This window comes from Opisthocomus hoazin, chromosome 6 (genome assembly GCF_030867145.1).
Source record: "Opisthocomus hoazin isolate bOpiHoa1 chromosome 6, bOpiHoa1.hap1, whole genome shotgun sequence".
In the NCBI taxonomy this organism is placed as follows: Eukaryota; Metazoa; Chordata; class Aves; order Opisthocomiformes; family Opisthocomidae; genus Opisthocomus; species Opisthocomus hoazin.
In genome coordinates, this window is record NC_134419.1 from 59,935,131 (window position 1) to 60,079,309 (window position 144,179).

Genomic DNA, 144,179 nt, shown 5'->3' on the forward strand with positions numbered 1-144,179 from the left:
AATGGCTCTGTGGAGTACGTGAAGCTGACTCACATAAATGCAAGTCCTGAGCTCTGAGGAGGGAAGCCCCACCAAGCAGAGATGAAGCTGGGGTTTGCTAACACACACACACACACACACACACCTGACTGCTTGTTATCTGTGCTGTTTGTCTGAACAGTAAGCTCAAACTCGATCTGGCTTGCTGCCAGATTCAGCCCCATAGGAGAAGTATTTGGGTATTTGGCTTTCTGAGTGGGATTTTGAAACTTTCCTTTCTGATCCCCATTGGACTGTGATTGTGAAATCCTCCCTGGAGAGCCTCTGGCTCATTCACAATTAGGTTTAGCTCTAAACACAAGTAATAGTTCAGAGGAGAAATAGGATCAGCTCATTTCTCCTGCGCATCTTCCTTCCCTGCCAGCAGCCAGTTTCTTGTGCACTGCTACAGAAATATTTCTAATAAAAACAAACCGCTCCCAGGGATGCTCCCATCCCTTGCTGTGCCAAGGACTGGTGATCACATCAGCATCTTGCTTTTCAAGCATCTGCCAAAACCTGATGGCTTCAGCCAGCACGACGCAGCAAGAGTGAGCCAGCTGTGATAGAACAGGCAGAGTTTAGGTTGCTGGGGAGTTTTCTTTGCAGAGACGGGCTTCTTCATCTAATGGGCCTTGGATCTTATTTAACACTTCTGCTCACCTACAGTGCGGGTGTAAAGAAGCTGTGTGATATAGTGAAAAACCTCAGACTATTCAAGAAATATTTAGGGGAGTCCTAATAAATTTGCCACCATAGCAAGTGTTAGTCTCTGCGGTCAATACTGAATGCTGGAGTTTAATAAACAAAAATTCTGAAGCAGGAGAACAGAAAGGTAAAACAGTTCAGCTGACAAAGCAAACACAATTTAAATAGAAATTAAAAGTTTTCTGCTGGCCTTGACCCATTCCAAGGACCAGCGTCTCAGACAGCTTGTGTCTGGGCTGCCTTCTGATTGCTGCTCTCAGAGTGCATTTTCTGACCATACTACCAGAGGTCTCCCAACCTGGACTGAAGGACACTGCTCAGAGGACCTTGCATACCAGAATAGACTTTGGCAGCTAATGAACTGTATTGGTCCAGGCCATCTGTGGGGCAGAAGATGGATAAGCTGTGAAATATGACATACTGCCAGGTGTCCACCTGCATACAGCTTTAATGTCAGAGTACTCTGGCTTGTGCTGGGGCTTAGAAAGCAGGGCACTAAAAACCACCCTGCCATTAGACCAGCCCAGAGAAGTAGGTATTTTCTCTGTACAAACAGAGCTGTCACAGTCTCAGGGTCTCCAGGAGACTGCAGGGTGATTTAGCTAAACTGTTAATTTATGTTATGTTATAATGTCAAAGACTAGAAACAGCTTCAATGCTGCTGTTACATTTTATGAGAAAATATAGATGCAAGGTAACTTCCAGGCCCATCAGAAGAGAGCTGGTGTGGGCATTAGATCTGGAAGTGATTCAGCCTGCAGATAAGAGCTGCCTTTTGTTGCTCTGTCTGTGAGAACTCTCCTTGGTTAAAATGACAGAGGTGGTGGTGTTTTTTTCCTTCTTTATTTCATGTTATGTATGTTACAGCAGTATTGCAAAAACACCGACTACAGAAGAAGCCATCAAGGTTAAATACTGAAATATTTATGCAGGCAAATAGTTCAAAATCTGGTGAGCTTTAGCTACTACAGGTTTATCAAAGGAGACTTGTCACAGTGCCAAAAAATGATGCTCACACTTCTGAGACAGCAGACCAACACTTACCTGTCTTGTGGCAGAGGGCTTAGGGCAGGTAGTAAGGATGCTGAGGTTGGGTTGTTAAAATATTGTCAGCTCATCACTCTCAAATAAGGCTATATGCCTATATGCCAATGAAATTCTCATTCTCACTGGCCAGATCTATGTAAAATGCTTCTTCAGTAGGTATCAGGAAAAGATCATATTTTGTGGTAATATGGTCACATGAAGTCAATATTTACTACAGTGCAAAGGAAGTTTTTAATAGAAAAGAATAAAGCATTTTTTATTGTACCCTATTGCTCTCTTATTTATGGAAGAGGCGTCATACTCTTCAGTGGAGAGGTCTGAATTATGTACTCGGAGCTCGGGTATCAGTTCAGGGCTTCTCACTTCCCCCACTTCACACATTGCTTCCACCGCACAAACAGACAGGCACAACAGGATCTTTATCGAGTAACAGCTCTTTTAGAGGCAGAACTTGCCACAGCAGCACACCACAGGCATTTCATCTCCATCCCTTGCTCCCTCGTGGTCCGCCCAGCAGCAAACGACTTCCTCCTGCACTGTGCTGGCTTCTCTCTGCTGCAGGGAAGCAGAAAGCTTAGGCACACAGCAGAAGTGCAAAGTTCCCAGAGACACATCCTACCAGCACGTTTTTGTCACTGGCCCTGACCCGGGATGGGGAAGTACTCCAGGAGGTGCAGAGAAGGTCAGACCAAACTTGCCAAGGGCAGCAATCTCTGGGGAACACAGAGAGGAGAGCACCAACTGCAAGAGGGAAGAGTTTGATGGTATACTAAGATCTTCTTCTGCATGCACATGGCCGTCAGCATCGTTGTAAATAATACTCCTAATAAAGAGCCAATTAGCCTAACAATCTTATTACTATCCAGCATGCAGTGTAGAAAGCACTAGCCTACGGCGTAACTGAGCAAAGGTGCATTCTCTGCTTCACATTTCCTGCTAAAACGTACGAGGCAGAAGGAGGCCTAAACAGATATGCCGGAGATAAAAAGCATGGAGAGCTGAGAGGATGGCATGCAACCTTAGAAAGAAGGTCCCATGGCCTGGTGTTTTGATCAACCCACATTACAAAAACCAGACCAACGCCCTGCAACCAGCCCGCACACCAGCCCTGAGCACCAATTCCCCAGCTGGCTCTGCCGTAGCCTCCCCGGTGCTGGGCTCGGTGCTGGGCCACGACTCTGTGCGAGGCCGGGGCACTGTGGCATGGGGACAGCACAAACCAAGAGTCAGCGGCAGAGCTGGAGGCAGACCACAGGCTTTCCTCAGAGCAGTGAATGAGGATCCTGGGGGACGGCCTGCTCAGGGAAGGTGGGGGATGAGAAGAAATCTGGGAGTTGTGGCTGTCTGCAATTTCTTAAGAAAAGAGCCTGGGACTGGAGATGCTTTACCAAAATTGTGCAAGTGACGTCTGCACAGAGACCATTCATGCTACGCCTGGCTCATGCTAGTATGGAAATTCATAGAGAATTACTTCATGGGATCTAATGACAACATAGTAAGCCGTTAAAAAAGAAGTCTTTGTCTTACATCTGTCCCTCAAACCTTAGGCTTCCATTTTTTTCTTCACAGAACTGAAAAAATATCACACAGGCTGATTTTGGCATAGCTAGCATGTAAATCATCCCGTTAGGCTTTGGGCCTCTAGCACTGGGGTTCAGCCTGAGTGACTTTTTATAGCCGAGTTATAAACTTCTAAATACCAGACTTAATCAGAGCTACTGAGATGGCCATTACAGGAGAGGTTTAAGTGGCATAGCCCTGATATATGATAGCACAGAAAGAAGGTAGGTGGCTCATCCGCAGTCGGCAATCTATTGGGGTTCTGGTGGCCAGAAGCAGGCGCAACTGAGACATAGATTTCCTGAGTTTTGCTCTTGCCCTTCTGCTACTGCCCAGTGACCTTGAGCAAGTTCCCTTGGGCTGTCTCAGACCAAAATTTAGGTGGAAAATGTGGCTCATCATGCCCTGGTTCCCCCAACATGCTAACAAGAATGCAAATACGTATCTACCTCCCCTAGGGAATTTGCAATCATTGTGGTGAATTGGCCTAGTGTTTAACATGGCATTGTGCAGACTCAAAACATACAAACCCAAATGCTTTATTTATGGTTGACTTAAAGCAACCACCCACAAAATCACAGTGAATACTTGTAACCACAGACACATCAGACACCAAAGAATATACGAGACTTTGGGCTTAAGCTTCCTGGGGACTAATGCCACTTTGCTCCTAACAGAAGACTCTGCAAAACTTCGACCCCCTTCTAATTTTGCAAGCTGTGAGACACCCGGAGGTTTCCAGCTGTGAATCTGAGAGCCTCCCCCACTCTGCAGTGTCTTTGTGGTCTAAGGAAAACTGGACAGTCGTCATTATGAGAGCAGATGCTTGGACAGAGAAATTGATCTGAAAGAAAACAATACAGGAACTTTTCAGGGTCTGCTTTCTAAATTTATTCAAGTATTAAACAAACAGAAACTACAGCATGCATCAGATACTTTATTGTACAACAAAACTATGTACTTGTTTGTAATTGCAGCATTTCCAGCAACATCAGGCAGACTTGTCGATGTTATCCAGTTTTGCACAGTCACTAGAGTGTCGCATCATGAATTATTAAATCAGTGCTTCGTGGTAATACATAATTTCTTATCTATTATTCATGCTAATGTGCATGTAGTTTACTTAATTGTGTTATTGACGATCAAAAGTAATTTCCTGAAAATCCTCAAGGACAGAAAATTTAATCAGCATAACTACTTTTCAGATGCAATGCTGTTAAGTATTCTTAATTTCCTCAACAATTCACTTATTTATGTACCTTTCTGGAGGAAATACGAGTTTAATCAAACAATTAGATTGAAGAGTTAGTGTACAGAAAGGCTGAAGTTCAACTGAATGCAAGGTAATTATGTTGAAATGAAGTTTGGCCTGCCTCTTTGGAGTGGAATTATTTTTCTAGTCTTTTTTTTTGGGGGGGGGGGGGGAATAAAAAAAAACTGTGATTAGGAGGATCGCTGAGAAAACAGTGATTCGCCCCTCTCCAACCACTCCCCACAACAAATAACACAGCAATCTATTTTATTTTGGTGGAAGAGATAGGTTGTGGCTATTGTTTAAACTAAGCCATAATTTGCAGCCAGGGAAGCCACCTCCACCTATAGTTTAGCAGAGCAGCTCCTGAAGCTGGATGACAGACTACTGCATGTTCCCTCTGCAGTTAGGACAGTTCAGAATTGCCAAAAGAAACACACGGTGTGGCAAAAGTAAGGCAAAATGACTCCAGCTGATGAATGTGGGCCCTGTCAGACTTCTCTTTGTACTTGGACCCAAGGACAGACCCAGAACTGCCCTCCCCAGCTGCTTGTGTCCGGAAGACAAAAACCCCACCCTGGGCGAATGTCCAACACCTTTTACTCTGGAGCAATGAAGGTGCTTGGTGCTGCCAAGCCACTCCCAGAAGACTAGGGCGTCCACCCTTTGAACAGGTGCTGACAACCAAACCCTGTCTCAGGGAGAAGAAGGTGGGCACCAGGGGGTGCGGGAGGGTCCGGTGAGCCCCAGAGAAGTCCCAGGTTCTGTGAAATTCATCGGCTGAGATCATTTGGATAGGGGAGAGAAATTTTCACTGCCAGCTGCCTTTCCAAGCACATCCCCAAGCTCAGGTCCTGTGAGAAGCCAAACACAACCCAGTGTAAAAGTGTGTGCACAACGCATTGCCTCACCAAGACGCACAAGATCAGAGCTGATGGGAATCACTCCACTCAGAGCTGACGGGAATCTTTCCACTAGCCTCCATGTCACTTGGTCAAGTCTCAGAGCACTGGTTTAACCCTGTTCTCCAGGGACATCTGCGGACAAGCCTAAGAAGACTGCAAAAGGCACCTGAGAAAAGCAAGTCCATGCCACTAAGTTTAAATCTGCATCTGCATTTCCCATGGAAAAAATGTGGGGCACCCCAGATTAAAATGCCTGCTCTAGAGCATCAGATCATAGTCTGCTTTTTGGGGAGTTGGGGTCAGAGATAAGACTGTATTTCCTGAGGCATCAGTTTCTCCTTTGCACTGTCCTCACTCTGTAAGAACTGAGACCTTTTCACGTTTAGATTCATTACAACCAGCCTTCAGTGAATGGAATAGTCTGATTTTGGATGGCATAAAGGAATATCCTTCCAAGCTTTATTTTCTCTTTATTAATAACAAAACATGCAAAGACATATTTGCAGTGCTGCAATGCAGTATTATTTTGTTTTCCAGTCTTTCTTTCCAAGAGAATGATGCTAAAATACCCCCAGCTTTTTGCAGACCTGAACACAACAGCACTCTCTGTCAAATACCAGCATCACTGTTTGAAGCTATGAATGCTGCTCTGGAGCTAGGTGTCTTTTCTGTCTAACCCAGGGAATGGCAAGAGTAACAGGTTAATGTTCACATAGAGACTAGTGCAAGGATTTTATTTGCAGGTAAACTGATCTCAGCAATTTCACAGTAATCTACTCCATGGAAAATTTTGCTCTTTTGGAAAAAAAGGGAGAAGGAATAAAATATGGAGAGTTTCGTTCTGTTTTCTGCTTCTCTTTTATCTGCCTTGCCTGGGATAGGTTTGGTTGAAGTCAAATGCCATCAGAAAACAGCACGCCAGACTGGTATATACCTGCATATTCCTTCACCTCTGTTGTGTGCGGTGGGGTAAGTGATGTCTGGATGCCTCTCCTTCCCCGGACCTTGCATTAGGAAGCACTGCCCTTCTGCCAGCCTTCCATCTCGCACAGGGTGGGGAGCTGAGATGTGCTGGAGGAAGCCAGGATCCCAGGTGTTCTGGTGTCCCTGGGATGTGGAGAGGGGCTAAAAACAGTTTCACAAACATCTCCAAATACAGATAGTGCCAGTAAATCAGGGGAATGAACCTACAGCGGCACAAGAAAAGCAAGTGTGTGTGAAAGCCAGACAAAGAGGTCACTCGGGTTTGCCGGGTCGCTGGTGGCCCTGTGATGTCCTGCTAGGACACGGCCACACTGCAGTACACCCCGTGGCAGAGTCCCAGTGGCACGTTCCTGCCCTGAGCAGAGGGGCCAGCACCGGTCCAGTCTCATACACTCTTCTCCCCTTCCATGTGCTCCTTGGCTGGAGAGGGCTGCTTGTCCTGGCTGCCCTCGGGGACAGATTTGGCAGGAGGAGTGGGGCTGCTGCTGGTGGCAGGCAGGAGGTTGGCAGACTGAAGCACAGCCTCCGAGTGCTCCCGGGCCTTCATGCGCAGTGCAGCCACACTGGCGGTGCGGTTGCTTTGGCAGCCGTAGGTGGGCAGGAAGGAGAGGCCCATGGGGTCTGGAACACAGCATGAGCACAGCGGGCTCCCTGGGGAGGAAGGAGACAAGGCACCATCACTGATGGGGAAGGTCATGGGGACTGCCTGACTGGTCCCTCCACGGTCAATCTGGAGAGGGCAGAGATGGGGTTGGGGTCTCAGATGGCAACAACCCCCTCCCCTATTGACCTTTAGTGAGTACGTAGATGTTCTCTGGATCAGGGCTACAAAAGCCAGATCCTGTTCTGCCAAAGCCCACCATGACGGATCTTACCCTGTGAGCCACCCGGGGTGACAAATGGCACGAGTGAGGCAAGCAGACTCAGAAGCAAGCAGTGCAGTTTAGGTCCCATATAAGATTTCCCCGCAAGCAAGGCTGAGCTTATCCCCAGCTCTCATCCAAAACTGGTGCTCTGTGGCTTCCATCAGCCACAGGCTGAGCGTGTCCTCTACCCTCCACCGGCACACTGAAGCCTGATCAATCAGCTGCATTTGTCGGGTGAGTGTAGGGGTGCTCTCACCTATTTACACCTGAAAGATTACTGCAGAGAGAAAGGTGAAAATATTCTGGTTATTATGCAGGAACTAATGACCTTCCCCACCTCATTGTAAGATGAGATAGGCTTTTCTTTGGCCAGGCCCCTGCCAACTGCTGGCATCATGTCTACCTGCAACGGTCTGTTCTACCTTCACCCACCCAACGTCTGTGCTGCTTAAGGATGACACTTCAAAGAGAACATCCTCCAGAAGTGAGCCAAGGCCACCTAAAGCTCCTGCTGACATGACTGAAGAGTCCCATCAGGAGACACAGGCCAGACCATCTCTACCTTGTCATCTGAGACACATGGATTGTTTCAAGCAAGCAATAAAACACTGGAGAGAGGGTGAAAAGGATATTGCTCCCCCTTTAAGCTAAAAGGCTCCCCTGCAACCTGCTGACAGAGGCAGTCCTCACTCCCCCAGCTGCCTTCCTGAGCTGGACAACTCTTCCTCTCGCTTATCTTTGATAACACTGGGACTTGGATCAGTTCCCAAACAAACATGCCTGGAAGTCTAGGTTGACCACTGGGCAGGACATGTAGTCCATCCAAAAGCCACCCTGGCACCTAGTGTAGATGCATCTGTTGAATGAAGGAGAATGTGGCAGAGGAATAGGGAGGGGAGGCAGGGTGGAATGGCTGAGCTATTACTGTAATTTGCTCTCGCATAAGAAATATTAGGTGACGCCATTTTTCCAGGGATCTCAGAGGCCACACAAAGTCCACACCCTCTTCTATGCCCCTGGCAAAAGCTTGTCCTTTGCTGATACTCTACCTCTCGACAAGAAACAGCCCAGCCGTGCATACCCTGACATGATGCACTGTCTTCCTCTGATCTTTCCAAGCCAAGGACTTGCTTTAATTTCTGCAGTTAATATTTGAGTTAAATGGCTCATGACTAAGTGATGGAACTAATCACCTGCAGGGAGCAGGTATTCTTTTTTTTTACACTTCTGCTTTGAGTAGCAGCGGGTCAGCACCCATCTGCTGGGGATGAAGGCAGATAGTTTTTTGTTTTTAGAATGTTGGCAAGACTTCTCCACAGCAGTTGTCAGAGATTAGCAGCTTGCAAGTAACATTCAGGAAAAAGTACTCTTTGCATTTTAAGAAACAGAATACACAAAGGACAAGTTATTAATGTAAGTGGAAATTCTTATTTTCTCTTGTGATACTCCTCTGACAGACCAACATTTCCATGGATCCAGGCATTCGAAAGAATTGCACAAGCATGTTTCAGCACTTCACTAAAATCCTACATTTTTTGCTTTTAGCGTTAGTAAGCTCAGTCTTGAACTCTGTGGCTGCTTTGAGCAGGTCAGAAGAACGGTTTATAGCAAAATCCCCTCAGTAACACAACTCACAGTTTTTGCCACCACCAACCATGCTCATAAAGTTATTTTTTGCCCTGCTGAACTGCACCCACTTCAGGGGTTTTGGACAGCCACTGTCTTAACAGAGAGAGGAAGATCAGCACTTCAGAGTCCCTACAGTCTGCAGCAGGTCTTCAGCTGCAGAAGCCATGCAGAAGTCTGTTTTTTCTCTGCTATTAAGCCCCAATGTCTTAAGCTTCAGCTCTGAAATGGGGGACTGTGGAGGTCTGCCTGTGCATCAGCTGTCTTTGCACTGCTGCTTTTTAACACAAACAGGGTAAGACTTTCGAACACGGCTGTTCAGCTCCCAAGCTGAGCGGAGGCCTGGCCCGTCTCCGGTATCTAATGCAGGAGTGAGCACAGACACTGTCTGCTTAGTGGGAGGTGGGAGTAGTGGGAAAGAGTCTTCCCCTTTTCAAAAGAGCAGGAATCAGCTCCATCCCCTCAGAATAATTTTCACTCCATTGTTAGAGAGGGATAAAATATTTATCAATCTTCAGTACCAATCTAAGCTCTTTGCTTAATAATTAGACCTGATATTACCTAGTGGCTCTGCAACCTGAGGGTGCAGTTACCTGTGGTGGAAACTAGGCTATCTCTAACAATAATTCACCCATAAACCATTCCTTTCCTTTTCACCGAGGCTAAAACACTTGCAAACATCAGTTCACACCCAAAAAAAATGTAAACTAGCGAGTGTCATTTGCAACAGGGTCCAGCTAGGATACAGGAGAGTAGGATTTAGCCCTGTTTCTTTTTAATGTAGGTTGTAAGGAAGGTTGAATGTACCTCACAATTGCTTGTGTCTGTGGGTAGTAAGTCCAGTGAAATCTGTCAGATCTTGCTGGCGCAAAAGCCAAGACAAACAGTGGGAGATTCAGGAGCCCAATATCTCCACTCTTCCCACGATGGACGAGGATGTGACTTTCATGAAGAAAGAGGCTTCCATATATAGCAGACATCAATGTTTTTTTCATCTTATTGCAGTAACCTTGACTCCACAGTGGGGAAGAAAGGAATCATTCCTACTTATTTCAGATCCTCAGAGGAGTTTAGGCACCAAGGTCCCATCAAAATCAGTGAGAGTTAAGCTGTTAGCCCTAGATCTTGATCAAGCTTCCACTAATATTTATGACATTCTGATCTTACTTTAATGGAATGAAGTTGCTACAATACAGACAGGGTACAGCTTGCTTTCTTTCAGGAACTGACTGCCTCCTATACACAAAATTAAAATACACAATTAGATTTCCATTAACTTACAGCAAATTCTGCTGAATTGATCTGAACCTCCTTGTATTCCTATATGAGATCATACTTTAAATGCTCAGCCTGAACATAAATACTTAATGTAATAAATACAGTCTGAAATATTTGATCCACTCGGCAGTTTAATTGATCTACTACAGAGACTGACAGGAAAAATTAAATTAGTTCTGTCTTGTCTCTGCCAAAATTACATTTCAATTGCAATGATATGTGATCTACAATTTTGGTTGCGGACCCTTTTGTGCGGTTCCAAGGTTCAGTTTCAGCTGAGAATAGTGGGGTGGGAACCAGGCCCATATTGATACATAAGTATTTAAAATACATATTTTGTATTTCAGCTCAATATTTTAAAGAATTTGATAGATAGCCTTTCCAAAAGGCAAAACCCCTGTTCCTTTCCTCTTTCAGTATTTGTGTATTTGATGCAGATATCTGAACAGCAACCTGACATGGAGGGAAGCGAGGAAAAACTCCTGTTTAAAATCCTCACCTGTCAATGCATGCTGTTTAATTTTCACATAAAATATTATGCTTGATTTAAGTATTGTTTTCTTTTGATGATAGTCACATTAGTTTTCTTGAGCTCTAAATCCTCATAAACCGAAATCACTTTCACAACAGCTGGAAGGTCAACAACAACCTTGAGTCCATAGTGTCATTTACCAGTGAGAGCTGATTCAAAGGGAGCTCCCTCTTGCTCTTCATACATGATGCCAACACTCTGTCTGTTAAAGCCTGAGGGACAAGCAGGAAAAACAAAAGTGGCTTTATTCAAACCTTCTTGAGCTCTGAATGAGGAAGTTCAAAAGAACAAGAAAGGTATGAACTCAGATGGAGAGGTACCAGATGCTCCCAGTACTATTTAGGGCAGCCTCAAGGCTGTTAAAATTTTGCTAGATGATTCGTCCTTCTAGTGCCTAAGCTGGTTAAGATTGCAAGGCCCCCTGTACTGCACAGAGGCTGGAAGGGTGTTTCAGAGCTGACAGTAGAGTCCAAATATTATAATTTCACATCTCCTTGGCTTGTGAAACATATATGTCCAATGCAAACAGCAAAGAGCTGATGGTCTGGGTCAGTTGCTCTAACAGGAGCTTTTTTGTGTAAATAACTTGACACTGGGACCGGAGGATTTCATCCTCCTGTTTTTGTGCCATTAGTACTGCTCAAAAAAAATAATTCAGAAGCCAGGACATGTCCTGTTTGGATTGGAAAGATGGCAGCAAAGCCCACACAAGCTGGGAGAACAGAGCCAGTCCTTTGAATGCTGTCAGCTCAGCAACCATTTATCACTTTTCCCTTCCATATTAAAAACATGAGCTGACCCTAAATCCTGCTGACATATGTCACTCCAAGATGGGTCAATAGGAATCCCTGCCCATCTAAGGTCCACTAACATATTTAAGATTTGTCCTGGAGGAACAAGCCAGCACTGATTTCCTTCCCTTGGCTCTTAGGGCTCCTAGTATCTGCATATTCCTTAATATTTGTGATAAAGACCAAAAAAATCCACCTGAGAGGTAGAGCAGTGCTAGAGCCAGAGACCAGATACAGGTATTGAAGTAATTTGCTCAAGGTCTGTGCATCTGCAGCAAACTAAAGAAATGTTTTAAATATTCCGAAGTCACAGTGGCAGGTGAACTAGGGAAAATGCCAAACAGAACCCACTTCATATATTTGCTGTATTACATGAGGAAAGTCAGTAAGTTCACAATCAAGAATGGCAGAAAATAAAGGACCCCAAGAGTTTTGATTTCTGTTCCCCAGTCTTACGGTAAGCAGTGGTGCTTCACTTCAGTAAACACCAGTTCAAGGGCAAGTTAGGTCTTTGAACACTGCTTTCTCAGCCTCAGCAATGGGAATTGCCCAACGGAATCAGGCAAATTCTCTTCATCTTTCCATAACAGAAATTGAAATGTAATGGATGGGCAGTTCTAGTTGTTGCATCTTTTTTCCTGGATACTGCAATTAAGCCTCCCTAATATGAACAACAGCAACCACAGCAGCAACAAACCATAAAAAAGCCTAATCAATGGTGCCCTGGAATATCCACTTTGATGTGCATAATGCAACCCTGCTTCTCTATCAGTGGTGTGGAGGTGCCGTGAAAACCAACTGGGCTATAACTTGCACAGAGCAGAGCTGCGAGTGAATTATGATAGTAATTCCCTGGCAAGTGTAATTATTTCTCTCCTCACACATGCACTCATCACAGGGTCTGGGGAAATTTCAGTGGAGTGTTACAGACACACTCTTGGCCTCACCACCAAAATGGTAGAGCCCTTCCATTAAAAACCGGAGATTCTTGTTTACACCCATTAATAACATCTTCTGCATTAATGAATTGCATCCATGCTGTCATCCATTAAGAAGGTACTTTGAGGTCTCTCTCTGCACAGAAAACGAGCTTCTCCTGATGACTCTATTGTTATACAGCCCATAAATAAAACAAGTATTTTCCCTTCATATTTGACGTCTGCAATTAAATCTACTAAATGGACTGCAGATGCATGGTTTACTGTAAGTGATTCATCTTGGAAGATCATGGAAATGTCAAAGTCACCACAATGAAGTAGCATAGTTGTCAAATTAGGACAATTTCAGAGAGTAATGGACACCAGAAATTTCATCTATGTGAGCCAACCTTCTTCCTAACTATGGCCAGAGGTGAAGAACTAAAACCCTGAAGTAGGAAACCCTGTATACCACAGAAATTATGATCTTATGCTAATTTTTCAAATGAGAAATTGTATTTCCTGAAAGAATAGTACATAGTGAGGTGATATGGTAGTTCACAGATGCTTGCTACTAAGTACAGCTTCTGATGTGCTGAATGAACTTCAGAGAGGAAGACGACTCACGTACGGAAAGGAAAAGGCATGTTGTATTACTGAATACAGAATATTTGATAGAAACAGAGAAAAACTGCCCAGTAGTAATATACTCTTCTCTGGAACAGTCTATGCTCTGAATTACAGTTCTGATTGCTATTGCCTGCTTTCTTCACAGAACACTGTCACTGGTAATACCACCCCTTTGCGGAAAAAAGAAAAATCTCAGTTTCAGAGACAGCAGGGTTCCTGGGGTATAGTGCTTAGGGAGAATAGCTTTATTCTCATTCACCAGAGCAGACCTAGTCTTATGTTTCAACAATATCCCCCATTTACCTAGAAGTGGCATATGTGGGATTCAGATGAGTGCTGCCTTTTGAAGAGTTGCAGAGCCACACAAAGCATGAGGCAAGCCTATAGTGCACTGCACAGTCTTTCCAAAAGCAAAGTTGCAGGCTCAGTCCCTGCCCCATGCTAAGCTTCCCTGAGATTTCTTGTGTCTACTACACCGACTTCATCATCAACTATTATATCCTTACACTACAAATTATATCCAGGAACCATGTGCCCTAGACGTTTTATGCAGCCTTGGAAATCTAGGTCTGGAGCCAAGCAATCAACGTTAGAGGAGAAAGAAAGATATTAGTTTCTTTACAGAAGACAGAGAACTCTCAGGTGGCAGAATGAAAACAGTCCCTGAGAGCATAAAATAATTATCAACTAGTTACATCACCATCACCACTTGTTATTCACTGTATTGATTTTAATTGTCTCCTTCTAAAGCATCAATCAAATATTACTCACCAACACCAACAAAGTGTTGGCTCACAAGCCCAACAAGGCACGTCTTGTGTCCTCAAAAGAATAAGAAAACGGCCTAGACTTCCCAGTAGTATTTGATGTGCTGAGAGTGCCCTGTTTGCAGGCAGCTTTTATGGTATTACTGAAGAATATGGCCAGGATTACTCTCCTAATGGTAGGAATACATATCTATTTACGGGATCCACACAGAGGAGCTGCATTTAGTTTGACATTTGCATAGAAGAAAGAGGGGTCATGCATACATTGGAAACGAAATGGTGCTTTGATTCTGGAGCAACTGTTTTGCTTTCAAAAGCACAGAGAATTCCTGGTAGTTTCTAACCATGGTTGTCACAAGAGAGATACTAGGAAGAGCTTTTTATCATTTCACTCTTCGATAAAACTTGCAAATTCTTGGAAAACTTTACTACTTGCTGAATTTCTCCTTATCCAAGCAATCCAAAAACCAAGCAGCTCATGTGCTGAGTTTGATGGGATTTCATGTGGCATAAAGTCCTATGCCCTCAGAATCACCGTGGCAGAGTCCTGTCAGCACTTTTGCTGCAAAACACAACTAGATTCTCAAGGGAGAGGCTTGGGTTACTTCATTAAGACACCTAATGACACAGATTAATGCCCACTTCAGTGTAGGATTGGTTCTCCTTTGACAGGCCTGAAGTGCACAAGAGACAGTCAAACAACCTGAATTAAGCAAGACTAAGATGGTCATACAAAGGTTTTGTGAACTCCGTGTCTCTCCCTGTCCGTTCCTTCATTCCTTCCCACAACCATGATCTCTCATGTGAGTTTTGTTGTGCTCTCAAATACATTGATTTAGATGAACAATCATTCACCTGGTATTTTCATACCAAAGAAAACCAAAATGCAAATTGGGCCTGTGATATTTTTGGTCCACTCAGAACCTCTAGGGATCATCCTGTTCATCATTGCAAATTAACGAGACTGAAGCTCAAGGTCTGCTGTGCACAGTCACTATCTCAGCCCAAGTGAATTGCTCTCAGAGAAACAGGGAGCAAGGAACTTATGGAGATGAGCCAAAGAAAGAGGAGACAATACTCCACATATAAATATAGAAAGAAAGATTCTACAATTATTCTCTGCTTGTATAGATCAAATTTTCCATCTTCTAGAATAACAAATTCTCCCCTTCTTAATCTCAAAGCCAAAATTTGACATTACTGAGACTTAGTCACAGAAGGAAAAAGATCATCTCTCAAAGCAGCAGCTTTGTCTATCAGTTCCTTGCAAGTATAAAAATATGCTGGCAGGCATAGGCAGCTCCACAAAGCTACTGGTAGGTGGATATGCAGATACGCAAATCTGTAACTGGGCTTCTTAAAATCAAACTATACTACATGATCCCAGTCCCCTTGCATGCATCTGGAGATTTCTAGTGCCAGGCAGGAAACATAAGCCAGGCATCTCAGCAATGAACTGCACATGTAACTGACAACATTCATCATGAGAATATGCATGCATCTGATAACTGACCATCCCTACACAAATTATAAAAATTTTATATTTACATTTGGGACCAGTTTTTCAGGGACGCTGCTTCTTAGCCCAGGCAACTGACTATCTAATAAGTATCTCTACAAGAGATTCAGGAATCAGGTTTTTCATGCCCCTAGGATGTAAACTGCTATCAAGCAAAAAGGAGCAAATTATTAATTTCTCTATTTATTGGCTGAGCTGTAAAATCACAGAAAAGAATATCTGGAAGACTTCCAAATAAATAAAACTTATAAAACCCGTCATGACAAATTTCTTTTCATTCATTTTTCTTTCATTTTGCTTGGCTTCTATTTGTTGTGGTTATTTTTCTTAAAATTTAGCTACATTTAAACATGAAAGAAGTGAGAACAACATATTGATGCATTTAATTTTGAAAATGCTTAAATGTAAATTATAAGAAAAAATAAAATCCCTTACTTCCATCCAAAATTATTCACTGAACTCAGTGCCATTCCCACATCTTTCAGCCTGCCTGGGACTACATTTATCAATGAACAATCTCTTTGCCTGAGGAACTTCAGCTGTATCTACTTCAGAGAGGCTGTTCCTGCCCCATGGAAGAGGCTGAAAGTCTCTGCCCCAGGACTTTGCAGTCACAGGGCAGAGATCAAGCAGACTCATGCAGTCCAACAGCTGCTGCCTGCTTACAGGGTTTCCATTGACAGACATCCTTTAAGTTTTAGGGTTCAGGTCACACCTGTGTGGCTTTTCTTGATTCAAAATCACAGGTCCCATACCTATCAAAATGGCAGTAGTTGTATGGTTTGGCTTCAGCTTTCTTGTAAGACAGGAGGGAAGAGGGACCAGGGGACAGGACACTGGACTTAATGCAAAACTCAACAGTTCCAAGAATTTGGTTCAGGAATATACCTCGGCAGCGCTGATTTAACTGGAAATACTCACGAAGAGCATGAGGTACACCAGAGAACATAGTGAGAGGCATTAGAGGACATTTGTGTTCGTAGTGAAGGGTCTTAAACTGGGAAACTTTCCTCACAAATTATTGCTTCACATTGGAGCATAGAGTAAATGTATGTGCCACTTTGTGCTTGGCAGTGCTATGAGGCTTTACATCCTATAAATCTATAAATTGAATTCATCCTGCTTACACCCTTAGTCTTATAAATTGTTACACTAGGAACATCTAATGGATCAGCTGGTGATTTATTTTTAAAAGATGCATACTGCTGCTTTTTGGGAACCGAAGAGGATATGGACTCTGCATGTACCCTTCCTGAAGCCCGGGTCCTGGGTAATGAGGAATTACTCTGTATCCTCCCCTGTCCCCATCCACATGCTTTATTCAGGTTCTCAGAGTGGACCTACTGTTCAAGCAGAGAAAGGTCTGGCATTGTGTAGAGATGTACTGCAAAGGAAACCCCACACAAAGAGCAGATGAGGTATCAGTAACAATGCCAGGCAATGTATAATGAGAAGGATGCGTATAACTAATTTATTAGTATAAATTTGACTCTTGAAAAAAAAAATACATGCAAAGAAAACTCTAAAGGAGCAAACCCTACCTGCCTTGCTCCTTGAGACAAACCCTGAGCTCACTAAAACTAACTGTCTGAGTAAAATGAAGGAGCGTTGCCACAAATGATACTACAAGACTCACTCCTGTCCCTGCAGCATTGGTCAGTCCAATTGCTGCCAATCATAGCAGAAAGAGGGATCCATTGTTTCCAAAAGGCTTCCCTACTGCTTCAAGTGGGACCATGCCACTTGTCTTGAAAGAGCCGCTCTTCGAGCTCATGCCTGCAGCTGAACAACTTACCTTTTAGAGAGGCGACATGGGATAAAGCTTGTGCATAGGTGGCTGTGTTGAGAAGAGTCCCTGGTAGGCAGGAAGGGAAGAAAGGTCCTGTAGGACCCACTGCTCGACTCAGGCTGATGGAGAAGAGAAAACAACTTCCTTACAAAACTAGAACTAGCTGATTCCAAAGACTGCAACTGTGCATGCACACAAACACCTTGGTGTCTCAGCATCCAACTAGATGGGACCAAGCCTGGATAACATTAGCCTCCCACTGCCACCAGCTTCTCAGTGTCTTTTTAGGGAGCAAAGAATTGCACAAGAGACAGCTCATCTTCTAATGATTTGGGCTGTACATGAAGACGATACTGTGCAGGTCAAGGCTTAGCAGCAGGCAAGTCTGTATGTATGTACATACGTATGATGCATGCTTGACACAAAGAGGCAGTCAATAGCATGTATTACTCTTACCTCTGCTGGATCTCGAGACCCTCTTTTTTGTTCCTGGTTTGATCTGCTGGAGAAGGGGAATTTAAATTCCTCGCAGGAGGTGCCACCTCAGCCATTGCTTCCTTAGAGCCCTCTTGGTCTGAAGCACCCCGCTCTGTTTTCCTCCACTTAGCTCTTCGATTTTGGAACCAAACCTGGAGCAGGACAGCAATCCAGGCTGAATACCGTGTTTAGCCGAATGCGAAGCAAGGAAGTTGTAAATTGTTATTCTAGTGAAATCAGTTGTTTAAAAGCTTGCCTAAAACTTCCTCTTATTTTGTGTCCCATTATTCTAGTTGTGTCCCATTATTCTATTGTTATTCTAGTTAAACTTTAGGATTACATTCGTATCTGGAATATATCTGTGTCTGAAAAACAAGCCAGGAATGTCTAAAAACATTCAAAAGTTAGGTTAAAATAAAAAAAAAGGGGGGACTTGATGTTACTGTGCCAGTTGCAAAACATTTAAGTGTGTGCTTGCCTTTACACACACATTTAGTTCTCACTGATTTCTGTTTTAACACATCTAAAAGCTTTTTGTATAGGGATGGACTTTAATACATATCTAAGCTCTCTGACAAAACCATATATAAGTCTTTAAATGAGCTGCTGCTAGAATCAGAGAGGTCAGAAACGAAAAGGTATACATTAGGCCAACTTATCCAGCCCATTTCCTGGAGAGGACTGATACTTGCTGTTATTCCTCTGATGTATTTGTTCAGTCTGGATTTAGAGGACTCAAAAGGTGGTAGGTACTGACTTTGGAAGAGCATTCAGTTTAATACGCACTAGTGTCCAAAACTTATTTTTATCCCGTAATGTGATACAAATATTCACATTCTTGATTTTATCCCCTGACTTTTAGTCCAAACACTTTTACTTTTTTTCATTTACCTTGGAGCTGATGCTGTGAAAGCGCTTTATTTGAGGTGGAAAATGCCAAGCCTTTCTTGAGGTCAGGAAATCCACATTTTAATACATGACTTCAAGTATAGGCGAGATTGTTGTTGTTGTTATTATTATTATTACTATTCTCCTCCTACAACTTCATTTCAGTTAGCTGCCTTTTAATTGCATGTATCAGCAAACATTGAATAATTATTTTATCTATATTCTAAATTTAGAGCAGTTAAATGCAAAGCAAAATGCAGACACTTTCTTGTGTCTTAATTGAATGAAGGTCACTCCTATAACAACATTTAATTGAGCTATTTTTCATTATCATATTTTAATGACTTTGCACTGACAGTTCGCCTGCTTCTGAGAAAAGAGCATGATGAAGTCGTTTATTTCCCTATTTAGTTATTGTTTGACAACATCATCTTCGATTAAGACTCTGCTTTATAGCACATTAATCATATTTGAATGAGCAAGGGGTATAAATGTAAACATATCTCCCATCCTCTGCGTTTCCCCATGTCCCTGCATGAAAGCAGGCTAAACAAATGCTTGCATCTTTTGTCTGTTTGCATAATAGCCAACAACAAGGCTAAACACCAGTCCTCAGCAATCTAATTGTCAGCACCCCTATCTCACCCTTGCACCTTTCAGGAAGAAGTTATGATCTTCCACTTCTGAATGCTCAATAATTGTCCCATTTATCTCAATTTGCAGTTTAGTCTTTAGGCACCAATAGCCAAAATGGCTTTTTTTTTTTTTTTAAGCCAGCACCTACAATGCAGTGGCAAAAGGAGTTTTTCATTTCCAAATAATAATCAGTTTAATTTGCCCGCATATGACCAATGATTCATGTTCAGATTTAATAATCAGGATCGCATAATCTGATTATAGGAGAAATAATTTGTTTACAATCCCCAATTTACTGCGGTGAATTCCATTATCTCTCTTCAGCCATTGGGTTTTAAGAGATACTAACCTGACCCTAGGGAACAAAAGGCAAGCTATTATATTTCCTACAATTAGATCCTTGCATAGTCTTAACCCCGAGCACCCAAATAAAAGAAAATAAAATTAAAAAAAAAGAAAACAAAAAAAACCCCAGCTTGCAGAAATAATAAAATTAATACATAATCGTGTTTAAAAAATGGTTTGCAACTCTATGGTGGATGCCTGCAGAGTTATAGGGATCCAACTCTGCAACTGCAAGACTGTTGTTTTCGGCAGAGCTTGTAGACACACGAAGTTAATCCCTGGATATGGAAAAAGAAACACCTGGATAAAAAAAAAGGGAGGGGAGAGGGGGAAGTGGGAAGAAGGAAGGAAGGAAAAAAGGAACGGGTGGAAAAGAGTGGGGGTGGAAAGAGAGTAATTGTCGCCAATGGTATATACTGGATCATCTTAAAGGTGTGGGAATGGCTCTGCAGGCTCTTTAGCTGTCTAAATTAACAGTTTAGAAAGAAGGCGAAAGGGAGAAAAGTTGCAGAGGTGCAGTCCTGGCAGCTGGGCGCCCTGCAGTTGGCTAACCCCATTGCTCGACAGTGGTCAGAGCTGCTTTGGAGAATCACGTCTCAGCTCTTTTCTCCACACACCGCCCCCTCCAAAAGCAAGGAAATGGATGTGCATTGATGTAATTTAGTACCTTGGAGACGCGGACAAATTAGTGTAGAACATTATCACTAGTTAATTATGAATGACCGATTAATCAACCTAATCTAATATTCCACATTATGTTGATGTTATTAAAGTGCATCATGAAAATGACAGATCGTCTTCATTTGCGTTCTTTGGCCAAATGTGCACTCTGCAGTCATGATGTCAAAAGAAAAAAATAAAGTTTGCCAGTTGGAGTACCCGAGAGTTGAATAATTCCCCGGAATGTTTACCTGCACCCTGGCTTCCGTGAGGTTGATTTTCATGGCCAGCTCTTCCCTGGTGAACACATCGGGGTAGTGGGTTTGGGCGAAAACGGCTTCCAGGGCCTCGAGCTGGCGGGGGGGGGGGAGAGCAAACATCTGTCAGGGACAGGGGCCGGGCCGGGGACAGGGGCCGGGCCGGGTGCGGGTCCCGAGGGACGGAGCGGGCCGGGGAGCTGCCGTCTCGGGGGGCGTCTGTCCCGCTGCCCCCGGGGGGCTCCTGCCCTGGACGGGGCAAGCGAGGTCGGGCAGGCAGTCGGGCGGCGCGGGGCGTGCGGGTGACGGGCAGGGAGCGGGCAGCGGGCAGCCGGGGTGCGGGCCCGGGCGCGGCGAGGGGCAGGCCCCTACCTGCTGCAGGGTGAAGGTGGTGCGGTTGCGGCGCTGCTTCCTCCGCAGGAAACCGTCGTCGAAGTCGCCGGCGGAGTGACCTCCGAAGGGGGCCGCGCCTGCGGACGGACGGGCGGCCGCGTCAGGGGCCGCGGGGTGGCGGGCGGGGGGCCGGGAGCCGGGGCCGCCCCGTCGGGGCCAGCCGCTCGGCAGCGGGACGGGGCGGGCGGGGAGCGCTGCCCCCGTCCCCGCGCAGCCCCGAGCAGCTCGGCCGGCCGGGGAGGCACTGCGGGGCCGCCGGGCAGAGGGAGCCCCGCCGGGCCGGGGGGTCCTGCCGGCTCCTGGGGGTCCCGCTGCCCGAGTTCACCCCGCCCCGCGAAAGGGCCTTCTTCCGTCCGCAGGCGTTTTGAAAGGATGAAGAGACGAGGCTTCGACCTAGGCGTGGCGGCGGCAGCCCCCGCTCGTAAAAGCCCTGCCTGCCTGCCAGGACAGTGAGGGGCAGCCCCTCGCCCTGCGGGAGCCGGGCTGGGGCCACTGGAGGTTTTCTCCCCGCACACCCCCCCGCAAGCAGCTGCCGAGAAGCCCCCCCGCGCACTCGCCCCCGTCCCCGGAGGCGCCGTACAGCGCTGAGCACCGGGCTGGGGCTCGGCCGCGGCTGAGCCGCCGGGACCGGGCAGCGGGGCTGGAGGAGGGAGCCCCTGCCCTTCCCCGGCGGGGGTGGCCCGAGGGGCCCCCGAGGGAGGTCGGGGTACTGGGAGCTCGTCCCTGGCCGGAGGCCGGGAGAGGTCAGACGGCCACCGGGATGCAAACCGTCTTCCGCGGAGCAGACCCCGGCCTTCGCGGCTCCCCCCGCTACACACCACCGCTGCCCCGGCTGAGATGCTTCGCTGCCCTTCTGTTGGCTAACAAGAGTAAAAGAAAACCAAACCAAGACAAGCCAAAAAACAAAACCAAAACATCAAAAAGCCACGGAACAGAAAAGTACCCAAGCCCATCGAAGCGCTGCTGAATGTCCCCGGGACCCGCCAGGCGGAGCCCCCCTCGGGGCACAGGGGCCGGAGGTCGCCGCTCCTCTTGCAGCATGATTTGGGAGATAAACACGGCCCCCAGCCCCTCTACAGACGGACGGCTTGCTCCGGCCCTGCGGCCAGAGGATAAAACGCGGTCCCGGCGAACCCCGGAGCCCACTCACTTCCCTACGGCACCAAACCTACCGAAAATGCTGGCCGAGAAGGGCTTTTCTGTTGCCGCTTTTTCGGTTTGGTGCTGAATGTGTTGGGGCTTTTTTGGACGGGGGGTGTATTTTCTGTTTGTTGTTTTGTTTGTTTTTTTTTAACTTGGGACGCTCTGGGCTGTTTTCACCCTTCAGCGGGGCAGCCCGGCCGCCCTCCGCCCCGCTGCTGTGGCCGGCAGAGACTGCACCCCGCGGGGACCGCTCCCCGGCTCGGGTCGCCAAAACCGGGCGCCGGCCCCAAACCGCCACCGCAGAAACAAACAAACAAGCGAGCAAACAAATAAACAAGAGCACGTTCCCAAAGCCGCTTGCCAAAAACTAACGAACAAAGCCGCTCCAGCGCTCGGCGGCAGAGGCGGGGCGGCAGGGCAGGCTGACGGGGCGCGGGGGGACCCGCGGACGAGCCGGAGGCGGATTTGGGGGGGACAATTTTCCAACCGCAAACCGGCATGGGTCCGCCGGCCCCGGGGCAGTCGGGCTTGAAGAGGGGGATGCCCCTTCCCCGGAGGAGGCTGAAGCCGCTGGACCACCGGTTCCCGGCAGTGCCGTGGCGGGGACAGCCCCGCGCGTGATGCCCACGCAAGGAGCGGGGCGGGCGGGCAGCGGGATTTTGCGGGGAAGGGCCCGGGCACGGCAGGGCTGGGCAGCCCGCCCGGGGCTGAAGTTGCGCGGCCGAGCTCCGGGGCTGCTCCCCGCACTCCGAGCACCGGCCGGGAGGAGCGGGGGGAGCGGGGGCAGCGGGCCCCGGGCGCCGGCGGCGTGGCGGGGGGAAATCCCGGAGGCTGCCATATCTTTTAAAAAAGGAAACAAATAAACAGAAAAAAAACGATTAAACAAAACCTTCTGGTCAATAACACAAAGAAAATATCCTCCCAAATATTTATCTTCCGCTTTTTTTTTTTTTTTTTTTCCCCAGTCGTGCCCTGTTTTTCCCCATCCTCCTGCTGAATGTTTGTAAAATAGCATTAAAGATTTATGCGGTCCCTTTGGCTGGAGGGAGGAGGCGTGACCACGTCCTGAAAGTGTCCCGATTACAGCCATGACACCAACATCTGTGCTGGGAGGGGAGAAAAGCATCTCCTTCGTAGCCTGAGGCTCAACTGCGGGATCGCTATCCACAGAGGGGAGGCAGGTGGCAAAAATGTCGGGGGTGGGGGTGTAAAAAAAAGGCCTTTCCAACAGGAATCAAATTAAAAAGGAAAAAAAAAATCATGCAATCCTTCTTTCCAGCCTGTGACAAGAGGGAGAAGCTGGGCGCGGGGAGGGGGGATAGATGATGCGCTTTTACATTTATCTGTCTCTATAGATCTGCATCTTATCCTGGCACGTAGCTGTACCCCGACAGCCTTGGAGCCAGCCAGACCAGGGCTCGTCCCCCCATGCCCAGCGCACACACCCCCCCCACGCCTCGAAGTCCGGCTCTCGCACTCACCCTCTAGCTGCGGGGGGCAGTGGAAGTAGAACATGGCCCCGCGGCTGGGCGGGCGCCCGCTGCCGGACGCTGCGGGGCCGGGGCCAGCCCGCGGGGAGCGAGGCTTCCGCGCACACCCCGCACCCCCGCACCGGCTCCCCAGCCGGGCACCGCCACGCACCGCCGAGCCGTCTGCCGCCGACCTGCAGGCAGAGAGAGAGGGACAGAACAGAATAGGTGAACAACCAGTAGAAAGCGCCTAAAGAAACTCATTGATAATCCTAGATCCCATCCCAGAGGATGCGGGGAAAGTAGTGTCTAACCCTGTGCAACGAGCTGAAAAAGCCAAAGGCAGAAAACTCCGTGGTAGGTACAGAGTAATCAGAATCAGTAAAACTTTGTTGTCTCTCTGTTTTTCTTTTATTTTTTTTTCCCCGAATAGCAGATTATCTATCTCTTGTTTACCTGTCAATCAATCTATCTATCTGTCTATCTGTCTATCCGTCCATCCATGTATATATTCATTCATTCATTCATTCATTCATTCATCCATCCATATCTCTCTCTCTCTCTCTCAAATATTCCTTTCCGGAGAAAATAATTACAGAAAATTTGCTCCTTCCCGGAGCAAATAACTACAGGAAAAAAAATGCTTACAGCTAAGAATGAATCGCAAAAAAAAAAAAAAAAAAAAAAAAAACCACTAAATTATTCTCTCTAAATGAAACAGCAATAAAACCTAAAAGCTGTCTTCTTTTTAAAGCATCCAACACACTGGGAGCTGTGTTCGAGTTAGAAACCAATGTCCTCGGCAAGAAAAAAAAATCTATTCAAATTCATATGAAGTCATATAAAAAAAAAATCCAGAAGGCAAATAAAAATAGTAATCCATACCTAAACCGAACAGAAGTAAAAATCACCGGTAAGGTTTGGGGGTATTTTGCACTGGAGTAAGGCACTGTGAGTTGTTCGCTGCAGAGACAGGAGGGCTCTGTGGAGTTCTGGAAGTGGCCAGATGTCTTTATATCTGTCTACAGCATGCTCTGCCTCTCAGCACTTGCCTTTATAATCTCACGCATAATTGGCCTTAATCTGATTATTTCCAGCGCTGTCTACGGTGAGTAACTTGGATAGGTCTATTGGGCCCTACAAATGGCCCACGTGGTGTGCAGAGCAGGGGGAAGGAAAAAAAAAAAAAAGATGAAAAGAAAAAAACCCGTCATTTCTCAGCAAACACCAGGAACGCGAACAGAGCAGCAACACAATCTCATCATTTTCTGAGCGCCGGCGCTCCGGGGCTCGGCAGCCCCCGGCGTCCCCCGGGGTGCCCCGGGGCCGGCGGTCCCGCCGTGCCCTGCCCGCCCCCGCCGTGCCGTGCCCCGCCGTGCCAGGCCCCGCCGCCCGGGCCCCGGCGCTGACAAAGCGCCGGCTGATTGCCGCCGGCTGGGTTTTGGGGGGCCGCGCTGCGCCCGCCTTTGCCTTTCCAAGCGATCGTACCACGGCAAAGTTTGATTTTGTTCGCAGCGAGGGGTCTCTGGATTTATGCTCGCTTCCCGTCTGCAAACGATATGCGGCGGGACCCTGCGCAATTACTTTTAAAATGCATCCGAGACGTAGGCTCAGCGGAGAGAGATGGCCCTTGCCTCAGCCCGGGTGAAAATTAGACTTTAAAGTACCCAGATGAAATTTTCAAGTCAGGGACGCGGGATTGGATCAAATCACATAAACTGCAAAAAAAGCAAGTATAATGGCGCATAATTGGTTCTGTAATAGCATTACACAAGGATAATAGCCTGTTATGGCCCCCTGCACATTAAGTGCTTCCCTGGCGTAAAGCCTTTATGATATTAAAGGGGGAATATAATGATATTTTGGTTATTAAATGCGTGTAATTAATTTATGCACCACTGAAAATAAAGTTGGTATTATGACCCACTCAAGATGCATCAGAAGATGTAAGTCAGACAACTGTTGATAACTTCTGGTGTCTATGTTTCGTCTAGACTGCTGATTTTATTTTGGAACAATTGCTTCTCCGGCAGACTACACAAATTTAATATTTTATAAACATTGTAATGTTCTGTGCAGGAAGGGCGAGCAAATCTACACAGGCTCTCTTACATCTGGTGGGAGTGTTAAAGACATAGCATGTTCATACCAGAGCAAAGGAGACGGATACAGACCATGCAGGTACAGAAATAGAGATTTTGAAGAGATTACGTCTTTGGAAAGTTATTCTGCATGCATGATCTCATTAAATAAACACTAATAAACCTGAGAAATATCACCTGCTCTATCTGCCTTTCACACTAGGCATAGATGCAGAAAGTCCCCTTACATATATTGAAGCTGAATTTATGTTTCAGTCCTGTAAAGCATTATTTCAGCAAAGCAATGCAAAAATTAATTGCACCCGAGATCCAGATTGATTTGCTCTAATCTTCCCCCATCCATTCACCTATAATTTTAGCATACTAGTGACAGATTTAGAAAGCTACATTCAAATATGTTTATACACACATACATACGTATATTTACATGTATACGCATACATAAACGCTTTTAGGGATATTGCTGTTTGACAAGAGATACTGACTTACCATCCGGGCAAGCCTCTGAACAGCAAAGTATACTGTGAATGGAGATGGCTTGTACAGCACCGTGCAAGACGCAAGACCAAAGCTCTGAATCCGACTGCACTCCTTAAAATAGCAGCACAAGCTTTAGGTCAATTAACCTTAAAAAGAAGAAGATAACCCAGAGGTACTGTCTGGATCTCCTCTGCCAGCCTCTCCATCCCGAGCTTTAAAATCCATGCAGGGCCAGTACTCCAGGATCCCTTTGCACAGAGACAGATGTGCCTTTTTCTTTTTCTCTGACGTCGCGAAGAGAGTGAGAGTGAGTGTTTTATCAAAAGAACCCCTAATAAAATAATAATAACTTCATTATGGCGCTCTCAGGCCTTGCTCTAGTCAGGGGGCTGCATTGCTGCTTTGGTTCCAAGACTCACTTTCCCCAGCAGTTCGAAACCTGCGAGTTCCGCGTATTGCAGGAGGCAAAGGGGGTGAAATGGAGCACGGGGAAGCGCTCCAAGTCGCTGCTGTTTAAATAGAAGCAGAAGGACCCTGACCTGAGCGAGGCTCAACTTTCTCCCGAGGAGCAGCAGCTGCAAAACGAGGAGATAACTAAGCAATATATAATCCCTCACCCCTCGCCAGTTCGGTGCCTGTTTAATTTTAATGCACGAAACGTGGGGGTGACATCATTAAAAGTTTGCGCTCCGGAGACTTGGGTGCCGTTCTCGGGCGGCCGCAGCCCAGCGACGGCGGAGCCGCGGCGCGGTTCAGCACCACGGAGAGCGCACTCCGCTCCGCGCCCCTGCGGTAGCGGCCTGGCCCGGCCCCGACCCCGGCCCCGGCCCCGCACCGCACCGTACCGCACCGCACCGCACCGTCCCTCACCGCCCCGGCTCCGGCCCCGCCCGCACCGCACCGCCCCGGCCCCGCACCGCACAGCCCCTGCCCCGCACCGCCTGGCCCAGCTCCCGCACCGCCCCACTGGGGTGTATCGCGAGGTTAGTCCCTTCCCCGGGGGAAGGCTGCTGTCAGGGCTGTTTCGGGGTCTCTCCGTGTCCCCCTTCTGTAGACACTTTTCCACAGGGAAAGGCCCAGTAACGCGCTCTGGATCGTGGCTGGCATTGCTCTGGTAGCTCCTCTCCTCTAGCTACCGAAGGCAAGCATTAAAAACAAGCTGTAGCGTGAAATAACATACAGGGGTGAGCTACAATGTTTCAGGAAAAGTATGCCCTTTTATGCAAAGTCCTTAAATCTCTCTCACATACATTGCTGTTGACGTTATTATTATTCTTACTATTACTGTTACTGTCACCATTACTATTATCACACCAATATTAGTTACTAGGTCTGCAAGGAAAAGGCCAAGCAAATATAATTCTGGATAGATATTTTGCTGATGGCATCTGTCTTAAAGCAGAACTGTTCCTGTGCTGCACAGACAAACACACCTCTTCTTATTTTTCTCCCGTGACAATGAAAGCTAGGACTGAACCGATGAGCAAAATCACTGAATGAACCTTTTCCTTGAGAGCGCTCAGCTTTCAGGGGTTCGTCTGTAAAACTCAAGAAAGCCTGAACAGCTCAAGTTTGATGAAATGGCTCTCTTGCCTTTGCTTGTCCAAACACTTTCTTTCACATGGTTCTCAACACCTGACCACAAAAAAAGGCTAGCAGTTAAAAGGTTATTTTACCCTAATTCATGTGCAGTAAAATGTATTTTCCAATTAACCAAATTTGCCGATTTGTCCCGCTTGGACACTCTTATAATTTATAATGTAAAAAGTGTTCTTTCTTTATCTAAAGACCAAGGTGACTGCTTTTAATTTTCTGTAACCTCTTTACACTTGATGTTCACCAGACTCATAATGTTAATTGGCTTCATATACGGATCATCAGTTTAATGAAGGAATAAATCCTATGTTGCTTTATGTCCCTCTGTTTTAACAATGATTGCTTTAATGAAGAATGTGACGTGTTTGAAATCAAAGCTGCAGGAGACATTAGAGGGTTTTTTTTGATGATGACTGAAATGCTTATTTAAAGCTAAAACCATGAGGTTTCCGTATTTCAAACGCTTTTCTTTAAATCATTTTCCATGGAAAATACTGACACATTCTTCAGCAAAGAACTTTTTATTTGTAATTGTGAGAGCAAAGACTAACACAGTTTTATAATATGAACATCCCGATTAGGTTACGAAAATATCTCCGAGCTGATTTTATACCACTGTGGTTCTCATTCAGAGTTTAAGTAAAACTCCCAGTGAGTTAAAAGGAGTTATGCCTGCCTAAATACGGAGTATTTGGGGGTAACTAACACATCCCTTTGTCAACCTTTCATTTTTTTTCATTGTTCATGTGTAGATGGAGAAAATTATAGGGGAGAAAGAATTGTTAGTTCATGAACAAAAGCTCTGGATCGCTGTAATCTACTTCTCCCCATGGGGATTTTAGGATTTCGGGAGCGGGGGTAAAATGTAATAAAACATGGGCTCATAGAGGTAGGTGACTGCAAATCAGAACATCAATTAGGTCAAGCTGGAAAGAAGCAATTAGACCCAAATGCGTGTGCCTGTTATACTAGCTACAGCAGGTTTAAAACGTACAAAGCAAATGCATTCTTGTAATTGAACTTCTACATTCTTGGTCCCACTTATAATGCAAGTAAGCCCTCTTTTTTTTTCTTTCTTTCTTTTTTTTTTTTTTTCCCCTCTAATGAGGACCGCATATACTGGATTTATTTTTTTTCTCATTTGAGAGCTGTTGTCTAAATTCAAATTACATGATCCTTAAGTACGGGAACATGCAACATAGAAGAGGAAAGTCTCCAATCAAAGCCTCGGCCAGGGCTGAGCAGCCAATGGATTTGGACAGAAATTTCATGACATGGCAGAGGAAGCACATGAGAAGCGAAGGATATCAGCTTAAATTACATACCACTGAGAAGTCTTTCAGTGTTCCAGGCCTGATCCCATGACTTCTTGGGTTGAAGTTCCCACAAGTGTAATACTCATTCAGCCCAGGTCAAGCTTCAGGTAGATGCACATGCATTTTCTCTCCTGTCCACCATTACAGTACTGTGTCTAAGACCTAGCATTAGTGTGTTTCCTTACAGAGCTGGCCTGGACTACAGTCCTATGGCCAGAACCACATGAACATGCAGAAGACAGCCCATAAACCACACTTTGCCTTCCCTCTCCATGAAGAACAGGAAGGTACTTTGTGGATCTCTAGTGACAGAGGATTAGTCTGCCAGGAGCCTTATTCAGTAGCAACCAGCTGGAGCTATGCCTTTACCAAACCTACACATGGTCCCCGTGCTGCTTACCATTTGAAGCGACTCAGAGTGCAGGCTGGGACTACACCAGGATTTGCTGAGGCAAAACAACACTGGTTTTCAGGGAGATTGTCTGGGCTTTTTAGTGAAGATGTCATATAAAGGTATTTCTTACCAGCTGTGCTCTTTCCCACTAAAACGAGTCTTCCAACCAAGATTTTTGAGCAAAGACTTCCAAGGGAGCAGCTGTAAGAGTGAGAAAAATAGTAGCATTACTTGAAGGTAGGAAAATTGAGATACAGAAAGACTATTTGATTTACTCAAGTTGTCCATAATGGACAACTACTGCAAAAGAGAGAAGTAAACTCAGATTGTCTAAGTTAACATCTTAAACATTTGACCTTGCCTTTGGAGAAGTTTTTTTCCAGAAGAGGCTGCTCTGGTTTACCAGAATCCAATGTTTTTGAAAACAGAGCAGATCTCACATAAACGTGGATGATATGACTATTGATATTATCTACCCTGGTCAAAAGCAGAAAAGTGATTTCCCATTGCCTAAAAGGTACCCAGAGCTACTAGAAGATTGAGAGCTGTGGAAGTCAAAGGTAAAAATTGAATGACACTTGACATCTCAGATTTAGGTTTGCACTTTCTTTGCATGGTCCTTACTCTCCCATGGATTTACCAGTTTATCTGGAATTTTTTAGATGCTTGGAGGTCTGCAGGAACTGGTCCTTGAAATATACATCAGTTGTACTATTATTTATTCCTCCTTTGTTCTGATGGAACATATTTGGGAACAATATAATATTCTCAAAAATAGGTGCCCAGTTTTACATTCCTGATTTATGTAAAGCCACTAAAACAATGACCTGTTTTTCAGAGATATTGACTATTGTCTAAGACTTTAGAAATTCTGAAAACAGTTCACCTTTTCCAGAGAAATGGTCTCTTGACTTGTCTGCAACTCCTTGTGTTAACAAGACAGGGTCACTGGCTCTCTGGCAGGATAAACTTCTCAGATCTCCAGCTGAGCACAGAGATAGTCCAACACCATGTTTATGCTAGCTGGATAGGTATTTTGATGCTGTCATGGTCTTGTTCTTTGCCAAGTATGATGAAGCTAAATCTTTATCTTAGTATCAATCAGGCACAGATGAAGGATTAAAATTTTCCTTTCTCCCTTTTTCTTCTTCTCACAATGGGTGGTGACATAGCTTATGTGTAACACCTCCTCAGTCCTTCAGCCCATCCTTCTAACCATGCTGAAGTTCAAGCCCATTCCTGCTCCACCTCTTCATATTTTATTCATCGGGAAATTAGGACTAGGTCTTTCTCCATCCCAATCCCTCTGCAGTTCTTTCCATGGACCTGGATGCCCTGTGCTAACGAAAGACATTACTGAAACACTGATAATGGTGTTCACCGATGTTCAGAGATTTGTTGATTCACAGAGTGAGATGGAACCATTTAAACAAACTGCACATTACATGAATGAAGGAAAGGAGGAAATCATAATCTGTTCTTGAGTAGTTTTGATAAATCAAGCACAGGAAGTATTTTACCAATGGCAAACTAGATCACTTTTTCCATTCCCCCAACATCATCCATAGTTTTTCCTTTTGTGGTACAGAAGGCATAAATCTTACTGAATAAACAGAAATAATTCTCAGAAGGTATTGGTTGATCTAGTTAAGTCAGGTACTGAATGGATTATCTAACATGCTTACATTTAGGTTTTTTGCTTGGTTTTAAATAGAGATGATATCTTAGCTCTAACAGCAAATATCTGTCTCTCCAGTCAAGAAATCAGAGTTTTAACTCCCATTGCTCAGTTCTTTTTCTTGCAACATTATCTGCTCTAATTCTGATTTTGAACCACTAAAACCTTGACACTTTCCACTTGCACCCTGGACTCCAGCAGTAAAATGGGAATGCCGGGAGTAGCAGTGGAGACCCAGAATTCACCACTTATTCTGAAAACTACGATTGTTTGTTCCCAACAGCACTTTGGCCCATCGGGCTTTCACTGTCAGGAAAGCTGTCCCAGTGCTTAGCGTGATTTAACCCCAGGGAATTTTAGACATGTTTTGGGGAAATTATACTTAATTTTTTTGTCTATGGCTTTTGATGACACAGTTTCCTGGCCCCTAACACCGGCTCAGCACATTCGGCAAAAAATTTGACATGGACAAGCAGTTGATTCTTACGTGGATCACAGTGCTGATTTTTAAATACACACCCTGGTTTCATGCTGCCTGACAACTCCGTTTAACTTGATGGTTAACCAAGCAAGATTTTTACGAGCAAATCTGAACCAGTGTACTGGGATTTATGCCATAGCACTGCTTTGTGTCATGAGGCCTGGATTTACAGTATCACCAAAGCATGGTTTCTGATAAAGGCCAATCACTTCTCAGTAACAGGTCATTTTCCCACTTACAGGCAAAACTTAGAGCTTTTGTTTTCCTGAACGAAGACAGGCTGTGATCTAGCTCTGAATTAGGACAGTTAGTATCTGCATGAATCTATAGCTGCACACATCCTTGTGACAACAGAAAGTTAGCAGTCCCTCTTATTCTGTGAATAGCTTCTAGCAATAAACCCAGTAGGATGAAAGAAAACATTTAATTAGCTGCTTTAAGGCACAATTGTCTCAGTCACCAAAGCTCAGTTCTCACCTGCTAACTACCCTCCTTGGAGGTGAGCTACACTCAAGGCTAGAAGGGCAGAAATGGCCTAGGTGTGACATATTTTTGAACAAAGCCATTGAAATGCACCCTCTGGATGTGACAATGTTCTCAGAGGAGCCCTGAGCAGTCCACCTTAGTTACGGATAAGCAGCACCATCCTTTGGGAAGCAGTTTGATATGAACCAGGAGGAAGGCTGCCTCTGAACATGAATGCATGTGCCCATGGGTGTACATAGGACAGAGCCTGCATGTATAGGCGCATTTGTGTGTATATATTTGCAGGTGTGATCCTAAAGGGACTGGAGACAATCTGGAGGGTCCGGTGTCTGTGGGAAAGCCCTGGAACTTATGATAGGCACCCAGCTTCTCTCCTCTTTCCAGGAGACAAGCTCCAGGGCTATGAATCAAATACTATTCTCCACGGGTCTTGCAAGTAAAGCACATAAATGCCCTACTTCCTAGATGGACAACAGGAACCACAGGAACTGTCCCAGGCCACCTGCAAACAACTCTGAGCATTCCTAACTGGACGCCTCATACTGAACATCATTTTCAAGCCTGCAGAGCAGATAGAACAGAGAAGAGGTTTTTCAGCTGCTTACCACTGCTGTGCTCCAGCTTCCTCAGGGCAGGCACATTTAAGTTATCTCCCCCCTCACAAAGGAAACCATCCCAGACCAATTTCCCCAAGCCCATCCCTTCTGCCTTACCCACCCCAGGACATCCCCAGCATATCCCTCCCCCTGCAGCAGTGCCAAGAAGCACCTTCCCGTCATCCATACCTCCTGACAGGAGCACCACAGAAATCCCTTAAAACAAACATTTCTACAAACAGAAGACCATGGAAGTCTGATCTCTTGTGGATTTGTGCTCTTCACCATTAGCTCTCCCTCACAACGTATTCAGCCCCCATTACCACCCCACTGCAGTGTTGTTGGGGCCAGGTTTAGTGCTCTCCACATCTTACGCAATAATGAGTGCGATTGCACATACCTGGCATACCTGCACCCTTTTAGTTCCAAACCCGGGCCAACCTCTTTATCTTTTTTGTTGAGAATAACCCAACAGCTTTACCATAGGGTTAGATTCTCTTCTAGGCATTCTCTGAGTCTTTCTACCTCTGAAGTCCTGCTTTCTATGTGCCTGGGGGTATAAAATGCAAGGTGTGTTCTTTACCGGAGGAGAATCCAACTGATCCCATGCTATGGAGAGGATGCAGAGACCCATAAGCTGTCAGAGACCCATGCCAGCAGACCTCGAGTTGCAGAGCTGAGCGCTGCACAGCTGCCCCCCCGCGAATGGCTAACAGGGCACCCTGCCTCCAGCCGCCAGCCAAGCCGGCTCGGACAGCCCCATGCCTGCGGTAGCTACGCCCTCGGTGAGGCTGGCAGCTGGAGAGATGCTGCAAGGCTCTCAGTCATTTAACGTGGGACTCTTCCTCTGTGTACCTCGGAATTTCAGTTTCTGGGGTGTCGGTGTTCTTGGTGGCATCCTGCATCTAAAATCTGCAGCCATTCCTTTTTGTTTCTGCTCTTTACCAGCAGAGATCTTCCGGGCCAGGTGTGCTCCTTGTTGATCTTGGTACAGTGTTTATCACAACGGGGTTTGCTACCAGCATTGCTTTCTCTTGCTGCTGCTGTGATGCAGCATGGTATAACCACACACAATCTGTGTCACCAATCCCTTTCCAGACTGCCCATGCTGAAGACTACCCCTGTTCCCTCCAAAACCCTAGCTGTTGCTTTTTGGTATGCCACTTTAATATATGATGTTCTCTGGCTGAACCAAGACTCCAAAGTGTAGCATTTCTTATTTTGGAATGCTCACTTCTTTCAGTTTATGAATAACAAAAAAATGTACCTTTATTCTTTAAAAAAAAAAAAAAGGAGCATACTTGTACTTAATTGTTACTCTAATTACAAGTTCTGGTATATTGTAAATTTTTTCCCTTGGCATTATTATGAACCTCATTTCCTTACAAAGTCCAGGATAAACAATTCCAATATATTTTGTTTTAATTATCAGGGTTTAATGGGGCATAATGAGACTATGTTGAGTGGTGCAGAAAAAAATAATTTAATGTGTGCAAAACTACTGAGTGCTCCTAGCTTGACTGTGCATATTTCACCTATTGTAGGGCAGCACTATGTTAGCTAATACTCAGTGTGCCCATCATTTATTTATTAATCATACTTGCTTTTCAATAGAAAATTTTCCTTTTTTTTTCCTGACATCTGAAACAAGAAGAAACATGTCAAGATATACTGGAAAAAATGGACAATTCTCTGAGTTGAGTAGTGAAGGATGCAGCTGATACACAACTGATGATGCTAGAAGCATTTGTCATGTCACAGACAGAAGACTGGAGAGTGTCGGACGCAGAACCTGCCTCAGCCAGTGCATTCCAAACACAGTCCTCCTAGTGTTATTTGTCAGTGAAAACTTCTGGCTTCAGTTCTTAGGGTCCCCTACCAAAAGCAGCATAGATAATGTCAGCTAGAGTCACCATTCAGGAATGACCTTGTCTGGACTCTCACTGTAGACACATTTTCCCACTCCCAAGGTATGGTTCCGACAGACTTAAAACACCACAGATACTTCTTCAGTGAAGAGGGAAAAGTACAGAACAGCAGACTGGGAAATAAACCAGTAAAGTGAGATTATGACCCCTTAACACTTGTCCCTTTGCCAATGGCACTGAATCCAATGGCTGAGTGTGGCTGACGCAGCAGTTAACGCCACCCTGCTACTGGATTTATATTCCACTTTGCCAGGGTGCCCATATATCAAGACCAAAACACTCTTTCTTCCCCCACTCCCCTACCCCCCAAAGTTTTACACAGGCAGAGGAAGATTTTGGCCATTGGTCTGGGAATTCTGGACACAGGACAGTGTGGTCAGCATAGTGATCGTGGGCCGTTCTGCAGAAAGGATGAACACTGTTGTTCTGCCATGCTGGGCACATACAGCAGGTCTGAAACATTCAGTCATACTGGAATCCCTGAGCCTGCACTGTACAGCTCACACCCCACCAGTTCAACACGTGGTCTGCTGGATGGAAATACAGGAGCCCTATCACTGCCTGCTTGCCTGGCTTGGGGGAATCAAGCCTTTTGTCCCTAGCAGAACTGAGCTTCCTGAACACTCCACTGCCTGTTCCAGCCTGCGCGGAGCACCAAGTCCTTTGCCTCAACTGCTGTGCCTGGCAGCAGGACCTGCTCTTGGAGCTTTTCTGACATTGGAGTGTTGCAGCTCCACTAATACTTGCAACAGCCTCTGCAGCCTTCCAGAAATACAACTAGGCAGGAGAAAGCCCTTCTCTCCACACTGACCCACATATGCCATCCTTCGTTTCTAAATCCTTGTCTTGCTCAGACTCCTCTACTCCACCCACTCCAGGCTGTAGTTCCCATAAGCACATGCCTGGTCTACACACACAGGGCACAGCCTTCTCATCCATATATTGTATGTCTGAATAACAGTATTTCTTCTGTCCTGGCTTTCTAACTTAGCGAGATTTTAATGAAGCTATTAAAACATACATGAAAATAAGCACTAACAAAATTGAAACCGTCTCAGGTATGTTAACTACAGGACCTTCACGAGGTATGCTCTGTTACTAGCACCACGTGTGAACAACCCAAATGGCTTTAACGTCCACAACTCAAGTGAGAGTTACAAGAAGCTTCAATGCGAGTTTCACTTCAGAAATAACTACTGGATCCTCCCTGAATGGAAACACATCTATTCTGCTCATCCATTATACTCCTTGACATGGAGTCAGAGGACTTGATACAGTGCCCACTGAAGCCACTGCGAATGTCCTCTCTTCTGGAAAAGTATTTGATTCATGACTCTAGGAAGGAGGTTCAAATACAACACAAAAAAACCCCAGACCAATGTTACATTACATTTATTTGAAAATTAATATCTTATATTACAGATTAAGTTAATATACTTCAAATGTTTGGGTTTTAAATAAAATAAATTTATTACAGACATCAGTATTTACAGGAAGAAAAACATTTACATAGTGGTTTTTTTTTTTTTAATCTCATTGGAGTAAAAAAATTCTCCATGAAGTTTATACCCATGGGAGATGTCACATTCTGTGAGAAGTCAGCCTCCTTCAAGGATTAACGGAGACAAAAACCTAACCAGGCTTAAATTACAACTCAGTGAGTTGATTGAGGAACTGCAATGGGCTGGTTACCTGCATTAAATTGTAGCAAGACTGAAAGACCTCAGGGGGCCCCTTCCAAGTCTATGTCCTGTTCTTCAAGGAAGAATGGAAGGGAATCAGTGAGTACCTTCCATCAGTCTTGCCTCAGACACAGGACCAGGCCAGCACCCAGCAAGTTCTCACAGGCCTCCAAAGCTTAGTGGTCTTCTTTCTTCCTGCTAAACTATGGGGATTATGACCCAAGCTTAGGATTCAATTGTACAGCCACTGTATAAATACACAAAGGCAACCTCTGCTGTCACGCAGCCTAACAGCCACAGCACACCATGGCGGAAGAGAATGATTTCACAGAGAGGGGCACTGGCTGACCCTTCATCTCACAGAGATGTGTTCCTGCGTTGGAAGCCAAGTTTGCTGATTCCCAGACAAATACTGACCAATGTGTTCCCTCAGATTGGCTAGAAAGTCCCAGGAGGACTTACAAAGACGTCTCTGCATTTGGTAGAGCTGCATAAAGAACAGTGGGAAGAAGTGCCTTTCCGGGTAATGCATGAGCTGCAGATGGAAGAGGCCTCTGAGATCAGCTCTGGGCACTTTCCCTGAAAGCTCTGTGTAGGAGTGTACACCCTGATCGGATCATGCAGTCAAAACCAAGTAATGCTGCGTTACTAAGAGACCTGGACCCCTAACCTGGATTGAGGCAGGATACCACGCGTGTCAAAGCATAGGAAATGCTGAGGCTCAATATACAGAACAAGACCTTAATTTGAATGCTCAACTCAACGTGTTTCAACTCCTTCACATAGCAAGTTCCTGTCTTTAATGGTTTCCTCTGGCGTACAGGCTCTCAACAAGTTCCCTGTGCAGGTCAGCATACTTTCCAGAAGGCCGCTTCTCTTTGAAAGCCAGTCTTAAATGCCTTTCCACACAGCCATGGTGAGGGGAGGATTTGAAGCACAGCTGAGTTTCTGGCCCTCCTGTCCCATAATCCAAAATGCCGTTCCCCTTGGTATCTTCAATGGGGAACTGAATTCAGGTGCACACCAAACGCAGACAAAAAAAGGTCCTACTAATGACAACCACACCTTGTTGCCACCATGTCTTTATAATTTTTAAGGACCACATTCTCTTTGTCATCAAAGTAGAGAAGATTGAGGGACTTCAAGTCATCTGGCACACAGCAGGGCGTGCTGACATCCTGAGACAGTTTAAGTGTATGCACTATGGACTGAACTGTAGCATGGTTTGTTGCATTTAGACTTTCCCCTAAGGGGAAGAGACAGGATCCTCTGCAATAAAATGCATTGTATCCGCTTGGGTAAATAATCCATCCTGACCAGCCAATAGCACGGAAGTCAACGTAGAGTTCCCTTCGATGACATGCTGTTACCTGGCTTTTGGCAGAATGGACTGCAGCAGCTCGAGGTCTCCTGCTCATGCTTGCTTTGCTGCTTTCAATGATCTGAGTTTCATGAGGCTCGCCTGAAGCATCATTTTTGGCAGGGTTCATCTCTGGTTCTGAAAGAAAGTTGCATGTTAGTCTTTCTCAAAAGAAATTCATTTCCTAAGTACAGTATTCTGCATGAAAGTCTATTCCTTAAACCTACATCAAAGTCTTCAGAGTAGATTTAAAAATAACTCTCAAACCGTGAAAATACCACAAGGGGTGTGTATTCAATTGCCATTTCAGTCATATTTGAAAAACTGCCCAATCTTGTGTTTCACTTTGTAGCCTGAAAGGCCCCAATTCAGCAGAAGTATAAAGGAAAAGCTCAATAATACACTAAATGCATCCAGTGAACTACACAGGCTCTTTTTAGGCCTGAATCTGTTCAGAGTGGTATCAATGGTCTTTATATGACCACTCCTACAACACACATCATGATGAGCAGTGCTAACAGAGGGTGGAGATCGCAGCCTTTTTCTCTCTCCAGTATTCTCCTCCCAGGAACTCTACCCATATGCATGCAAAACAGAGCATGTTCCTGTAAAGTAGTATTTTTAAAAATATTTTTCAATTTTTGGATCTGAAAAAAATGACCACATTTATGGAACTCTGCTAGAAGCTCACTGACAAAAGGTTTGCTTTCTTAAAGTATCTTCTGAGAAGCTTTGATAAATGTCCTTGGAGACCTGAAGACCCATGTACAGAGGCTGAAAACCACTGATACACAGGCTGGTAGAAGAACAACCTGTGCAGATTCACTGATCCCAAACAATGGGCAGATCTAGGGAGTTTCTTCACTGAGAAATGGGTATCCGTTTCCTGGCACAGTATCCCATCCAGAGCTTGATGCTTGTTAAACTGGGATCTAGAATTTCACTATAAACATTTTCTCTGGAAACAAAAAATAAACAGGCCAGCCTCATTTTTGTTTTCAATCAATTTCACCACCTACTTGTTAATACTGATGCTACCCAGTTTCTTTCTAATATGCAAATACAATCCTTTACCAGAAAACTCTGCAAACTCAAACCAGAATTATTTTTGCCTCTCCTCCCACCTTTTGCTCTTTGCTCTAAAATCCAGCCTTAGTAAGTTTTACTGGAAGACCACTGGGAGACACTGTGTTTTGTAATTTGAGGGATGAGGGCGTTGTCTTTTGATGAAAGCAGCCTTTAGTCACAATACTAATTAGTCACTGAAGTTAAATGGGTGCTTAAAAACCAAGCCAAGGACAGAGAGGTTTAAATTGCTTATTTAACAACTTCTTCCACTCTTGAAAACTGCACTTAATAACTCTACTTACAGTTGCTTTACCAGCATATTCACAAAGTTTTCCAGGTCAGAGTTTTTTTAGCCTAAACCTAATCTACAATTTTCATGCAAACTTCACCACCACAAAAACAATATAAACAGTAATTACAAAAAATAGAACTCCTACCCCTCTACAAACAAAATAAACCAGATTCTCCCTAGGCTTCATGAGTATTTCCGGAAAACACAGTTCTTCTGCAGGGAGAGGCAACTTTGGATGCCGGGTGATCTACTAGCAAGAACTATCAAATCAAACTCTGATCAGTGACAAAGCTGAACTTCAAACCTGTTCAACGTTGCAAGTAAATACTGAGATTAGATATACATGAGGCAGCAGCAGGTAACAGAAGATGAACAGGGAATTCATATTCTAACACATAGCTGCTGCTTTTGTGTGAACTTACTTGTGGAAGAGGGTACAAAGCTGGAAGATCTCCGTTTGTTACTGTTGGTGAAGAGGACAAGGAGAGCATTCCTACTCTCCTGCAAAGCACCGTGGCTTTTAGCAAACTTAACCTGGTTGTGCTCAATTCTATTGTTGAATACATGTGTTGTAGTTATCAAAAAGCCATGGTTGGACCTGCTGTTTCCAACCCATTTGGAAACCTGGTAATGACAGGGAAATGAAAAAATATTGTTTCAATATTCTTATTACAGCATTACGGTTAAGAAATATTTATATTAAGAAAAAGGAACAGGCGACAAGCTATGAGAGCATAAGCACATATACTATGACAGAACTGAGGTAACTGCATAGCTGAGACTCATTGACTTTAATATTTAAACCAGTAATTCAACATTTAAAAATACAAAATACCACACACATTCCCCAAAGCTACATTTACAGGAAGATAATTAATTTCAGAGAATGTATTAGTAAACAGCTGAGTCTAGGAGTTAAAATTAAAATATATCTTCTCTGACTTTAGCCAGGGATTTATTTTTCACAGCTATCTTAATAACAGAATAATATGAACTCTCCAGACTTTCCATACCATTTAAAACTCATTTAAATCTAACAAACACGGCATTTGAAGAAATTAACTTGCAGTCAAGCAAATTTACTTTATCTAATTGTTATAATTACAAACTAGCAGATAAGGCCAGGCCATTCTCAAGCAGGACTATCCTGACTTAAGATGTAACTCAGCCACTCATCCAAGCATGCTGTTCAGTCTGATCATAAAGCTGAGGCAACAAAAAAGACTGTCTGAGTACAGATTCAGACCCAAGACACTGTTTGTTTTAAACCACGTTCGGTCTTTTGCTATGGAAAGGCATTCACGTACTGTTATAGTTTAAGGATATCTACAAAACAAATCTTGAAACTAACAAATAACGAAGTCTATAGAGGTAGTTAAATGAGAAACAATCCAACCATGGTAAATTCCAAAAACATAACGTTAAAGCACACTGCATGTCTGCTCTGTAGTAATGTCATCAGAATAAACAGGATAAATTAAAGCCTACTCTTAGCATACAATCAATGCCATCTCCTTTGGCAGCCTAAGGACTAACATGTTTTAATCACAATGACATACTTCCCCTGATGTCTTTCCTATCGACTGGGTTTGGGTTACTTTGCTCTCATCATACCTGTGCTGCCAGCAGTACATAAACTTTTCTCCTTTAATTCAGGTAGCACCAGCTGTATTTTTAAGCATAGAGAGAAAGCTCCTCCCTCTGCTGCTGTCCTTCAGTTTGAATTGACCACAAAACCCAGCACAAGGGCAATGCTGGCATTACAAGCTAACTGTCATCTTAAGAGATTCAGAATTAAAATTAAATCAGAATTCTCTGCTTACTGTCTGTGTGACGTTGAATACTTCCCAGCCTTCTGTATACAGGGACAACAATCTTGATGCAATGAGATGTTTTTTTTGTGGCTTGCTTCCACTCTCCAGGAGCTCATACACTTCCACCTCGATGAGAACCATACAACAAAACAGTAAGTGAAAACAGACAACTGTTCTAGCAAGACAAGGAGGATGAAGATTATACGTGTTTCTGCCACATCATAGCTGGAAAACCATACTATTATTCCAAACCAAATAAAAACTAGTTTTTGGACAATTTAACAAGACAGAGACATACATCTACTTCTAGATGTGTTCAGAGACAGGATACTAGACTGTTGGACACTATAGAAAAATATCCTGACCTTCCCTTTTCTTTCTGTTTTGAACATCTAATACCACAAAAGCATTCCGTTCCTCTGCATCTTCGTCTTGAGGTTTGCAAAACGTCCATTCCTGCCTTTTACCAAAGGAACAGGTACACTCAACATCGGAGCCCTCACGTGCTCTGTCTTCATGTGAACCCCTGATTGTTATTATTATTTTTAGAGCAGCTCAAGCAGATAAATTGCGATTCAAATTCCATGGCATCTCAACCCCCAGAGAAGTACGGTATGGTTTGAGGCAGGGCTGACACAGGTATCTTTAGGGGCAGCTCACTGCCACAGTGCGCAGAGGACAGCATACTGCCAAAGCCTTTGCTTTGCTGCTTTGCACACCGGAGACAAGGAAAAAGGTGAGGATGACAATCACAGAATCACAGAATCACAGAATAGTAGGGGTTGGAAGGGACCTCTGTGGGTCATCTAGTCCAAAGCATGTTTATATGGTAAGTGGTTGCAGTCCTCATTTACAGTATTATAAACAATGAAAGCACAAGCAAGTGTTTAACTGACAGATCATTTCCCCACTTACTTTGCAGAAGTGTTTCACGTCCGACCTGCTAGCCACATGCTTCCTCTTCAGCTTGAAGACCCTGAACTCGGCTTTCAGCATCTGCTCGCCCTTCTCCATCGCGCTGATGTCGAAGTAGAAGCGGTACTGGTCCACGTGAACTGGGAAAGAGCCTTCTTTAGCAACAACGCAAGACCCCCCAAAACAAGCCGCGGCCCCGCGTTCCCCGCAGCAGCTGCCGGCTACGCTCCAGCCCGCAGGGGAGGCCCGGAGCGGGCCGGGAAGGGGCCGCTCGGCCGCGGGGACCTCGCCTCTCAGCCCGGCCCCGGCCCACCTCGGTCCTCGAAGCTGCGCACCACGTCGCCCTCCAGCAGCCCCGGGGCGCGGGTGATGCCGTTGGCGTCGGCCACCTTGTTGAAGAGATCCACCATGAACTGGGGCGGCTTCTTGCGGGGCAGGACGTCGGGCGGCAGCTCCTCGATGTCGAAGACCTCCCGCAGGCGCTGCAAGGCCGCCGCCAGCACCTCGTCCCGCGGGCCGGGGGCCAGGGGCAGGCCGCTCGCCGCCGGCAGGCTCAGCAGCCAGGCCAGGCCCAGCAGCCAGGCCAGGCCCAGCCACAGCCGGCGGGCCGCCATGGCCGGCGGCGCTGGCGCGGGAAGGCCGCCTCGGGTGCCCCGCGGCCGCAGCGGGGTGAGGGGGCAGCGGCCCTTCCGTGGGCCCCGGCCCGCCGAGGCTGAGGGCGGCGAGGCGAGTGCGCGGAGCGCTGGGCAGGGCGCTCAGCCCCGGCGGCCGCTTGCCCGGGGGGTGGGCGGCTGCGCCTCGCCCGGGCCATTAAGGCCCGTTAAAGGCTGGATGGGGCATCGCCGCCGGCTCGTTAGCATCAGAGGGCCGGGGAGCGGCGGTGGGCCGCGCTAGGCATGGCTGCCGCTCGCAGGGGAAGGCCGGCCTCTGCCCAGGAAACCGCGCTTGTGAACATCGTGTTCTTTAAAGGCACTTTTCCAAGAGCCTTGGTTGGGGCGTCGCTGGTCCCGGGCGCCGGTCCCGGTCGTTGCCAGCAGTAACGCACACCTGAAGAAGCGCGTGAGCCCGGCGGCCGCCCCGCTCCGCTCCGCAGCGCTCCCGGGGCGGGCCGCAGCCGGCGGGTACCGGGGCCCTGGCTCCGGCCCCGCGGGAGGGCTTCGGGACGGGGGCCGGGCTTCGCCGGGGCCGGGCGGCGAGGGTCCCCGAGCCCCCAGGCCATCAGGGGTGGGGGGAGGCAGGCGCGTTCTGAAGAGCCGTGTTAAGGCTTACACGATTCCCAGACTGAACCAGCTTTCCGTCATTTGCCTTTTTTCTCCCCTTTGGTTGGTGAACGGAGTTCCACCTGCCCCGGCCCCCCAAAAAAACCAGAAACAACGGAAAACAAAGCGACCCAACGCTAAACATCTTGCATGTAATAGTCCTTGTTAAGGCAGTCTGGCAGCTTACTGAGGAGCCATTGCACACTCCTGACGGTCCAGGCAGCAGCGCCTGCTCTGCTTGTGCCACTGGGCCCCGTCCCCCCTTCCCAGGACATGGGTCACGGGGCAGGCGGAAACATCCCCTGGCTCCTCAGCTTTGGCACGCCGTGTCAGCCAGGAGACCCTGCGCTGGCCAAGCGTGTGGGGCCACAGGGCAGTGAGGTGGTGACAAAGGGGCTGCAGCTCCACACACTCCAAAATTAGCCATTTGAAGAAAAAAAAGGTTTAATCTGGATTGTTCAAACAGCTCTGTTACAGGAAGCACTCACCTTTTGCTGCTCTAAAGCTGAAATTCCTAGGACACTTGGCCATGCGGCTCCAGCTCCAGACTCTTTCCTTCTGTCAGTCATTCCAGCCTTCAGCAATTGTAGCCACGTTTGAAAAAAAAAATTGGATGGTCATTATTGCTAGGTTTTTTTCACCAGGAGACAAGCTTGCTGATCCAGTTTGCCACATGAGGTGCAGAGGACTGATGGAGCAAAATCAGAAGCAGTGATGGGTTAATCAGACCAGTGTAAAGAGCACTGTTGCTGCACATAAAGCTCCTTTGATCCTCAAAACTTTCCAGTTGTCTTCTAAGGGCTGTAGATATCTCAGGTCACGGCTAAGAGCAGTGCTGGATAAAGTAATATCCATTCAGCTACCTGCCTGAGAGCATGGAAAGAGACTAGTAAAATACGAGAAATCATCACCAGACTGTTTTTCTGTCATCCTAAAAGCTTTGCTTCCAACTCCACTGCTTCTTCACACGCTTATCCTTACAAACCCTACCCTGCCCTTGGGCCTCTTCATTTACTCCTAGTATTCTCTCCAGGCATATACCTCAATTTTTACTCTCATGGTGCTGCTTCCAGACATTAATGTCTGGAAACACATAGCTAGGGTTCCCAAACAACCTTAACTCTGCCCTAGAGGCAAAGATTTATGAAAAAATCCTCTCTGTTTAATATAAGCTGGGACCACAAACAACAAAATGTCTCAATCATAGTAGTGCAACGGCAGAAATTCCAGCCTACAGTTAGCCAAACGTAACCCACAGAGTGCTGTGTTCTTTTATTTTCATATTTCTGATTAGGCACACAACATAATGAAAGCCTTGCTCCCTATTCTTTCCTAAGACTGTATGACTCACCACTTATGTAAGCCTTAGGCAGGAGCTGGTCATAGCTCCACTGGTGATACTACATACTGGTTTGCAATTAGTGCAAGGCTTCAACCTCCCTGTTCTGTACAATAAAAATAGGTTCTCGCAACTTATATGTTGTGAACAGTGCAGCTTTGGGATCCCAGGAAAAGCAGGGAATCTGTAGGGAACTATGATAGTTAACAACTTAAAATTTTAGGTGGATTCTCTAAGGAGTTCAGCATTGGTATTTTCCTTCTCCCTCTCTCAAATGACTGGATAAATGGCTTGGAGGGTCTGAAGAGTTCAAAATCATCTGGCTTTCAGGTGTAGCTTATGGGTAAGAACAGTGAGATTTATTATGTGGCCTGACACATCATCTTTGATGCCGTTATAATTAATATGGGACAGCAATACTGAAAAAGCACAGTTATCACATGGTATCAGTAGTGGGAAGAGCAAAATTTAGTTCACTGTGCATTTCAGAACCTTAGCAAGTTTGGACTTAAATGCAAATCTAACCCTGTCATTCAGAAATAAAGAGCTCAGCTCTCCCTTCTCCCATTAATTTCACGTTAACACAATTAGAAAACTAGTGGATAGAGCAGGCTGGAAGTTGCTTCTTCCTCAACGCAGCTGCCTGACGCTTCGCCGTACACTCTCTGCGCAGGTTCTGTGGTTCCTAGTTTAGTAACTCACTACAGATCTCTTCTTTCTGGAAAGAAGAAAAAAAAAAAAAAAAGAGGTAGTTTTCTGCTCCCTGAACACAGCAGTGATACACTGCAGTCTTCACTGCGGCTTTTGCTGGCAGGGAGCAGGAACACAAGGCATTTCACTCGCTTCATAGCAGCTATCTCAGACCCATTTAAAAAGAAAAGAGGAATGACCCTTGTGTGAAAGATGTCAGACTTCTCTTTGCCTTTAATGATAGCAGAGGCAGCAAAACCAGGGTCGCCAACAGAAGTTAAGAATTACTAAGGAAATCTTCATCTTCGAAGTCTCAGCTGAAGTAACAGGACTGTACCACATCAGCAATATTGCGTGAAGTAGGAGTGTTGACGTCACCCCAGAGAGTAGCATAGCAATCCCTTGAGGGCTGGGTAGATGGACAGAGCCACTGAGTTAGTAAGCGTATATTCAGCATTTAGCTTGAATGTTAGAACATGGAAGTTATAAATGGCCCTAAGTAGCAGAGAGTGTTTTTACCATGTATCTAATATATAAATACCTCTCCCAGAGGAGATAAACTCCCAAGTGCAGACTTGCCAGCACATCCTGACTCCAAGACATGTGCACTACTCAAGCCGTTCAAAAACTGGACTATCAGCAATTTTGTATAATAGTTTTGTGTAAACTACAGTTGCTGAATTAATGATCTAGACAATAAGATGCCATATTACCTCTGTTTTTCCAACCAGGATTTCTTTGTACTGTGCTATCATTTCCTGAAGCGTTTCCAAAGGACTTTAAAGATTTCTGGCCTTCCCTGAAAGACTGCATCCATCAGATGGGAAAACCAATGCAGCAGAGACAGTATAGTACTGCATCCAGGGTTACCCAGAGGTTTATAGCAGGAGAATCCAGATCTCCCTGCTCCTAAAAAAGAAAACAGGTAGATTACTCCACATTTTAAACCATCTCAGTGACTATGCTACTTAACTAATTTCTTCCTAATTTTTCCTCATGATTTAAGTAATTTCTTGGCTCATACATTCGGAGTAAGCCAACTTTGGATAAAGCTGCTAGGTGGTCTCTTCACATCTAATCTTTCATCATCTTTATGTATCATCTGAGAAAGCACAGCCACCACCAGCACAAGAGACACTGCATCGTCCTTCCTTGATGAACCACTGAGATATGGCTGTTCCTCAACACCTCCTCCCTCCACGAGAGAAAACTGCTTAATCTGTTATTACTAGATTTGACATAGGAATCACAGCAGTATGCAAAAAGAATGCAAGTCAGGTATTATCCTACCAGTTTGATTATTCATCTACTCAGTTTGTTCTTTTAGAAATAAAATTATTTTATGTTGGAGGGAAGTGTTACTCTTTTGAAAGAACATTAGTCAAGTTACTGTTTTCTCTAAGACTGTTTTGTCAAATTATTTGCTTAAATTACTGCTTCCTATGACAGCTTTCCCTGAAGGATACATTCTGTAACAGAAACTTTCATACTGCTTTTTCTAGTTACCTGGTGCCTGCCTGGAAATCTTTGTCACTGGGAAAGTATGGTATATCATTATATGTGGATTTTTGTTTAATAGGTATCAATGTGTAACATTTTAAAATCTATTAGAAAATTCCCTCCCTCCTCACCAATGCTGTCATTTTCATGCTGTTACACAGTAGTATCATTTACTGAACAAATTTTGTGTATCTGCTCAGTTGTAGCAAATGCCAAACATTCTCCCTCTGTGAAGAGCTTTTTCCTTACATACTAGTGATGGGGCATTACAGGTACTGGCAGTATTCATTCACTACCCAACTGAGTCAACTGGTAGATGGGAAAAAAAGCCCTCATTCAATTGCAGACTAACATTGATATAACCAAGTGCACTTCTCACACAACTGCGGAATCAAGACATAAAGGTCTCTTCAGATGGCTACTAAAAATCATTGTCATCGCATGTCTTCATGGTTTTTGAAAAGCATGTCTCAAACTGTATCTGGAGTTCAGCCAAAAATGGAGCCCGCAATATCATTCTTTATGAAAATCAACCAAATACCTGTGCAACAGGCTATCCCTTTTTAGGAACGCAACTCACCTCTAAATGTCCTTTCCATACAGCAATATCAATAAGCACACAGAAACTGTTCTGTGGCTGTTTCAATCAAAGATAACATGCATTTTGGCTCTGAAGAAGGCTAGGTCCTTCAGGAACCGCATCAGCCCATCCATGTCAGTGGAGCTGTATTCACAACAGCTGAGGAACTGGAAACTTCTTAGTCCTAATGACTCAGTAGCTCAAAGAAGGGAAGTTCTGCAAGATTTTATGAACAACAACAAAAAGCCCATCAAGTCCTTTTGAAAGTCTTGTCCCTTCTGTTGTAGCTTCTTCAAAGGCAGAGAACTGCACTATTGGAAGATAGTCAGAATTAGCCCAGTTTAGTGATCTTGGAATCCAAAGCAAAGGTGACCTTGTGACTTGAGTACAACTGTCTATAGTTGACTACCATCTGAAGCCAAAACTTAGAGCCCAATTCTCTACAGCTTTACTCAGGATAACATTTATTAGTTGTAGTAGACTCGATTCTCCACATGGTGTAGCCCTTTGAGAAGAGGCTGAGCCACAGTATGAAGTTATGGATTTAAAATTACTCCTCTCCATTTTTAATCACCATTTCTATCAATCTATCCATTCATCATCTTGCTAATATTTCTTTTGTGGTGGAGCCATTATTGTTCAGAAGAGTCACCTACAACCTTTAGCAGAATCTGTTTTCTCTAGGTCAGAATTTAGTTCTTATACCAGAGATGAGTGGGTTTGCTATACCAGACTTAAGTGTTCAGTAAAAGAATGAACACAGGAGAATAAACACCTGGAAGAAAGTAAAAGGAGAACAGGACTGGGGGGGGACATCTTATTAAATAAAGCAAGAGGTTTTTACCTCCCCCTTTACAAATATGGTTTGAAACCAGAATGAACAATTATGGTAAGTTTTAACTTCTGTTAAGATACTAGTGCAGCACATTTTACCCAAACAGTGTACACAGTCCCCATAACTGCTTACAGAACAATTCAGGTTTTTGCTATTTAGCTTTCTAGGTTTTTGTTCAGCTGCATTTGTCTCCTGAGCTGTGTGGGTAGTAGGTCACATCATCTACATTGGCATGACATTCTTGGAGTAGCGTGGTGCTCAGCTTTTAGCATCTTTACAGGAAAGAAATTTTCAGTAGTTCTTGTGGTATACTTTTTTTTCCAGTGTAAAATTATACTCACTGTTTCATGCTGAAAAGTCCTTCCTTAATAAGATTTAATGATTTTTTTTCTCAACCTGATTCCTAAATGAACATCTGTATTTTGATCGTTCTTTATCCACTTTTGACTGAGGTAAGAAAACAAATTATAAAAACACAAGCATTCCAGATGAGTGATTTTTGGAATCATACACAAATAAATTAGCAACTACCAACTGCAGCACTGAATACTTGAAAACTGAGAAGGCTAAAATACAAGCTTTTAAAAAACATTATGTATCTATAAACTATTTAATGGTAAACATGTTTGTCTATGCAACATTGTTAGTCGGGAATTGTTTCAGATATTCTTCTAATATGTGAAAGGAATTTACTTTACACAGGTAAAGCTAAACAAAAAACCAGATAATGCTTTATGGAATAAAAGTAGGATTATTTTGAAGTAACTCTTCTACTTTAAAATGTATAGCAGCTGTATTATAGTCCAGAACAACTTTTACCCGTAAGTCAACCTGCAGACCTCTAATCACATACACTTTTGAGATGAAATACTTAAAACAAAAGCTAGTACTGGAAAAAATCTAGTGGATACGATGCATAATTTGAAGTTGTAAGCACAATGCAAATGTACTTAAAGATAATATAAATGATTTAGTCAAGAGCCACACTATACAGGAAAAGATGGCTCCCACACCCCATTCTTCCCCCTGCCCCCAAAGAAGACTTCTAGAACAGACTTTTGGTTTTGCTTTTTTAATAAGTCCATAAAAGCAAAGTATTTATAAAAAGCACATGCAAGTTCATTTACATTAACAGATCAGCAAGAATCTGCAAACTTTCCTTAGCACAGGAACTATGTCTTTAAGACTGGAAGTAGTAAATAAAACGGGACACCAGAACTGACAGCTAAGGTGACAACAGTAGCCTTGCTGGCAGCTGAATTCCTGGCTTGTTCCTGGGGCATAGGGATGCGTGGGGGCATGACACCCAAACCAAGTTAAAATTCCCTATAGCTTTGGCAAGAACAGCAAAATTGGTTTCTTTTTCACTCTTTTACTGATCCATTTTAAGTAGTATCAACAGATCTGCGGTTTTTGAAGTGTTTTGTAATCGCAGCCTAGATTCTTGGTTTCATCTTTCTCCTGAAAGAGGGAATGTAAGTGAATGTAAATGGGATCAGAAAAAGAGAGGTCAGGAAAAGGTGCAACAGTCCCACCTTCAAATGCCATGAGGAAAAGAAACAGATTCTTGGACTGCCTGCCCTCTCCAGGTCCAGTCTCTGAAAAGCCAACTGACCAGTTATTGAAGCAGTGAGGCACCACTTTTTGCAGATCTCTACAGATCCTTTAAGACTGCGCAAAAACAAGAGGAAAAGCCATTGGAAGTATCTTACAGACTTGCTTTACGAGAACAAAGTAACAGTTTGTATTCTTGCTTCATCATCCATCTTTCGATATTTGTACTTTCACTTGAAGTAAACAAAATACTTTTACATGAACAAAAAACTAAAAGTAGCTCAGCTTCCCTTTGTTTCAATAGCTTAGGAATAGGAACGACACTGGGCATATTTAACTGTTCCTAGTTTAAGCCATTCAGTAATTCAATGTTGATGCAAGAATGGGGCTTTCTTTTCAAAAATCTATCCGTATTTTCCCGCTTAAGATTTCCTTACATAGCACACTAGTATCTTGAAGATAGACGCAATGTAGCACTTGGTTTTGCTACAAACAATCCAAATCCTTCCCTTTCTGGAAGAAAATGGGTATTAGACCTGGTTTGGCTGTCAGGAATACTGAGATTTACCCTATCTACAGAACAGGTATGACTTGTAACCTCTGTATATGCTCCAATTATGTCTCTGGCCAAAAGTGATTACATTTAGTAAAATACAGTGAAGCCATTCCCCCTCTAACCAACTAACATCTCAGTCTTTGTCAAGGTATAAAATTTTAAGTGCTAACAGGGAACTGGAAAGTTTTTGACGTCAATTACAGTGAGACCCAGCAACATTTCATGTGATTTCAACTATCAGTTCACATCACAAATGTTAACAGTTACTGTCATCTCAGTGGTAAGAAATATTCTACCAAGCAATTGCCAGTGGTGTATGGGACTGTAACCGAATTGATGATTACGGGGTAAATGGGTTTTCCGTAATATAACAACTTTGCCATAATTATCAACTGTCAGTCATCTCAGTATCCTGCCAGGCTTTCCATTTTTTGTGATTTAACCTCTGTGGCAGTAGAATTATTTCCGAAGTTAATTAGTGATGTAAGTTACACTGTATATGCTAGATGCTGGCAACGATGAAAGCACGAACATTACAACGAAAGCACCAACATTAAAACAAAATTCTCACTATTGATGAAAGTGTCATACAATGTTTTTGATGCACTTCTCTGTACAAGTGAATCTCTCCTGCTGACCACTATTGTCTCCTCCTCCTTGCCTTTTTTTTTTTTTTTTTTTTTTTTTTAAATGGTACACTGTGCACCCCATGACCATTCAAGTAACATACAGAAAACCAAGGAAGAAGTTCTTGGAATTTCACAGAAATCCAATAAAAGTTTTACAACCCACGGCAACACCCATGGTTCTTATTGCAATAAAAAGTCAGTATGCATTCTTCATCCGATTTATATTAAGATTTCTTTTAAAGAAAAGGTGCTGATATTTTCTATTTTTTGATCTATGAGGTAGATGGCACTTTCATATAAATAGTGTGAATCAGAAATTAAGTTAGCTCTGAGCCTGCAACAAGTGCAGCACCACTGACTGCTCAAGTCAACCATTAAATCATGAATACAAAATAATTACTCATCTTAAAAGACAAACAGTAAGTCTTTGAAAGGAGAGTGGTGGCTGAGCACACACACAGATGCCTTCCCTTGGCAAAGGTCACCGGAATTCTGGCTTTAGCCTCCAGACTCCTTCACCGTTTGGGCTCCTATGGAAGGTGCACAGATTGCGGAGAAGTTCTCTAAAGACACAGGACTGTGCCACAGGCAGTTTGGACTCAAATTCATGCAGCAGTTCCCGAGTGCTAGCTTCGCCATCTGTGTGGGCCTGGAATGCTATGAAGTTACGCACATCCACAAGCAGTTCATCATATTCTGTTGAACCCGGTGCTGGGGTGGGTGCTTGCTGATGATTCTCATCTCCCTCATTCCCTGTCTGTTGTGGTAAAATAAGGTGGTTTCTTGCCCTCATCTTCGCTAATAACGATGAAGAGTCCAGTGCACTGGACGACGATCCTCCAGATTTTCCATCAAAGTGCCCATTGGAACTGCACTTCTTTACATTTTCTTTCTTTGTTGTATCTGCATTCTGCAAATAAACATACAGATTATGGAGAAAGTTGGATTGTGAGATCTACAGAATCTGTTAAACAAAATCTGCCTGCTGTTTAGACTTAAACAAACATGAACACTCAGAAGCTAGTCATCTGAAATACACAATAAAGAGGTAACATGGTCTGGTCTCAACTTTAGAGCTTTGGAAGTGGAAGAAAAGCATTGCTGGTCTTGAGACAGATAACCAGGCCATGCTGCAATTTGTAACTGGTGTACCTAATTAGCCCTCATCAAGATGCTACATCAAAACATGAAAAAACAAATTAATAGGTAACTAAAAATTCTAATCATATGGCAAAAAAAATCTAATCATAATCACACAGCAAATGGGTACAAGACATCTACAGTATAAATCATATTTGTTACATAAATAAGAACATCTCACATGTATCAGCTATTAAAAGAGAAACATCAGCTTGTGTCTCTTACCTTACACTTCTTCACAGGTGATGCACAAGTGGAATGTGAATAAAGTATCATGGAGTTTCTTTTTTGCCCAAACCGACTCCTAAAAACCGACAAAAAGAATTAACTCCATAAAATATCCTTCTCAAAATGATTAGGATAGTTTGCCAAAGACACTGACTGGGTTTGCATTTTGGGGTTCTCAGGAACCCTTTGCTAAACTCACTCTCCTCTACTGTGCAAAAATAATGCTTTCTTTGTACTTCAGAATAGACTTCCTAGGCTTGTAATGTGCCTTCATGTCTTTATTAAATATACAACATGAAACTCCACTTTGATACATGTTACTGCAAATATCAAGTGCAAAAAAAGATAAATCCATAGCATCCTAAGGAACTCTTCTATTTTTGGAAAAGCAGTGCGAGAACTGATCTTACTTTATTCCTGATGGTGCACCTGAAAGACCACTCATGCCTGTCCAGGTTGGCACACCAGAAGCAGCTCCTAAACATCGCTGTCGAGAGACTTTTAAGGCTCTTAAGGCATCCTGGGCTACTCTGTTTGCTTCTGCTTCCACCAGCACATAATCTGCAGTGGAAGCTTCCATAATGGCATCATGCTTCATAACACTGTGTACCCCTAAAAACCAGAAGATACAAGAAAAGATGAAGGAGGACATCTGTTAATTTACGTGGTTATCTGTAAAATTAAATATTCACCACTTCAGTGAATGCCACAGTCACATTTTTCCTTTTTCAGATTGATTATAGTCAGCACTTTAGTATAGTAATTTCTAATAAGGGAACCCCCTTCTATCAGTTAAACAATCAATTTGACAGCAAACCACTTCTGGTGTGCTGATGAGGTCATTATTCACAACAGACTTTGCAATTATGTGGGTAAATCGATCATTTCTATTGTTGTGGACAGAACAGACAGAAGTGAAACCCTTGTGTAAATGACGGTTGGTTACATCTTTATTTCCAGAAGAAACACTGCATTACTTCTATATCCAGAAGTATTTCTGGAAGGCTGTAGATCTGTCTGAACTGTTTGTGCCAAGGTAATTAGCATGTTCATAGCCGGAGCATTTCAGCAATGAACATTTTAATGTTTCACTACAGTAACAGAATAGATAAAATCACATTTTGCATTGTAGCTCTAACCATCAGAGTAACAGAACTGCTCCTTCCCTCACTTGCGTAAGTGTTATATACCTCTGCTTAAATAGTCTGACACTATTGAGCAGACAAACAGCAACAGTTACCTGATTTTTTGAAAAGTTTCTCCAATACATAATCATCATTTTTCTTTGAGTCTTCCTCCTCTTCACTGTTCTCCTTTCTGTATTGCTTTTGTTTCACTAGATGAGGAATGTGCTCCCCTTCAAATTTAGCATCTTTGCGACGTTTCTTCTTAGACTTATCTTTGTGACTCTCATGTGACACCGCATCCACCCTGTGCTTTGTTTTTGAAGTACATTTATAATGATTATTATCTAATTGCCCATCTTCAGTTTTAGCAATCTGCTTTTCCCAAGAGCCAGCTGTATCACATGTAAGGCTAAAATCTCCCTTGACATTTGCATTAGCTGTTCCATGTACTTCATTAGCCACCACAGCATTCAGACACCTGGCATTCTCTGAAGACTCTGCATCACCTGGCAATGACTGGGACATAGATTTCCCAGCAATTCCCAAGCTTTCTTTCTTGCTTTTATTCAATGAATTTATATTAGTAGCAGCTTGTGCATTATCTTTCGCATAGCTATTTTGGTCAAAGGCTTCCACATTTCCTGTGGTTTCCTTGCTTGTCTCTGCTTTACAAGTATTTGTCATGTGGGTGGTTGAGTAGGAATTGGATGACTTGCTGTACTTTGGTAAGCTGCTTTCTGTAAGATGGAGATCACCTTTAGAAGTGACATTATCAGGTGGCTTTTCAAGTTTCTGTTTCAGTTGGTGTTTTGGGACTTGAACATCTGAACCAGTACCTGAGGAATGAATGAAATTAGTATCCATTTATCAAACACTTCATTTTTTTTTTCTTTTAAATAGGAAAAAATGTGTACCTGCAAAAATTGCACTTGTTTCTGTCCCCTGAGACACATCTGGGCTGCTCAGAGTAAAAAGTTCATAAAGGTAATTTGATTTGAAAAAGCGCCTCTGCTTTGGGTCTTTCAGCACTCTGTTCGTTAAAAACTGTTTGAAGATTTGTCTAAAAAAGAAAAAAAGTACTTTGTGCATGAAACAATGTCTAGCTATGTTTAAGTACTGAATACAGTGCTTAAACAGAAAACAGTATAAGCCCAAACATTACCCTGCAGAACAATTAAGCAGTGGGAAGATTATATTAGTTTCCAAAAGACAATCTTGAGTTAGTAACTTTCAAACAACCAACTAAATTGTTAAACACAGGGATTTATTGTTTTGCAACAACTCCATAACGTAATAGGTAACCACCATACTGAAAGGTCCTATGAGGCATCCCTTAACTAAGTAATAAATAGCTTCACAGCTATATGTTTTTGTCCATTAAAATTGAAAACCTTGCATATATTACAATAAAACTATCAGAAAGCTGCTGAAAGAAAAACAAGAGCTTGTTAAAATTACAACATTTTAATGGTTCAGTTGGTTGGAGAGATCAAAAGCAGAGTAGCTCAGTCTGATGGTGATGACTGGATGACAGCCACTGAAAAGGGACATCAGACTTGTGGTTGAGAGAAAGAGAAAGAGACCCCATCTGCAGAGGACTGAAAGGAACAAATCTGGGGAGAACTAAGCTGCAAAAAGTCTTCTAGTATTGGTAAATCTATGCCATATCTGTACTATGTAGCTTTTGATTGCAAGTTCTAGGCACTATTTTCCTGTACAAAAATACATCCCTAAATAAAGCTGGATATCAGTTCTCAAGAAGTGTTTTTATCATGGTTTTGGCTCTGCTGGCACTAAGCAGACAAACTATTTTTAAATCCAATTAAAAAACAAGTTTAAATATAGGTGCCAGCTACTGTAGTGCACCCAGCAGAAGACTGTAAAGTTTTTAAGAATGAACTGAGCTTCATAGCTTCCTGCAAGGATGATGACATATTTGCAGGGAAGAAAACACAGACAAAGAGAAAAGACAACTTGCTTAAAGTTCAAAGTCCACTGCACTGTTCTGGAAATAAATTAATTTCTGATGGCTCTCTTGGCCCGTAGAGCCCACTTTCTTGATGTGGTCAGTGTTGTTCAAACAGAAGCATGCCAGAGGGACGCAAGCCAACCAAAAGCAGATGCTTTGTGTCCATGTGGTAACAGATTAAAAGAGGCACTCAGTAAGTGCGGGTATTTCATTATTTAGAGCTTTTCATTCATCTGCATTTTCAAAGAGCATATTCCAGTTGTAAAGAGCAATGCCTAGGCAGAGGATTCCCATGTACATTCATTTGGAATTCATGTGAGTGGAGCTAACTACTGAGAAAGCTGAATGGGAAAGCCAACGAAGAAGATTTCATTGATACATACAAGCACTTTAAGGCTTTAGTTACATTTTGGAAAAAATAACATGAATATGACTGGTGGTTCTTGGGATTTAATTCTCTCACCTTGGAATGATTTGGGAATAAAATCAAAATTGGGTTTGCAGAGTAGTAAATGGATGTATGTACCACACATCTTTATCTACCCTAGGGACACTCTAAAGAACTTGTTGATTTTAATTTGCATTTCAGATTTGTTGAGTCTCACATTCTGAGTAAGGGGCTCATTTTTTCCTGTCTATGCCTCATACTCTCTCATTTACAATGAATTCTGGATGTGCTAGACACAGCTGCTGGAACAGATTGATGAGGTATATTTAGCATGTGGGTTTTGGAGCTAGAGAGGCAGCAGCACAGCCCTGCAGCTGTGAGTCTAATATTAGAAGACGGCCCATTTCTCAGGAGAAATTTTTACAAGTTTTCTGTGACATGCCCATCATGACTAAGGTTGGGGGTTACAAGCCATGTGTGCACATGCACAGGTATGTCACTGTTACACCACCTCAGATTCACTACAAACATTTTCTTGAGCATACGGCTGTATCCAAGGAATCGTTCTGACTGACCTGTGGTATATCTTCTCTTCAATAGTACCTGCAGTGAGAAGCCTATACACAGTCACCTGTTTCTTTTGGCCTATTCTCCAAGCACGTTCCCGAGCCTGGAACACAACAGGTTTGATTACCAGACATTAGCTTCTTAGACACATGTTTGATAGAAAGCTATTTATACCACTGTTTCAAACCTAGTTTGAACATTTAACAAATAGTTCAAGAAGTTACATAGCTGTGGTATTTCTACAGCACTAGGACAACTAACTCAGTAAGAGAGAAAAAAAAATTAGAATGATTACATATGTAAAAAGACAAGTCTCCAACTGCACCAAGAAATCTATGCAAAAAATCTCAAAGAATAAATTATGCTAAAATTAGAATTCGCATCTAGAGTATGTACTTTACATATAGACTTATTCCAAAAGGGATCTATTTCACAACAGAGCTTTAAAATGCACATTTCCTTTGAACGTTTCTTCTTTAACTGAAAGCTTTCCTCCAAATATCTTGAACCAACTGCTACAACAGACCGCTCTAGGTCAGACTACACACTTGCAGATCTCAGAGCTATGGAGGACTTCCTTCAAAACCAGTTTTTAAACTCTCAAACATATAAGCCCCATACACTGTTAAGGGATCATATAACCCAGAGTCTCATCACACCATCAGATAAACAACAACTTCTTTAAGGTATTGGCTTAACAGCAGCTTCTAAGTGCACAGCTATATATCATTATTTATTGACAAAGCCAATTTAAGCAACACTTGTTCTCCTTTTGTCACCCCGCATTGCAACCATGAACAGTCATGCCTGTTCAAGAGCTTGTACAGCTGTACTCTGCCTGCAGAAACATCTAGTTTGCTTGCTTATCTATTTAAAAAAAATAGGCCATTTCAACTGTTTATTTGGCTATACTCTAAAGAAACTATATGAATCGACAATATTGAAGAGTGGTAAGGTGTAACAGTATAAAGAGGATGTGGTGGGAACCACTTAAATTGGCTTTGCCACAAGAGTAATCATAATGTGGAACTGCACCCTAAGCGACCATTGCTGGGAAGAGCAACATAGTGATTTAACTCTATTTGAGGAGACAAATGTCATTCCATCTTCAGTTTTATTTCACTTTAGCTGGTAAATGGAATGTAATGAACCAAACTCACCTGTGTGTCTGTACAGGGATTCCAGTCAGGATCATAAATAATAACCCGGTCAGCACCAGTCAAGTTAACTCCAATGCCACCAACACGAGTTGTTAGAAGGAAAATAAATATGGATTTGTCCTACAACACAAGAGAGAATTTACTAAAGCAAAAATTACCAAAGTACAATATAATTTTTTTCATTTCCTAGATTCTTTTATTATCAGCATTATTTGCAAAGATGCAAAGGGAACCAAGAGAAGGAATACATTTCCTCACTTGCCTAATATTTCTTTTGACAAATAAAAGTAGTTTGATCTAAATTTCATTTACTGTTGTCCAATAAAATTTCTTTTCCCCCTTTTCAACTGTGTTTTTTTTCTTAGCAGAAAACCCAACTGAAGTGTGAAAAAAATGACTGTTTTCCCGTCTCACAAAGAGGTTTCATTTGACTGAACTCCCCAGTTTCGTGTCTCAAACCTGAAGCAGTATATTTAAAAACAGACCAAAAAGGTATGCAAGAACCTAACTATACTCACTAATAGGCATTAGTGTGTGGGATGCAGCATCTCACCTCATTATATCTTGTTATAAGGGGCTGTCTGGAAGCTACTGCTGTGGTTCCATCCATCCTGAGGTAGGAATAGTTTCTGTCTCTCACAAAGACTTCAAGTATCTGCAACATCTGTTGCGGTGGAAAAATGTTAATGAAATCCATATGTGAAGACTAAGCAACTGTCTGATCAAGTCATAAGAACTTTTGGTACTAAATGAAGAAACAAGATGATGACCAAAAACTTGCGTATCTTATATGAGCAGAAAATTCATTAACTTATGTAATTGGGAGGGGTGGGGGGTGGAAGCTGTAGTTATTTCACTGCTGAATGCACGAGTAGAATGTTCGTGCTTGGTCTGGGAAGTCCAGAGCCATGGTTTCAAGACAATTAACCAGGTAAACGGTGCAGCATTCCAGGGAATCCATGGAAACAAGTCAAAGTCATGAATACACAGGGAAAACAAATGAAGGTCACTGTCTGTGCTACTAGCCCAAAGCACATGCTTCTGAGGATTAGATGTGCACATGCACTAAGCAGAGCGAGCAGACTGACTAACATTTCTAGCCTGAAACTACACAGTAGGGACAACACAAACATCACCACTGCTTCAGCCTGGTATTATATGGCTACAGCTGATACAAGCTTTGACCCAGTATACTGAATTTTGGCAACACTGCCACACCACTGTCATTCCAGTGAAGCTTACTGAGCTTAGGAACTGGTCTCCAATTATTCCAAAGACAGTAGTAATTCTGGTATTTTTTTCAGTAACATGTTAATTTTCTGAGAAGGACACTACAAAAGGTGGTTCTAATTACAGTCATGTTGGGACACACAAACACTTTTTTAGTTTTAGTAACAACTAAAACTAAAAACAATTAACTCATCTTACCTGTCTTGACTGAGTAAAAAACAACACTCTGTGACCCTGCTTGTGCCAAATTTTCAGCAAGGATTCTACCACTATCATTTTTCCAGAACGTTTCCAATATCCAAACTGATCTGCTTCCTCCACTTCAGCATCTGGTACACCTTTCAAAATCCTGGGACCACCAGAGAAGAGGTCAGGGTGGTTGCAAATCTTTCTCAAAGATACTAGTCCTGAAAAAATCTAAAGAATACAGGAGAAAAAAAATATTATTTTCTTGACAAATATGTGTGTCTATACGGGTTATGGTTGAGAAAAATAAAAAGCAATGGATTAATCCAGTTATCATCAAGAAGTTTGTTTTTAATAGTGGTTCACTCTTTAGAGAAGCCAATGGATGATAATACTTGTTTCATGGAAAGTTTTAGGAAAAATCAGTACAAAATAAGTTCAATGATATTTTATGTTCTTATGAGCTGATTCTAAGAGAATTCTGCAACAATTTCCACATTAGCAAAAGCAGTCCCTAGCTGTAACTCAGTCAAATTTTTCCTACTCAAAAGGAAAAATTCCACAAAGTTTGTTACTTGAAATTGTGTCCCTCCTTCCAACCCCCATCATGTTAGCAGGTAACTTGGGACAGACCTTAAGGATAGCAAGTATACCCACCAGAACGCATGGTAACAAAGAACAGAGGAGTAAACACATTTGAACAAACATATGAAACTGAAAGTTACCACTTCTGACGCCATGTTAGAAGGGTTCTGTTCAGTTATTCATTCAATAGTATTACAAGTGTTTGTTATTCTTCTGATATAACGGACACTCATAAAAATGAACTAGTTTGAAACAGCAAATCCCTCAATCTTCTGTCACTATGAGTTGGATGAGCCTGCTCATAATTTATGGTTTATTTGTACAATGGGGTTTTTGTTTTTCAGCTGGAATTCACTGCTGTCATCACAAAATATCTAATAAAAGCACTGACATTTACTGTTCAAAATTTTCAGAACTCTAGCAAATACGATAGTCCATTCTGTAACATCTTAGAGAAATTTCTGCAGATAGTCTTGTACAAGCCACCTCTTGAAGATCAAGCTCCTTAAAATAATTTTCATTGGGATAACTAAAATAGCTAGCTACTTGGAAAAAAACTTGGCCACTATACCTGTGCAAGATTTGGAAAAACAAAAAAGTCAAAATAGTGATAAGGTCAACATCTGCTTTGTACGGCACTGGAATATACATGGTTGTACTGACCATACAATTAACTGGAGCCACTGCGGTTGAGGGGAGAAAGGATTTCACAGTTCACAAGACACGAAAGCATGGTGACTTATGCATTATAACCAAGAAATATTACATCTCCTCTTACAAACAATAGATCTGTATCCTGCAGCTAAAATGGGGATGAAAAACATCCGCTGAATGCAGACAAAAGTAAATGGACCAGATGTGTGCAATGTAGGAATCACAGGGAATAGCAGACTTCTTACACAGGCAACAGCAGGCATTTGAAACTATTTCAATTAGTGTTGTCATCCTGGCCACAGCAATTTCAACACTTATGTTGCAAGGATGGAGGCAAAAGATGTCGAAGTGACCAGTAAGACAATTTGCTCTGCTGTATGCAAGACTCTGTAAAAACATCAACTGTTGCAGTTGCATCATGAAGTTATCATACCTGAACTGTACTCTCAGGACAAATTACTCTTTTCCTTTGTTTTGCTTTTGCAATTGGTTAAAAGCTTGCATACAGTAACTTATAGCAGGTCATGCAACAAGCTATAATCTGTTCCCAAGTCCGCAAACATATTGCGAAGCCCATTCCATTCCTACTTTCATCTTGTCATGTCACTACACAGGGATCACTAACTCTACATATTCCATGGAACACTTCTGAGGAAAAAAGCAGACATCCCACAAATGCAGAACCGAGATCAGTATGTTTGTTTCCCTTACTGCTCAGAATCCAGCTAGAAGAACGCAAAGTTCATCAAACTCTACCTGCCATTAACCTTAATTAATGCTAACCTGCATATCTCCATTGAGAATCTGGTAAACTTCTTTAGAGTCGATGAAATTTTGATAGACTTGACGCTGCTCATCGGTCAAACGGCAAAAGAGGACCTACCAAAACAAACGAACAAACTGCTGTGAGCTCCAGATAGACTAAATTCTAAAGTTTTACAACGTGCTACAATGAAGCTTCACAGACGTCTGACATACTGAAATACTAAGTTAAAAGGTACTGTATAGAAATAATCAGAAAAAAAACCTTAGAATTTTTAGAGAATGAACATAATCATTAAGACGGGTTTCAGGAGTTTTTCTGTGCCCTTTCCCCGTTATTTTGTCCCCTCAAATTGCTTTAGTTTTCAAAGTGCTGCCATTTTCCAGTTTTAATGAGGTAACGGTGCCATGTTAGCATTCTCTCAAAGCTACATTTGTAAGAAACACTTTCTATTGTGTATTTGTTATGTCTCTTACAACTTGCAAATTCTTAACACCTCATGGGAAAACTAGGTTAGCATGTGTAATCTGTTCTGTCTAGCCTTTGAGTGTGAGCATGTAATGATTTTTTAGATGGGCTAAAGCAGAACCAAATCACTTCCTTGCATCCTGCAAGACACCAACATTATGCCATTAGTCAAACTTATGTAGTGCCCTGTGATTGACATGACCAAAAATAAAATTTAATCTGTTTATGACTGCATTTTTTACAGTAAGTAGTACAGACTCTTTAAAGTATACAGAAATTCAAAATTTGATTAAGAAAATCAATACACTGTACAGCAGAAATTGAGTATGGCCTACTCATTTATTATGTACCTTTCAGCACTGTCTTACAAAGACTAGCATGTCTACTTCTCTTTTAGAGGGAGGAGACAGGAAGGAAAAGAGTGAGGAAAGAACAAGAAAGCCTGCAGCGCTGAAACCTGAGTGGCAGAAGAATGTAATAATTACTACAAATGAGTATTCGTAAGAATTTAAGTTGTTCAAATAATCCTTTCAACCTCCTCTACTTTGAATCAAAATGTTTCCTACAAAATATCCCACCTCTTTGTAGAGCAAAGAAGTTTTAGATCAAAAGGCTAATATTTTCGCAATCTATTAGAATGTAGAGGCCCAGTTCGCTTGCAGTATGAACAACTGCCATCAAGTATGTCGCTACTATTTGCTGCCCAAATTAACCTTCTTACAGCAGGAAACAATGTTAAAGCATCCAAGAGATCCACCATAGGAAACACCCCACAGACAACTCATTTGTATGTAGCTGTGACCTTAGAGGACAGTATTAAGCAGACCTGACTGCACTTCACATATCCTTTGATTTTAGGTGAGAGTATACTTGTATAGACTCTGCAAGACTATGATCATTTCATACTCAGAAAACCGGTGAAAATAATACGTAACTTGAAAGCTCTACATCTTATCTTTAGCTAAAACAGCATTTCATCTGCTATTAGCACAAGTTATTTCCAAATGTCCATGAAAGATTGGGTTTTGGGGAGGGAGAGGGCTCAGATCTAACAGTAAAGATAAGCAAACCTGTTCGTTTTTATCTGGAAGTGAAAGGCTCATTTTTACATCAGCCTTCATTCTTCGCAGCAAGTAGGGGTTTATGGTGTCCCGTAACACACACGCACATTTGTATGCAGTTTTTACCTGAAGAAGGAACAAAAAGCAAAAGTTCTATTTTGGTTCTTGCTGTTAATTTTAGCAACAAGCAAAATTCCATAATTACTAATCAGAAAATCCTAATAAAATGAGATGGTCTATGATTTACATGGATCTACAGTTACATATTCAACACAACATGAACTGCAATAAAATTCACGTTAGCAACAATAACATTGAATAACTAAGTATTCCTCAGATACAACTACATTATCTTTCCTAATTCAGTGGAATTTAAAAGATACCAGAAATGAGCAATTTCTTTCAGAAATCAATCTAAGAAGTGAGTATAAATATGCACAGAACCAAAATCCCCATGAAAAACTGTTAATACATACAGTGAAGATCAAAAAAGAAGCCTGCAGCAATGGTGCTTACTAGACAGTAAGTGAAGATTAGTGCCCACTTGAGACTATTAAAAAAAAAAAATCAGTACAAGAAAATCCCCATGATCATAGAAATGAAAGGTCACTTTGGCCTTGAATGGAGCATATGGTTCTATAATGGGTAATGGATGTGTGAGATCGGTATTAACTGTACATAATGGCTAAAAATACCTTCATTTCTCTTAAAGCAAAACAAAGAATATAATAAATTATTGATCTGTGAAAAACAAATTGGCTGTCCAATTTAGTAAATTACTAAGCTTTATACAAGGGAAGTACTTAAACTCAAAGAGAAAATAAAATTTTAGAAATGTATGTGTGCAAAACATTACCCAGAATATTTATCAGGATACAAGTTCATTAACATTTATATAAAACTTAGTCTGAAGATTATTATGCAGACAATTTATCTATAAACTAATCTGAAAAACATTGAAGAAGTCATAAATACTGAGAACCAGAGCTACAAAGATTAGTAGACATACTTGTTCAAAATAATATTCCAAATGAACTATTTAATTTTGAAAGCAAAAATTACCTACTTTCAGATTCCCAATACCTATTTTAGCTTTTTTTTTAAATGAAAAGAGTTTTCAGTTCGGATTTAAGGATTCCTCTATTCCGTAATTTGCTGAAGCTTGATATCAAACAGGAAAGTTCTATTTCAATAGACTAAAATATGAAACCAATCACCTCCCACCCCAACTTGTTTATCTTTACTTCATATCAAAGAATACTCCTACTGATTTAAACTTTAGGGCTTCTGACAAGAAAACCTTTGTTTATAAACGAAATGATCTCATTTAGCTGAACAGTTCCTTTCACATACACAGCACTACAACATGCATGGAACTCTCTTTTGGGTTAGCGTCTAGAACATACAGCATAAGGCATTTAAAAGTCAGTTTTGAAACAACATAACAGTTTCCTTCAAGTAAAGTGATATTTTTGATGCATTTACCTGGACAGGAGAGGCATTGGAATATCCTCCCATGGTTATTGGAACAGAAAATTGCTCCATGAACACAGGCAGTGTTCCCAATTTCCCTGGGAATACAAAGTCAAAGAGGGACCAGAGCTCCTTTAGGTTATTTTGCACAGGGGAGCCAGACAAGATGATTCGATGGGGTGTGCGGAACTATTAATAAAAAACAGAAAACCAAAAGAAAGTTAATTCCATGAATCATGGTGTAGCCTGCCTCAGAGGATATTCAACTTCACCATCAGTGAATTATCATTTTAATATATGTGGCCTCATATTCCTGAAATAAACAGCTTTCTGCAATATATTTTCCATAAACTGTTAGCAGAAAATGAACATCAGCAATCTGACATTTATCCCTAACGGTAAAGTACTAAGTACTACACAATTTAATATTTTCTTTTTTTTTTTTTTTTTCCTCACCCATACTTCTGTAAATTTACTGATGTAAAATCATTAAAAATGTTAAGTAAATCAGTCAAATATAGACCATTGTGCTCTATGTTTTCATTCTTTATCAATGGTCGAATGTGTATTTTTATGATAAAGTAATACAGGCTATTAGATTTTGGAACCTCCCCCAACCCTTAAAATATTTCATTTATCTTTTATAAAGTACCTGCTTGCATGCAAGTGTGACTGCAGCGTTTGGATTTCGGATTTTGTGACCCTCATCCAGAATCACATAATGCCAGTCATAGCTGTGGATGTTATCCTGCATCAGCCGAATGTATGAATAAGACGTAATTAAAATTCCATGGCATGAAGCAATTTCACGAATTAGTTTCACCTAAAAGCAAAAGGTGTACGTTGTCAGTAACAGCGAGACAGAAAATTCAGACCTACTGAACTACAGGTTTGCTGTCCAAAGTATGTACAAAAAGTTTTGAAAAAGCAGATACATAATTTACTTTGCAAAGAAAATACGTATAGGCAAGACTTTGATTCTTAGCTTATCTGTAAGAGAATGAAGCACTTGAATACTGTGGTGTAACAGAACAGAATTTGATCTGAAGCCTGGTCAGAAGGAAAAAGTGGTGTGGTTTGTTTTTATTTTTCTTTAAGGCAATGTCTGATAAAACAAACCTTAACTTTGAATAACATAACTGGTTTCTTCAAGGTCTCCTATATTCACCTCACAAACCCAGCTTTGTGTACTGCATGCAAGATCTAGAACTTCAGAGGAAAATTAAACAAGTGAAAAACTGAAAAACAATCACAAAAATCTCTTTGGTTAATCCTAAATTCTGTCCAACTGTTCTCATTAAAAGAATAAATGTATTTGGTATTGTCTTCAAATTTTGTGCTTCTCTAGTATCCTTCCCCTAAGTTTTTACTAGCTTTTATAGCTGTAAATTATGTAGGGCAGAGACAGTCTGCATCACCTTCCACAGCCCTCACACTATTCAAGACTCATCTTTCTTGCATTTATCCTCCACATATAAATGTAGAAAACTTGAAACAGAAGATGGTGGGCTGGGAGGTAATTCCGGATGAAATAAACATACTAAATGTAAAAGAAAAAAAGTAAAACCACCACAGAATTTACTAAAGGAAAGAAAAACTGTTATTACTAGAAATGTCTTTAAGGAAAGTGATGCTGTGAAAAGCCGGAGGTGAAACCAAAACAAAACCAATAAAAACAAAAGGGAAAAATCCATCTCAAAGACTCAGATGGTGTTAAAAGTCCATGATGTCTTATTGTAAAATTTCTTGCTAAAACACATAACCTAAGATTCAAAAAGCAATTCTGTGTTTAACTGTTCAAGAATTTCTACTTTCTGATTATCATCTCCTGATAAAACCATGACACATTATTTAATGTTGACATCATGATTCTCAGGAGACTATGTAATCTTTAGAACAATTTGTATTATATACAGAGTAGGATTTCTAGACAGATGTGGACATCCAAAACTTAATTCTACCTGGTAGATTGCCCATAGTCTGCAACCATGTCCTAGAGTCTCAGCAATGGCCTATCATAGAATATCGTAGACATCTCTACCCAAACACTTCAGACAATCTCCAGCGATTTCAAATTAAAAGCTTGTAAAATATGTAACCTCTCCTAGTTTTTGCAATTAATAGGGTATGTCTGCAATTAGCCTGACTTACAGAATGCTACACTGTTGTCATTAAAAGATGTTTTGTGAAAGTGCTGCTGTTCTTATGGAGGCTCCAGAGACCAATCCCTCCTAGAGGGCAAACAGTGGACTAGTAGAAAACAACAGCCATAAATCACGTTGTCAGGCAGCAGAGAGAACAGAAGTGAAACACAGGCACATGAAGGCCATTCACTGTAAACACACCACAGCAGAATCCTAGTCAGGATTTACTGAACCTGTAATTAATTAAAGTTTCCTTCAAGCTACATTTTTAATAAACAAGGATTTGTGCTGACAATGAAGAAACACAACAACGCAGTTTTATCAACTCACACTACAACACTTATTAACTCTCATTTTACCCCACTGGGTACCTCCTCAGAGGTTGCCCCTTCGCTTTAGATACAGCTCTTGGAATAATTTTAAATATTTTTAACTACGATAAAAGATTTACTATTGGATACGCACTGTTTTGAGGCTGTGGCATTTCAGAATTTACGCTATTTTTTCCTGTTTGGTTAAATTCAGGCATGTTTAATCCCCCCCACCCCGGAAATACACTTCAATGAAATATTTCAGGGCATGCACTGTTAAACTGAAAGAAAAAAAAAAAAAGAAAAAAAAAATTTCAGCTTAAGAGAGACAAGTCCTACTAATGCCAAAAAATTACACAGCAGTTATCTAGTTCTGGAATTCTGAACTCTGGCCTTTAAAAGATGCTAATGAATAGAGGAACATGCAAGTAGATTGAGTAATTATCATTTTGTATTTTTGTTCAGTACAGTATTTCAGGCCTTTAGAATTCAAGGACAGTATTTTCTCCTAACTTAAGCTGATAAGTTGACTGTTTTGCCTTGTCTTGCCTCACTTCTTAAGGCTAAAACATTTATGATTTATTCTAGGAACACACCTCTAAGCAAATGTGTTTTTTTCTGTTGGTACCTAGCTACAAATTTGTTTCTGAAGCTACAAAACCAGCACAATTTTTTTGACTGATGCTTACAGAAGTAAGGTTTATTTTTTTAGCATAAAGCAGTCTTTTACAAAAATATTTAAGAGGACCTGAACTCTTCTATAATATTATGTATTAAAAATGGTAATTTTCTTAAACAGAAATCTGTATGTTAAGACTGAACTGAAAAAACTAGACCAGTGATAACTACAAAATTCTCTGAATGTTTAGATGCCTTTAAGGCAAGTGTGAACTTACAGAGATCATATCTAGTCACTTACACAACAATACATCACTTGCAAATCAAAAATGCATTCTTCAGCAGGCTTATCACTATCTCATAACCAACCATTAAGCCCAGAGATCCATAAATTCAACCTATAAAGCATCTTCATTATTTCCCTGCCCCCACAAAACAATCTAAATGGCACCATGAAGAGGCTTCAAAAGAACACATTACAATGTTTAATAATGTAAAAGCTGCAATAAAGAGCTAAAGCACTTACTACATATTTAAGAAGAAAGCTGCTTCTTGTGGCCATGATATTAAGTTTATCTGAGTTTGGTCCTCAACTCAGAAATAGAGCCTTTGGCTAAAATAGAGGTTCCATACACAGCCATGCCAATAACTGTAACCTCTGCAGCTTATTTTCTTTACCTGTAGATTGTGTACTCTACTGTGAGGGTAGAAGGTCTAAAATCTTCAGCATGCAAAATCATCTTCAAATAGATGGTTCCACAGGGGCCAGCATCATGAACTTACAACTGCTTTTGAGGGCTGCATTGTGTGTCCAGCATTTGATCAGAATAAGGGAATGTACAGTTACAGCTTTACAAATAGTATGTGATTACGACCAGAAAGAATCGTTAAGATTAGTGATACCTGTTCTAAAGATCAAGAAACTAAAAGTTCTGCCTTTATCTTAAAAATACAACCTCGTTCCATACGCGATATGTTAAACCAAGATAACCAAATAAATACCCTTCTGGTGTATCCACCACTCCTCCCAGTTTTGTGTCATCAGCAAACTTGCTGAGGGTACACTCTGTCTCTTCATCCAGGTCATTGATGAAGAAGTTAAACAAGACTGGGCCCAGTACTGACCCCTGGAGGACATCACTAGTTACCAGCCTCCAACTAGACTCAGCACTGCTGATGACAACCCTCTGAGCTCTGCCATTCAGCCAGTTCTACATCCACCTCACTGACCACTCATCCAGTCCACATTTCCTGAGCTTGCTTAGGAGGATGTTATGGGAGACAGTGTCGAAAGTCTTGCTGAAGTCGAGGTAGACAACATCCACGGCTCTCCCCTCATCTACCCAGCCGGTCATGCCATTGTAGAAAGCTATCAGACTGCTCAAGCATGATTTCCCCTTGTTGAATGCATGTTGGCTACTCCTGGTAACTTTCTTTTCCTCCACTTGCTTCATGATGGCCTCCAGAATGAGTTGCTCCGTCACCTTTCCCGGGATGGAGGTGAGGTTGACTGGCCTGTAGTTCCCTGGGTCCTCCTTCTTGCCCTTTTTGAAGATTGGAGTGACAGTGGCCTTTCTCCAGTCCTTAGGCACCTCTCCTGTCCTCCAGGACCTCTCATAGATGATGGAGAGTGGCTCAGCAATGACATCCGCCAGCTCCCTCCATACTCGTGGGTGCATTCCATCAGGGCCCCATGGATTTGTGGGTGTCCAGATTGCTTAAGAGATCTCTCACACTATCCTCCTCGACCAAGGGAAGGTCATACTTTCTACAGGCTTCCTCTTACCTCCAGGGCCTGGGATTCCTGAGGGCTGGCCTTAGCACTAAAGACTGAAGCAAAAAAGGCATTCAGTGACTCTGCCTTCTCTGCATCCTCCGTCACCAGGACACCCGCCTCATTCAGCAGCGGCCCCACATTTTCCTAGTTTTCTGTCTGCTGCTGCTGAAGCCCTTCTTGTTGTCCTTGACATCCCTTTCCAGATTCAATCCCAGGTGGACCTTAGCCTTCCTCATTGTATCCTTGCATGCTTTGACAACATTCCTGTACTCTTTCCAAGTGGCCTGTCCCTCTTTCCACATTCCGTAGACCTTTCTCTTCTGTCTGAGTTCTGCTAGAAGCTCCTTAACTGTTTTCCTCCAAAACTGTTCTTCATTAGTTTCTTTCCTTAGAAATCATTTGTCCCTCTTTCACAGGCCTGCACAGAACAAGCTGCAATACTGTGTTGTACCATGAACAACCTGCTGGCCAACTATTACAGGATAATACATTCCTCAAAATCCATTAAGATCTTCACTGTCTGGTGTCCAGTTAACTTGGGGGGCAATAAAAATACATAAGAACATAACTTCCATTGGTTCCATTTTCAGACTATTCTAACATCTGTCAGCCCAGAGGCCTTTCTTGACTCCAAAGCAGATAACAATGTTTAGTTGTCCAGTCCCGTCTCCTGGCAAGTTCTCTGTCCAGCACAAAACTCTTCTCATTTACTTTGTGATAAACCATGATATACTAACAGAACAACAGGTGAATCATGGAATTGTTAGTTTAATTCCAGACAGGTCTGTGCAACATTGAGACCACAGATGCAAAGCAACTTCGTTTTTGGCCATACAAAATTAATCTCAATCAAAGAACAAACATATGTTCTTCAGCAGTCTAACCACAATTTTCTTACTTATTTCTTGAACTTATTTAAGTTTATGCCCCATGCCAGGGCATAAGGGCAGAATGGTCCCTGGATGAGTATTATAAAGTTAAAGCAAAAGCAGTCTCTTGTAATGTCACAGGTTATCAGAAGATGGAATTGTCACGAGATCAGATCAGCACTAACATATTCATAGAAAGAAAGTATATTGAAAAGAAGTTCTAGGCAGAAGTAAATCACATGGCCTGTATTTATGTGATATATTTTCAGTGTATGAGTGTTATTTATGCTAATAAATTACCAGTAGAGTTTTTTTGCAGGTATAAGGACAACTAGAATGGGAAAGGGTTTTTTTTTTTTCTTTACTTTAGTCATACGCTTGCTCTTCTCTTCTTAAGAGGCATCTATGAATAATGGTGCATGAGATGAAGACACAGCAGTGACACTTGTTTAAAACATACTGTTGCAGATGAGGTATTACTGCAGAATTAGCGAACTGAACCTATCCAAAGTCATCATATGGTATCTAAATTCCTTAACTTTAAGTTGTTGAGTAGGCATTTGTGGGAGAACAATGGGAAGGGGAAGTTCTGAGAACCTGACTGTTCCTGCAGATGTGAAAATTTGAGCCAGTCTGTCAAGTGCATTAATTAACAAACACCCCAAACAAGCACATATGATTTAATTTAGCAAGACATGTGAGCATGTTATTGAGGTCAGAAGACTTTTAGGGGTTGAAAACATACCAAGTTAATTGAACAACAGGAAGCTATTAGCACATTAGAACGTGATACTCCTTTTTTGCCACGTGCTGTATCAATTGCCTCATAATACATTTTATCAAGTGCAATTAAGCACATATCATTTTAATGTTATTAGAAGAAATTCAATAAATATTTAAAGAGAAATGTACAAATGCTTTGCTGAATCCTGAAAATCCATTTAAGCATCTGAAACATGAGGCCAAGGGAAAACAAAAATCTAAATTTTCCTTTTTTTGCTCCTGTGAGATACCAAGGATTGAAACTTCAGACAAGTCAGGCTTGTCAACTTAAGAAACAGAATAAGAGCATGCATATTAAGATACCGGCCATGCAAATTAAAAGACAGAAAAGGCACTGCTTGAGAAAAAGAAAAGCAACAAAGTAACAATGTCATTAAACAAAATGAGATTAGGTGATATCAACTGACATACGGACCAACTGAAGAGAAACTGCCTGCGCAAACAAAACGTATTAAATATTAGGTCAATGACATACTAATGCATGAAAGTGCAAGGAACAAATTCACCAGTACTAGAAGCACAGATCTGGTGTACAAGCAGTCCTTCTAGCATGGACTACAGAAGAAACAAAGCTCAAGCAAGAAATTTGTTACCTTGTTTAATTTGTTCAGGAAACACTATTCTATATCATAATATAAATGCATTCTGTGTCATCCCCTTTTTGTCCAGTTCTGTAATAAATCTACAAAACACAGTGAACTTTCTGTTCTTTTAAAATAATCAGAGAAAGAACACAAGCTTGCATGGAAACACCCATGAACAGGGTTGGTTTACTTTTTTTGCTAGCATGAAAATAAGAAAAAAAAAGAGAAACTTCTGGAAATACAAAATGGACATCAATCATTACCTTTTTGTCAGTATAAGAACCAGTTTCATGGAGAATAGCAACTCTAAATGGGGGCCACCAAGTGTGCAATTCTTTTACCCATTGATGCATCACAGTAGCTGGACAAATTATCACTGTTGGACCCAATCCCTGGTACCTAAAATAAAGTATTCAAGAAAAAAAAACTTTAACATGAAATACTCAATATTAAGTGGCTCATTAAAATACATAATAAAATGACACACTTCATAGTTCAAGTGGAATATGAGAGCTACGGAAATTAATTGGCATTTTGTTTTTCTGGAATTCTGTTTTTTAAAGGAAGATGAAAGGGGTTCTGCTACAAGTACCTATCCACTGAACAGTTAATGGATGCATCTATCAAGATAAACACAGAAGTAGAAAAGCTCCAAGCAATAAGGCATAAGGGAACTTCCTCCTGCGGTAATACAAATCAGGTCTGGGAGCCTGCTGTTTCTATAAGAGAAAATAAATCATTATCACACAACTATTTTATTACTTCTATTAAAAAAAATATATAGCTAGAGTCTCACAAATGGACTTACACACAGGTGTTCTGGCTCATGTTGGTAATACATTGTACTATTATCACCGTAATTTACAGATAAGACAAGGACTCTAAAGCAGCAGAATATATCATCCATGCGAGCTGAGGTCTGAGCTGGGCTTAAACTGTCTCACAAGTTTCTTATTCATAATCGTATGATTGTTTCTGAGAATTACTCAGGATGTTTGAAACAACTCTTTCTGCATATTAAGTTCAGAGCTACTCTTAAGGTTAAGAAGAGAAAAATCTCTCACCCAACAGCCAAACAAGAAATATTACCATCACAGACAAATACCAACAATCACATAGGATATATACCAAGCAGTGGTTACTAGTAGTTATTTTTCAAATATATTTTCTCTTTAAAAAACAGAACAAAATGACTTTGCAAACAAAGGCAATAGCCACAGTTATCACATACTGATGTGTGTCTGGCCAACCATGTACTATTCAAATGGTAATAAATAAACAATTCAGAAGATCACAGTATACATTCAAGATCACATGCATATACCAATAAAGGAGGATTTCCCAAATACCAGCAATATCTTGCTTTAAAAAAAACCCCTGTTAATGCCTTCAGAAACTGCTAACATTAAGAAATAATATTCTTTATTAAAAGCTTATACATATGCAGAGTAACAACCTGGATGTTGCTTATCTTTCATTACAAAAAAAATACTATTAACAACCTTACATAGTCTAATTAACTCGCAGCAATCCAAGGGGAAGTTAAAAGCTGGAGATGCAAAATATAGCTTCAACTATGCTACGAATTCAAATAACCACTGCTACTGCTCTTAAAAATACCTATAGCAAAAAAAGCCAACTACTCTTAAAAATACCTATAGCAAAAAAGCCAGCCTTCCCAGAACTTACTAGCTGTCATTCTTCATGGGTAGTAACAAATTACCTCTCTATTCCCCTGGCACGTATCAAACAAGCTCACATGCTGGGTTTATCCGTTTGTTGTCGTGTCCTGTCCCTTCCCCCCGCCCCGTCCCCGTCTCCCCCTTCTCTTACACCCAGAGTTCACACTTGCTGTGATCAATTTTCAGTAAATCCACTCCCCTTCCACTCGGCTATGTGAAATCTCTTCTGTCTTTGGCTCTAACCACTTTCCACTAGCCAACATTTTATTCTTCTCTTGAGAGCTTTTATTTATTTATATAAGAGAGTCATCTAACTTCTTCCAGTCTGTGCTTTTTCACAAAACTAAATAAACCACACACTTCTGCTTGTTACACTTAGGAGGCATCCTTCATTCTCCTAAATCACTGCAACAGATTTGCTCTGCTGCCCATCCAATTTTTATTTGTTTTCCTTGAACAAAAGTGACACTAATAACATCCTAAACAAAAGTCTTACTGGTGCCTTGCACCAGGATACTAGTACTGCCCTGTTCCTACCCCAGATACATTGTCATAAAGTAATCTGACCCTTTTTCACAGTTGCATTGTATTAATAGCTTATGGCAAATATCGTATATGATCAATACACCCAAATCTCTTCTGCTGCTGCTTCTGATTTATAAAACCCAAACTCACAGCAAGTATCCTTTACTTATTTAATTGGATGTGATTAGAATTGCAAATAAGATCTATCCCTGCAATCTACTACCAAGAAAAAGGCTATAGTCATACTATATTTATAATTTTTAAGTACTCAAAAAAAATTAGCACAGGAAAACATGTTGCATTATAGCCAACTCCACTGCCAAGCACTGGCAAATTATGCCTTCAAAATGAAACCGAAATGACAACTCAACACTAGTGAAAATAAAAGAACAGCGCAGCAAGAGCAATACACATTTTCTGGGGCAATGGATTTTTATTTATTTAAGCACCAGAGAAATTAATCTCTCTGCCATTCACAGCAGAGACTGAGCCTTAATGTTTAATGTGTATGACAACTCAGTATCTTGAAGAGCACAGAAGAGTAAATAATCAGTGTATAAACTTTATGGCAGAGTTTCTCATCTGATCTCCCAAATAAATGAAGCAAAGTCTGTAGTGAAGGTAACATCTTTGTTAAACAACGTATTTGGAACCAAGAAAACTTGTAGACCCCCAAGCCCTTCAACAGGTTTCAACAACAGATTTCTACTTAAGGCTAGAGGTAGGTTACTTGAAGTTTGCTGCTGCCATTTTGTTTTTTCTCATGAAGGGACCATTGGTCTGAAAGCTGTTGCTTGTTCCAACTATCTCAGCTTGTCTAAAAAAAGACCTTTCATCCTCTATCAATCTTGCTTCCCTTATATCCTTACACCATCATAGCCGCAACACTTCTACTGATACCTCACACATTTGGTTTTTCCCCAGTTGTATAGCTCAATAACTGTTAAAATTGAGACAACATCTTATTTTTGGGAATAGTTATACTCCATGTAACAAGTAGTTCCTTACTTCAGCTAGTCTTCAGGCTCCTTCAAAAATCAGAAAAACACTGGAATCAGAAGCAGTTTATAAAAGGAAATTTCTGCTCACCTTATTTTAAAGAATACTTTTGCAGAAAATTTCACCGATGGAAAATAAATCTCAGTATTTTGAATATCAACAAAAGGGACCCTATTGTCTTAGTACATAAGTGCCTCCAAATACAACAATATCTTTACAATTCTGCACAGGAATGACAGTATTATCTCCATTTTACAGAAGGCCAGCTGAGGCTGGGAAAGTCTTCAGTGCCAGATTCATACACTAGCTCCATCTACACATCAAGGGTAATGAGATATGGGCTAGACTGGGAGACATTTAAACATGCTGACAACACAACTATGTCCACTCTTACCGCCTACTTCTCAGCCAGACTGACCAGAAGGTCTTCTGCTTACTAGACTACACGGCTTTCAGACAGAAGCTAGCTGGTCAGGGTTATTGCCTTCCCTAGTTCAGGGAAAATACTTGACTATGCAAAGATCAAGTTGTTTAGACTCTCTGCCTTACAGCACACAAGCAAAATCAGAGTACATTTTACCAAAAACTAAACCTTGTTTCCTCCCATGCAATTACTATCATGATGGACTTAACGACGTACTGGGGCCGGTGCTGTTCAATATCTTTGTTGGCGACATGGACAGTGGGACTGAGTGCACCCTCAGCAAGTTTGCCGACAACACCAAGCTGTGTGATGTGGCTGACATGCTGGAGGGAAGGGATGCCATTCAGAGGGACCCTGACAGGCTGGAGAGGTGGGCCTGCGTGAACCGCATGAAGTTCAACAAGGTCAAGTGCAGGTACTGCACGTGGGTCGGGGCAATCCCAAACACAAGCACAGGCTGGGTGGAGAGTGGCTTGAGAGCAGTCCTGAGGAGGAGGACTTGGGGGTACTGGTGGATGACAAGCTCAACATGAGTCGGCAATGTGCGCTTGCAGCCCAGAAAGCCAACCGTATCCTGGGCTGCATCAAGAGAAGCATGGCCAGCAGGGCGAGGGAGGTGATTCTGCCCCTTTACTCCGCTCTCGTGAGACCCCACCTGAAGTACTGCATCCAGCTCTGGAGCCCCCAACTTAAGAAGGACGTGGATGTATTGGAGCGGGTCCAGAGGAGGGCCACAAAGATGATCAGAGAGCTGGAGCACCTCTCCTACAAGGACAGGCTGAGAGAGTTGTGGCTGTTCAGCCTGGAAAAGAGAAGGCTCCGGCATGACCTTAGAGCAGCCTTTCAGTACCTGAAGGGGGCCTACAGAAGGATGGAGAGGGACTTTTCACAAGGGTGTGTAGTGACAGGACAACAGCGAACGACTCTAAACTAAAAGAGGGCAGATTTAGATTAGATATTAGGAAGACATTCTTCACCATGAGGGTGGTGAAACACTGGAACAGGTTGCCCAGAGAAGTTGTGGATGCCCCCTCCCTGGAAGTGTTCAAGGCCAGGTTGGATGGAGCTCTAAGCATCCTGGTCTAGTGGAAGATGCCCTTGCTCATGGCACGGGGGGTTGGAACCAGATGATCTTTAAGGTCCCCTCTAACCCTTACCATTCTATGATTCTATGATTCTTACACACAGAAAAAACACTACAACTTAGGTGTGTGATTATATTTTGGCCTTTTCCAAGTTTTATTGTAGTTTCACTGCAGTATCTTAGGTCTTAAGCTGCAACTATATAACAATGTCAAGAGATGTTCCTGAAGGATTTCCATTAACTTAGTGGGCAGGGAATATACCTACACAAATAATCTGTACAGTAGCATCTTTAACTCAGGCAGCCATATCAAAGTGAATCAACTAGCCTGACTGATAAGGACCTGGAGTTCTTTACATAAAGGCTACAGTATGAAGCAACTGGAGACAAGACAGTAGTATTTTCTCCTTAAAGCATTATTTTATAATTCATGTACCTGATGAACATAATTTAAAAATGCCTCTATATAAAGTTAATTATTCTTGTTTAGTATAGTACTATATTTGCTTAATTGCATGCAGTATTTTACATCAGGTAAACAGGCCAAGAGAACTAGGAAAATCAAGTATTATTCATGCGTGCATTTGTAAATCCAAGGACACCACCAAGTATCTTTTCCGGTAATTTCACCTATGAAGAAGGAATTTTAAAGCCTTGTTCAGTAACAAAAAAGCATAAGAGATCATGTAAGAAAGGCCAGTCACTCTAACATAGTTTTGAAAAGCAAAAACAACAAAAAAAGCAGATAGAAATTCGTCAGTATAAGTTACTGTTTTTACTATTACTACATTTTTTTGGCATGGGTAATTCCCTGCCAATCAAAAACTATCTTTCATTGGAAATCAGCTTGCTGCTTCCTGTAAAATATTTACCTGGTGGCTTGCCAGAACAAATATTTTAATGTAAAATTTAACAAATGGAACTAAAGTTATTACATCTAATTTAAAATTCCATATTGTGTAAACTATTGGTATTAATGTAATTGAGTTTGTAAACAATCCATTTGTGGAAGCTAACCTTAGACACTGTATTGACCCAAAATATCTAGTGTGGCTCATCTGCAAAATGAAGCATCAATGCCTGGAATTCATTAAAAGTGTTACATGTTTAATTTTTCCTGCCCTACAGCTCCATTGTCTCGTAAAATTTTTCCTTTGATGTCCCCCACTAAAAGAATTAAAGGAATATTGTAATTGAAATGTCATTAATAATTCACAGGACCCTCCTCCACCAGCAATACATCTGATGAAATATTAATTGAGCTCCACAGACTGACAGTCTGCAGAGGAGCACTTGCCTGTAATTTGAACCACGAGTCCTGATCTTGCTGTAGCTCAGACCTGCCAAGAAGGCAATTATCTGGATGGTCTTGCCCAATCCCATCTCATCTCCCAGAATTCCTCCTGCCTGCTGGCAGTGCAATTCCCAGAGCCACCTCACACCTGTCTGCTGGTACCTAAAACAAGGGGAAAGAAGATGGCAAATGTTTCATAATACAGATCATAACAGAAAGTACTCATGAATTAATCATTTGGCAAGGTTCTTACACTAGTTACAGTAACATGCTGGATGTGTGTTTTACATGAGTGCTGTATTTACTAGGTCATACATTTTTGATGCACTCAGACATTACATGTGACTTTCACTCTTTATGCAATACTAAAACATTTCTAATTAAACCGATAGTCATGGTAATTAGAGCATATTTCATTTCACGTACATTTTAAGTGTTAAAAGCAACTTGGAAAGCTACTCCAACAAAGCACTGTCTTTTCAGAAAAGACTACATGTAAGGGTCTAGTAAATGATATTTGGAACATGTATCTTGAACTGAATGAAACGCTTGACTTTAAGCAGTACTGACTTTATACTCCACTGTGAAATCTGATCACACCTGCCAAAGCACGTTTTGTTTTTGTGTAAATTCATTTTAATAACATTTAGTCTCTTTCAATGAAGAAAAAAGCCAACGAGGCAAAATGTTTTGGAAGGCAAAACAACATAAACCTTTCCAGTGAACAGGATGCAGCAGAGCATTACTATGTGAGAGTATCAAGGCAGTTTCTACTCCTAGTCATTCACTGGAAATTGTATAAGCAACAATGTTAAATACACTCCAATTACAAGAAGTAGACTAGAAAGCATGACTTACAACGGCAAGCTAAAAATGTGGAGATAAGATGCTGGACTGAGAATCACTTCAGGACATGCTTTTTTATAATGATACAAAATAGTGAGAGCAGCAGGAATAACATACCATGTGAACAGAGAACAAAAAGAAATGACAAAACAGTATATTTAAACTATAATAGAAAAATTAAAATATACGTTGCAAGCACTTCTGTGCCTTATGACTTAGAGGAAGAACAAGGTTGCTGATATCATTTTCTTGACGGCATGCATTCCTGGAGTGCAGAGCACAGTAAAGAGCAAAACACCTTTTTTTGTAAAATATGGATTGTTCATTTTATGGCATTGTCTTGTGTGCATTTCAAAATCCTGTTTCATTATTTGAAAAAAATATTTATGACTACTGACAGCTAATGACACTAGTGTCTACAAAGTACTATTAAAAATCAATTTATGTTGAGTTCTGTGTGGATTCAGAGAATGCGAAACAGAAAAAAATGGCTTGAGTAGCTACAAAAAGATACTGTTTGCTGGTGTCTCAAATGCATTACACCAAGAAGCCCTTAAAAATCCTTTCATTAGAAATTAATTCACCTTAAAAATGCAGCAATCTAAAAACAACTAAGAAATGGCTTGTAGGATTAGCTATAATTGGGTTAAGATGCTACCATTATTACATTCTATGAACACAAAACATTTTCTGACGGAAATATTAAAGATTTGGAGAGAACCCTAATTCCAATCATAAGCTACTCCCCCAGACTAATGTCCAGCATGTCTCTTCAGAAAACAACCATTCAAGAACTTCCTGACATTTTTTTGTATTATTTCTTAGGATTACATCCAGTGCTTAAAAGCTAGTTGCATTTCTAAGCATCTTTCTCCCTCTCTGCCCTTCTCCTGAGAAAGTTTCACAGTCAAGAATTAAGTTAAAAATTTCAGTCCAAGGTTATGTAAAAATGGAAAAGATGCAGGTGCTTTCTTTGTATAATCATATAAACATGCAGTAATTGCAACTACGAAAAAGTTAAAAAAAAAACCCTCCCCAATAATTTTTAACGGTCATATGGAGAGGTAATAAATTCTCTTTAATCTTACGCTTTCATTGCCCCCATTTTAATGCTTTGTTTTATACTCCAAAAATACTGTAGAAGTAAAACAAAAATGTTGCCTGGTCTTCCGAAATAGTTATGTTTGGACTGTATTTCACACAAGAAATCATGCTGTGATGCATCCCTCAAAATTCACCACAGTAGCTAGCAGAGTTTCACTGCATTGATGCCAAGACAAATTTGTATTTCAGACGTATCAGGGAAATCACACACTGAAAGCAAATCATCAAGAAACCTGGTTTTCTTATTTACACAGACAGCATCCTCTCAGCCTAAGTGCAGACAGTATAAGGCAATGTTTGTAAGTCAGTCTTGCTCACTATGTTTGGTTTTGTTCCACTGCAGCACCAATGGTATTCTTGCTGAATGTTTCTCAAAGCAGACAAGTATATAGGGAAGAAACAGATTGTCCACTTTAACTGGCTTACCAAACAACAAACTTAAGGGTCTGCTATTTCTAGTGTGAGGTAACTTCTTTGGACTTCAATTATGCAGGAAGATCACTTACAGCATACTACTATACACCTGCTTGGGTCAATATACTTCCATGTTTTGTACTAAACTGGCTCAGAACTCAGAGTTTAATGCCTATTGACTACGGGTCTTCCTACATTGGAGATTTCAGCATTTAAGTTACAAGTCAGACAAATCATTCAACTCAATTGATCTTCCTAACCACTTAGGAAGTTTTGCCAACTGACTCATGTTTGCAGGGATACCCTTCATTAGTGAGGCTGATATCTCTAAGATTAATTTTTAGTTGTCTGCCTTATTTCAGTTCCCTTTGGGTTGCTCAGACCACACATCCGTCCTCAGGATGATTACTTCTGCAGTACATTCGTATAAACAACTGGAGACCACATATTGGCTGTGTATGGTCCCGGCAACCAAGTCATTAATTCAATTCCATTTCATAGGTAGTGCTTCCCCTCTGAGGAACTGCAGGACACACTAATAACTTCTCTGAGGTTAAGACTAAGTGGTGCTGTTGGAAGGGATACCACGCACACCCATTACAAGCCAGGGCTTTCTACTACACTAAGATTTTAGAGAGTTAGCTATTGAAACAGAAGATGTTTTTCCTGCTGTGTGGAATTTTGCCAACAAAAATGAATGCAAGCCTATTACGCATGAAATTTAAGGGAGAGATTATGGATACAGGTAACTTGTCAGCTGCTGGCTTGTTTGGGCTGCCTTTTGTAAACAGCTTTGTGAGATGAACTTTAGAGTGTCACTGGTCTCAAAAACCTGAAACAGAAAACAGTCATGTCCAAATCTGTAATCCAGCACTAATTAACTAAAGAATGAGTTGTAGGGTGTTTTCCATCTACTAAAGGAATTAAGAAAACATTCTCCAGATTTTAAAATTTTACTAAGCGAAATGTTCAAGACAATTATAAGTACATACTTTCAGTAGACTTTAATCAAAGTTGTCTATTTTTTGCTGGGAGAAAATTTCACTCGCTCCACTCAGACACACCTACATTTCTTGTTTTCATTTATCACAACTTGCCAACACTTTGTTCTTAAAAGTAAAGTTATTTTACCACTCCAGACTTGAACTAAAAGAAATCACCTATCAATAAAAGAAAGCAGTTATAAAAAACAGACAAGGAAAACTTCTCAATTCGTAGTTTAGCTAATACACATTCACAATACTCACATCAGCCAGCCTGTATTTTCATGGAATTGTATTTTGTGCTTGTAATAAATTAGGTTCTTTCAGGTTTGATCCTGGAGCCTTATTTAAAGAAATAATCTTACAGAAATAACTGAAGTAAAAGTTGAGGCATCGTTCACTGAAGTAAAAGTTTCAGCAAAGGGCAGCCAGAAATCACCACTACTGTTATTACTACATTATTAACAGCATACAGCAGCATAATATTCAAATAAACTACACATTACATACTTAAAAAGCTTCTTGAAGAGAAATCCCGGTACTTTGAAACCCTCTTCAAATTCAGTGTCACTTTCTTCAGAGAGTTCCTCAGATGTCTGATGTTCCTTGTCCTTCAAACGTTCTTTTTGCCACCTCCTAGAGTGACACAAGGAGTCAACATTCAATTATTGCACAGAGAAGATACTATATGAAAGCTACACTGAATTTTCAATCAGGTAAAAGCCCAACAAAAATGCATTCTCTGATGTCATGATTTAAACAGTAATCCTTTGGAGGACAGGATTATGCAAGTAAATGCTCAAAATGTCTGACCTCTTAAAAGGTGCATGCACTCCTGACTATTTAGTTATTAGCCTTCAGAGTTTTATAGCTAGTTACAATTTTCAATAGACAGAAATACTGATACAATTGAATCAACAGTTAACACCGTTAAAAAAAAAATCTGGCTACCTGAAATTCCTAAACCTCCATAAACTCCCCCACAAAAATATCAATAAAGCTTATGCATTCCAAAGCTGGTTTATTAATTTAACCAAATACTTAAATAACTTGCTTCACCTACAGAAATGTGCAGCAGTGTATAATCTTATACTGAGGATTCATGTGGAAACATCACCATCTTTGGGGTGACATGCTCTAAATCTGTTAAGCAGTCATATTTAGAGAATGAGTTTTTTGACGTTTTGAAATTATAGAGCAATTTGTGGTCTGCAGTCTAATCTTATTTGGACCCTAGGCAGGTTAGAGAATTACCTTCCCATCACATCATTCCTCCCCTTTTAAAAAAGTACCAAAGGACCTCAGCATCCAAGCAAATGATGGACTTGTGTTTTAGCGACCCGAAAACATCTACCCATAACAGTAAAGTATATGCTACTGCCAGCTGGGTATGTACTAACTAATCAACAGCACTTCACTGACAATCTGGGTTTTGCTGGAATTCTCCCATGAAAGTGCCATTCACCACAGACCCATTGAGTGTGGTGTATAAATGGACAAAACCCCTACAGAAACTGGCAAGCTATAGCACTTATGAAAAACCTCCTTATGTTACTGTTCTGATGCAGTGCAAAAGCAGCTGTATTTCACCTGATAAAAAGGCTGAAGGAGAAGGAGACCTGATAACATAGAATCATCTGAAATACAAAACATGAAAAATAAAATTGTTCACATCCCAAAGAACTATCAGTAGTAGTGACGGGATGAAAAGAAGCAAATGGAAAACTCAGACCAAAAAAAGTTAAGCCACGTAGCACTGAATTTACTGCATTAAGCAACAGCCTCCTGAGTGAAATGCTGGGAAACTGATCTGTCCGGTGTTTTAACTCTACGTTGCAGAAACCTTGCAGAATGCACTCTAGAACAGTCCTGCAGCAACTGGATGGAGGAGGACTTAACAGGATGCAACAGCTTTCCAGTACACCTCCATTTTCTGAATGACAAACATCACAGGCGGGTGAATAGTCCATTTCCCTACTGGTAACATTTTGCCATTTACCCATTACACAAACAGCTTCTTATTAGCTTAGGTTGCCTCTGTAGCAGCAAAACAAACAAACAAAACCAAGAAGGGCAGGATAATAGATTAATAGAGTTCTAAAACACAAAACAAAAACCCCAGACCCCTTCTCCCAAACACACTCCACATTCTGGGAAAAGGGATTTCTGAACTATTTAAAAATGTGAAGAAATTCACATTTCCCTCTAAGTTATTTATCTTGATTTTTTCCATAAAGCTCTGCATTGCTGTCAAGAATTCAAAGATAAACTGCATTTAGAGATTGACATGCAAACTGTATTTTATTTCCAGCCTTGTTATGCACAATCCAGTGTGCTTTAAAGCTTATGGGCTGAGTGCCTTATGTTTTCAAACCTACTAGCCCAATTTTATCCATGTCAAGAAAAAGAAGCATGATCATAAAAATATTAGTAAATTTCTGGCTCAAAGTTGACAATATCAGCAGCTATGGCAACAATTTAAACAGTTTCACTATCTTGACCTATATCCCGACCTAACTAGCCAAAAGGAGGGAGACAGAAGTCACTGGTAAAATTTCTCACAAACAACTGCCTGTAAGACAGCTACCATCCCTGATATTTTGCACTTCATTCCTGGCAAACAAAGCCAAATACACCATAAAACATCTCGAGCGTGCTCCTAAGGCTTCAGCCATGCCACTATCTAGCTCAGTCCTGTTAACAGCAGACACGACTGGCACAATGTCATTACAGTACTGTAATACCTTCCAGCCTGACACAAGAAGTGCTTTCTGCACTAGAGAAAAATCCTCTCAGCTAGAACAGTTTAAGATCAAATTTGATTCAAGTTTTCTATCCTGAACACATCAGCGAACAAAAAAAAAAAAAAGGCAACGCAGGTCTAGTGTTCCCCTTGTATATTTTAACTATATAAGCAGTTCTGGGGACAACGAAACCAATGATGCCTGTCTTCCTAAGGACACTACTCTGTCTTCTCTGGTATGAAATATGGTGAAAACACTAAAAGAGACTCTTCTTACTGTTAGGTCATTCAAAATCATCTTCCACGGGATCTGCAATCTCGTAACAAGACTCAAGCTCAAGCTGTGTTTTTTCCAGTGGCAGCATTAATGGAGTTTCTCTTCTTTCCTGACCACTTACTTCAGTGAAACTTGTTAAAACTTCCACTTAAAGGTTTCTGCGTCTCTGGCAAATTTGTTTAAAAAAACTTGGGTTAGGAGTGAGGGAACAGTGAAGAAGTTGAACACTTCAAATACAAACACCACAATCATACACCCTTTCTCATGAAAGAAAGCTAATTGTGGCAGGTTTCTAGATCAGCTTTTCACCAGAATATTTTAAGAAAAGACTTACAGCCTGCCTTTATGGAACCAGTCACGAACTTTGAACTGTGATATTGTTTTACTAAGTGAAAATAAATACCACCACCTCCAAATATATGCAAGTTACAATAACTGCCAAAACCAACTGCACTGAAAAACTAAGACAGCAGAATGCTGAACACGTTTAGGGAGCCAGTTTCACTGGGATATATTTTGATCTCTTAAGTCAGGAAGTCTTCAGAAGCAAAAATCATGATGCAGAGAAAAAGCAGCATACGGAGGGGAACAAACCCAAGACGGACAAAGATAACCTTCAGTTCTCATTAAAAACTGATCAGTTGCTAATGCTTATTATCAGACTGTTCTTATTTGATTATATGAAAACAGGTATCCAGTTAAGTAATGAAAAAAGAACGTACTAAAAATATATCCAGTGTCAAAGTTTTCCCCACAGCTACTTTTATGTATCTATCCTAACACAGGAACCGAAATCTCTATCTTAGACTAGCAGTCTGTTAAATGTTTGATTTAGGAAAACAACATTCATGCTCTAGAGTCCAGCAGGCAGCTATTATACGTAAAAAGATACACAGCATAAAAATGCATTTATTTTTGTGCAGTACTACAATGTTGTGCTATCAGGCACAGATGGCCAACTCTTCTTCTGAGTTCCAGAAAGATCAACAATTCAAATTGACAAATGCTGACAGTCATTGCGTCAGACTGTGTCATTACTGAAACCAAGACATGTCAGAACTTAATTATTTTATCTGACTGGGTTATGACAAGACTCAAACCAAAGAAAACTTCTACTTACCAAACTAAATTCTAAACAACCATAGATTACAAAGCTTCCAAAGTGACAGCTAGATAAAGAATACATATCAAACTCAAGCAGGGACATAATTCGTACATGAGTTTGCTTCTAGTTCTGTATTCCAACAGGACTTGCCCCTAGCGAACACCGGAGCTTGTCTCCCCTGGGAAGAAACAGATTGCCCTCTAGTGTACATCTGAAAAAGTGATCCAGAAACAACCAAGTTTCAAAACATTTCTAAGATCAGCTCGTAGCTAGCCTAGAATTTAGGCAAGTCACCTTAATGTAACTACCATATTTTCTGCACGAAGGGTCATCAATTTTAGGATTTCTCTTAAAATTATTACATACATAGAAAATATGTATGTCTAGAATTTGAACTAATAAATCCCATAAACTTTTCTTTATGAAAATTAGGTATTTTATACACATTGTATCTGTTACTTTACTGAAGTGTATAATTACACAAGCTGTAGTATTGAAGGCTCTGGTACCGCATCTCTTCCAAAGTTCTGGAAGTTTTTTTGCCCTCAATTACCAGTTCAAAGAAAAAGCAGCAATCTGTTGTTACCACTAACAACTTTCAAAGTTTGCAGAAGCTATTCAGTTTCTGAAAGGCTTTGAACTTAATGTAAGACATCTTATTATGATATTCTATACTAAAACTTCATAATTTTTTTTAAAAAAGTGTAAATATCTAAATGGCTGAAGCAATGGGAGAACAAACACTATTTGCTAGACCAGACCAGTCAGTTGGTCAGTCTGGTCATGGACCTTTCTCCAGAAGAGGGAAAAACAGCAGTATCTCATATCTGACTTAACTACACAGTATTGTATTGACCGTTTGGTCAATATATTCCTTACACACCTCAGTCAAACATCATTAGTGTGCCTAAACAATCAGAAAATACAGGTTTTACTATATCATCAAGGTCTCCTGAAAACATAAGCATGACTTTTGAGAAATCTATTTTATGTTGTCCTTGCTCACTGAGATAAACACAATTTTATCCCGAAAGTGTAGTATGAAAGCCATATATCATACAATTAAATCTTCCTTAAGAATATATTCAGATACTAAGCTCATTTCCCACTTATTGCAATACCCTAGAAAGAAATTCTGCATCCAAAACAATAATGAGCACAATCTGAATTTTCTTTTAAATAGTCAGGAAGCAAGCTGAGTGTTTAATACAGTTTGCGTTTGTGAAGCACAATATGTTTTCTATTTTAGACAGCTAGAATCCCTTACAGATTATTTTAATTTGCTAAATTGAAGCATTCCACATTACTTTTCTGATCTAACTTTTTATGGTCTATATGGGTGGATTTAATTGGTACATCCTAACAGATGAAGTACATGCAGTTAGTACCACAAGTCTCCATAAGTAAATTAAGAGTGATGTAGACAATTACACACTTGAGCTTAGAATGAAAGGTGTACTCAGCGAGTGAGCCAAAATGTATCTTCATTTGTGTCTTGGCTTTGTCATTTTAAAGAGCAGTTAGGATGCTCTAAGAAAGTATCTTTCAGGAAAGGTAATATTTAATCCTTTTTTAATTTATAACTCTGAAACATCAAGAGATTCAGTTACTCAGATACTTCAAAGAGAGCTAGCACATGAAAACTGATATGATTTGAGAAAAACAACTTACTTTTAAGTGAATTTTATGTTTTTGTTTGATTCTTTGTATCAACTGCTTTGCACACTGATAGCCACAACTTCCAGCTACTCAGCCACTTGGATGTCACTTGGGAGACATGGAAAGAAGCAGCTTTCCTAGCCTTGCCTCTGAGCACTTGACAGCAATTGAGTGAAGAGCTATTCAAACAACCGTACTCCACAAACCACACAGAACACACAGATACAAGAAAACACAGATATGGCACTTATCTCCTATAACATGACATGTAAGTCCTTCCTTGAAGCAGCAGGCAGATACATACTGACAACTGCTATGGGAACAGTGACCATAAGACCGCAAATTTTTTGTTTCGTTTTGACTTCAACCTATTAGCTTATGCAGATACTGTATTAGTGATGTCATTAATGTAACACATTAACTACATATATTATAATCAGCAAAAATTACTTGGTTATACTTATGCTTTGCATTTCAATACATGAAAATAAAAACTTTGATTAATATGCAAAAAATTTATCCTGATAATTTGCAGTTTCCACATCTGTGAAGTCTTGAGAATAATACAAGAAAACCATGCAGCAGTTTTCTTGTTGAGAACACAGAAAAGGTTTATTTCCTATGCATTCAGTCTGCGTACAATGTTACTCGTATTTTTGTGATCCTAGGTAAAAGAAGCTGAAAGAAGTGCATTTTCAGTCACTCCATAGTCTTCAAAGAAACTGGCTCTGCCATGACCTGACCACTCCACCAGGCAGGAGGCAACAGGTTAACATTCTACCAGCGCCAATTCTGAACACTTCTGGACCAAGATGGTCACTGTTCCGTACAACACAATATACATCGACAGCATGCCTGTTGATGGGCACACAGTCTCCGAGACCTTCAGGTCCTTCCTAGAGCTGATTACCTGATCCTCCAGATTCAGCTAGTAATAGCCAGTATGAAGGACAGTTGGGAATGATGACATGCTACTTTTCACTGCATCTTAAATTTACCTTTTAGCTGCCTGACAGTATCCTACTTATTTACCTTACTCTCCATAATTCTGATGTTCCTTGCTATTGTTCATTATTCTTGCAAGCTATGAATCACCTTAGATGTTAACCTCAGAACAGAATTTTTTTCCCCTGCGTGTCTGCATAGCAACATGGCTCCAGTAACAGTAACTAAAGACAGGCAAGACCCGCGCAAGAGAAAATAAGTGAAATTACTGAGTGTGAGCTGAATTGTGTATAGCTAACTTTTACTTTTTCACATTCCACTGATCACATCTTGCTTTGAGTGATTACGACGACCACTGCAAGTAGCCTTTAGAAGTAAAGCAAAGAGCCAGGTGCTCTCCTGCCTGCCCTGTTTACTGCAGAAAACATCAGCTCCTGTTCTGAAAAGTCTCTTGTTCTAGCAATGCTTTGCAGTCCTGCAGTTAGCTAATTATCATGCTTTAACAACATCATCATATTTTCCCCTTGACACAGACCAATCTCTTCAAGTCCCATCTCTGAAAAGTTTTAATGTAAGGAAAACTCATTTTCAACCTTTAAGAGTGTAGGACTGTACTTGGTACCAAGCACAACACTAGATGTTCAGAAGACTAAAGTAACCCTAAAGGATTTTCCCCTGCCTCTCTCAGGGGTAAAATACACCATAATCTCACCCATTCGTTTGCATTCAAAAGTAAAACTGACATGAAACAAGACATAAATGTAAGCAAATGACAGCATTTCTATAGCATTCTTAATATGTTTCCTAATTCTCCACATTTTATTTTCTCATGGCATTTCCCATAATGAAGATTACCTAGGGGTGTCAGCATAAAAACGTCAATGTGGACAGCTGCAGCTTAACAGCCACAATAACTGTAGCTATGAAATTTTTAAGAGATGTAGTGTTTTGGCAGCAATTACAGTTATTGATATTTCTAAAATTCATTTAGGCTTTTATTGTAACTTTAGTAACCAAAAGAAATGTAGTCTATGATATGACTTTGCTAAGGATAAATTGTCACAATCTTAACGTTATTAAAAAACGTGTTTGAATGAATTTAAATTGTGAGTCATATTAAAACTTTCAATCAAAATAAATTACTCTTGATGAAAAAGCTGAATTAAAAATGATTTAATATTTGTCTAATTTAAATGTGAAGAGTACAGTTATATTCAATAAAATAGTAAATATTTTACCATTTAAGTACAATTAATTTTTGTAAATGCATCCAGTAAAAAACATTTCTGTTTGACCCTTTGGACACTGTTCAGATTAGTCTCTTGCTGAAATCTTCTATTCAAGAGCAATAAACTATGCTGTAACTTTGAAAGGCAGCATCCTGGGATTGCAAACCTATTCCCTCATATGAGCTCCTGATCTGCCTTTGTAACCTGTGATACGAAAGTGAAGTTGGGCTCTTCCTACTTGAGGTTTTATTACCGGTAATTCTATAACTGCAAGTATCTCTGCTATCAGAAGATACCTCTTCTTCCACCACAGCTCAGGCTCTCACCACAGGAAGAGGTGGTGTTTATACCTCTACTCCTTGACCCCTTCTCTAATACAGCTTCAGCTAAATCCTTGAGATCTTATATTTCTTTAAAGTATAAAATTCAAGTCTCCTAAGCATTAACCAAGTTCCTATGCTAGGCCTTATCACCACTTTAATCACCCTTCACTAACAGCCCTAATATCTACTCTTCCTTTCACTCTAGAGCAGCTGTTTTCAAGTTGGAAACCATGATTTTTCTAGAGGACTGTAAAACTACTTGAAGGACATTCACAAAAGGTAATTAATTAAAAGTAAGCACGCTATCAACAAGCTGAAGTTCATTGTATGAAGCTCAACACTTACACTAGAAGAGAGACAACACGCCAGTGGTTAGAGAACAATTAAAACAAACAAAACAACCATTTTAGTGATCTTGATCTTTTGACTCCCAGTACGTGCAGAAATGTGTCAACTTCACTGGCATGTCTAGTTAGCATTGTAACGGCTTAATAAATTATGCGTCACTTTGTTGCCCTTTCAAAATGTTTTCCAGGAAGTTGTGAAAATGGAAACACTGCTCAATCTTATTGATAGGAGCTCAACAGCTATGCTATCAGTAAAGAAAATATCTCAACAGCACACTGTAGCTAGAGAGATCATCAACACACAGGTTATACAAATTTCATAAATCACAGATTAGCACAAGGTGTTTCAGCTGCCATTTTAAAAAATAACTCATGTTCTTAGTTGTATTTCCCCTAACATACTAGTTTATTTAATAGAAGATGCTGATTCTCCTTAGAAACCTTACTCAGTTTACAACCTTAGGTCAGCTCAGCAACAGAAAACACTGCTACTACCACCACTGTCACTACCTCTTTCGATAAGGATGTTTCTACCCTCACTCTCATGAAGAATAAAGGGAGGAAAATCACTGTCAAATAGAGCAGCTCTTTTTAGACTTGACTAAATGCAGTCTAAATGTTCAGTCTTCATTACTTATATCTCAATATTAGAAGATATGTGCTAGTAATTAAATAACATATTGTCCTTTCCAGTATAAATGTTTTACAAGTTTAAATTCAAAAGATCCTTTTAATGGTTTTCAAATAGACCTGTTAGCCATGTAAACTATAAGTAATTGCCTAAATAAACTAACAGATTCTACAGAAACAGTATGTAACAATCATTTATTCAAATGATTTCTTCTTGACTATCAGTTAATTATTTAAAGCTGAGAACTTAGCATCTCACTCCACCACAAACCAAAGATTTTTCTCTTTGAAGAGGGAGGGCATCACCTGTCTGCACTGTAATTTTGCCTATTAAACAGAAGATTTTTTTTTTTCTTTCTTTGAAAGGTAGGTATATGTTCTACAAACAAAAGTAGTACTGAAGTATAAAGCTGCCAAGTAAGAAGTTGTTTTATATATACTCAATTTTGGGAACATTCACAGTTCTGCGAACAACAAACATACACTGATAACACAAATAGCTTATTACTGAAGGATCCATAACGATCAGAAAAATCTAATAGCAAAGTCCTTGCAATTAAGAGGTAAGTCTTGATTCATTTTGGAAGGCTATGATAATTCTGACTGTCTCGTTTTCCTTACTTCAGTTCCTAGCAGTACATTACAGACACTGTACTTCGCATGTTCAACATCATTTGTTAATATTACTAATGAAAATGTCTAGGACTAACCTTATTCTCTGTTTATAATAGTCTTCATCACCATCATCTCTCCATCTCTTTACTTTGTGCTTCCCCAGTGTATGCTCTTCTTCCTCAGAGCTTGGAAAGAAGTCAGTATCATCTTCAGCGTCTTTAAAATCTCTCTTCACTGAGTATTTTCTTTTTCTTGACAAATTCCTAAGTTCATAATCAGAATCGTTCTCGGCATGAGAAGATGCTCGCTTTTCCTCCTCTTCTGGATCAAAGAGTTCCTCATCAGGTACATATTCAGACTCTCCACTATCCTGGTCTTGTTCACGCCTCAACTTCTTGGCCTCAAGACATTCCTTTTCTTTTGGAATCTCTGCCTTCGATTGAATCTGAAGGGCATGCTTCTGAAGTTTTCTCATGTGTTTTTTTAAGCGCTTATCTGTTTTTGACTGGGCTTTACCCCCTTCTTCCTTTGTAGTAGATGTGGGAGCTAAGCACTGAACATTTTTAGCTTGTGTTTTCTTCTTTGCTCCTTTGTGAAGGGATAACTTCCTTCTTTCAGATGACAGCTTAGCTTGGTCTGCTAAGTACTTCTCAAAATCAGATGCTTCATTTAGCATTAATCGTCGTGTCTTCCTCTCTGGCTTCTGAGGTACTTTAGTTCCAAATGGAGTCACCTGGCCAGTACGAACAAGCTCTTCCCACTCTGTTTCCTGAACAGGCATAAGCATACTGCCAAGACATGATGGACCAGGTTCTACAACAAAAATCAGAACATCCAGCATGCCTTTAGTACCTTCTGAATAACACAAACACAGGAACAACAGTGTTTTGTTTTGGTCCATCCCTCTCCCCGCACTTTATACACATTCAGTTCAGTTTTTGTATACAACTTCAAAGTCCAAATTATCATCACATGTAACTTGAAGTTCAAAAAGGCAAAACCCAACAAAACAGAAGGCCAAAAAACTCAGGCTGTAACTTTTACTTCAAACTACTTCCCAAACTTCGTACAGGAAACATTATACATACTATCAAAGTGTAAATACTTCTGAAACACCACACACAAAATTACAGTCCCCCATGGCACATGAACTCTAATGTGCTCTCTATGTTGTCAGTCCAACCCATGTTACCTTGTTCAGTACACGAAACCACTGCATTCCCATACGCAGCAACATCGTCCATTTTTATTCTTATTATTGATTTTTCAGTCCTACTCATAAGCTTGAATTTGAAATTTCTATTACCATACCAGGACAGACACAAATCTCCCAAAACACATAAAAAGACAGTCTTCCCAAAATGCTTCAAAAAAAAAGAAAACAAACCCCATCTTTTTACTCTACAATACTAATATTATGACTTTAAAAGTCAGTTGGCTGCACAGCACATTGCCATAGAAGAGCACTTCAGTTAAACTACATACACAGTTACTATACCTATTAACACAAAGTATAATTGGTGTTCACAACCAAAGAGGGAGACAAGCTCTTGAATTCAGGAAGCTGAAGGGGAATTCCACCCTGAAATCTTCTTAGGCTCCAAAATTTCAAAAGAGCTGTACCAGAGTGGCCAGCATGGCATGCTACTGAATACGGTCCCATTTAAAGCACTGTATTTATCATCAAAACATGTTTAACAAGTAATGATGGTGCATCAGGCATGAAACTCTTCCCCCTCCACTCCCTCAGTTTCTCAAACTACTGGAATTGCTCCAATCCATTTCTTATGTCTTGGGCTCCGTTCACTTCTTAGTTACATTTCATCACACTGGATGCCTGAGTTTTAATGCAAGAACTCATTCAAAGAAAAAGGATTAAAGATGCTTTTCTACAAAGAAAAGTTTACTATGGTTTTGACTCATGTAAGTTCTGTTGAACCAGGAGAGAAGCATGAGCTCTGTGAGATGTGGAACCCACTCCAGTCACATCTGCAATGGACAAATAGCACCAAGAGTTTGCAGCTCTGCAAGCAACAATATAACCCAAAAATGATGTGCAGATGTCAATGGGCTCCCTGCAAAATGCTGCAGATTAGCAATTGTGGCCAAGACACAGCCAAGCTGGAGTCACAAAATTCAAGCTTTGTGCAGTCAGCAGTAAGAAGGAACACCTACTAAAACACTGAGAGAACAAACATCCTGCGTTGGAAGAAGCCTTCTTTTTTTTTTTTTTTAAACCACAGTGCAGCCTGAAAAATAGAAGCACTTTCGCCTTCCATTTCTAGTGACACTTCCCAACAGTCAGAAAAAACAATTTTGTTAATGCTGATTGATAGCATCCAGCATATAAAATGTAATTCAATCATGATGTTAGTCATCTTTATCAAATTAGCTGTGAAAAAATGTTAGGATTTCCAATTTATTAAACCCAATACTCTAATGTGCCTCAGCCATCCCTACTGAGCTGAACATGGATTAACATCCATTTTTTAAAACTTCCCACATGAATATGCCAAAATCTGCAGTTCTGCAGGTGCAGAGAATAAGTGTTCTTAGCGCTCTCTTTGAAAGCAAACTACTGAAATTTATTTCCTTGTTGGCAAAGATCTCACAAACCAGCTTCAAACAAAAAAAGGCATTACATCAAAATAGAACAGAACTTTTATCCTTCTCCCATACCTCCATCTTCCTCAAATTCAATCTCATTTACTTTATCAAGAATCTCTGTTCCACCAAGAATTGCTTGGAGACGCTTTTGTTTTGCTTTGATCTTCTTTAGCTGTTGCTCCTTGAATGACAAGTAGATACATAATTTCATTTTTAATCTGGGTTCATAAACTTGCTATCCTTTTAAATAAGACTTAAATTACTACATTTGCAGTATTTTCGACCAGAATCTCATATTCACATGTTCACAGTACCACTTCTGAAATAAAAAACTGCAAAAAAGTGTCACACTGTCTGCAGGGCTCCAAACCACAGAATACATATAATATTGTGCGTAAAATCATCTTATGATATGCATACAGTAAGATCAGATTGTTAATACACACAAATATCATGTACACACTATGCACTTTTTACGTGTATCTTTTGAGGTAATTTTATTAACGTGTTGATTCTAGTGAGAGAAGCCCATCAAGCGGATTAGTGAGACACACCGAGAACACCAAAAGATTTGTTCAAGATTTGTAAGACTTGGTTAATAAGCCACTAAAAACAACTAGAAGATTTAATACGATTTATTTATCACTCCAGGAATTTTGGAATGTTTTGTTAGAAAGAAACTGAAATTGTAAATCAGTCCATCATTCTAGTACATGTTTGTACAGTTAACTCAGGAGTGGTCACAGCTAGTTTAACAGCAAAAACTACAAAGTGAAATGACTTCAAAAAAATAAGTGAAAAAATCAACATCACAGATACTATAACAAGTATAGTTTATTACTGCTATGAAAATAATTAATAGCTAGCTCTTCTGTTACACCTTTTATCTGATTGTAATATCCTCAATATTTACTCATGACATCCTGATTCCTTGGTGTTGCTAACTTTCATTTATGAAACAAGAAATTCCGACCAGTACAACAAAGACATAGGCAATGTAACTTTCCACATTTGTAACTCCATTCTTTACCTAGAGGCACATATTTCAGTGAAAAAAAATCAAGTTTGTGGCAAAACAAAGTAAATTTTTTTGGTGAAGAGCAGTTCACTAGCTTGCCCATGTCTTCATGTAGCATTTTTCAAATCACAAAGGGCAAGTACATTTATGTACAGTACAATCTATTATCTCCTGTGTATGCACTACTATCCCTGCTACCCAAGAACTTTTATATCACAAAACATTCCCTGTATGACAACTCTAAGGAAATAGCTGTCTTGTACCAGCCACTAATTTTCCATTTGTCTCAATAACAGAAGAATTCAGTCGTCTTTAACCACTTATTTTTTTAATACTACCAAACGAAGAGTATTAAAAGGCACTTCTCCATGCAAAAGGTAGCTCAAGACCAACTTTAAATGCACTGCCTGCCTCCAAACAATGTTCAAACCAGACTCTTGAGATTATTAGGACCACTTCTATGGATCATAGTTTTCATACAGGGATTTATTCTTACACTTCAAGGACTGTTAGAGATGGCCAACAACAAACTCCTAACCAGGTTTAAAATTCCCCTGCAACTAATGCTGTGTAAATTACTTCAAGTAATATGAAAACAAGCAACATACAGTGTCCAATTTCATCATCACTCTTTAGCAGTAAGTCTGGTTTAATGCATTTCTTCCTACTACTTCCAGCTACTTCCTCCTAGTCCTGCGCCACTGTTAAGCAGTGTCCCACCCCTACTCTCCACTGGCCAAACTGTAAGCACAGTGTTACCCAGGTGGCTGAAATGATGAAGGTTAAAAAATAAACAACTGAATGAGTCAGTGGCAAATGGCCTGAGACTGGGAAGAAGTGTCTGAGGGCAAAAACCAGTAAGTTTTTCAGTCAGGGTGATCATTACAGAAAATGTTAGGATGCGTTTCCATCAGACGGTGAGCTGATCAAAGTGCTACATTCCTGACCAGGAGGAGTCTCCCTTCTCTCAAACCTCCTCCTTCCTATTCACAGCTGCATAAGTCTATTGCTTACATTACCTTGATACCTGCTAGATTGCTCTACAAGCTCCTTTAACTTCCTACTCTGGCAGAAAACAGCTGGAGCAGTTTCTGGCAAATCAATGAGTTAAAATGGCTCACAGAAAGTAACAATGGGTACTGGTACAAGAAAGATACAGACAAAGAAAGAGGATTAAGTAAAAAAAGGTAGAGAATGGAGACCACAAGAGCTTAGATTTAGGTCAGCTATTGAACCATGCCCTAACACTGCTTTGCTAATTCTGCGAATACTACTAAGAGGAACTTAATTACATTAATGCAAATCAGTCTTCTGAGCAGATCCTTGAATTTCAGTTTTACGGCTTATTCTGAAACTTAGAATTTAAAAAAAAAAAATCACCTCCCACTTTCACATCTTTAAATCAGTTATTTGCATGCTTTGGTAGAAAATCACACCGTTTAAAAGGGAATAAGCAGCAGTTGCAGACTGACTCTGAGCTATATAATCAAGCAAGAATTGTATCACATAATCCAAAACTTAAGCCAAAGTACAAGCTAAGTATTGTCAGCAGGAAACTAATGTAATCCAATCACCTTGTTATATTTTTGCCGTTTTACAGAATCTAGTTTTCTGTTTATATCTTTGTTGTTGGCAGCTTGAGGTGAAAGTTGCTCAATAATGTCATTTATTTGTTTCAGAGATGTTGTACATGACCTGAAAGAAAAAGAAGATTGCAATGTACTAGTCAACTCTAGAAAGAAAATTAACACATTCTCGATTCAGACAATGTAGAAATTCCAGAATATTTAAGGTAAGATTTACAAAGGTCTAAAGGTAAGTTTCTAAATAAGCATCTTATGTTTAAACAACACTGGAAATACTAAACACCATAAAATATTGGCAAGCAAAACTGAAGAAACCACTGCAATATTTAGCACTCAAAAGTTACAAGTCTAATGATAAGCAAGTGACAGTGGTTGCTTTTATCACTCAAGGTAAGTGATAAATGGGAAATCCCATGTTTTCATTTTCTAAAACTTTTTTACTTGTTTGATGCCATTATATAATAATAAACATAATAACCGCATAATCTAATTGCAATGGTTATGCTGCTCCATTCTTTCTCTCCGCAACCATCTTACTCATTACCTCCTCCTGATACATAACACCTGAAATTAGGTTCCAGTTTTGCAAACTTGCTTAATTTCACATCTCCACACCCAACTGGAAAATTAACGAAGTGCATAAAATTAAGCATATGCATAACGAGAGCTATGTGAGAGTTCACCTAGCTACTGGAGGCCTGCAGCACTCAAGCACTAAAAACCAACATTAATGCAATACAGTGAAAGATGCACATTATTTACCTGCAGTAGTTTACACAGTAACTCTACAATGAGACGAGAAACAGAAAGACAAATCTAAGATCAAAACTCAAAAGATCTGTGGCTCCTATCCCTCAAAGTTAAGCACTTGATTCTTTTCAGGTGTCATTAAGTACTTCATACAAGCACTCGTGATAAGGTTGCTTTGGTAGTAGTACACTCATGATATGGAGTCATCCAAGTTACAGAAAGCACATAACCAGAAGCACACAACCCCATGAAGCATTCAGAATTGAAGTGGCACTTCTTCTGACTGTAACTTTGAAGAACAGAGTATAATGCAGTTCTCCGCTGCCCAGAAAACAGATATACATCTTGGCAAGGTAGGAGACCAAGCAGAAAAAGGAGATGCACTGTCCTCTACTGCCTTGACGCATGACTGAATTCGCCAAATAAGAGCAATCAATAAAGCACTGCTCTGACATGAAAAATATTTTCTCCTTTTTTAAAAGGTGGCTCACAAGAACACATGTGATTTAGTGCTTTCAAAGCATCTGTTCATCTTCCAGCTTTTAAAAACATGAGACAGAGTCTCATCAGATAGTCAGTAACAGAAAAGAACAGTAAGAAAGGACAAAAAACTTACCTTAAGTCATCCAGCACTGACTGATATTCTTTCTCTGCATCAGCTATTTTTCTTGCTTTATTAGCTTCATTAATTGCATTATCTACTTGCTGAAGAACTCCTTGCTCCAATACATCCTGGTCATAGACATCAACTCCTAAACCTTTGAGCTCAGCAGCCTGTGCACTATATGAGACGGACTGAATCTGCTGCCTGTTGATCTGTAAAAGGGGTTGTCCTCTTCTGGGCACCTCCAGAGGAACAGCCATGGAAGTGGATGACTGGTTGGCAGAGTTTGGAACGATAATACTATTACCCAGGTCACCGTTACAAATGCTGTTTTCTTGCTCAGTTCCCGATTCGTCAGCATTATGCAGGCAATCGTTACTTGCAGTTGTAACAGGGTCTTGTTCTTGCATACTGTCTGGCAAGTGGCTGTTGTCTGTTGGCATCCTCTGCTCAAAAGGCAATAAAGAAGAACCACATCCTCATAAGAACATTCACACACACAACGTTCCTCATGAAGACTGTGCCCCAAAAAAAGGAAGCAAAACAGTAAGTGTGCTGCCTTCTTAGAAATTCTTGTTTCAAAACACCTAGTAGTCTATCCCTCCATGAGTCCTCCCCCCAAAGGCTTCTCCACACCAAATTCCACAATCAAAAGCACAAAGTGGCCAAAGCTTCTTAAAGACAACTACATGGAATACTCCCGGAAGACGCTGATGTCAAGACAAATAAAACAACCTGTAAAAATTACTCTCCTTGCCAGAGAACGAACTCAGTCATGTGTGTAAATGGTCATGCTCCGTAAGACTATAACATAACAAAAATATATGCAACTTAACATATCCAAACCAAAAAAATACAAGTGTTTGAAACAGGATAAGACTTGCCAGTGCAAGCACTGATGAAAGCAGCTGGCTGTAGGCTTTAGTTTGGCAATTCAGCTTTAAATCATCTTAGTTGTTAGTAAATTAGTGCTGAACTGACTTACCAAGGCAAGCCTGGAGCCGGTATTGTTTGGAGCCTACAGGGTGGGGCTGTCTGAAGAAAACAGGTATTTTTATCAACGCTGGGGAGAAACAAGTCTTGTTAACTTGTAGGAAGACATTAATAAGACGAGTGGGCTTCATCAGCAACCTCTCCTAGCACGGCAGCCCGCGGGTCTCGGTCCCAGCTCACGGTGTTCTTCCATCAGCTCCGAACGCGCGCCAACGGGCTGGGCCCTACGTTCGAGCACCAGGTACCACCGGCCGGCTCCCCCCGCGGGAGCCCGGATCCCTTCCCCCGCCCACACCCGTTCCCAAGTCCCCGTGCCTCACCGCCTCTCCCGGCAAGAGGGCAAGCCCGGAGCCGGCGGGGCGGGACAGGGCGCCGGGCCGAGGGCTGTCCCTCGCGGCTGGCGACAAGGCCCGGCCGGGACGGAAACGCGGAAGGCTCCGGGGGGTGCTGCCTCCCCCCGGCCTCCGTCCGAGCCGGGCAGGCCGCGGCCCGGGCTAGAGGGGCCGGCGCCGGCCCGAGACTCAGCTCGCCGCTCGGCACCCGGGTCACCTGACCGCCCACCCCATGCGCCACTTCCGCAACGTCGGCGACCGCTGCAGTTGCGCATGCGTGGCGCGGCAGGCGGAGGGGAAGTGACATACCGCAGGCCGGTGCGGTGGCGGGCGTCTGCGGGGTTCTGCCGCCGGGCTGCCTCGTCAGTGCGGGTTTACCTGGCAGCGATGGCCTCAGCCAGGGCCGCTTGCCCGGCGAGGGTGGGTGGGGCAGGAGTGCCTGTAGAGCAGAGCCTGTAGAGAGGAGCGGCGCGCAGGGAGCGCTGCGAAAGCTCCGCTTCCCCCCTTGACGTGCCTCGGCGTCAGGCAGTTGTCCTGTGAAAGGCTCGGGGAAAGAAGCGTGATCTGGTGGTTGCAAAATTAGCCCAGGACTCAACAAACGTTGTGGTGCAAATCGTGAAATTTGATTGCATCAAAGTTCCTCCAAGGGAAGGAAAAAAGGGTGCTACACAGCTTGGGACTTGGGAACAGGACTGCCTGTAGGCTTGGTAAGCAGCTGGCGAGAGGAGCAGTCCTTCGAGGGCTACTGCTCTGCCTGCTGGGGTCTGTAGCAGCACCATCTTCTGCATTCCTTTATTTTCTCCACAGTTCTTCAGTAGTGGCAAAAGCAGAAAACCAGTTTTTCTCCAGGGCTCCTATGCTTTCTCTGCCTTCTTTCCCCTTCTATCTCCCCATTCCAGTGCCATGAGAGTGCGGGACCCAGCTACTCCTCCTCCGGGCAGCAGAACTGAATTTGTTGGCTGACAGCGTTGGGCCACCTGTGAGAAGATAAATACCTAGCAGAATACACGTGGAAATGCTGAGGCAGATAGAGCTTAACTCTTGGCTTCAGGGGACATTTTGTGATTCAGTTTGACCACGGAGTTGCTTTCTTCAACTGCTCCTTAGTTGTCCTGCTCTGTGTATTCTGTATGTCATCTTGTTGCAGTGAATGTCTTGAAACAAAATGCAGATTTAAAAAAAATGTATTATTATTTTGTGAATTATTCAGGGATGGAGACAAGGCACGTATAAGTAAGTGACAGTTGTGTTACCTTGTTCTTCCTTCCCGCACTTAATTTCAACAAAATGCTGCGGACCAAGAGAGAAACAACACTTGTCCAGTAATGATAATACATTTATAGTGCACCTTTGATCCAAAGAAATCCAAGATCCTACTGATTAGTTACCCTGCATGTAGAAGATTATGATGGTAACTATGCAGAAATGTTACGGTTGTTTAACAGAGGTATAGCAGAGTTGGTGTTTGTGTACGACTAGATGTAATGTTGTAGTCATGAAAGTTTAAGCAGGTAGGTTAGGCTGTACAGGGAGATAAGATAACTTTTATTAGATTTTGGGCTTTGTCTTCTTTACACACTGCCTTTAGATATTTGTAAATATTGATGTGATATTCCTTTCCTTCTTCTTCAGGCTGTACAGTCCCAGCTCTTTTCAGCCTTTCCTCACAGGGAAGATGGTCCAGTCCCTGCTCATCTTTGTGACCTTCTGCTGAACTCTGTGGTAGCCCTGCATCTCTCTTGTACAGGGAAAGTCCTAGTCTCTCTAGACATTGATTGTCTGACATTTTCTCAGCTGTGTTCCTACAGTGCATTGATGGGGCCCACATTGCTGTAGTAAAACACTGTTGATAAATGAAGTATCCAGCAATTCAAGCATTTCAAACATTATTGAAACTTTTGTCTACAATTTCGTGGCATACCTAACACACCCACAGAGTCCCTATACACTTGCTCCAAGAGTAGTTCTGTCACGTTTTCTCATAAATTGCCACCACTAACAGTTTTAGTAAAATACTGTATCCTACCAAGTTCTCCATGTTGCCAGCTCTCCGTGGCACATGGTACCATTCCCTTTAATACCTGCTGGTGTGAGTATTAATGAATAAGTCTCACAATTTTTGGTGGCCTGGCTTTATTCTGAACTACAATTACAGGTCCTTGACTGAAGATGATTCTTTCCCTTCCTTCCATTCCCTTATTCCATCCATCCCCTAATGTCTAGAAGTCTCAATAAAACGCAGAACTGGTCCTCTAAGGCCAAAACTCAAAAGGTCATCAGGCAAATAAAGCAGTGCTTAGTTGATATACCCTTATTTGTTTGCTTTCCTCTGAAATAAGTTATTTTTCAAATATCCTTTACTTGGTATTTAATTATTAGAATGAGGAGGCTTAATTTAACCTTTGTTGCAATGTTCTAAGTATAAGGAACAATGCTTTGTATTTGCTAAAACAATTAAAAATGTGCAGTGCAAAGTCTTTTCAGCAGAGTGAGAAAGGCAGCAACCAGGGGGCATCTAAGGACGGAGCAACATCAAGCTGTTGTCAAAACTAAACTGAGGGGTAGGCTCAGTTTTCCAGAAACTGATTAATGAGGAGGAAAAGATAAATTGTGCTGGAAGAAGAAAAAAAGAGCTTTGTATTATTTGCTAGGAGAGGAGTTTTCAAATGAAAGGCTGCTTCTTTCCCAATCTCGAGAAGAAAATGAGTGAAGATTTTTCTTATATGTTAACAGACTTCTGTGGGCTAACAGGTTACTGATGTGGGAGATGGTCACTACTAAGTCCAGAAGAAAGCAGCAATAATCCAACAGTATATACTATTGCTTCAAGGCATGTAGTTGAAGAACAAAGCAGTTAGACTGGTATCCTGACTGTGACTCCAAACGTCCATGGTAGATCTTGCTCATAAAGATCCCTATTGTGCTGTATATGAGGGGATATATGGGACTGAAGATGATCTTTGTGGGAGTGTTCTGAAACCATGATATAAAAAGGTGGGAGACCCTTCAGGCAGAGACTAATTAATGTCATCTGTCTGTGAAACACCATATACACTGGGAATGATGTATAAATAATAAGCCTATTGTGCAACCAGTGTGTTGCAAAATGGGTCGGGCTCCCAGGTGGTGTGAATGAAGGCTATTTGACTGAAGTCTGCTGAAGCCAGTTCTCCCAGCAGTAGAAAATCAATATGGCTCCATTAAAGTCATAGCAGGGATAGATTCTGTAGGCCTTTAAAGCTAGTTCCATGGTGGTCCATCCCCGATGCATTTCCAACAGTATGCCTTTCTTTACCTCTTCTACCTCAACAAATAATTTTACTTAAGCAGGTGGGATCTATGGTTTTGATCTGTTCTCAGCCTCAGCTATTGCCTGGCACTGTCCATTACAAAAGCTGTAAAAGTACAAAATCTGTATTAAAAAGCAGAATAATTTTTAAGCTATATTCTCAGTGCAGTCATTTTCACAGAGAAAATTAACCTCTGATGAACCAAAAGTTCAAGTCTGCTCTCAGCTACATACACATATGGCTTCTGATCCTTTCACATAGTCACTGGTAGAGTCCCATGCATCCATGTTTCTCAGTATTTTACTGCAGTATTTAATTGCGTTTACCTTAATATTCTTTAATTTTGTTCTACATGTAGATGGCTCCTAGCTGCAGTGCAGCTATTCTGCTAAATCACTGGCAGTGTGGTTTCTTGGGCAGGGCTAGTTCTACTTGTTTGGTTAGGTTTTTTTTAATGTTAGTGTGGTCACAATGTTCACCCTCCTCGCATGCAAGCATTAGTGGTGATGCTAAATCCTTGCTGGACCTGGTTCTGGCAGCTTTTGACATGCAGTAATTATGCTATTTTACTTGAACTAGCGAGACTGGGAAATTAAATTCTGTGGACATCTTCCCTTTCTTTCAGCCTTGCAGAATTACTGGGAAGGATCCTGGCAGAGTGTGTAAAGCAGCAGACCAGAGCTCAAGTGTAGGTCCTGGAGGGCTGTGAGGAGATGCAAACAGGCTTCCAAGGAAGCTCAGATAAAGTTAACAACTTGGAAAGGAAGCAATTTGGTTTTGTGACTCTGAATTGGGTAATGAAAAATCAGGTTCTGTAAATTATTGTCAGTGATGCTGGGAAAGAGGCAGGGGTTTAATTTTTAGTCCATCATTTTTATTCAGTTTCCTACTCTAAAAGGTTATTCCGAGAGCCATGGTCTGGGAATTCTAGGAGGAACACATCCCAGTGACATACCCAGCATACCTAGTAACAACCTGCCATGTGTAAGTCTCTGGTTCTTAGCAGGAGATGATCCTCTCAAGCCCTTTAGTGGCCTGGTTGTGCTGTGAAGGATGTGCCCTGCCAACAGATGGCCAAATCTTCAGTCTTGCTTTTTCAATTAGGCCTTTCCTACAGAGATTTTAGTAGGTATTTTGCCAAACTGTAGGCTAAGGAGGGACTTTGTGACAGAACACAGTTATGGATTTTATTCTGAGGAAATCCTGTACATGAACTATGACTGATTGCTATGGAGCAACTGCGCACAAAGGCTTGGACTGACCAGCTAAGAAAAAAGTAATCTGAACCACTACATTTTCAGAGTTAAGTGACCTCAGGATTTGAACATCTTCTTTGAGATCTCATCACACAAATGTTTACATGTGTTAAGGTGACCTGAGATGGCTAAGCCTCAGGCATGTGACAGCTGCTCTTATTTATGGAGCAGTCCCAGTGGACACAGTGCTTTGCTAAATATTTAAAGACGCTCCTTGTCCCAAAGTACATAGGCCTAAGATTTTCATTTATTCATACATTCGTAGAGCTTCAGGCCAGATGGGACCATTGGATCATTTTTTCTGACCTCCTGTGTCAGAAGAAATTCTCACTTACTAACTCCTACATCAGGCCTGTGTCTTAGAGCTGAAGCAGCACAGATGGCTTAGCAGGGCATTACATTTCCATTGAAATACATTGAACAGTAGAAAATCCACTACATGACTTGATAGATTGTTTTAGGGGCCAATTCCTCCTGCCATGAAAAAACATGTTTCAAGCAGCCTGAAACACATTAGCTTTAAAAAAAAAGCCAGGTGCTTAAATAAGGGGCTGTCCTGTTAAACACAGTAGGGGGGAAGACTCCAAGGAAGGAGCCTCAAACACAGCTTTGTAAAATCTTGAGACTGAATTTCAGGAGAACAAACTTATCGATACCTGCTGAGAGGTCTGTAATGGGGTGGGCACCTCAGGTTCAAACTAGAACTTCCCTAAGCAGTTATGTGGTTCCCTGTGCTATGGCTATTCCTAGAAATGCTGCTTTTGTGGCTGAGCTGTTCAGCTGGGTATGCTTGTCCTGCCTGAGGCCAGCTTAGAAGCTGAAAATCCCAACACTATGCTAGAGAGGTCAGATAGTCAGGTATGGAGTGTCCTAGTGCCCATAGGCAGCACTGTTCACAGAATCACAGAATCACAGAATGGTAGGGGTTGGAAGGGACCTCTGTGGGTCATCTAGTCCAACCCTCCTGCTGAAGCAGGGTCACCTACAGCAGGCTGCACAGAACCTTGTCCACGCAAGTCTTGAATATCTCCAGAGAAGCAGAATCCACAACCTCCCTGGGCAGCCTGTTCCAGTGCTCCTTCACCCTCAGAGGGAAGAAGTTCTTCCTCATGTTCAGACGGAACTTCCTATGCTTCAGTTTGTGCCCATTGCCCCTTGTCCTGTTACTGGGCACCACTGAAAGAGTCTGGCCCCATCCTCCTGACACCCACCCTTAAGATATTTGTAAGCATTTAGAAGATCCCCTCTCAGCCTTCTCTTCTTCAGGCTAAACAAGCCCAGCTCCCTCAGCCTTTCCTCGTAGGAAAGATGCTCCAGTCCCCTCATCATCCTCGTATCCCTTGTAGCTCTATTAAAAACCAGGTAGCAGTGGCAGATTTTAGTGCATATCAGTTTAGCTTCTCTAGTTTGCAGTTCTCTCCTGGTGAAGTATCAGCTGTGGGTCTGAGCCAACACCCTAGGAGATTTCTGTGTTGTTGGTGAAAATGCTATACGCTGAGGCACACTGACACTTTTACAGCAAAATGCTGGAACTGTGAAGCTGTGATGAAAATAGATAATAAATGATTTAGGGCTGTATTACTTCTCAGGAGGACACAAAATTGCCAGCAGCATTGGCAGAAATGGGAATTCCATCCACAATAATAAAGCATCTGTATGTCTTTGCACCAGTGAGTTGAGTGGCAAGTATCTCTCAGAGCCATGACAGTGTAATAAAGCTAATATATCAACTTAAGAGAGATGGTAAGCTCTTTGAAAATAATTGTGTAGTTGGCAAGCAATAGCTTTTACTCTTTATATTGCAGAGAAGTAAAACTGGGTTTTTTTCTCCCTCTCTCTCCCTGCTGTGGTGCATTTAAGAAATTAAATGCAGAAATCTACTCTTAATGCGCTATTAGGTTGGAAAAATCATGACTGCAAATGGGAACAAATTCCGGAAGCGACGGTTTCTCCCACCGTCCCAAAACTAACTATTGTGGTTAGTTTGCTCACCTTTTATATTTCCAACAAATATTGCTGGACTAAGGCTCACATGTAAGAAAGTTCTTGAGAACTCCAGATTTTTAGGAAAGCTCTGTGTTTGTGCTTATTTGGCCTGCATGTTTCTCAAGAAGAAAAACAGTGACTTTTTAGCCAAATCTGCTGGAGCTCGTAGAGGAATGTTCCTGAGCTTGCAGCCAGTTCATTACTTCGCATGTGTCTTTGCTATCTGTCTTTTATAGGTCTGTGTACGCAGCACTTTAGAAAAAGCAAACAAATAGATACTAGTTTTAAGTACCAAGTATGTAATAGGACGTTGCCAAAGCAATTGTATCGATCTCCTGTAGGCAAAGAGGGAAGATGAACCTTGAAATTTGTTGAGTCTTTGCAAACCAGCCGTTCCCATTTTGTGTACTTCGTAGCCGTTCAGCGGGAAGCTTGTGACGAGACTCTGGCCCTTGTCTCCCCGAAGCAGGACCTTCTGCTGTGGTTTTACCCAGGCGGCCGCAGGCTGCTGCTTTCTCACCTGCTGATGGTCTGTCCTGGGTCTCCTTGCAGTGATTCCTAAAGCTCACTGGCAGAGCCGTGCAGAGACCGTGTCTGAACTGGCAGGTGGTAGGAGGAGAAGCGTGTAAATATTCAAGCACTCGGAAATCTTTCACCTCCTCAAAAAGGGGGCTGACAGAGCCAGAGCCGGTACAGGCCACCTGCCTGCTTTAACACTAGAGGGAGGCATCGCCTAAAAGAAATCACACAAGCTTCTAAAATACAGCCATTTGAAAAGATTTATGTGTCTTGGAAGGGAACAAAATGCTGATTTCTTTTTAAAGCCTCTGTTTTTATTGGAATACGTTATGGGAGGCCTCATTTGTTGCCCAGAATGGTCTTTGCCAGAGAGAAATTCAACCTTCCTGATGAGGCAGGCAGATTCGGATCGCGCTGCTCTGCTTTGTCTTAGCTGGGCTCTCCGGGGACAACCTTGTGCGCTGGGCTTGGAGGTAGGTCAGCCTCTATAAATAGCTCATTGCTGAATTCTTGGGTGAGCAGATTTTGAAGGCTGTGTCAAAGGATAAAGGGTTGTGTTGTTTTAGTACATTTTAGACCGACACACTCAAACAGATTTCCCTGTCTGGCCTCAGTTTGTACTCGAAGCAGAGCCCAGGAAGATGAAATGTCAGTGCCTCTCTCTGTATTTATTTCTCCCGAATTGCAAGCCTATAAGCAAAATAATAGGGATGTACTTAATGATGGTGGCTATGTAGGGATGGTTGTGGTCCCTGAGGAGGCTTTCCCTCTCCCCCTTTACCACGTGAGCTCTTCCTGTTGCAGCATGGATCCCATCGCATATAAGGGGTAGATAATGCACAGCTCCCTCATTTGTGGTAGGATTGCTTCCATATCTGTAAACTGCATTTTGCTAGGTTGCATGAAAAGACCACAGAAAAATGTGAATAGTTATTTGAGGGCTCCACAGCAGTTGACGGTAATCTAGAGTTTTATAAAGCATATATTCTACTGAGTGGAGAGTTGGAGGCTACATTCCTAAAGCAGCGACCAGGCAGCTGATTCCAACGCTAATTCCAACGAAGGGGGAGTGGGAGTATAATTGCCTTTTCTATCCCTGACTCCTTATGCCAGGAGTAAAGTTAGTTCATGGAGAAGGGAAGTGGGGTAGGAGAAAGGGCCAAGGAGCTCTGGGTATCCTGCCCAAATCTTTCAATGAGCTCTGTTCAAAGGAGATGCTTATTCCTTCTTCTCCTAGACTTATAGCTGCCTTGTGTCAGCTGGTGAGCACAGCTACACCTAGCAGGGAAAGGGGGAAAAAAAGTGCTCTGAGGCAGCCTTTTCCAGTCAGGTAGGAGGGATGAAGCACAGCTGAGGGAACAAGAGAGGCAAAGCTGGGATGTGCAGATGGGGACAGAAACAGATGTGAGAAGGAAAAGTGTACAGGGGCACCAGAGAGGAAAGAACAGATGTGAAGAGTGAGGGAAGGGCCATTATGAAAGTTGGTGACCAGAATTAATTGCTGAGCAGGGCAGTACAGAGGTATGTGAGTGACTGTTTTGAGTGGACTTAAATCTTTGAATTAAAGTGAGGTATAGCATACATGCTGATGGGCCCAGGTGGTCTAAGATCACTGTGATGAAGGTCTTGAGAGATAGAAGGTCTGTTGTGAGAAGGTGCAAATTACAGGCACTTCAAATGGATGGAAGGAATTTGAAAGAATAATAAAATGTGCAAGTTACTGCTATCAAGACCCTGTTTAGAGTCACGTACGCTGTTCCACGAATTTATCCTTTAACAAGTTCCAGGCAGTGCCTTTCATCCTTTTGGCAACACTTAAAATGTCCTGAGTCTCTGCTGAAGTGGGACTTGGTCCACTGTTCCTATTGCATCATGCTGCTCCAGCTCAGCCATATACTGCTTCTAATAAAGGAACTTCCACAGTGTCTGTCTGCAGTTTCATTCTGTTGAATTCCTTGGACACCTCATCATCTGTGATTCTCACCAAAGGCCTTGAGATATATTTTGTTAAACAGCTAAAAGAAAATTGTGTCGGGAAAGCTGCTGATGTGCTTCCTTTTGCCTTTCAGAAAATAATCCTGCAGATCTGTAGTTATTATAGCAGGCCTCTGTTTAGAGCAAGGAAGATTTCTCAAGGTGCTGTTTAAGACTTCCTGGTTTGTGCTGCAAATTGTTAATCAGTCCATGACAGCATAAATAAAATTAAAGGGTTTAATTAAAACTAATGAATGAGTGAATGGAGAATACACAGCATGTTCCACTTGCAGAGCACTGGTGCTGTGAATAATTAAAATGTCACAAAGTAGGAGATGTCTTAGTGAAAATGTTTGAGCTGCAAAAATAGAGGCCCCTGAAGTTTGGTAGTTTGGGGAGGTTTTGCTCTTTAAATTGGTTGAAATCAGTTCATGTAAGTTAGGGGAAAGACACAAGAATATATACAACTCTGATTTTTATTAGGATGGAGTCAAAGTTGGAAGCTTGGTGCCAAACAAACCCTGCTGCATTTGGATCGGTTAGAGTGTCTCTGAAGACCTAACTGTTTTCATATTGTATTAAACCTAAAACCATATCACCCAGGCGATTATTTTCTTCTTTTAACTCATCTGTGACTGTATTCTTGCAAAGTAAACTTGTTATTACAGACTATTACATTGTCGTTACTTGTTAATGTTATATCTACTCAAAGCACAAGCATTCTTTTGATTTGAACCCAAACCTGAACCATCACCTGAACTGGATCTGCCTCTGGCTTGGGTTTGGTGTATGTGACATGGTCATATAACAGGCCAAGAAAATAGCTTTAGCTGGACTCTTTTAAATAGATCCAAGGGGTGTAAGATGTGAGTTAGAAAGATGAGGCCAAGAGGCTGATCAGACTGTTGTAAATCTTGGGATTACAGATTAGACCCAGAATATCAGTTCTAGGAATAAAAGGAAAACGTCACTCATCTTGCTGCTTTATAGCAGCTTGCCATTGTCTGTGGTACAACATGTTTGATACCACCCCTCTGTGACCTGTTCTGAGGCTGGTGTTCCACTTCTCCTCAGCTCTGGACTTTTCCCCAGATCTCCTGACCCAATGACATCCTCTGAAGCAATGAGCTTGTTGGAGGATGAAATAGAATCTGGATAAATGTGATGGTTACTGACATCACTGATAAAATAGTAATGCCCCCACAGCCTGCTTTCTGTGTCATAATGACCCAAGGTGAGCCTCAGTGAGGGACCTTACTCAGTGTAGGGGTTTAAGTACATGTGTTGGGAGTTTTAGAAGGTACCATACCTCCATCAAGTGCCTCTGGAGGCCATGATCTAATGGTGGGCAGTACTGGATGCAAGTTAGAGTGGGGTGAAAAGGTGAAGATCATCTATGAGGTAAGTGGCTATGCTGTTATATAATCCTAGCTCTGTATCATGTAATTTCTTAAGATGGCTGAGTAAATAATTTTACCTTGAGAATTTCCACAAATTTAGCCTGGTAGGTTAAAACAGGAGAACAATTCGCCTTCCAAGTGGCACCATGGACTCTTCCATGTCCAGACTGGGTATGCAAAGCCTCACTACTAATGATATCCACAATATATTCCCTCTGAATGGCTGGTGGTCTGTTAAGCAGAAGATCAGACTAGATTATGATAATAGTCCCTCTGAGCCTTAAACATTTATAAAGAAATTAATAGACTTTGCCAGGAACTCAAGTAATTTCTTCATGTTGCATTAAGTAACATTTAGAAGTATGACATAACCCTAACATATTTGCTGTTGGCTTAATGCTTTGGCATTATGAATAGTGTGGGAAAAAAAGTATCTCAAAAATGCATTTCTCTCAGGATAGAAGACTTTTGAAGAATATGGAGTTTTTATGCCTAAAGTTTTCTCTTTCCATATATGGTTTTGGCTTATTTTGGTCCAAAATTCAAATATTTTGGAATCAAAACATTGAGAGTCTACCTGAGAAAAAATAATTCTCCCTGCACCTCACTTTGGATGTGTTTGAGTTGGGGGAAGTTATACTGAAGAAAATGTGGGCTTTTCAATATGCTACAAATCCCACATATATATACACATTATCAAAGCGAACCAGACTTTCTGGCTCACACTATAGGATTAGGGGCCTTGGTTACCCAGAAAAAACAATAATTAATAACCAACAATTGGAGTTAATTAGGTATGGCCAATTCCTCATGTAAATTATGCTGATTTATGTGAATTCTTAGACTTTAATGGCCACATTAATGATTAACTACAAATTAAAAATAATCACAAGTGTGATTGAGAAAACATCTTCCTACTGGTTGCTTTATGATTCAGTTTCAATTAAAGGGTTTGGTACTCTTTCAGTCAGCTAGAGCTTGGATGCTGGTCCTGGTGACATCACTGTAAATCTGGAGTGAGGTTCTTGTGAAGTCAATGGCTTTACTCCAGATTTACATGGATCTAGCCAAAAGCAAAACAGAGTCCATCAACTAAAGCATTCCCTTATCTTCAAAGGGAATTGGTTTCATCTGTAGTAAAGTATCTGAGGGCAGCCTAGGCTAAGCCTAGTTATTTGGCTTCACTGAGGTTCTTTGTGTGAATGAATATTTTTAGATTTAAGCCTAAAAGCTTGAAATCCATAAGCAACCTTTCATAAACTGCACTGGAGCAGATCCAGGGTTTACAGAGCCTCAGCTAAGAGTCTTTTCATTATGGCATGATGCAGTTAAGGTTGCAAAAATTTGTTGGGCTTTTCATAAGTATGTGTATCAAAACTTCTATTATTTCCCAAATTCAGGAAGCTGCCAAATATGATTACAATGTAGTGTGAAAGAGGAAGGGATGAGGTGTTTGGGACTCTGTCCATGCTGGTCTGTTTTTGCAAGGGATATTTCTGGTTAACTATATTCTCTTGCTGTATATATCAGTACAATATTTTTTTCCAAACATGGATCAATCAGTTACCTCATTAGTTTATTTTGTTAGTTACTTGTGAATGATCAAAAGGCAAAACTCCAGATCAAGATTCTGCAGTGAGTAGTCCCATGTTTTTAACTTACTGAGTTTAATGTTTGCTTCAAGGTAGGGTATACAGTGTGTTCTTCTAGGATGTAGGAGCTCTGGTTTGTATTTTACCATGTGGTTAAGTATGGGAAAGCAGAGCAAAAGATATTGCTATGGTTTCCTTCAGGGCACATAGTAGGAACTGTGAGCCAGTAAGTTCTGCATTAAAATACATGTCTTTGCTCAGTCTACTCAGGATGTTGGCATAGCTCTTCCCCACTCCTCTATCTTGCCGCAAGAATAATGTAAAGTAGATCTAGGGTTGGTTTACAAAGCCCAAGATTTTTATCTAATGGGTTATTTGCCTCCTTTCTGTGTAAGGGAATGGTGGCATGCTGCAGCTTTTCCCCTACCATCAGGTAGGCTGTTGATACTCCCAGAAGCGTCTGTCTTGCTGCGTATCAATATTACTGCTGGTTGGCATGTGTAGGGAACACAGTGCTCCCAGAACTGCTGGAGAAGTGTAGATGGCAGCACTATGCATGCAATGTAAGGACGGGCTTGGAGAAAAGATGTCGGGATAGGCTCCTGACACCAGTATGACTTTGCCAACATTCCGTGTGCTTCGAAGTTGCTCCCAGGAGTGGTCCTAGTGAATGCTCCTAGAAGAGTCCACAAGATGAGCAGGCTGATCTAGCAGATCTAGGAGCTCGTAGCTCCTGCATCAAAAGGAAGCTTGCAAGAATTTTTTCAACATATCCATGAGCAATCATGTAGGGAAGAGTGGATTTTTCCTTTGATTGAGTGGCATCCACTCTAGACCTTTCACTGTTAGGGAAACCTTAGTGTTCTCTGGATGTTTTGGATGAAGATACACCGTTTTATATTCCTCCTTCCTGTAGAGTAGCTGGGGACAGCATTCATTTATAACCAGAAGTATTATGACAACATTGAAAACCAAAATTTAGACTAAATATCAGAGAACTTCATGACAGCTAATTTTATTACAGTTAAGTCAACCTAAAGAAACATCAGAAGCCCTGTAGCATGGGTCACACATAACTATGATATACCCAAACCTGGGAGAATACTGTGAAAGCAATAATCTTAGATTCTTGTATGTGGATGATGAAGAAAAAGAACTGTAAGGAAAGTAAAACACTAGGGCAGAGGTCCAGAGGAGCTCAGAAATCTCCATCCCTAATAGAATCATAGAATCATAGAAAGTTTTGGGTCGGAAGGGACCCCTAGAGGTCATCTAGTCCAACCCCCCACAGCGAGCAGGGACACCACTAACTAGATCAGGTTGCTCAGAGCCCTGTCCAACCTGGTCTTGAATGTTTCCAGGGATGGGGCCTCCACTGCCTCTCTGGGCAACCTGTTCCAGTGTTTCACCACCCTCATTGTAAAGAATTTCTTCCTTATATCCAGCCTAAACCTACCCTGTTTTAGTTTAAAACCATTACCCCTCGTCCTGTCACTGCTGTCTCTACTATGTAGAGTATGTAACTGGAATTGCCCTTGTTGCACCTTGTGTATTGCTGCTCATAGTATTAATCTGATTTTAGACTGTTTATGCCAGCAGGCCATGGAGTCATGCAACTGTGAATCAACTCCAATAGCTAGGGTAGGATCAATTCCTAATTCTATAATGAAAGCCTCTTAAAAAGGACCGGAGATCAAAGCTAGGATTTATAGAGCCTTCCAGTGTACACCTACAATTGCACGTCAGAGAGTTGTCAGTATTCCTGATACAATTTACACTGCATCAAAAATACAAACCTCAGCAAGTACAGAAAGTGAAAGCAATTTTAGAATGATCTGTGCCAGAGCAATTCCCTCCACAATAGGTCTAAGCTAACCCAAACTGATGCTTTTTACACAAATGATTATAAATACAAGCCAAAATTTTGTCAGACCTATAGTGCAAACTTAACATATTGGGCCCTTGGTGTCATCTGAAGAAAATTAATGCAGAGGGCCAAAGAGACAGAGTCTGCAATATGTAATGCTCCGGAGACGTAGCTGAGATTTTGTTCCTATTGTAGCAGAAATAAATGCTCTTGGCAAGTCAGAGGGGAGAAATAAGACATGTGCTTAAGTAAGATTAATCAGTAAAGCCAGTATCTATCTCATGAGTCATATCTGACATCAAAAAGGCCAAGGTTGTTGCATGTTAAGTTTGTGCTACTACAAGAAAGGAAAAATAACAAAGAATCTCCTGTGCAAATTGTGCTGTAGGTTTGGAGAACATGCAAGCACTAGTGAGACTGGGGGCAGGGGAAGAAGGGAGCAGGTGTGGGGGGAGAGGGCTTTCTCTTTCCTCTCTCAATAGAAAAACTCAAACAAAATCAGTGGCTCCTGTGGCTCTTAGCGAGTCCAGGTCCTGCCCATGGTTTGTATTACAGTGGAAGGGAGGAGTTTCTCAACTTTTACTCAGGTAAACTCTCAGACAACTAAGTGGAAGTGAAAACTGGACCAAGAGCCTAATTCTCTGTTCTGAAAATGCTAGATCTGTTAAATCATAGAATAGCAGAGGCAAGGGAATTTTTCCTCAGTGAGGGTCAAATGGAATTATCCAACACCTCTGTGAGCCACAATGGTGCGACTGAATAATGGGGGGACTGGAAGGTTATAGTTTCACGTTTCTTACAATCCCCTCTATCAAAGGAGAGAATTGGCCACCGGAGTGTGTGGCTGCGGCCCCCAGGCTGCGGTCTCCTGCTCAGCTCCCCTTCCATGCAGTGTCTGCAGGAGTGATCTGATGCAGAAGTGCCTCTTCTCCTGCATGCTGAACAGTGATGGCTTGGTGCGTGCTGCTTTGTCTCCCTTTGCAGCAAACCACTGTGGTAGCTGTCTGCCCTTTCTGCAAGGACTGGGAGCTGTGGAAGGAGAGATACTGGGCTTCTGCAGCATCATTCTCTGTTTCAGGCTGAGATTTCCTGGCACAGTCAAACTCTGTAATGCACTGGGCATCGTTTTGCTCTGCATCAGACAGCTGTTGGCACAGTCCAGGAGAAAGCACATCAGCAGAACCAAAAGGTGTTCTTTCAGGAGATGGGGCAGAGATGTGTGGTCTTGCTTTTTTAAAGAAATGTGTGTTGAAGAGGGCAGATACAAGGACTTTTTGTACGTTTACTGCTCTTTTCCTGCTGGTCTCTTCCCCAGCAGTTTTCTGGGTCTTCCTTTCAGAGCTCAGTGGACCTGTCAGGCACAAGCCACCCTCACTGTTAGCGAGGGAAGGGGGCAGTTCTTTCAGTACAGCAGAGATCACTGTCAGTTGATGGAAGGACTGCAACTCCTCCTGGAGAATCATATTTTGAGCTTCTGCCCAGGTCATGTAGCTCAGTGATGCTCCCACAAGGGCTCAAGCCTTCAAGGCACAATCTGGCTCTACTAATTTTGTGGCAGTGGTTGTCGAGGCAGGTTCCCCCAGGATAGAAATGAGAGACCTCCTGTGCTGAAAACACTTGGGTCTGTCCAAACTGAGCTAAAGTGGGCTCTGTAATTAAGGTTTGTAATGGGCTTATATCCTTGGGGAAATGACCACAGGGCTCAGGAGGAGGATGAACAAAGACTGGTCAAACAGCGGACTGTAGGAAACAGCCACCCAGGCGTCAAGTGTTGGGAATCCTGGGCATCATGGCAGGAAGGTGGGTGGATAGGGGTTCCCATTTCATTTCCACGGCAGAACTTGGTATGGAAAGCACTGTGGAAGGGCGCTTGTTGCTGTGATGTCAAAATTGTGAAGCCGAAGTTTTGTCTTGCTCTCTGTGTTAAATATGCTGTCCTGCTCCCTTCTGGCAGAGGGAAGGATAACAGCTGACCTACTCATCAGGACAACTTTTCCCCCTTTTGTTCAAGTCCAGTTTTTCACTTACCAATTTCCTCAGAACAGGAGAACCAAGTGGTACCCTGATACAATTTAGGAGGTCAACCACTGTGCAGGCAAAATAGGACTCAGAATGGCAAAATGTGCCCTGATTGCACTGCAGACTCATCCATTGTGAAGGGTCTTGGATGCTGATGCCAGTAGGGAAGAAGCCAGCACCCATGGGGAGCAGGGACTGCGCGGCGGGGCTGGCTGATGGGCTGGCGGCAGCGGCGATGCCAGTGGGCTGAGCAGCCCTGGCCGGCTGGCCGGCCACAGCCCGGCGGACTGCTTGTGCTTTGGCTGCAGGCAGCATGCCAGGCTCCCCGAGTGTGCATTAACAAGACATCAGTGCCCAGTTTACTGGGATGCGAGGGGGTGCTTTGTGAGCACTGCGCCCAAGCCGGCATGCGGATATAGAGCTTTTTAAAAGCAGCAAGACTGAAGGCTAGCTCTTATGTGCGTGGGAACTGTTAGTGTAGGAATGTACTAGCTGTCCTGCTGCTGGCTCATTTGTATTAAGTATCTTAAATAGAAAGTGCAGACAAGAGTGACTGGGTGCCAAATGCATTGCTAGATAAAAGATGTAAAGATGGAGTTAAAGGTGAGGTCGTGTATCAGTCACTTAAAGGTTAAAATCATGTTGTAATTCGCTGTGCAGTTCCAGGAACTTAAGACAATCTTTCATGTTAAGAACATGCAATTAAAGCTTTTTTGCCTTTAAGTGATGAGGATGAAAACCCAATAAAGATCATAGGCCTGGACTGAAAAATTTCTGTGCCCCAGCCCTGCCCTGTGGATTGTGAGAAGATAAGGTCCCACTCATATACATGGATTTGTGCAATGAATGGACCTGTTAGCTACCCTGCAGTTTATTTGTTTGTGTAGAGCCACTATGTGCTCCTTGGATGGAGGGAGGGAATGAATTGGTGAGCCTAAGTGCTGATAAACTTATCTGCTGCTGGAGTCCCAGCAATGCCTTGGGACAAAACACTTGCCCTCCGGTAGAGAGTTTGGTGACTTGTGCCTCCCTGTTTTCTGGTCTCCAGCGTTGTATTGTCTCATGGCAGAGACATCCTCTGCTTTGCAGCTGTCGTAACACTTGAAAACCACCCACTCTTCACAGGAGCAATTACATGTAACCCAACCCCTTGCCGTATGTGCAAGCTGATCTCTCCCACTGCCCTAGTTCAGGCTCCAGAATCCTTTTGTTTTGCAGCGCTGTCACCTCTCTAGCAATCACAGCAGTCCAGCTTCATTATTTTCCAATTTGTGCTCAGGGCTATAAGACCTCAGACCTGCCGGCCTTCTCCCAGGGGAATTCCACTTAAGCAGCTCAGACAAGGTGCTCTCTGCTAGAGATTCCCTCACCTGCCTTTTCTGAAGTAACTAACAGGCTGATTTATCTTTCTCTTAATTGTATCAAGCTATTTGTCAGCCATAATTTTTTCTTCTGATTTAATTGTCTTCTCTGTAATCCTCAGCAGAAATTTGCCGTAGAGCTTAGCTTATTTGCGCTGATTTATTTGAGCACTTGTTGCAGTTTACTACAGCCTGCCTCTCCATTTCAGTTCTGCCACATCTCTTACTGTGTCCTGTGCCAGTTTGAATGGAGATCATGGGGAAGAGATGTGACAAAAGAAGACCCTCCTCCCTCCAAGGAAATCCAGTTAGTTTTATATTGTTTCATCCTGTATTTTTAGATTGGGAAATTTGCTGTGGTGGACAGACCTTTCCAGAGGTTAGGGGGCTACCATTGTTGCCACTGTTAAGCTTACTTTCTGAACCACTGTTTGATTTGAGCTGAGATGTTCTAGTTGGGATCTGGATTTTGGTTGCTCTGAAATTTGATGTTTTTACCCCACCTTTCCGTAAAACTTCACTAACAGATTTCTTTCTAGAAAAAATACGTATTCAATATTCAGGTGTGACCAGAACAGCTTTTTTGTTTCTCAGGAAACTTCTCTTTTAGTTCAAACCAAAACAGAGCCTGTAGTTGCTATTTAATTCACTGATACCACTGATCGTTTAGTTCACAGTTATCTCTGATAACTTTTATTTATCCAGCTTTACTCTGTACAGCTTCTGCAAAAAGTCTCTGGAAAACTACTGGAGCTGGAAGTGCTCCAGAGATGTGCATGTGATGGAGATAGTCCCTCTATGAGTCCCTGCTCGGACAGTTCAGAACCTTCCTCATGGCCAGTCAGGATCTGAACCACTGGCGTCGCTTTGGGAACCTGAACTCAGGTTTCCTCCAGTAGAGCATTTGCTGTGGGGCTCTGCTCCTCTCTTAACGTTGGTACCACAGCCAGGTCATTCTGACCTTGCTGGAGGTGGAGCATGAGACCTTTCAACCTGTTTGACTTCTAAGGAGCTCTTCCAGGAGAGCACCAGTACCACAGAGTATGGTGGTGACCTACGTTGTTGGACCTGGCCTGGGCCAACCTCTCTGGGCACACAGACAGCTTTAACTTCATTTTTATACTTTCATGGTGTTTCTAATAAACGCAAATGGTGATTAGGCAAAAAGTAGTGAAAAGCTACTTAAGATTTCTTTCCTGCTTCTCTGGTCAAAAGTGTTAGCCAGCTCTAATAAAAGTGTTCCCCAAGGAGCTGTGTTTCGCCGTTTAAAGTAGGGTTCATAGGCAAATCCTTGAAGTCTAAACTTAGGCATCTAAACAGAGATAGTCTAAAGATATCTTAAGACCGGTTTGGAGCAGAAATCCTCGGAAACAGAATTCTGGGATCAAAAATACACTTTCTGGACAAGTCAGCCATTAATGGGGCTTTTCACAGAGTGTCACAAAAATACAAGCACTGATATAGGCTAGCCCTCTCCTGCCCCTTCTGTATTGACACGCACAGGAAAATGCTGTTGTGTCCATGGAGGAAAAAGAGCCCGAGGGGCTCATGAATTCGCTCAGCGCTGTGCAGAGACAATGGCCAGGTGCCAGTGTGATGTTGGTTTCACTCGTCTGGGATGCTGCTGTTTTGTGGGATGGACCTTTGGGTAAGGGGCCAGTGGTTGCCTAAAGCCAGAATCAGAAAACACAGTAGCTTGATTGTGCCATGAAGTCACCAAACCTAGAAATCCTTGAGGGAGGAAAATGAACAACTGGGACTGCCTGGATGGGCCTCGCCTCGGGAGCTGGACCTTGGGTCACATATGTTCAAGCCAAAGCTGCCCCAAGAGTAAAAGAGCTGCCCCTGAGTGGGGTCTAAAGGGGTGCAACAGGTTCGGGTGCCTTCCCGCTCCCTGTCCCGCAGCTAGGCATACCCTGCTGCGTGTAGCCAGGGGAGCTGCCGGCGGGAGGTCCAGCCTTCAGCCGTGGTGGAGGTGCCCTTGGCTTTCCGTTACAGAAAGCAAAAAAAATAGCAATACAGCAATTTTTTCTGGCCAATAGATGGTGCTCTCCAGCTGGTTTTCTGTCTGGAAGGGCGTTTGGTAACAGCAGCAAGCCCTTTCGAATTTTTAACTTGCAGTAGATTTTTGCGGGGCTGGGTTGAGCTACCCGGTTATGAAACTCAGAACAGGCTTTGGGAACTCTCTTCAGAGCAGGCCTAGCCTGAATTGACTGGGCAGATTTTTTTCCATTTGCAATTAAGATTTTGTTTAAACTTAAACAATGGTTAAACAACAAAAGACTTCATCCCCCAAGTACAGTGTGCTTCTGGCAGCCTGCCAGTTTATGGCTCTTAAATTACACAACGACAATTAGTAGCAAATAGGAACAGAGCATGTTCTTAAACATACCATCAACTAGGAACACATCTTGCTCTTAAACTCCCTGAAGCCTTGAGTAATCAGATTGTGACATACTAATACAACCAGGTGGTAGGTAAATCAGAGCAGAATGGTTTCTCCCTGGCACTTGGGACCCTTGTATTGAAGATGGAGGTTCACAGCCAATTTAAGTTAATTGATAGCTGTGGTGTGGGTAAACAGGGTGCTGTTGTGCACCCCTCTGCTGCCAACTGGGTGTTTGCACCCTCCCTGAGTGATCAGTGCTGGTGCTGTGGCCATTGGGTGAGGTAGGTCAGCTAAATGCAGGCGTGGTAGATCAACAAGCTGGTCCAGTCTGTCCTGCAGCTATCCAGCTGCCTGGCCTAAGGAATACAAGTGTATTTTGCTACTGTACTTTACAGTTTTTTCCATCAGCAGCCTGGGTTTACACTGCTGTTACCAACTGCTCCTCAGTTTTACCTCATCTTATGAAGTCTTCTTTGACAGTATTTTGGTTAACACACTTCTGTTAGTAGGTAGTGTAGGTGTCTCCTACTCTTACTCCTGGCTGTGTCATCCCATCCCCTTTCTTCTGCCAACTCAGCTCTTTGCTGAGTCAGTCCATGACCTGATTCAATTCACTAATGTAGATTAAAATAATCAGTGGAGATGGTCAGCAATAACCTTTCACTCTTGCAGCAAAAGTGAGCCCAGAGATCAGTTTAGTTTTCTGGGGGAAGTTGGAGTCTTCAGGAACCTGATCTTGCTTGCACTGAGGTTGACAGCAAAATTCCACCTGACATGGATGCCACAGGAACAGTCTCTGGGCTCCAGTCTTGCACGTGGTTATGTGGAACAGCCCAGGCACTGGTTTTGTGCCTCCTTGGAGTTAAGCATACCAATATGTGCTTCAAATAGCTACCTGTTGTCTCTGTATGTCAGCCTTAGGAAAGCAATATTTTAAAGGACTCACAGCTGCTTACAGGAAGGCCATATATCACAAGGGATTTGTTGCATCAAAGACAATGCTCTGCAAATGCTACATCTGAGATTGACTTCCCAGCTGTCTCTTGATTTACTTATAATCAAGGGCATGTGAGCTGCAACTTCCTTCCTTTACTCTTCCTTGTCAGAAGGGCCTGTTTAATGCAAAGCTAGGAAGTATGAAAGGAGGTTTCCTTATGCTTTGTCAGTGGTTTATGTGGACAGCACTATTTTGAGTCACTCTGTTGGAGGTGTGGAGCACATCCTCCTGTGTTAGCTCAAGAGCAAGTATCCAATGTGTTCAAGCTGCCAGGAGCTTCCTATTAACTTCCCTTCCCTCAGAAGTGTTATCACAACGATCTAATGCATTTTTATGGGTATGAAATCTTCCCCTGATTACCGAGCTGAAGGGAACATGAGAGCAATTTGTTCCAGTTAATGACCAGGAGGCTTACCTTGAAATAAGTTGGAATGAAAGCAAGTGTAAACCAGATGCAGAGGGAACAGAATTGCAATCTATTGAAGAAGTGCTTGAGGTTTCTTCTGCACATTTTTTTTTAAAACAAATAATAACATGTTGAGAGTGCACATCAAACCCATGGTGCTTTGTCCTTCCACTGTGAAAGCACAGTTATATGCTCCTGAGAACAGGGAAAAGCCTTGCTTTGAACAGCATGTGTGGGAGCAAAGGAAGATGTTTGGATTGCACCGTTGTAACTGTGGAATGGGTTTCTCTAGTGGCTGTTTGGAGGCTGCCAGATGAGCACAGACTGTTGCTTTTCTTTTTTTTTTAACTCAATGGCCAATAATGAAAGCTCTTATCAAGACTATTTTGGGTTTTGCAAGACTTTGTTTCTGGTTCTTATAGCCTGTATCAACTGATAAACTCAGAGGAGGCATGATTTATACATTAGTTTCCATCTGTCTGCAAAACTAATATATAACAATGAAATCAAATTTTTTCTCTTGTTTTTTTCTCTGAGATGTTGTCTACTTGTTTTCATGCCCATGAAAGAAGGTTCACATCCACCTGATTCCCTGGTGATGGCCTGGAAGTAATTGGAATGATTCAAGTTTCAAGAATATGAGGTGAAGAAGGGAAATTCTCTACACTGTCAAGTCTTACTTGTGTGATGATTTCCATGTCAGGGAGCAACAGTGACATCCTGAGAGAATCTAAAGCATGGAGCCTTGCTAATGGCAAACTCTACTCTTAGCACAATTGGCGTGCTTATGGTTCTGTTAACTGTAACTGCGGATTGGTCTGAGACACAGGGTTGGTCACTGTCTAGATTTGGCAGCGTTTATAGAGGCTCAGATCATCTCTTCAGAGGCAGATGTTAGCAACAGTGTGTAGGCCCAGAAGCTAGATGGTGTTGACAGCTGGCTTGGAGTTGCATCTAACAGCAGCATTTTTTTTAAGTATTGGTTAGGAGCCAGAAAGGGGACCCCAGCTCTGGTTGTCATAGCAGCATGTATGACCAGTGCTTAACTCTGTGTATTTTTGCTGTTACCTTACAAGTTCACTGGTGCTGCTGTTCTTTGTCAGAAAGTTTAATATGTCCCAGAGCACCCCTTCAGTGTCTGGGTATTGGAGGCTGTGTGTCCACTTCACAGTGTTTATTTCTCTGAAGCTGAGTGGGTAGTAGCCATAAGAGAGAGGCTTCACTAAAATCAGGTTGATTTTATTTTTCTCTTCCATACTTCTTTCTCATTTCTTATTCAACAGGGTCTAAAAGCTCCTGTAACTGGAAGATAGTTATGAGGCATGGGTGCACATCCATCTTTCCATAACCTCAGTTGTGACAGAACTTCACATGATGGCTGACACAGTCAGACCAAGGAGGCTACACAACTCTACCTTTCAGAAAGCTGTATATAAGCAATAGCAGCAGATGCTTTAAGACCAGCATTTTGTTTACTCTCACCTCCTCTTCATCAAGAGTAGTGTTGTAGCTACTTGTCTTGCCAGCCCAACCACTGTTTGGCCTGGTGGGATCTAGCTAGCATAGAGTGTCTCTGGTCTCCATGGATTCTGCTAGCTTAGATCCTGTGACAACATACAAGGATTTATTGCCACCAACAGATTCAGGCGTTTTGTTTAATCATCAAGATTTTTTACTATCCAGGTGGGAATGCCCAGAATTATTTGGCTGCTATATATCATCTATCTGCCAATTATTTGGATGAATTATAGATATTAGCAGGCCTACAAAAAACAGTGGTTAAGCAGAGCTTGCTTTCTTCCAGGTCATTAAGCCATTTAGCATTGCATTACTTTTCCAGTTCACATCAGATATATAATAATCCGACCATCTCCGTTTGTCAAGAGCTAAACCTTTATTGAAAGACAAACCAACCATGGCTTAGTCACCATTAAAGGTGAAGGCTTTATATTAATTTGACAGAAGGAATAGAAATCTAGGCAGAGGTGCTTTAGGAGTGCTGTGAGAAAGCAATTTTTATAGTTGCTTTTTTTCACTCACATGCTGGCCCTTTCCCCTGCTCCCTGTGCAGCACAGTGCAGATGCAGAGACAGGGATGGTGGGAAGTGAAGAAGGCACGGCATATACCTGTGGGCAGTCTGCATGGTGGGAGAGACTTTCTGCAGAGTGTGTGTAATGGCTAGTGAATGATACATGCTGTGGAAGCGCTTCATTTCAGAAAGCTTAATGGATCACAGGTTCTGCTGTGTTGGTGAAGATTTGTTTCCTGAACTTATTTTTTTGCTGCTTTGTCCACCCACTCTTTGGGAAGAAGACCAAAAGACTAATATTGTTGAGAAGGTGCCCATGGACATAGGAAATTAAATCTGTTAGTGGGACTTGCCTGTTCTGATAAGGATGGCCTTGCTCGAAGAAGTGTGGTAATTCTGTGTGGCTCATTTGATTAAATTGTTGTTCTCTTTTCTGTTGGTCTGGTCTGGCTGGGGCGTTCTGAGCAGCTAAACAATCAAAGTCATTCCCACAGCAGCCTTTACTGAAGTTGCACTTAACAATTGTTTAGAAATCATTTTGCTTGTGAGTTCACATTTAAGGTAGAGTTGAGAGCGGAATCATAGAATCATAGAATAATAGAATCATAGAATGCTTTGAGTTGGAAGGGACCTTTAGAGGTCATCTCGTCCAAGCCTCCTGCAGTGAGCAGGGATATTTGCAACCAGGTTGCTCGAAGTGCTGTCCAACCTGGCCTTCAATATTTCCAGGGATGGGGCCTCCACTACCTCTCTGGGCAATCTGTTCCAGTGTTTCACCACCATTTCTTCTTTGTATACAGTCTAAATCTACCCTCCCTTGGTTTAAAGCCATTGCTCTTTGTCCTATCACAACAAGCCCTGCTGAAAATATTCTCTCCATCTTTCCTATAGGCCCCCTCCAGGTACTGAAAGGCTGCTGTAAGGTCTCCCCGCAGCCTTCTCTTCTCCAGGCTGAACAACCCCAACTGTCTCAGCCTTTCCTCATAGGAGAGGTGCTTCAGCCCTTGGATCATCTTGGTGGCCCTCCTCTGGACCCACTCCAACAGCTCCATGTCCTTCTTGTGCTGGGGGCTCCAGAGCTGAATGCAGAACTCCAGGTGGGCTCTCACTAGAGCAGAGTAGAGGGGCAGAATCCCCTCCCTCGACCTGCTGGCCACTCTTCTCTTAATGCAGCCCAGGATACAGCTGGCCTTGTGGGCTGCAAGCGCACATTGGTGGCTCAAGTCTGGCTTTCCATCCACCAGTACCCCCAAGTCCTTCTCGACAGGGCTGCTCTCAATCCCCTCATCCCCTAGCCTGTATTGATAGTGGGAGTTGCCCCGACCCAGATGCAGGACCTTGCATTTGGCCTTGTTTGACCCTCATGAGGTTCACACAGGCCCACTTCTCAAGCTTGTCCAGGTCCCTCTGGATGGCATCTCATCCTTCTGGTGTGTCAACTGCACCACTCAGTTTGGTGTCATCTGCAAACAAAAAATACAAGTGAGCTACAGTTGAGAGCAGACTGGGACAAGAGCTGTGTCTAGGGAAAGGTCTTCGATACTGACAACTGGGCACAGATGCAGAGACCACACAGTGTCCTGAACTGATGAGGGAGGCTGTGCTCTCCTTCTTCAGTACTGTGACTCAGACTAGTGCAATACACATAAACCAGCAGGGCAGTATAAAGAAATACTCAGTCATACTTCCTAGCTTTACATTGAAGTGGTCATTTCAATAGGGAAGAATAAGGGAAGACGCAGCTCACACTGCCTCTGATTGCAAGTAAATTAAGAGACAGCGAGGAGGTTAGAGCGATCCATTGGAGAAAATGAGCATATGAGGAACTGAGTGGATGCAGGGAATTTTTTGGTGAAATGTTTCCTCTTGACTCCCTCCATGCTTCTCCCCTCTCCATATGGTCAGTTCTACAGACATCTTTTTCCAACAGAAAAACTAAAGTTCGAGAAAACTAGTTTTTCCAACAGTAGAATACTGAATAGGTATCGCAGTGGCCCTGCTGACCCTGCTAATTAACCCAAAAGCCAGAGTGAGAGTTGGATCACTATGAAATTTTTGGCTCAAACTCACCTTTTCTCTTTCTTTTCTAAAAGGGAAACAGGTCATTGTTCAGGAGGCAGTTGTTAAGTCACCAGCCCTGACTTTTTACATTCAGTCCAGCATCCATGGAAAGCATTGCCTGATCTAGCCCCATGGTGATTGAGAGAGAAGTGATACAGAGAGGAATTTTTTAAATACAGAACGTGAAGTCTCATATGTTTCAAACTGCTATTTTTCTGGTACAACAGGAATATTCTGTAGGGACAAGGAAGCCATGCATTTTTTAAGATTAATCCACGCCCTTTGCAGCTGCTCACTGAGCTATTCTTCATCTTCAGACACACCATGTGCTTGCAATCTGCTCCTCAACTTCATCCTACAGTTGGTTCACAACAAGTACCTGAACCTGCAGTACATCGCTAGTTCTGGCAGTGTGTGGGTAAACATCCTCTGAGAAACTAAAGCATGGAGGTGAAGAAAATGCTCCGTGTTTTTTTTTTTTTGCTGGGGGAACCAGAGTGATGTTTAATCTTGCATTTCCTAAATGGAGAAGTGGTCAGCTGTGTCCCAATGTTATTGTCATCTGGAAGATCTGAGACAGTTTACTAAGTCTAGTGCCTGAACTGGAAGTGAAAGGGATATGATACAAATGGGATTTTCTTGGGCTTAAGCACGAGTGGAGTTATGACAACTGAATGGGAGATCCTAGATCAGAGGATGCCAGATGGAATGTAGCTCTTTTATGCAACCACCTTCATGCTATCTACAGTTTGACCTCCAGGAGAGGACCTTGGCTAAGGTGTACGCAGTCTCTGTGAACATAGAATAATAGCAGAAAGGCCAGACAGGCCTGACCAAAATGTTGGCAGGGTGTTTCTTCCCTTTCAATCGCTGGGACAGGTATCTTGCATGGTTTAACTTCACAATGTGATGTTGCCATGGCTGAGCTGTATATGAGGCTTGGAAAAAAAGATATGGTTTTGAGAGAGAGGGCAAGACGCGGTTTAGGCCTAGGTCTACTAAATCTGTAGTTGTTTCTTTTGCCACTAGTTACGTTTGCAGCTGCCTAGGCACAGAGCAACCACTGAAGAATTAACAGAGGTTGCAGAAGTCACAAGCTGTTGGGAAAGCTCGGTCGCTGTCCTGGGCAGTGGTGTAAAGTCCAGGCATGCACGCACTCACGCACACATGCTGGCCCGCGTGCTACAGTGTTTCCCAAAGGACTGTGCAAAAAATAACTTGAAAAAGGAAATGGTGTTGTTGAGAATATTTTCGGCATGCAAAATAAACTCTGGTCCAAGAAAAGGTATTACTTTGGAGGGAAGCCAGAAAGCAAATACAGCCATGACCTGCAATGACCACAGCTTCTCTCTTCTGATCCTGGCTGGCTTCTAGCCTCCTCAGGGAGTGCAGTATTGATTGAAAAGAAGGCCAGCAGCTTCTGTTCTTATTTATCTCTACAGTGAAAAGATCAGACTATCAGGGTACTGGGCTTAAGCAGTGCCTTGGCTTGGTGAACAGAGCCCAGCAAAAAAAATCCCAACCTGCTCTTACAGGCTTCCTTGTGAAGGGGAGGAGGAGGAATGCTGCAGAAAAATGTTCTCCTGAACAGGAGCAAAACATGTAAGATCCATCTATTCTGCAAATACAAATTCACTATACTTATTCAAGGATATGGTTATTCTAGTAAGGAAGAACCATTTTTATTGGTTTATATAAAAGGAATAATCTTTAAGATTCACAAAAAGAGGAATTATTACAGGATTCATTTAGGAATTTTCCAAGGGGTAAACCAGTCTGTAAACATTATGTAAGCATCTTCAATCAGCATGCTTACGCTGCTAGAGTCAAACCAACAATGTGTCCTTGCAAACAGACCCATGCACCATTCTTTGTGGTCAGTGGGATTCTCCCTCTTGATTTAACAAGTCTTAGACAAAATCTTAGTTCCTTTTTTAATTAAGGATGGGCAAAAAACAAAAAGGGCAAAATAAGGAACACCCCAATACCCCAATGAAAACAAACAATCAACTTGATGCAAAACTGCAACACCAGTGTACTCGTCTCAGCCACTTGAATTGCTTGCAGAGACTCCATCTGAGGTCATAAGCAATGTTTTCTGAGAGCAGAAGTCTTCCAAGTATGATGCTGCATATTCTGTTGGTCTGAGCCTCTCCTCTACTGCTCTTCCAGGTGGCTTTCACTGGAGAACAGACAACCTGCATGAAGGTTAATACTGCCTGGTGCCTACTGGTAGGTGCTCCATCTTCCAAAGCTTTTTGACTTTGCAATGCTCCATCACTAGAAGAGGTGGAGATGGCTTTTCAGAAAACCTGGACTTAGGCTTGCATATCTCAGCTATGACTGGCCTTTGAAAATCCAGACAGGTTGCAGCAGCAGGACAGGTCCGTACTTAGTGGACAGAGAAGGACTGACGTAGTTAGAAAGGCTGGTGGAAGTACTTCTAATGAATATGAAATAGTTGTTTTCACAAGACACCTTGAACAAAATAATCTCAACATGAGCAGTTTCGCCTCCATGACAGCAGAGGTGTGTCAGGCAGAATGCTTTGTTATCTGTGTTCTGGGACTGAATGACTTTTCAAAGCCGTGACAAACAGTGCACACCCAATTTTATTGGAACTAATTAGCTGCCAATGGAGGATTGTGTTCAAAATGATGTATTCCTCTCACTGAGCCCGAAGAGCTGCCCTTGTTTCACATCTGTGTCTGATTATGCCTCTTGAACTTTAAGGCAGCTGTCTCACAGGTTCGTTTTCTGTAGGAACTCAGGAAATTACTCAGGAAAGTCACTGACACTACCTACCACTTTCTGCCAGATCTCTCTCCTCATGTGAAGAAGCCTATTACAGGGAACTGTTGGCATGCAGCATGGTCAATGGTAGCATAGCAATTACAGTGGAATTTATAAAGAATGATTGCAATAGTCCCTAAATGTTACCAATTGATGCGTATTCTCATGGCTAACGGAGCAGTCCCCAAAGACTATGGCCCTTCCCTCCCACCGACAAATAATAAGGCATTCTACAAATTACATTGAGATCACAATGGGATTGATTAGGTGTAAGGGAGATAATATATGAAGGAGGATGTAAAGTGATACTTACTTGCAGGTCATGAGTATAGTGAGGAACTTGATTGTTGTAATATTGACTCAAAATTTTGGCATTGCTTTTTGCTGCATGGAGCAGCCTTCAAGGTACTGCAAAAATGACTGTTTCACTTCTTATTCCATTTTAATCTAGAAAAAGATAAGTGACTTGGAACAACTGAAACTCGTTCCTTGTCTGGTTATTTTCCTGATAAAAATGAATTGAAGGACAAAAGATGATTTCTTAAGTATCTTGCCAACAACTATACAGTAATTACTTCCAAAGGGTATGCAGCCTACCAGTGTTGACTTGAATGAGAATTTACGGCTGCTGATGATGTTGGTTGACTCCTCCCTTTAAATCTCAACATACTGCTTTGGACTATGATGTCATCAGATCTCAATGCTAAACAAGAGTCAATCATGCCAAGACTTGGATAGGAAGCAGACAAGAACAAGTGTTTCAGGAATGGTGTTTGTTTACGGAGATATTTTATTTATTAAATCAATGTCCCAGCAAAGTTCTGCAGTCACTGTGCTACTGAAGTTGCTTTGGTGGTGATATAAACACCAAAGACCTATTTTTCTGTTAAGAAAACCATATTTTTTTAAAACATAGCCTTGTTTGCTTTGACAATCCTTGCCAAATAAGCTTTGGTAACTTTTGTCATGAGTTTTCCTCTTGATTTCTGTGTTCTGTAGCTATGATAATGCTCTGTGATTCAGAAGACAAACAGATCAGAGGCTGAAATATGTTTATATGAAACATTGACCAAATGGGTCAGAAAAGTAGATTTGTAAGAATCAAATGATAGTGAGAATCCATAGAGCCACTCCTGAGTCTGTACTGGCCACAAACAGGCCACACACAAGAGTTGCGTCCGTTATATAAAGCATAGTTGTGTGGTCATGTGTGTGTGCTGGCATGTAAGCAGTAGGACTTCTGAGTTATCTAGAAAGTAGGAGTGTGTGTTCCACAAGAGAGAGAGCCAACAGCATTAATATTTTTTTAATTGTGTTTTTGTTGTTCTTTCATCATGTAAAAACCCAGTGTTAAGTGAAAGAAGTGACAAGAATATAAAGAAGAGAAAAATCTCCTACAAAAAAATGTGGCTCTCAAATAAAGATCCTCACAAGCAAGTTCCTGAAATTACTATCAGTACAAGGAATAGAGACGGGGGGGTGGTGAAGAATCTACTTGGCAGGAAGGGGTAAGAAAAAGTATAAAAACTATATTGCAACATAAAATAAAAAATAATTTAAATACCACCATTTTTCTAGAAAGTCACACAGATACTGTTTGTTCCTATTCAGGACATTAGTAAATCATTCAAGCTTTTCATGTCTTAAATTTAGTTCCTCAGGTTCATTGCACTGGATGTCCCTCCTCTCAAACTAGTAGTACAAGAAGCCTTTGATATTGCTCTCAAAATAGATGAGAAATTTTTGATATTTGGTGGACAATGGTGTACCGATAAATGTTTCAAAAGCTAAAGGAGGATTATCTGAGGGAGTGCAGATAGATGAAAATTTTTGATCCAGCTCTGAGTGATGAATGTTTGTAAAAGACGTCCGGGAGGAGGATGAAAATGAGTATGCAATTTTCTCCATGACAATTTAAAGTCCAGTGTGCATGAGTTGAGGGTGTTGTAAGCCTCCAGCTTAAGAATGTGACTAGAGAACTGAATTTCATACTCTAATGTGTGATGTTTAGTTGAACACATTTATATGCTTGTCAAGATGGGATCTGTTTTCCTGCCTCTTTCTATCTCTTTGACTTTCATCTCCTTTCAGCAGATCTCAGTGCATATCTCTATTGTAAAAGTGGTGCAGACTTGGGCTGGAGAAAGGCAAGTTAGGGCTGTAACCCTGAAGGGCAGCAGAGAGAAGATGAGGTTTATATGGCTGGCTTTGCAGATTCCCCTTAGCATGATCAGAACTGAAGAGGGACTGGGAGGCACCTCTGGAGAGGAGGGAGGTGAAGGTTTCAGGTTACAAAAAATGAAAAAGATGAGTCCTTTGAACTGTCAAATTTTTTGCCTGATCAAACAGTGTATAGAACAGGGGAAGGCAAGCCCAAGTGCCCGAAGAAGAGGTCCAGAAGACAACTGTGTTGTTAGTCAACCTGTGTGTTACAGGTGCTAAAAGGAGTAATGTCTCCATTGTTTGGGTTGAAAGTGTGTGTTTAAATCCTCCTCTTACTTCTTTAGTGGTGCTGGGGGCAGGACCAAGAATAGCTGCTCCTCCGCTACCTGTATGGAGCCCTGTATATCTACATGTTGGCTCTGTATATGGGTATGCTCAGTTTCTACAGAGCTCCCATCTTCCTAGCTGACTGTGACTGGAAGTGGTGAGCCCTACTGAGGTGTAAGTAATGGAGAAACATCTGCAAAAGACAAGAATTTATGGATCTGGTCACAGTCATGTGGCTTTAAAAGCTAAAGAGCTGTAATCAACTAAGCCTGAGCACTGGACAAATGCACTGCAGTGGGTTGTTTTGTTTTGTTTTGTTTTGTTTTTCCTTTTCTTTTAATTTAAAAATTATTTGTTGGAGGGACAGACTAAATTAAATCAAATTGCCAAAGGACCACAGGGGAACTCTAAGAGTTTTTTTTTTTTTAAACTGAGTATAAAAAACTTTAGCTCCCACTGGTTGGGCAATTTTGGAGTCATTAATCTTTTTTTCTGTTTATTTTTCATAGCTGTCACTCTTTGTAATTCTAATCATCGCTTTTTTTTGGTGGAGTTATGAAGTGTCCTGTTGGCTCAGAGGCTGATGCTTGGGAACCTTAAGTTGACTGGCTGAGTCGTGACAAGTGCATATCACTCGAGTCTCCACGAACTCTCCTCTGCAGGACTTGAAACAGCCTTGACAACTATTTGGCCAGCTGAGAAAGAGACAGTACCAAAATTATTAAAATGTGTTCCAGTAAAGCAATTTCCTTTGCCTTTCTGTGTCCTACTTCCCTACTTTATTTCACCTTTTGTCCCCACAGAAGTTAATTTTAAAATTAAAGAATGCATGCTACATGATACAGCTTTGGGTTTTTAAGTGAGCCTAGAGCTGAAATCAGAGAGGCAGTGGGAATTCAGTTTGACCTCAGCACTTGCCAACTATGTAACAAGCATGTGGATGCTGCACAGTCACTAAGGTGAGCTGAAGAGGAAATGTGACATCACAGATGGAGCAAGGGTTGCCGAGTGGACCTTGATCCACCAGCTAAGTAGTGTGTGAGCTGTCCTTCCTCTGCAGGCTTTGCACCTTGCAGTGCACACCACAGCTGTGCAGATGCTGCTGCTTCTTCGTAGTTTTTTAAGCTCCACGCAAAAAATTTATTTCAGATGCTTTTCAGAGCTCCCCTCAAGGAAGTAATCTAAAAAAGTTTTTTACCTACCCTCACACACTTGCTGCTACTTATGGGGAGGTGGAAGAGGAAGTGGAGTGCAGGGAGAGCGGGATTGAGGTGGAGTTGTAGGGGATCTGTTTGGGCTGATGTCCTGCATTCCTGACTAAATCACAAATACCCAGTAGGGAGGACAAAGACTGGGGATGGTGCTGATTTCACATGTGGGGGTTCCGCAAAACTCTCTTGACTGCATTGGATGATGATGATAAACAATAAGGGGGCTTGCAACTCATATGGTCACTGGATCATAGCTTAACAGTGATTTTGACATTAATCCCGGTAGTCAGTGTGGATATGCTGTTGGACTTAGGCGCCCAGCTTTTACTTTCAGCTGTGGTAGAGGTTGGTATGTAAGTGCCTGTGTGTTGACTTTTGCAAATGCTAAACAGTCTTACACTGTTTAAATTTCGGATGTTCCTATTAGTCCAGGATTAGTGCTAGTGTACTACTGTAACAGGCAACTAAATATCATGTGGAGCTGCTATGACTGGAAACAGGCAGAGCCAGGGATGCAAATCTGAATGAGTATCTCAGCCACAGGCAGTGGGTTATTGGCTTCAAATGGAGATCAGTTTATGGTCTTGAATATCTCTGCACGTATCAGTGTGATACAGCAAAATTTTTTAAGTACTCAGTGTACTGGTATGTCCAGATGAAAATGAATTCTTGACTGTCTGTACCTCAACTCTTGGCCACAGCATGAAGATGTTTGCTAGACTTGGTCCATCACACTGAACCTGCCTGGGTTGTCCTGGCTGTCTATCGAGATACAGCTTTTAGCCCCCACCTGACGAAATAAGTCCTCGCATTGGAGAGCCAATGAATGTGATCTCCAGTGTAACTGTAACCTGCTATTTTGCACTTTACTGCAAGCTCATCCACGGGCTTTAGCAAATTAACACCTACTGCTGGTACAGGACAGTCTAACACAGAGGTCTTTACCGGGGACATCTAGAGGTCCAACATGTCTGCACCCAGCTTACAAGCCTAAGCATCTAGTTAAGCTAGATTCCACGTTTGCTTCTGCTCTAGTCAAGCTGGATCACACGTTTGCTTCTGCTCCCCTGGTTGTATGCAACAGGCTTGTTAGTCATTATTTTTCAACACACCAAAGCATTTCGGGATTCTCAAGGAATCAGAGGGTGGACCAACAGAATTCTGGATATCTAGAAAGAACTTTTAGCTGAGATTAGCTATTTTTCTTACTTACATGTTGAACATGCGTAGCCCTAGGGAAGTTGTGATGAAGAGCAGGCTGGACAAACAACTAACATTGTTAATACTGACCCAGAGCTCAGTTCAGCTTTGCAGCCCTCTTTAAAAGCAGGCAATGATCCTGAAGGCTACTTATTTGTTTTTTCGCGTGCTGCTCAGCTTGGGAGGTGAAAATACCCGTCAGTTTGATTTCATCTTTCTCAGGCATTGGTCAATTGTTGTTTTGCATTTTCAGTGCTGGAAGGGCATTGATGAAATACACCTTCAAAAGAGCATGAAAAACCTTCTGGTTGAAGAAAGGTTTGGACTTTTTTTAAAGGTTTGTTTTCTTTTTTCCAGATCACATTGCTTGAGCCTTGTTTTAAGATTTTTTTGGAGTAACTGGATTATTCCTACATGTGATTGTCACTCATCACCTCTGGTGGTGCACAAATTATCTAGCAGGTAATTTTCCAGTCAGAAATCTATAAAGTGGATTTTGCAAAGCTTTTGCAGCATGGTGGTGCTTTCTAGGCAGTGGTATGTAAATGCCATTTCCAAGTGAGACTGCAGTTATTATTCCCAGATGTTCCAGTTCTTTGGTTGCCTAAATATAGTTGTTGGTGAGGGGTTTTAGGCTTTCAGGGCAGAAGGTCAGCTTGAAAAGGACTTAGAGTTGTAAAGTAAGCAATTTCAGGATTTTGAGCCTTATCAGCTCTCGTTTTGAGTGTGATGGGAAAGAATTTAAGCTGCTTTTGTCAAGCTTGGGAGATAAAACTGGCATTTCTGGGGTCTATCTCCTAGAAAAAAATCCTGAGGTCTGAGTCATTTAGGGTCACAAGTTCCATTGGTGTAAATTTGCCCCACTGTACTGACATAGGTACAGCTAACATGATTTGCTCTGTATATGTCCTGGCAGCATCTGTAGAAGCATTTTAACTTTAAATGGGAAGTGTCAGAAATACAGCCGCCTCCCCATCTTGTCATGTGGGGAAAGAGCAAGTGAGGAGATAATGCCTTCTTTGGAGCCATGGCATTCACAGCCTTCATTTGAAGAAACAAACCTAGGCTGACATGGAGTCAACAGCAGAGCTTTGGATTTCAATGAGTCTAAGGGAAAGCTGCACCCAGTCTGATGAGCTGCAGCTTGATCTTGTGTCACACTTCAATATTTACGTACTGAAGGCTCTTTGTTTAATGGAAAATATTGTCCTTTTCCCATCATGGCTGTCACATAGCCATCTGTGTTAGCTAGGCTTGCACCTTTTATGTGTCATAAAAAAATGTCCATATTGTAGTTTGATATGCTGGAGCATAATAACAAGGTATATGCAGTGAACAGCACTGTAGGAAAAATGGGTTGTGATCTTGTCATTAAAGAAGGTAATGAATGTGTGGAAAAGGTCCTAGTCTTGGCCAAAGACCTTATTCTGACTCCTACATTAAAAGAGCACTGACTTTGTCATTCTTATGCACCTCATTAAATCTGAAGCTGTGCTTTAATTTTACACTTTCTTGTGTCATCCACTTTTCAGGATCCTGCTTCCCTGCTCCTTTGTCGTGCAGCATTCTCTATTTAAAACTCTTTTTCTGTAGAGCTGTAACTGGACACCTCCCTACCTAACCCTTCCTCTTCCTCTTGCATCTCCCTGTGAAACAAGGCAACTTTTCACCTATAAACCAATAAGAGTTAGCCAGGGGCATGTGGCAGAATCACTTTCTTTTCAGTCAAAAGGTTATGACAAACACTCTATTTTCTAGAGAAAGCACATATTTTTCATATACTCTAAACGTTTCACTTACTCAAGGATCTGACTTCTGTCCAGAGAAAGAATTCTGACAAAATTTTCAATCATCAGCCCTAATTTTTATTCATCAGGAGTTTTTAACCAGTCCTAATTTTTCTTCATTAGGATTTTATTTTCTCCTTCACAATTTCTTTTTTCTATAGCCTCTTCAGCAAAATAAGATCCCTATAAACATTTGAGTACTAGGTGAACTTTCCAACCTATGGTGCTTAGGGGGATTAAAAATAAGGTAAAATAAGTTTGCTGGTGCCCTATTTTTGACAACTCTGGCCTAGACGCTTCCTTTATAGGTCAGTAAAAGCCTTATTATATGTTTGTGGAGCCAGCAGAAAAAGCTGGCTTTGCTCATAGCCTGAACCAGTGCAATCCTGAAGCTCTCTGAAGTCACTGAGATAAAGACCAGGCCCTGAGAGACAGCACAAAAAATACACTAAATGCACAGCTCTGGCCCCTTGGATACTTCAAAATCTTCTGAGGCAAGTGACAGAGGGAAAAAATAGAATCCTGTGCCTCCATCAAGACCACACCAGACAGCTCAGCATTGCTCTCGGCTGTAAATGCTGCCATCAGGGATGAATTCTGGTGTGTCCACATCACAACATGAAACAGCCATGACTGAAGCCCAGCCAGAGAGACCACTTGAGAAACGTGCCAGGCTGGGGACTGAGGAAAGGCTGTAGGGCTTTTTCTCCACAACAGAGGGCAAGGTTCCTCCACTCTTTCTCTGCCTGTGGGATGTCAAAAGGTATCTATATGTGCAAATATTTTTAGGTTTCTTACTTCCTTTTGGCTGGTATCTAAGGACCACAGGTTTGATCACGGTGTGGGATACGCCTGTAATATTTGCATGGTATTGTGTAGTTTTCAATCTGTCTCTCTTTATCTTGACTGAACAGCCTAATCTGGTTTCACTGTGTTTCTTTTTCCAGCCGGGGGTTTTTCTTGCTCAGAGGGTATTGTTGCTGAGGGGAGCTGGGAGACAATCAAGTAGGAGAGTATAACCTAAACCTGGGAAATGCATGTAGTCTGTCTTAAGCAGACTTATTCCCTGGGAGAAGAGTGATGCCAAGTCAGTGAAAACAGTTTCTAGGGTACACAAGATGAAAAGAGTTTCTCTATGAGGAGATTTCTAGTAATTTAATTCTACTAACTACCATCAAGTGCTGCTAGCGGAAATGGTTGCAGTTTTCAGCTAACTTGCTGTGAAGACCGAATGGGGCATGAGGGTAAGTTTAATATATTCTGCCTTAGTGATTAGCGTTTGTGTTCAGCTTTGCAGCCTTAATGGGAGCTCTGTGGCTGCGTGCTCTCTAGTAGCACTGGTTTCCATGACAGCTTCTGTGTCAACTATTTTTCACACATGCTTTATGACTTATTGTACAGCACGTGTTGTTTAGTTTCAGAGCCCGTGCTACAGTTTTCAGGAAACCTGTGACCCTTTAACATCTACATTGCAAGGAGCAATTGCCTGCTGTGAGGAATGAGAGAACAATGAGCAATCCATATAGGAAAGGTGGAGAAAGCACGCTGGTATGTTAAAAATTTGGATTTGTCACATCAGAATACAGCTGGCAGGAGTGACAGGCTCAGAAGCATCTGTGAAGCCTTGGACTCATAGGAGACGGTTGTTAATGCTGGTTTTCTGTCGCTTCATGAAGTCACCAGCATTGGATTTTCTGTCTGTCTCCAAACCCGCTGTCAAGCATGGGCTGAGGGCTTGCTCTCATGTGCATGCCTGCTTTGTTCCTATGCCCTATCTGTCTTGTATGAAAAGCTCCTCACTCACACCAGAAAGACATTTCTAAAAATACCAAGGGAGAGCTATGCCAGGCCGGGAACTTCTATGCATGCCTGTGTTGGGTCACTCTGGCTACCCTGGCTGAGTTGTCACCATGTCCATGCTGGGAAAACCTCTTCTGAGAGCAGGAAGGTGCCTGGCCTTGTTCCTTTTCCCCCCAGCACATGGGCAGCTTGCGAGGAACAGTGGCTGCGGCTTCTTTTGTGGGGTTTCCCTGCTGAGAGCCTCCCGCTGTGAACCCACAGCAGATGGGGCAGGTGGGAGCATGTGGCTGCATCTCTGACTGAGGCTTCCTGAGTGAGGCATAGGCTACTGTGCCTTGGCACAGCCGAGAGCATCTGTAAGTTGCTCTCTGAGAAGGATGTACCAGAGGACAGAGGTCAATGAGAATTTGCCTGAACAGAATCTGAGGAAAGTAGAAAGGCAAGCCTGCAACGATGCATCAAGCCCGGGGTGGGTGTACGTGCTCTGCCTGAAATAGAGCAGCCAGAATTGGAAACGGTCCTTTGGCCAAGTCCCTCCGAAAGGAGCTTTCCAAAGCGGCATGGTGTGCTCGCTGTGAGACAGCAGTGGCCCTTGCTGGGTCGGAAGAGAAGGCCTGCCGCTGCCAGCTGCCTCCCTCTGAGTAACGCCCGACAATTAATGCTGCAGCAGGAAATAGGTGGGAGATTAAGAAAGGGTTTGTTGCTGAGCCAATTGTGTGGCCCCGTCCAAAGGAGCTGTAATTCCCACACAGTCTGATTATTTCTGCCGTGGACTAGCCCTGTTGCTTACTTCCCCTTTCAAATAAGGTTAACACCTTCAAAAATTCGGAACTTGCTAGAGACTTGGAGTCTGCTGGAGAAGGGGGCTTCCACCTCCTCTGGGGGTTTCTGTACAGTGTTAGAAGTTGGCAGGGTTCAAAGGTGGAAGGGATCCTAGTCCTTATATTGAGAGGGGGGCAGAAAGACAACTGATGGAGAGCAGCATTCCAAACTGGGATGGGCTAATTTGTCATCTGCCAGGTGCTGATAGATCTTGCAGTCCCTGAGAGAGAATTTGTTCAAAAACAAAAAGCTTTCTGGCGTCTGAAGATCAGCGGAGCCTGGTGAAGGAAATTTTTTATACCTGACTATCCTCAGACAATTTAAAGAAATAGAGATTGTAACACAAGCCACTCAAAACCCAAGAGCCAGTCAGGAACTGTGTCACACCCAAAATGGAGTCCTCTTCCCTGGCACTGATAACGCCTTGGTTTTGTGTTCCCCAGCTCCCATGCTGCCAGACTTGCTGCTAGCCCAGCTCCAGAGGAGAGATACAAAGTCTGTGACAACTGTTTGTGGTTAAACGTGGTTGTTGAGAGGTCCTGTGTCTTCCAGTGAGCCTGCACCCCATCCTCGCCCTGACTTCACCAGGCACCCATGAACTCCTGGTGAAACTTTTGTCCCATATTTGGAGAGCCTGTGGGCAAAAAATTCCCATGGGCACCCAAATGCACAAAACTTGTGCTAGAGTCTCTTAAAATGCAGTGTGTGTGCTGCCTGGCAGCTTGTAATGTGGAGGTTATATCCCAGCATGTTGGAGGGGTAGGTATAACACCGTATATTCTTGGGGCACCTGACAAGGTGCAGCCCCATGTGGGTGCTGGGTGGGATGGTGGGAGGGAATGCCACTGACAGCACTGTTGGAAAAACACAGGATTACCTCAAAACCTACCTGCACAAGATGCCCAGGCCTGGGAAGAGGACAGAAGGACAGACATCCCAGAAAGGAGTGCTGTGCTGGGGCGCTGTGGCTTTGGGACAAAGCAGCATCATGATGTGGAGTTTGGGGGAAAAGTAAGGTGAGACTGGGGGGACAGGGACTGCTCATGGGAATGTGTGCATGTAGGAAGGAGGGAGGTGTAAGGCAGAGGACCGGAGGGAGATGTGGGTGCTAGCAAGTGAGTGGGGGCTGTCTGGAAGAGCTGTGCGAAGTGGGCTGGGCTGGTGTGTGGGAATGGAGTAGGGGCTGCATGTGCATGTGGTGGGTTTCTGAGCAGGAGCAAAATGGGATGAAGCATTCACGAGAGCTGGGCTGAGGCTAGCCGGTAGCTGAGTGGGAACGCAGGCTGCGCTGGGGTAGGGCAGCAGGGGGGAGCTGGTGGGCTTGGGGGGCTGCAGGTCTGCAAGGAGCATCTTGCAACAGCAGCGTGGGGGCAGGCTCGTGGCCTCAGAGACCTTCTCCCTGTGCTTCATTTCACTGTCTTACTCTCGAGGCAGTTGGCATTGCAGGCACAAACTGCGCGTGGCAGACTCCCCTAGACAGCTGGGACAGAGAAGCTCTGTTCACTGTCTCTGCATTCATGTTGGGAGCCCAAAATCATGTGTGGTGCTGCTCCACCCAGAGCTGTTTATTTTTGAAGCAGCTGGGAGATGCTGTGAGAGAGGTGTGCAAAGTTCAGCTGGGATTATTTTTAATACCCTGTGTCTAGAGGGAAATTCAGAGTTCCATTTGATTAGAGCTGCTTTTTCCATCCCAAATGTGTCTGCTTACATTGCGTGAAGTCCCTGCCATTTTCTGTACCTCCCCATCCATTTCCACTCTCCTCTTTTGGCTGCCTCTCAAAATGCTCAATTTGGGGCCAAGATGCTGTGGCAGGCGGTGCACTGTGCCTGGTCAGCAGGAGGACCCAGCTCTATTCCCCACTCTTGTGAGCTATCTTTATTGCTTGTTCCCCATCTGCTGCACAGCGTGAAATCTACCTTCTAGCAGGTAATTCATCATTGTACTTGGTGACAACACAGAGCTCTTCTGTGGAGGTATCTGAATGTGTCCCCTGGCTGAGACACTACTTGTCACAAATCTTGGGGAATTAAGATGTATTACTGTATTTATACTGGGCTGTAGCTTTGCTCTGGACCCTCTGCCAGGCTCTAGAGCGAGTCAGTAAGCGTTGAGTCAGCAAGCGGGTTAGGCTGAACAGTGGAGGACCTACACTTACCTCCTCGTTCCACCTCTAGGCTGTGTGTGACTTGGGTTGGCTCACTTCAGCTACTCTTGGCCTTTGGTTCCCCAGCCGTGAAGTGAGGCTGACAATACTGCCCTGCCTCTTAGGGATGTTGAGGAGATGCAGGCATTAATGTTGGTATTGCTTGCTATTACTTGCTATATTGCTGTTAAGAAGAGCCAAGTAAATAGTAGTTGGGTGTTGATGGACAGCCAGATTTTCCCCTCACTCACACCTCCACCTTTTGAAACCATTTGGATGTCACGATGGCCTGACATTTGTAAGCACTTGAGTGTATATGTATGTGTGTGAGTGTGTGTGATGCTACAGCACCTCTCTTAATGGATTCAAAACAGATGTTGAGATGACAATTTGATCCTCTCCTGCTCTGGCTGAGCTGAGTGGGTGGAATCTGGGCTGTAGCTCACAGCGGAGTGTCCGGCCAAGAATCTCCAGGCCTTTCTCTGACATTAACAGGACCCCCTGGAAGTTTGGGAAGTGTTGCTGTATCAACGTGCAGCTGGAGAAGCCAAAGCACATGAAACAGAGCAGGCTTGCTCAGCGTAGAAGGACAAGCTGGAACATGGAGTCTATAAGCCTCTCTTCTCTGGACAGACCACTAGATGGAGACGTCCCTACCAGATTTGTGAAAAATGCAGGTATTTATGAAAATATATTTTCCAGTGGTTTCTCAAGGACTTGCCAGTAAAAGTACAGACAGTCTTCCCACTGGTTTCACAGCAAGTCAGATCTGGACAATGGTATGGGAAGAGGCTTCTTGGTTTAGTTACAGGGTATGAGGAGCAGCTTTCAGAAGTATTGCTCATTTAGAGTCGTCTCTGTTTACTGAACACCCTCTCTCCCATGCTGTGAAGAAGTACAGCAGAGTGGTTCAGAGCTCCTGAACATTTTACTCGCTAGTGCACAAGGGTGCTCTGCCGCTCTGCAAATCACAGGGAGCCCAGAGGTGACCATGCTTGCAGCAGCAGTTCGTACAGCTCTAACACCGCTGTGGCACAGTAGTGGTGATATCCCTAAGGCCCACAGCAGCTCATTTTCAGCTGCCTCCACCCTGCATCTGACAGCTTGCTTCATTCTACCTCAGCACAGAGGATCGTAAATATGGATTAGTCTCTGCCCAGAAACTTAATTTTGCTTAGACATCGCTTAGACAAGAATTCTTCAGTTTGGAGGGGTGGGGAAAGAAGGCAAGTATTGCTCTGCGACCTCAGCTGTGCCTGGTGGCTATTATATCTCACTACTTTAATGTACATTAGACCTTACTTCCCTCTGCTCTCTGGACTCATTCTTCAAGTAGAAGGATATTAATGACTTTGACTTCAATCCAGTTCTCCCTTCTCCCTTTCCCCCTTTTTCTCCAAAGTCCTGACAATGAGTTCAGACATAAACTCTGAGTCAGCGTCCAGTCACACACTGGTATGTCTGTCCCTAATGTTCTGCAGAGCTTCAGGCTGAGATGGTTGAGGTTGCTGTGGGTCACTGCAACAGGATCTGCAGCTCTGAGACTTTGAGGGGCAAATGCTGGAGATGCTCTGCCTCTTGAAGCCCAACAGTAAGCAGTGGCAAATATGCAAATTTCGTCTATTCTTACGGATGGTGAATCTTACGCACATTGAATCACAAGTGTTAGAAATACAGAGGGTGGAGGTTAGCTATCCCACACAGCTGCTGGCCTGTAGCATGCTGATGTCCAGTTCTGAGAACTACTGATTGCACAGGGGAGGAATTTTAACAAGTGTATGACTTCCAATACCCGATTTGGCTACACACCCAGTAGCTGCACCTTATTTCACAGAAACCAGGAAAATAAAATGTGTTGCTCCCGAAGCTCAGGTCCCAGGGTCTTATATGCTAGGTGAATCATTTGTTGCCCTTTGCAGTATGGAAGGTCCAAGACACACAGTTTTGCTGTCCTGCAGTTCTGATCTCATCCAGTTCAGGGCACAGTCACTTGCCTGTGACTGCATACACACGTGCCCACCACCAGATCCAATGCAGCCCACTCACTGGTATGAAGTGGCAAACTGTGACTAAATAAACAAAGCAAATGAGGGATGGAAAAGTTTGGGAAGGTGCTGTTTTAGAGAATACAATCATTCAGGAAAATGTTTGGGTTTTAAGTTTAGTTTTGCTCTTAAGGCAGGGGGAGACTTCTCTAAAAGTGATGTCTGAGAGTTGAGATTAGGGATCAGGGGCTGTTTCCCTAGCCAGAAGTGAATGAGTGTTAGTGGAGGCACATAGAATGTCCCACAGGGTTGGGCTGCTGCTGGCATGGAGCTTGCTTTCACTGACGCACATTAGCGTGAGATCTTCTGAAGTCATTGACATATCTAGATGTGGTGAAGACCCGAATACCAAATCTTCTTCACTACTGGCTATCTTTCTTCTGTATTCTCATGAAGGGGCGGATTTGCCAAAGCAGAAGATATGGCTCAAGGGACTGCAGCTCCTCTCCACACCAGCTCTCCTGACTGATGAATGCAATGCTCATACGGGAAGACCTATCATACAGTAGCACACCTTCCCCCGTGTCTAACTGAAGACAGAACATATGCTCAAAATGTCTATACTTCTCTCTTGGAAATGGTGTGTAATTCACAGCCTTAAAATACTAAGTGGAAAGTTGTTAGTTTTTTTTTCTTCCTTCTTTTTTTTTCCTGTTGACAATGCCTGTTGGCAAAAGTCCATCAAATAACAGATGAGGTGATGAATGCAGCTGAAGTTCAGCTCTAGAACTGAAGTTCCCCTTGTGTTTGCCTTTGGGTCCTAGGGGTATGTGCATGTCTGTAGGAGGAGTAATATTCTATAGAAGGAGTAATATCTCCCCAGCCTCTGAGGGATCTCAAAGTGCTTTGAAGCCTGGAAATAAAAGAAAATTATGTTAAGGAATTACTTTCACCCTGTTGAAATGCAGTCCTACCTCTGGGGCACAGCAGGGCAGCCTATTTACTGTCAAGGTTGTGTAGCAAAGCAGGGTGCGAAGGGAAATGAATCACCAGCAGGAATGTGGAAGGGGCTAGACAGCAATTCCTTGATCATTACTTGGCCAGGATATCAGTGTTGGTGTCATGCTACTCACATGTATCTAAAGATCATAGATAACAGAAGTACTGAAGACTTTATTGGCCAAAAGAAGTTACCTGCAGTGGCACAAGTCTCCCGATGTTGGGCAGAATCCTGTAGGTCTGACAAGGGATGGGGTTTTACTCTTGATTTGTGTTGGAGCTGGGGCAGTTCAGCTTTGCAAGAACAGTGATTCAGAAATTATTTGAGAAAACACACTCCCTATTATATCACCCTTCTTGGATCCCTGCACATCCATGTTTGGCATTTCCAGAAATGAGGTCATTTAGGAGACATGAATAGATGTGAACACACAGTGGTCCTGCTGTAGCAGGGCCGTAGATCTTTCTTATTCTCTTCTCTTAATTTCTAAATTGGACTTTCCAAGATGCTGTCAAATTATGAGTTGCTGGCTATCTCCTCAAATCTCCTTGTAGTGAGCTCAAAATCCAGGGACGAGGTGTACTAAAACCTCAGAGTATGACAGAGTGCGTTCCTAAAGTCCTGTCCATTAAGGAGGAGTTAATCACTACAGAAACAGACTTTGTGACTGAGGCTTTGGAATTGAGGAAGGAATCATGATTAGACTAGTAGAAGAGAGGAACTGGAGCCCTGAGTTAAATGCTTAGCTTTGCTGCTGGCTTCTGAGGTGGCTTTGAGCAAGTCCCTGTCTTTCACTGTGCCCCATGTGTCCCCCTATCCCAAAATACTACTGACTTAATCTCAAAAATGTTTCGAGCTTGAGATATGATCTGGGTGTTGTTATTCACTCTCTGGTGGCACCAGCGTTTCAGAACAATCTCTTAATATAAACATTCACCTCATCAAGTTGAAAAGAAATTCTCTCACTGTTTTCCTGCTTGATAATAAACTATTACACTTGTTGGGTTTTAAGGTAAAAATTAATGATTTCCTTCCTGCTCTGAAGGAGGTTCTGCTTCCGGAATCTGGGAAATTCTTTTCTTAAACATTCCATGCAAATATAATTCTTTTAAAAAATAATACACATGGCATAAGTCATTGTAAGCACAATGGTTATTGTATATAAAAGAATTGGGGCAGTATTTTATAACTAGGTAAGTGCTATATTTAAGAAACTGAATAAATCATGTTCAAATTTGCTGATGTTAAAAATGTCAGGTGCCCCCAGGGAAGGTGAAGAGGGTGTGCTATGGGCCACGAATGACTGAGGAGCAGTCTCATAGAAGTATTGCAATACAATATGGAATTCATATTATTAAAAAATAATTTAAAAATGAACATTGTTTCATTGTTTCCAGCACTTGTGATCCCAAAGACTTATATTGTCCTGATCTGTACTGTAGTCCCAAAGGACTTTCAAAGATCCTTTGTAGGAAACAAACTTTTACTTATTGGTTGCCGTATTATGGAGGGCATTTGAGGTGTGGGAAGGACATTCCTGGTAGCAGATTTTCTGGAAACTCCACCTGGCCATTCCGGCCACCTCTTTGGTGAGGAAAAGCCTGGGCATCTTACATTAGATATCAGTATGGCAAATATTCAGGCAATGTCAAACTTGTACCATAATGTGTAATTCATGATGAAAAGGACCACGCTGTGGTGGTCTGGTTCCAGCTTCAGAGTGAGCAGGGCTGGGTTTCTCCCTCAGAGAGCAAGCAGATCTAGCCCAAGAGAATGGGAATTAAGACCAAAAGTCAAATTTCTGTGTGAGGAGGGGAGTGCTTCATGACCCTCCAGGGGCCCTTCAGCTCTGACCTGTTGTGGATACGTAGGGTGCAGACATAGATTGTACAGACTGGCTCTGTGGCTCAAGTCAGTCTGAAACCCTGTGGTTTTTTTTCTGGAGTGCTATACAGTCAGTGATATTTGCCACAATGACTGAAGTTGTTTCAGCATTGTCTATGAATGAAAGGATCCCAAGGGAACTAGATGCTAATTCCCAAAGGACCCACTAGTTGTGTGACCTTGCAGTGGTGTGGCACAAGAGCACTACTGGAGCTACTGAGCTGCCTGCCAGAGCCTGAGAGAGGAGCTCAGTGGGTCAGCAAATCCCAGATGAGCATCTCCATTAGCAACTGAAACACTGTGGCATGTCTTCTGACTGTGTGAATGAACCCTCTGTGTAAGCCTGAGGCGTGCCACAGGCTTTGTACTTCCCACAGAAGACAGAGCCTTCGCTTGAGACTTTACACCTGTAGACCTAGAACGCACTGCTCTCTGAAAGTTACACTGGAAACAAGGTTCACAACTTTCCATTCAGCTTGAACACCACAGCCTAGTCATTTCCATGGACTTGAACTGCATTAATTACTATTTGGTGCTAGAACTGGCTCTGTCCTGTTCTGTTCAGCATGTATGTCTTTCATTGTGTCTCACAAAGGTGTGTGTGTGTGCCATGCAGTGCAGCTTAAAAGACTCATTCTTACAGAGATGCTTCGGTTTTATTTCATTTCTAATCCATCAGCAGCCAAGCCAGTGTTTGGGTTTGTAATAATAAAGCATCAGTGGAATTAAGTTGTTAGAAACACTTCATTCTTTAAATAGAAAGCCCACACTCATCTGATGTGCAGTTGGTGTCACTTCTTAAAAGGATGAACTTTGTCCCAAAATTATGAACAGGACTAGGGCATATGAAACTTTCTGTTTAGAGCAAGTCCAACCTAGACTGTAACCAAATCTGAAATACTTTTTTGTGCGAATAACTCACCCAAAGAACTCTGTTCACTTCAGTGGTATTGCTAATGTGATTATGGGCTGCAAAGTTGAGTGTCGTGTATATCATGTGTAATTTGTGGATGCAGCCCCCTGGAAAGATTTCTTCTTATTTAACTTCAATTAAGTCTGGCAAGACCCTTTTGCTTCTACAAGAAGATAAGACCACAGAGGGAATTGGTGAAATAATCGTAGGCAATCCCTACCACACATCGTTGCATATTAATAACACATTACTACATGCATCACAAATCTTTGGATGGAGGGCTGGAGAGGGGCCTGGAAAAAACAATCAGGGATTTCAATTAAGAGCACTTAGCATGGGGAAAATAATAGGGCTTCAGCTTATGTAATAATATACTGCAATTTTATTTGAGTCAAGGCTAATAGATGTTTTATGACTTAGGATCTATAATTCTTTAGCATTTCCAGGAAATTAGCAGCTCTACTGTAAATCATAACAGACTTGGTCAAAGGATCCTAGCAGATGGTCACAAGAGAAGACACCCTCCAGGCTGCAGCAGCAGCAGCAGCAATGTACAGAGCAGCAACATCTCGCTCCTCTGCAGATGTCTCCTGCTCGGCATTACCATTAGCTGTTTGCTGGAAGACACAGGACAGGGAGGGTGTCCCTGGCACTTCTTTGAGCCACCAATTGCCCTTGCTGGGAGCACATTCAAGGCCTGGTCTGCTAGTGCTTGCTATTCTTCCAGCTCAAGCACTGCTGAGCTTTCTGCTGGGAGACCCTGGCCTCTGAGCAAAGCTGAAGAGCTTGAGGGTGTTGAATCACAGGAGTCTATGGGTGCAGCTGGAACTGGTGGTGAAATTGCTGTCCTCAGCTGTTTCTTTCATCCCTGTCTTGGAGGTTGTATCCAGCACATCTGGAAAAGCCTTAAAGACATCAGGCAGTAAAGTATTGTAGTTCAGGAACAATTTCATGAGCAGTTAAGCCACCCATGCTGCAATGGCAGCAACCTCTGAGAGAACGAGGGAGTGGGAAGGTGGGAAAGAGTAACTCAATTAGCCACCCCAACACATCTGCTGCTGCTTGTGAGCAACATCTCCCAGCTCTCACCACAGATGTCAGGGATGGTGGGGGATATAAAAACACCTCACTAAGGTTATTTTCTGCATGCTGAACCGCAGCTGACAGAACATCTAGGGGGTATGGGTATATATAAGAACATCCTCTAAGGGTT

The 144,179-nt window shown here is 42.3% G+C and overlaps 3 protein-coding genes across 3 annotated transcripts; all 3 read right to left on the reverse strand.

Moving 5' to 3' along the window:
* Positions 1-6,859: 6,859 nt before the first annotated feature.
* DRGX (dorsal root ganglia homeobox) lies at positions 6,860-23,503 on the reverse strand. Its single transcript, XM_075424186.1, has 6 exons — positions 23,470-23,503; positions 20,825-20,922; positions 20,447-20,548; positions 17,646-17,818; positions 17,196-17,308; positions 6,860-7,125 (listed from the first exon to the last, which is right to left on the reverse strand). The coding sequence occupies exons 1-6, from the start codon at positions 23,501-23,503 to the stop codon at positions 6,860-6,862; spliced, it is 786 nt and encodes a 261-aa protein (XP_075280301.1).
* Positions 23,504-37,245: 13,742 nt separating this feature from the next.
* Positions 37,246-42,259, reverse strand: LOC104330458 (bone morphogenetic protein 2). Its single transcript, XM_075424187.1, has 5 exons — positions 41,959-42,259; positions 41,646-41,785; positions 40,740-40,856; positions 39,339-39,540; positions 37,246-37,694 (listed from the first exon to the last, which is right to left on the reverse strand). Exons 1-5 carry the CDS (start codon positions 42,257-42,259, stop codon positions 37,246-37,248), a joined length of 1,209 nt encoding a protein of 402 aa, XP_075280302.1.
* Positions 42,260-48,933: 6,674 nt separating this feature from the next.
* Positions 48,934-96,978, reverse strand: ERCC6 (ERCC excision repair 6, chromatin remodeling factor). The gene is given in 21 exon segments (XM_075423386.1): positions 48,934-51,497; positions 51,953-52,031; positions 52,366-52,567; positions 53,196-53,918; positions 53,997-54,142; positions 56,015-56,109; positions 57,167-57,286; positions 57,720-57,830; positions 58,595-58,813; positions 60,605-60,700; positions 62,123-62,239; positions 63,599-63,775; positions 64,239-64,409; positions 70,936-71,071; positions 76,684-76,842; positions 80,538-80,663; positions 89,996-90,713; positions 92,580-92,688; positions 95,100-95,220; positions 96,478-96,920; positions 96,922-96,978. Coding segments are annotated over 21 exon segments (4,554 nt in total). The 3' UTR covers positions 48,934-51,068.
* Positions 96,979-144,179: the final 47,201 nt, after the last annotated feature.

What these genes read in the sequence shown, in the direction of transcription:
- LOC104330458 (XM_075424187.1), bottom strand. Translation starts at nt 42,259, where the DNA reads ATGGCGGCCCGCCGGCTGTGGCTGGGCCTGGCCTGGCTGCTGGGCCTG. An exon ending in GCGCAGCTTCGAGGACCGAG is followed by an intron (nt 41,786 to 41,958) that starts GTGGGCCGGGGC and finishes GCTCTTTCCCAG; the next exon opens with TTCACGTGGACCAGTACCGC. An exon ending in CTTTGTACCCTCTTCCACAA is followed by an intron (nt 37,695 to 39,338) that starts GTAAGTTCACAC and finishes ACTTTCTTTCAG; the next exon opens with AACCAGAGATGAACCCTGCC.
- DRGX (XM_075424186.1), bottom strand. Translation starts at nt 23,503, where the DNA reads ATGTTCTACTTCCACTGCCCCCCGCAGCTAGAGG. An exon ending in GGTCTCGAGATCCAGCAGAG is followed by an intron (nt 17,309 to 17,645) that starts GTAAGAGTAATA and finishes CTTCTCCATCAG; the next exon opens with CCTGAGTCGAGCAGTGGGTC. An exon ending in CCATGTCGCCTCTCTAAAAG is followed by an intron (nt 7,126 to 17,195) that starts GTAAGTTGTTCA and finishes CTTCCTCCCCAG; the next exon opens with GGAGCCCGCTGTGCTCATGC.